The sequence below is a fragment of the Pholis gunnellus genome (genome assembly GCF_910591455.1).
Source record: "Pholis gunnellus genome assembly, chromosome: 16".
Lineage (NCBI taxonomy): Eukaryota > Metazoa > Chordata > Actinopteri > Perciformes > Pholidae > Pholis > Pholis gunnellus.
Genome location: NC_136543.1, coordinates 20527836 through 20655120, shown reverse-complemented (window position 1 = coordinate 20655120; position 127285 = coordinate 20527836). Strand labels below are relative to the sequence as shown.

The following is a 127285-nucleotide window of genomic DNA, read 5'->3' as shown; positions in this document are numbered from 1 at the left end:
CCAAAACGTATCAAATGTTGGGTATTTTATCAACCTTGAACTGGTCTTGTGTTCAACGATTCAAAGATCATTTTTTGTCGTTATGCAACACAGTGATGCACAATGAAATTCAGCTGTAGCCCATTTTCAAAATAAGAAAACATTTGCATTATTCACTGGAGCAGTGATCAACGAAATTCAGCTGTGACCCTTACGGGTCACCTATAAGGGCTGAGGTGTCTCTGGTTGCGGTTCGGTTAGGCTGAGGTCCTGTCGAGGTTTTTAACATCTCAGTTTGGGATTCTTCTGGGCTCAGGTTAGTTTAAGAGGAAACACTTTAATACAACGCTGGATTCAAAGAGGAACCGCCTGATGAACCGACCCTAGCAGAAGCTGATATAAAGATATAAATCAATAATAGTGAAATATATCTGAGCTCCTCCTGCTCCATGTATGTTTTCACCTCCTCAGCAGTCATAACCGTCACCTTTTTGATTTTTTGAATTGTTTTTCTCCCTCCATCCGCTCGCCTTTAGTTGTCAAATGGTTTCGACCATCACGCCGCCCTCTGTCTGCACGGGGCGGCGCTGCAGGCCCAGGACACCCACCTCCACCCTCCATACTTCACCTACTCCTCCTCCTCCTCCACCACCACCTCACCCATCTCCTCGCCCTCCTATTCGTCTGTCTCTCCCACGTGGCCGTGGTCCCGTTCGGGCTCCGGCCAATCGGCAGAGTTCCTGCCTCTCAGCCCCTCCGGGCTCGGAATGACCCCGACGTCCAGAGTCCCGTCCTGGAAGGTTTGATCCTCATTCTCCCTCATGTCCTCTTCCTTCACCTCCTTTTTTTACCCTCCTTCTATCTTCCACTCTCTTCTTTTTTCCCCCCCGATTGCTCTTCGTTAGTGTCCTTTCATCTTTTCAACTGTATTTCATTCCTTTGCTCACTTTGCAATCAAACACTTCAAGGAGACATTTCACCAAAATGCTGTTTTGTTTCACGCGAGCAGAACTTTGAACCGACACTAACGTCGCGTTACAGAACGCTTTGCTCTCTGCTGTGAGGACAACGGACTTCATTCTCCTAAAGTCACAATGTTTGCTTCTCTGAACCGGGTTTGGACTGTTTGGTTTGTAAAAAGAAGTTGAACTGACAGAGTTTAAATGATCATTTAAATATCAAACACATTTGTGATTATGTTTTTAATTAATTAGTCAAAAACAATCGTTTTTCTCCAAAATGTTTTCCACAACAACCTTAATTTTACTGTGTTGTTTGTTAATACAAATTTAAAAACTAATTACAAATTCGCAACAAAAGTTACAAAACGCAAACAGTCAAACAAACACAAAGTGTAATTCTTTATTGTCTCAAATAACGTCTTCCTGTGCAGGACTGGGCCAAACCGGGACCGTACGACCAGTCGATGGTCAACACCCTGAAGAGGAGCAGGGACAGGAGAGAGACTACAGATCCCAGCAGCCACCACGGCGGCGCTGACCTCACCACGACAGGGGAGGAGCCACAGGGGGTGAAAGGAAACCACGCTGTGACATCACACAAGGTCAGACGGCGGTCGTATTTGGTCACATGACTTACTCGCAGCTTTTTGATTGGAAAGAAACCTGGTCAATTCTGACAGTGAAGGAATTTAACTTAAAACGTAAATTAAAAAAATTAGATTGTTCGTGTAACAAACAAACCGTTTGTGATTCTGATTAAAAATAAATCCAAACGAGGAGTCGAGTGACATATCAGGTGTTTTTGGGCTGTTGAATTAGTGAATCAAAGAATACACAACAAACCAACAAAGTCAAACTGTGTGCGTGTGCTGGTTGACCTCCTGCAGGAGGACAGGGAGACCCACGAGGAGCTGGCCCGGGCGCTGGCCCGAGGCCTCCGCTTGGACATCCACGGCTCCAGCAGAGACTCGCTGCAGGGATCAAGTGGCTACAGCAGCCAGACCAACACACCCTGCTGCTCAGAGGACACCATCCCCTCACAAGGTGCGCACGCACACACGCACGCACACAATTTAATTTTGTAAAATGACATTTTTATTGCACAGAATTTTTCTAATATGTCATAAAAAAGGCAAAGTATAGTGTTACAAAAATGTCATAACTTTTCATCACATATGACATAAAATGTCATCGTACAGTTTGCCAAAACATGTCTAAATATAGTATGTGATAAAAAAAGGTCACAAAAGCAGCAGCAGTCAGTTAGCTTGACTTCCACATATTAACTACACACGTTCCACAAGGCGCAAGAATTAATTGATGCAAACTTTAGCTGAAAACTATGGAAGCCCATTTCCGCCAGCAAAATAAAATAAAAAAATCCACCCGAAAAAAATAAAAAAATAAAATCCACCCAAAAAAAATTATATATATATCCACCCAGAAAAAAAATAAAAAAAGATAATGAATTTTTTTTTCTTTTTCTTTTTTTGCCGGAAAAAAATACGACATGCAATTCTACACAATGTAACTATTACTGTTGACTTTTGTAAATGTTAGATGTTATATATATCATTATAAGTATTAATATGTAGAATTGGTTGGATGAAGGGACCTGTGAGGAGATCGTCACTGAAGCGCATGCGCACTTCTAATCTCTTTTGCTAGCAAAAAAAAACAAACATAATCTTTTTTTTTTTTTTTTTACTTTTTTCCGGCTACAAAAAAAAAACATAATCTTTTTTTTTTTTACTTTACTTTTTTCCGGCTACAAAAAAAAAAACAATCTTTTTTTTTTTTTTTAACTTTTTTCCGGCTACAAAAAAAAAAACATAATCTTTTTTTTTTTTACTTTACTTTTTTCCGGCTACAAAAAAAAAAACATAATCTTTTTTTTTTCTTTTTACTTTTTTCCGGCTACAAAAAAAAAAACATAATCTTTTTTTTTTTTTTTCTGGGTGGATATATATATTATTTATTTATTGGGTGGATTTTTTATTTTTTTTTGCTGGTGAGAATGGGCTTCCATAGAAACCTCTTTGAACAAATATACACATTAAAAACGAGCTACAAAATGTAATACCTCGGAAAATAGCGTGTACGAATACTTTTAAAGACCCTGCAGAGAGAGCAGAAGGAGAGCGGTTAGATTGAACTCAACTCTTTAGAGATAATATAGAAGTGCGTGTTGAGTTGAGGTGACCTGCGAGTCATTCTGTACCACTAGTCGTGTGATGAGACTGTTCTCTGTTCCCTTCAGTATCAGACTGCGACTACTACTCGGTGGGAGCGGACCACGAAGGCGAGCATCAGCAGACGTCAGACTTTGATAAATCCTCCACCATCCCCAGAAACAGCGACATCAGTCAGTCGTACCGCCGCATGTTCCAGTCCAAGCGCCCGGCCTCCACTGCCGGGCTGCCCTCCAACCCCTCTGCCATCAACACCCCGGGAGTCGCCACCATCCGACGGACGCCGTCCTCCAAACCCAACCTGCGACGGCCCTCTGGGGGCCTTAGCCTGGGCCCCATACCGATCAAGCCCCCCATGATCCCAGTCAAGACCCCCACTGTGCCTGAACATCCGGGTTTCCCCAGCAGGGCGGCGTCGGAGGACGGCAACGCATCGCGAACCCCGCTCAGCCCGCTCAGCCCCACCACCACCCCTCTGTCGCCGAGATCCGTGCCGTGGGAGACCCAGCACCCGGGCCAGGGGTCGGATCCTCCCACCCCGCCGCCGCAGCCCGGCAGTCGGGTGTCAGAGTGGGAGCGCCGGCCTCTCCCGGAGCTCCTGGAGGAATCGGAATTATGCGAGGTGGAGGATTTTCTGGTGGCTATCCGACGAGGCGTCAGGCTCAAGAAGACGTCGACCAATGACCGATCGGCGCCGTGTATTTACTGAAGACGAGAAGGGTCGGCTTGACTTGAGCCATTTTGCGTCCCTGTCTGCATATCAGCACATATGCTCTTGAAGGGACACAAAATGGTTATTTAACAAGTTAACGAATGGACGCCGAGGTTCGGAGGAAGTTGCCCAGAGACTCTGATCGAGGATCAGTCTAGAAAGAAAACTTTGCAGCGAGTCAATTACAGAATTTCTAGGTGAAAAGAAACTCGGCATTATCACCTTTTCTTCTGGCCAAAGAGAAATTGTTCAAACGAGGGATGACAACCCTTTCGTTTGCGGTCTTGAGAACAGTTTGAGAGAGTCCAGCGTGTACATACATAGTTTAAAAATCTCTTTTCTGAACTGAGAAAAACGATCAAACTAATGTTGGTAAAGCAGAAGTTTCTCCATCGACTTGTTTAGGCCAAGAATTAAAAGCACTTCTCCCTTTAAAAAAGAAACCGTCAGTATTGCTCTTTGACTAACTCGAGGTTTCTTCTGGGAACGCTGGAGCTGATCCGACATCAGTGACGCTGGGCAACTTCAGCGCACGAGAGAACATCGCTGTCGAAACAAGTTGCAGCAGCGACTTCTTAAGATGTTAATGCGTCGTATTGGAAAGAAATGACAAATGGATACGATTCTGGAAGGATTGATGGAGTATTTTCAAAAGATCAAAATCACGATTTGTTTGTACATATTTATATTTTGACGTGTTTGTACGTTTTGTTCGTCATGCGCTCCTTTTTACATCCCTTAGTCTCCCATTTCCACTCAAGGTGCCAAAAGCCTGAGGGCTGAATCCAACTCAAAGATTCTCTCATTGAATTGAAATTATGCTGGAATTTCTTTCTTTCTGTAAAAACATAGATAATGTGTTATCGATAGAGAATAAAAGAAAGACAAATGTAGCTTCTACGCAAACTGAAAAGAGTATTTGTATATGTTAGCATATTGAAGAGTGGTGTTAGTTATTAATACCACACACAGTAGATTAACCTGCATGTTCTTTTTGCCCCAATATAAACAAACATTTTTGTCTTTTAAATTAGATTTACAAGACATTTAAACGCGCGACATCCCAGCGGTGGAGATCAACAGTCGAGGTTTAGGGACTGTGGAGGCCAACAAGGTGCTGGATTCAGTCTGTTAGCTGAATGATCTTTTTACAGTAAAGCACTTTAAATGTTTAAACAAAAATCCCAAACAGGAGAAACTAAAATAGTTTCTTAAATCTACACGATCTGAACTTTGTGGGCCTCCAGGTTCACGAACCCTTCTGTCCCCGTTCAGTGTTCCAACATGTTGCTAATCTACCAGCTACGTAGCAGCTGTGTGTTAGCATACACCTCCAGGTCCATGGCAGTAATAGAGGTTGTTACTACTTAGCTATATAGTACTTGGAGTTCTGTGGATCAGTGTATTGGTCTGTTGTAGTGAAGCCAGTGTGCCGACGGTGAGCTGTGTTCAGTTGGCACAGACGTAAACGGTTGAGGACGAGTCAAAGCTTCAGTATAAACTATCTACCTAAACTATCTGCGCTTACTAGCCATCAAACACCAACTATCCGCAGTATAGAGCGATGTTTTTCAGGTGGTTTTAACACTCTGGCAGCCATGTTGGAGGTCTACAGCTCACAGCTGATCCCTTAAATGTGCAGTTTGGTTGTTTTAACAGACTTTATCAGATGTTTCACAGCCTAAAATGCTGGATGAACACGCGTACTGCACATGTGCAAACTAGTACAACACACCTGTTGTTAAACATGCTAATTTTTCCTGATAAAGCTACATTGTGAGCAACAAATCTCTGCTGACGTCAGCAGGAGGAGCGCTAGTTAACGTTAGCGGTTAGCAGCTGGTGGGCAGCACAGTGCTGCTAGGCTAAATAACAGAGCTAACCGCTAACGTACGGAGGTTGCATTACATCAAGCTCTATTCAGTAAAATAAGGAAAAAATTGGAAAAATGTTTTAAAATATTATCTTGTAAAATAGAGTTCCTGGTGAGAAACTTAAATAGTTTGAAGTGTTTTTGTGGCAACATAAAATCAATATTAAAGAGTATCGGAATCTGTATTTGGAAAGGAAAACGTGGTACCAGAACAGCTAACATTTTTCCTTTGCTGCCTAATTATCAGCTAAATATAAATATAAATATATACCGATAGATTAAATGAATGATTTGGAGAATAGCTAATGTACAGCTCTTAGTAGAAGCCACATTAGTAGCCAGTGGTCGAACTAACTATTTTCTGTTTCGTATTGTTTGATTTAGTAGCTTAACATAAATATATTTTGTTTAAAATGATCTATTTTGGACACTAGCTGTGTGCAGAAGCAGAAGCTAGCACTGTAGCGTGATGATATGCTACCAGACGTTCCCACAGACGCATCACTACGTAGACCTCCATTATGGCTCCAGATCTATTTAGTGTGAAACCGACTGAAAATCCTCTTTTAGCCTCAACGGTCACAACGGAACACAAGCTTAACCTGCCGTGCACTGATATTCATGTTCAACCGCGACAAACATATATAAGCCTGTACTAGCTTGTAATTACTAAATGTCAAATAGCCCGATGAGCTGGTGTTTGCAGGTAATTAGCGTTAACGAGCTGAAGTAGACGAAACTTCCCTGTTGCTACTAAATAACTACTGTTAATAGAGTGTCATCACGAGTCAAATTATTCATTCATTTAAATGTTTTCAGCCATTTTATTTTGTGGCTTTACACGTTTCTAAACTCCCAACTGTCCTGTTGAGCATATAAAACACATTCACAAATATATTTAATATGCATGTTGTCTTTTTTTATTTTCAGTTGAACTAAAGATTGAATAGTCGGCTTTTTTTCTACTGGTTTGTTTTCTGCTTCTACAGGACCAGAATGCATTTCAGATGATCTCACGTGTTTTCCCTGCAGAGATCGTCGATGTTTCATATGTTGTGAGACACAGTTTGACAGCCTGTATGATGACTGAAGTCTGCTTCATTTTATCTTATTGTTTTATTTTCAGGTTACCGAGTACAATCGTGCAGCTGATGCGAAAACAAGCACATGAAGCTGAATGTTGGAGCCTGTGTGACGCCAACACACACACACCGAGGATTAGAAACGTGAATATTAATGAATCACATTAAATATACACGTTAGATACATGCAATAGTCACTGGTCCGGTCCTCAGTGTGTGTGTGTGTGTGTGTGTGTGTGGAGGATATCTATCGTTTGTCTCTGAGCCGTCAGTGTGTTTCTGCCCTTTAACATTTAGACTTTACTTTGAAGACAAGTTGCCAAATCTCCTTCAGTACGTGCTAAACGACGCCCTGGATTGATTTATCTGATTCTCACTGAAGCTGCTGAATCTGGGGGAGATTGTCCTTTGATGCAGCTACTTTCTCTCCACAAAAATCCCCCAAAAAATGTACTAAAATGACACTTTTTAAAGTGAGCAATATCTAAATTATGATTGCACTGAGGTAGCTGAAGTCATACTACCTACAATGACATGATACTGGAGGGCATTTAATGGAAATAGGACATTTCAGTTACTCAGCAAATACAGAATTAATGCTCCAAAGAACCAAACATGTTCTCATTTAAATATGTGCACACGATGCTCTTTAGTGTTTGGTTAATTCTTCTAAAAAGTCCCTTTTTTAATTTATTTCCTCTAAAGCGTGTGGCCAAACATGTTGGAACATTAAAATACAGGAAACTATCCACGTTTCCTTTATTTAAATATTTTTCCTGCTTTTGGAAGGACCTGCCCTCATCCTGATTTTGATATTATATAAAATATATAATCGTTTATCAATGAAATTGAGATAAAACGTTGCTGCTTATGTCAAAAAAAAATAGTCAAATATTCTTTGCTGGGGAAGAAAATAATGAATAAAGTCTGTTAATCTGAGCATAATTCCTGTTTTTTGGTAAAAATTTGGCCGATGGAAACATTTTAAATATGTAATAATCACAACTACATTAACGACTGACGATAAACACGTCTTACGTGATCGAGTGTTTGTTTTTGAGCTTATATACACTAATAAAGTTTCCTTTGTTTTACTTCATTCGATCAAAACGGCACATGAATGTAAAATAACCGTCCACTCAGTGAAATTCCCCACAGGCCTTGAACGCATCGTAACAGTTACAGAAATGTTTCCGTCTAATTTGCTGAAAAACTTTTCCAGATAGAAAGTGTCCCTGAATCCATCCCACAGGTTCTACTACACATTCAAACAGGTGGATACTTTACAGACTTCATTACCCAGAAGGCATCGCTCTGTGGTACTAGAAGTAAAGGCAACATGTTTGTTTTGTTCTTGTTCCTTCTGTCAAACGTCCTGAACACCGTCTCATGTTTTCTATGTATAGCAGCTGTTTGGAGCTCAATAATAAAATCGTAGCAGACGATGTGCATCTGAACAAAGACGCCTGTTTGTCTTCTTACTGATTCCTCCATTGTTCTCCAGCTGTGAGAAATAGAGTTTCACTGGGGAAAGAAACTTAAACGTTTGTAGACGATTTTAGTTTTTTCAGGATTATTTTGGTTGTGCTCTATTTTATTACTCTGAATATTTAGAGGTTGTGAAAAACATGCACCATTTATTTTGGATAGTTTTTGTTTTGCCCAATGTTCAAAACATCCCGGGAGAAAATCCTTTAAAACACATATTTATGCTTAATGTGCCTTTAATGTCAGAGTTTAAGTCTCATCTTGTCCTTCAGTCGGATGTTTGAGCTTCAGTGAGCAGAATCATGTTGAAGCTGTCAAACGATTGATAAGTAACCAAAAAAACAAAGCAACACCGTCACCAGATTCTTCTAAGAGCTTCTTCTAAGAGCCGTGAAGAAGCATTTAGCACCGAATGTGACTTAAGATCTGACCTGAGAGCAGCTGAGAACAACCTGCAGAGCTCCTCAGAGGACACAAAGAGCTTCATCTTCACCTGCAGAGCCGGAGGGAAACACTCCCACATTTATTACGTTAGTTTACATCGTACATAATCAATCCTTCCACGTGCACACACATACACACGTGTGTCGTGTTCCAGACTGTCCACAGGATGGCAGCACAGCATTCCTTTAGATATATATATATATATTATTGTTCAGAGGCTTCAAACACTCTTTTCTATTTTTACTTCAGAGAATGAAATTATGCAAAATATCAAGAGGTCAAATAAAAACATAAAATCTGATCACATGCTTGAAAACAGAAATACAAACATGATGTTACAAAAACAGCATCCTTAAACGACATCATTTATTATTACTTATTAATGAGTTGCTTCTTATTTAGCACATCATTCATTTATCTTCTAATGAGACAAAACTTCCAGTTTACGGTTGAACTTAAATATCTTCTGCAGTCGAGTCCAAACCTTAAAATATTGATGAAACGTTTCAGCCGATCGACTCTCGTCCCTCTAGAGACGAACGCTTCACGTCCTCGTAACAACCATCACAATCTGTTCAATAACAGATACGTCATTATTACAATCGTTATTACAATATTCTGAAGTTTTGGCAATTTTTAAACTTGTCAAGGAAAAAAAAAAAAACTGTTTTCCTTCCGTGCGTTTTAGGAGGTTTGTAGGAAATGAGAGTGGATCCAGTGGCTGCTTCTGAAAGTCCTTTCCTCAGTCCCTCGTCCACTACTTCCTTCATAACAGACACTTGATAGTTTAGAGCACAGCACTCTGAATGATCCTGAACTTTAGTTTGTTCTTTACATTTGTGGGCTAATTACCGGCAGATAAAAATCCCTCATTCTGTGTTAAAGAGGCGACGCGTGAAACGTGTTCTCACATAGTAACCAATAATACATCAAACGTGTGCTACGGCTTTAATTTATGCAGCTAGCAAACGTGACGCAGTGCTTTGCTAGCAGCAAAACACTTCTTTGTGTGTTGCATTGTGGGTATTTTTAAATGTTACATAAAGAACTCGGTGCTGAGACGTTTGAATAAACATCCAGATTCTAAAACGTGAAGATCTTTGTGTTTGAGGCTCTTTGTGAAAAAAGAAACGAGTACGTAGTGAGAGCTCATCTGGGCTCGCTGACATTTATGACATCTTAAAGAATATTAGATTGATCCATTAATCATAAAAAATAATCGTTTGTTGCAGCGTTTAAATTCGGACACTCGTATACAGCGAACGGGAGGAAAAGGATCAACTGGTTCCACCAAAATGACAAAAAGCACTTTGAATTCGAGCTGAAAGTCGGAGTGTGAGAGACGAAGAAGGAGCTCGAGTCACTGAAGCGAGAATCCAAACATCTGGAGCTTCAAGTGTGAAGAAGAAAAAACGTAAAAGACTAATTCCTCAGACGGCTGGACCCAAGAGATCGAGAGAGATCGAGAACAAGATGGTGAAGACAGACGCAGAGAAGAAATAAAACTCAGTGTTAACGTAGTGAATCGACCCGTACAGAACATTCTCCAGCATATTATAAAAAAACAACAAAAAGTCTGCTTATAGCGCCGCATCACGTTCCCTCAGAGGTAGCAGTGGACAGTTTAAAGTTTAACAGAAACTAACCGAGGACTGGAACGTCTGCTCAGCTCCAGTTATGAGAAACTAAATAGTGTTTTTAGTCTTCAAACGTATAAAGTGTCTGCTGAAGAAACAGAAACGTGTTTCATGTGCTGTCATTTAAATAACTTACAGGACGAGACGGCTAGTTTTATACTTTGTGCTGTGTGTGTGTGTGTGTGTGTGTGTGTGTGTGTGTGTGTGTGTGTGTGTGTGTGTGTGTGTGTGTGTGTGTGTGTGTGTGATGAATCGTCTGGCGGTGATGAGACAGGAGAGCTCTTCTCATCCTGAGCTTCTCAGGCAGCGTTCACAAAAGCACATTTGTTCTACGTCAGAAGAGACGAAAGCGTCTCGTTCTCTTTGAGGAATATGAAGACATGTTCTAAACATGTTCTAAACATGTTCTAAACATGTGGTCACGTTACTGAGTTCAGGGTTCTGCAGGGAAGAGGAGAAGAGTTTGGTTGTGACGTTACCACAGAGAACTGTTCGCTAATGTATTCAAAGTGTATTCATATTGAATACCTCGTGTCTAAACTGCACCAAATTCGTCAAAGCAGCCGAGCAAAAACACCCGGCGAGTGTGAAGAAGACGGGATGAGTGAAGGACAAACAGACACAGATTTATAGTTAAAGGTACGGAGATTAAATAAATACGTTTCTCCTGGAAGACGTTGTTAGTGTCGCACTCGGCTGCTCGGGAGGAAAAGAGACAGAATGAAAAAGGTGACCGAACCGCAGCGTGAACGTCGGAACCGTCGGGTTTCTGGGAGAGAAACGGGATTAATATGAAGGAATGGACGATCCTCAGACGAGCCGCCTTTAAAACGGACATATTGAACAAACAGATGGCTCGTTCTCGATGGAGCAGACGGTGTGAGAGAAACCAGAGAGCTGGAGCTCGTGAACATCACCGGTTTATAACAAACGGCTTCAGAGGACTCGGAGGCTGAAGACGCGTGAACGCTGCCTGAGACGCATCAGACCGCAGGAATACTTCTTCACGTTGACGTCAGTGTTCGTGCGGCTCGTTAGGAAGACTGTGACGGAGCGTCGCTGCAGAGTTGTGCTTCTTTCTCCTTCTTCTTCTTCTCTTTCTTCTCCTTCTCCTTCTCGTCGTCCAGGAAAAACAGCGGGAACATCCCCAGAATGCAGCCGATGGTGACGCCGATGGCTTTGCCCTGCAGGAGGAGAAGAAGAAGAAACGCATCGTCATCGTCACGAGTTAAAAGCCTTCACCTGGTCTCCTACTCGCAATACATAGAATTAAACTAATCTCTCAGCTGACTCTCTTCCCTCTTCTGTGGTGACGTGTTTCCTCTACCGGCTGCAGACTTTCCGGTCTTTACTTTAGCTAACGTCCTAGTTTCATGTCTGGCTTCACGGTTGAGGACGAGCTGTTAATGACAAACTAAACTAAACTTAATATAAACGCACAGAAATGCCTCAAAAAAAGAACACAATGATAATCCACAGCTCACCATGTGAGAGCTGACTCTGGTCTGCCACATGTCCGCCTGTTTGGCCGTCAGGTCTGGACCCTGCATCCCCAGTTTAGACGCCAGAGCCTCCACATAACCTGCAAGACTACAAACACACACAAACACAAACACACAGGTGTGCAGTTATATCTGAGCGGACGTCAACAATCATGTCATATAAAAATGCATTAAACAGCGACCGGACCTGGAACCATTTTCAACAGATCGAACTTAAAATAAATCAGCTTCTTACCCGAGACCGGCCAAGTCTGACACCAGGTTCCCAAACGCCGCCGCTACAAAACACAAAGAGGACTTTGATGAAACAGACAGAACTACATTTGAAATGTTTAAAGGTTTTAACGTCTTTAGATGAGAAACCTCAGGGGAACCCGGGAAAGGATTTAACTAATAGACAAACATGCAACTTCTTCAGTTCACGACTGACAGTAAGACGAGTCCTTTGTGTTACAAGTTTGGTTAAATGTGCTTCAATATGCAAATGAGGCGTTATGTAATGCTAACGTTTGGAACATAAAGGAGAAATCGGAGAGGCGGATCAAACATCTGATCAGGACGTCTCTCTTTAGGGGTTTTACGAGAAACGTCACATGAGAGGAGACCTCGAGGTAGAACCAGAAACCCCATCAGGCCTCGAGGAGCCTCAGGATCCCAAAGGATGCTGAGGAGATGTCGTCATAAGACGGCTGATTGAAGTTAAAATCTATAAATAAGTGTCTGTAATCCACCTGAATCTGAACCCCTGACAGACCATCGTCTTTCAATCCGTTTCATTTTCCTCTACGAGTGTCGACTTCTTCTTCATCTCACAGAACACCTTTCCTACGTTGTAAGTAGAAGACGGTGTGCACCGTTATCCCCGTTTGAACAAATCGAGCCTCTATTTAAAGGCTTTTCACCGAGGCCGGCGGTGTTACACATCCCATCATGCCTCAGGAAGAGCTGCAGGAAACGCAAAAGCATCTCGACCCCAGATCAGTGTCCCCAAACAGTTCAGATCTACAAATGAGTGTTTGCCAATCCACCTCCAGAGCCTGAGTCGCCCCCCTTTGAGGAAGACTTAAACTCACCCACACACCGGAGGAACAAGTGAATATATAAAACTCTGCAGTGCCAACTGTCCCACATACAGCTCTGTAAAAGCAGAGGAGTCTGAACAATAGATCAAAGCAGTGAAACACGCTGAGCGTCGGCAGGAGAGAGAAGGTGTGAGGGATCCTCAGATCAAAGACACTTCAGAGTTCTTTCTCCTTCTGCCTTCACGGTTTCCACCGTCAGCAACAATCGGCTCCAGAACTTCTCCAGTTAATGAACGTTGGATGTTCACAGAGGGGAACCCGCTGGAAGTGTTGAAGAGAAATACTTTGTTCACGGCCATTAAAACTGTAAAAAGGTGCTGAAAGTGTGTTTGTTTTATCTTCAGCGATCTCTGGAGGCGTTTAAAACCAAATCACGCTTGAAGCCGAATGTACACAGAGGAACGAAAACTCGTCTTCAAATCGGAGTTTTCTTTGCACGTCGATGGAGTGAGAACACGAACTGACACCTCCGACTCTGATCGTGTCTGACAGCCATCAAACAGGAGCACGCTGGAACAGAAGTAAATCAGGAGCGAGCTCAGCATCCCTGCAGGCTGGGCGACGACGACGCAAAACAGGAAGCAGAGACTGGACGGATGACGACGTCACAGCGGAGGAGAACTGGAGCAAAGTATCCATGGAAACTGAATCATCTAGCGGTGAGGAGAAGGAGAAGGAGACTCTTCGGGTCCTTCACGGGTTATCACGGCGGAGCAACGTGAAGAAGCCGAGACGCCGGCGGCAGCAGCAGCGGTGACGGCGAGGCCGTGATGCAAGAACCTCCGACTGATATTCAGGAACACCGGAGATGTGCGAGGAATACAACACGTCTTACAGGCGACGGCTGATGGAAGATGCGTCATTCATTGGTTTACAAGAACACAAAGAACGTTCTTTATAATCCAGCTCTACGAGACAAACACCGGCCTGGTGACGAGATGTTTTTATAAAGGAAGTATAGACGTCACTCTTTTTCAGGAGAATTGTGTATTTCTGTCCATGTTTTTAGATTTGATCTTAATAAATCATGTTTGTTTTTTACCTTTGTGACAACAAATGATGAGGTAATGATGTATTTTTGGTGACCAACCAGGAAGTTAGCGTCGCACTGGTTTCCTTTAACGAAAAGCTATTAAGATGTTTTAATTGGATTTTGAATTATTGCAGAAGATGAGCTCTGTGACAAACGAACGTTCACGATCCTTTACTTCAGAGCACTGACCTGTTTCATAAGACACATAAGAGCTTCAGAATTCATGAGAGAGATTGAAAACCGACATTTTATGTGAAAACCTCTTTAGTCGCTCACTAAAACCTGCAGGTATTTTAAATTATATCTTCTGAAATCTGTTATGTTCTTAGAAACGATTACCGTCCCAAATTCACAGACTAAAAACACACCATTCACTAAGTACTCAGTCAATTCTTGTACATTTTTGGGAAATGAAGCAGAGCTGGTCCTCGACCAAAGAAGTTCTTAGTCGACTAATCAATAAGTCGGTTTTTATACTTTCTTCATGCCGAACGACTAGAAGCTTGTGAGCACATCTCTGCTAAACACACGATATAAAATGCTGCTTTGTTTGATTCTTTGTGTAGATAAATAAACTCATCGATTAAAGAACTCTCTGGAAGCGTGTGTGAAGTGAGACGATTAGCATGTCGCTGCTGCTCAGAGGACTCAAGTGGAAACCACCGAATAGCTGTTACATCCACTAGCCTGGGACACGTCGGACGGCATTAACACACATTATATGTACATATATGATCATATATTATCATATGTTATTAGCATTAACACACATTATATGTACATATATGATCATATATTATCATATGTTATCGGCATTAACACACATTATATGTACATATATGATCATATGTTATCATATGTTCATATTCAATCCACCAGAGGACGTTCTTACCGGCCATGGTGGAGATCCCCAGAGTGACGCCGATAGAGAGTTCAATCTGAGTTCCCTGGAGAACAGAAGAGAACGAGGAGAGAACATTATCACGAGAACACAGACGAGAAACTTCCTGAAGTGTGTGCGATTTATCTTTGATTGCAGTAAAATGCAGCTTCGTCTCCGTGAGATTAAAGTCACTCACTGCTGCGATCATGATGGCGTTATCCAGGAAACCGAAGCCGACGAAGGGGACGGCGTTATGGAACAAGACTGAAGACAAACAGGGAGATAAAAAGAACATCAGAGGACGGATCAACACACTCTCACTGATTCACATCCGATTCCTGCACGTTAACGTCTACGAACCGCAGCGAGCGGGTTCATAAACCCAGCACGGAAATAAACCTGTTGTCACATAAATACTGTGAAAGTATCAAAACTAGAGCTGAGCGAACAGAATATAGATCATTTTATAACACACACACACACACACACACACACACACACACACACACACACACACACACACACACACACACACACACACACACACACACACACACACACACACACACACACACACACACACACACACACACACACCATCTTAACACTAAAAGTTAGTCTTTAGTAGCTTTTATCTGTTCTTATCTTTGTATTCTTCTAGTGTTTGTACAAAGTTGTGGCTCTCTTGTTTTAAATACAACATATAGTATAATATACAGTATATAGTATAATTTCTATATTTCATAGAAACTATCCAACGTGTCTGATGTTCAGACTGTTGGAAAATAAACGAGTTAAGTTCAGTGTTGTCAGTAAACACACCAGCAGCAGAACTGCCGCTGACGGAGGAGTTTCCGGCTGTAATCTCTGTAATAACATATAAAGGTTTGTGTCTGTGAGTCAGATTTAATCTCTCACCGTATCGGATCTGGTCTGAAGTCAGCGGCGACGGCTCCAGACTCTCTGAGGAGAAGAAGAAACATCAGAAACACATCAGAGGTTTGCTCATTAACGGCTGAGCGTTGACTAAAGGAGAACTCATGTTCAACAAACCACCACCTTCATCTTTTTAAACTTTCCTCAAAATCAGACCAGATGTGTTGTTTCTGTGCTGACCTTTAATTATGGCGTCCTCATTATGCCGATCCATGCTTTTAAATGTGAGAAGAATTCATCACAGTTACACCACTGAAGACATCGTATGTGTCGCACAAACAGGATTCAGTTTGTTACATGAGACAAGAAGACATTTATTAAAAATGACTTTCTACGGCTGGACTTCACGACTCATAACCGGCCTTCGGGAGGGAGGGAGGGAGGGAGGGAGGTAGGTAGGTAGGTAGGTAGGTAGGTAGGTAGGTAGGTAGGTAGGTAGGTAGATAGATAGATAGATAGATAGATAGAGATATATATATATATATATATACACACACACACTCACAGGACAACCTTGTGACTTTAGTCTGAGCCTCTGCAGCAGCGTCGCCGCTGTTTAAGAAGAAAGATGAAAGGATTAAAAAGTGCTGATCTGTGTGAAATGAAGGACGGGAGGAGATTCATGCGTCTGCGTTACATTAAAGATATTCAGTGATTTCACATCCTGGGACTTTAATCCGTACGAGAGGAGGAGGAGGAGGAGCGTCGAGCACCCTGAAGAGAAGTGGGTCACTGGAGCAGAGTGCATTGTGGGACACGGAGAGAGAGCAACTACCGGAATAGGTCGAGTCCATCGCTCTCTGACCTTCATGTGTGTCTGTGCAGGTTTCACCAACTGCTCTGCCAACAGAAAGATGTCAAGAGCCCAGGAATAACATCTGTGTGTGTGTGTGTGTGTGTGTGTGTGTGTGTGTGTGTGTGTGTGTGTGTCATCTTTCAAAACATACATGGTCGTTGTCTGAAAGGTCAGGCTCTATTTCAGGATGCAGGAGTCTAAGATGAGAATATCTCCTGTTTTTATTGATCCCTGAGCACCTGTTCTCTTTTTACTACTTCACGTAACAGAAATAATGTTTATAAAGTAGAAGATCCTCCAAACAGCGACTCAGACGTTGGTCTTTGTTATTTCATACCTGCTAATAAATACATATAGAATAGAGTAATAATGGACTTTGTGCGAGTAGGTTTCTGACCCTAAGAGGTAGAAATAAAACACCAAACCCCACGCATATATTAAGATTCAGACGAGGAACCGATTTCCTGATAAAATGCTCCATGAACTGAAGTTACCCGGCAACAAATTACGTTCCATTCATCCAGGAAGTGACACCGGCGGCTGTGAGGAGATTTATTTTAAGTGATACAAATGCTGCACAATCATGCATCAACGCTGAGCAATTCTTCACAGGACGGACGTGGAAAACGCAAAGTCACCTCAGTGAACACTGAACGTTTGAGAGGGATTTAAATCAGAACCTTCACGTTTGATTGGACCGTTAAAAAGTGGGCTTTGGACAATAGTTTGTACAGCTGGAGTAGAGATGCTCAAAAGAAAAGCCCACATTCATGGTCAGAAGGAGAAACTGGACGCTGAGTTCACTCGGTCCAACAAAACCATCACCAGCGGAAAACGTGAAAAAACAAGACATATTTTCACACAAAGAAGCAAAATGGTGTCATGGTGTCGTACGTTAATACGAATATGAACCGCTGCATGTCAACAGGAATATTAGCCATGTGTCTTTTTCACAATAAGAAATAAGAAATATTTGGTGTAAACGTAGTTCAATGAAGTCAAATGAAATCCTGTGAAATGTCACATTTTGAAAGCGTCACAGCCTCAGAGTGGCTGTTGACTTCCTCCTCTTGTAGGAAGAAGAATATTCATTTCAGAATGCGCTGCTGAGAATATATGAATATATAAATCGGGGCACACGCGGTGGGAGTGACCCATTTCCACCCGCTCTGATATTTGGGCTTCCTGATGACTGCAGTGTGAGCGTGAACACTGAGACTCCCGGGAAAAGGTGTCCAGGAATACGCCTGAGTGACGCGCAGACTATCAGAGCACAACCTGCCAGAGGACGCAGATCTGGAGTCAGATGAGTAAACGCAGATGAGTCAGAGAATATCTCATCAAGTCCAACACAGCTCGTGTGTCAGTGTGTGATTAAACACTACGTGTGTGTGTGTTTGTATAAATATAATTAGACATCAGCAGATGCTGTGTGAGCCATCTGCTGTGGAACCGCTTCCTGCAACACTAAACTACACACCTACACACCCGAGGACGCACGCCAACAACACGTCAGAGTTAGAGGCTTTACATGAGATTATAAAGACAATATTCCAAATAAATCAGCACTAAAGCGGATATCTCACCGTGAAACCAGTCTGCATTCAGCCATCACACTATGTGAGCATCTGTCCTGATTTATTACTGAAGGATTTGAGCACTAAATACATTCAAACGTGGGAATCGTGACATTTACTTTTTGAACATCTTTTGTGTTCTTGCATTGTGTTGGCCGTAGGTGGAGTCCATTGGTTCCTACTGAAGGTGTTAATATTTAAAGACAGGAGACAAATATGTGAAGGAAAGTAAGACTGAATGCAACAAGAACATAGAATTATCAGCAGACTCTTCCTTTAGGAACGTAGACGACACGTTTCTGTGGTAGAGCCAGAAAAATATGGTGAAATAACTCAGAAATCTGACACATTACAGTCGTTAGCTGCTCCTTTAAAACCACTTCTGAGTGGACACAAACAGCATCAGTCACTAGTGATTAGCTTCAGGCCAACGACGAAATACCAACAAATGTCAGACTGAATAATGAAAAACGATTCTTAATCATTTTTGTTGAAATGGAACAAACTTTTTTTTTTAAAGAGGCGGCGCTCGATTGAGCTGCTCAGTGCAGGTTCTCTGAACCCTTAAATACACTTGAATCTTCTAAAATGATGGAAAATGAAGAACAGATCCACTGAACCTCCTCTCAGCCGTCCTGGTGCTTCTCTGTAAATCCTTTGGCTTCACGCCTTCTTCATATTTAAAACTGTGGAACCCAAACCGACACCCGTCACTGTCTCCTAATTAGTGTTCCTCACACTCCAGACCTCCAGACCTCCAGACCTCCGGTCCTTCAGAGTGATGAATGTTGACACTGGATTAAATCTCACTGTGATGAGAGCGCTGCTCTGAAAACAACGTAGAATTGTGACGGATGACGCATTTGTGAATATGAAGTTTGACATCATGAAACAAACTCTATCCTGTCCATACGTTGGATTATTTCCAACAAACTGTCACATGCAAACAAATTAAAATACATAATACGGCCAAAAATATGAGGACAATGACTATGAATATATTACTACATAGTATTATGATATTGTTTGTATTGTAGTTGCTGTAGGTTAGAATTCCTGCTGCCAGAACAGCTTCTAGCTCATATTTCAATGTATTACACAACAAATATGATCAATTATTAATCATATCTCCAGTAGAGATACAAGTCTCTCTCTCTCTCTCTCTCTCTCTCAGTTTAAAGCTACTAAAGCTCTGTGCCACAAAATGCCGCTTCCTCCTTCGCTTCATTGACATCTTTTAAGGTTATACTGCAGCGTTAATGACAAATCTCTTCAGTTAACCGGCTGATCTTTGTGACTGTGAGGACTTTACAGAGAGGTCATAGATCCCTAACTTTACAAACACATATTACTAAACCTCTCTCTCGCTCTCTTTTCTCTCATTCTGCAGATCCATTTAAAACATTTATGAAGAGCATAAATCAATGAGAAACATGTGTTACATTAAAGACCTTTCCAGACCCTCACATGTACTTCCTGAAGGAACTCAAACTGCTAAATGTGACAGTAAAAAGATTAACAGCTCGTTTGAAGAGCTGCTGACGCAAACTGCAGTTTGTCTCAAACGAGTAGAACACATCATTTGTGCCTCTGCAGGTTATTTTTTACTACGTCGACCCTTTTCTTATTGTAAAGACCTTAAACTCTACTTCAGACCTGTGCAGAACGCTGACACTTCCATTCCTTTGGAGGCTCCACTCGGGGAGGAAACGGCACAAAAGACATCCCAGCTGTAGGACAGCAGGAGTCAACAGAAGGAGACGCTGCCAGGAGTTTAACAGCTGGTGACTATAATGTGACAGACATTCAGATTTGGGTTCTTTGCTTCAAACACAAAGACAGAAACCTCAGGATTCACAGGCTAACAGGCTAACGTGAGAGGACAGCACATCTCTGCAGACATCAAGGCTTTGTCAATATGTCGATCGGTGGTTCCTATAAAGACCGATCGTGCTCGTCTCCCTCTTCACCTGCTCATATATAGAACGGTCAGCTCTGAGATGCATGACTCAGCACTTTTATGAGAGCGACGATGCGCCGCCGTTCGACCTGCCGAGCTCTGATTTAACAGCTCGAGCTCTGAAGCGAAGGCCTCGTTTATGTGTCAATCAAACGCCTCAAACCACTTCTTCAACAGATTGAAACCACTCGATGAGATGGACGAGTTCCTGATGTGTGATGACTGAAAGCACTCGTGTTTCTGTGTGTGGCAGCAGTATTTACTACGTCGTATAAATGGAGAACACGTAGCGAAGGGCTCTATACGTCGGGGTTTGACATTTTGATTCCAGATTCCATTTCAAAGAATCTGAATTCATCAACATCCTTCATCAGGTTCGTCTCTCTCTCTTTCTAGCCTCATGTGTTCATCCATCGGACGCCTGCAGCTCTTTGTTGATAACACTGAGCTGCAGGTCGATCCCTGTTTACTTCATACGGCTCTGAACTTCTATCGCTACTGATTTAGAAGCAAACTATTCCCACTAACGAATCCCCCGTAGATTTGTTCTATTTATCTGAATTAATTTCGGGCGTCTGTTCGTGTCGCTGGTGCAGAATGTTCTCTGCAAAGAGAACACCTCAGAATGATTGTTCTACCTGCACAGGAGCCAGGAGGGAAACAGCTAAACAGTGATTTAGTTTTGTTGTGATATGTAATGAAAGCTCACGCATCAGTTTAGTCTTGGTCTCAACTACAGCACTGCACGCTCACTTTACGGGTTTGGGACTAGTGACGGGAGAGTAAACCATTACCCTTCTGTTGTAGAGAATACCCTGCACTATATTCACTTATATTAACACACTGCACATCTTTAACATTCAAAAGGCACATTTATAATACAGTGCAGAAGGTATGCTGTATTTCTGTAGGACAACAGGAAGCACAAAACGTCAAAGGGATTCTTAAATTAGACTATTGCCGATAATAATCTTGTGAATGATGCTTACACGTTATGATTTTTTAAAGCGTGAATACAATCAGCAGATGTAAGAAGCTAACGCTCAAAACGGAACCGGAAGTGTAAAATTGCCGACTCATTTCCTGGTTTTAGGACTCACTGAGAAAGACGAGTAAATAAGAGAAACGTATGCAGATTCTGGACCCAGAAGTACTTTACGTAACAGTTTCGTTGCCGACAAAAAAACACTTTGTCTCACAGATAAAAAGGTTGAAGTGCACACGGTCTGAGAGCTAACGTTTAACCTGCAGTGTGGACTGCATGCGGCTTCACTGGGTGTGTCTCAGGTGGTTCATTGTGAGCTGTAGTGAAGTGTACAGGTGAGTTCTATCCCTCAGGTGGACGGTGATCCGCACCATTACAAACAGCAGCAATAAAGAATGTCACCTCACAACGTCCCGTCCTTGTTTAATTAAATGTTGAGCCACAGCATCTTCAATTGAAATAAGATCCTTTTAATTTGGATGAGTTTCCTTAGTTTGTAAGAGTCTTCCCAATGTTTAGTCACACTGAACCTTTAATGAGCAACTGGTCCTTTAAACTTCCGGGTCATTCATTCATTATATTTAAAAAAACAAATCTAGCAGAGCTGGGTTTCAATGTCCTTTCTTTGTTATTAGCAAAGAGCAATTTAGAAATCATTTAGGGATGCAGAAATCTCATTTCCAGTCGGCATTGACTCTCGTTTTTGTCAATAGAAATATTGCAAACATTTCCTGCAGCAGCTCATTTCAGCTGTAACTGAAAGATTTGATCTGCAAGGAGCAAGGAGCAGGTTTCATGCATATTAAATATGTTTTTAGCTCAACTAGATAATGCTGAATCAGAAGAGAGTATGTAAACCAACATGTTCCATCTTCTGCTGCTCGGCTCACTTTTGGTCATCAACATTTTATTCGGCTGCAACTCAAAAACCTTCTCAGCCAATAAGTGGTAATCTTTGACTTTATGGTTCGCTGTTAAAAGCAAACCCTTCTGGATTCGATGAAACACTATAAATCCCAGACTCAATACAATATCTATATACCCACTAAACTTTGGCTAAAAATCGATATTTAGAGTCACAGAGCCTGTTCAGCTGCTGCAGAAACGTCTGCTGATGTGGGGAAGCGCTATTTGAGTTAAATAAATATATGTCTTCAATTTCAGAAGCCAACGCTGACGTTTCAGTCTGGTGATGACACTAATCATGACAAACTGATTTAAATCATTGATCTACAAGAGCGAGGCATCATTTTCACCCAGCATGCTTTGCTTTGCAGAGACTGTGTGCAACAGTGTAGAGGGGGATCTATTGGCAGAAATGGAATATTAAGTTTGTTTTCTTTAATGTACGATTACCTGAAAATAGGAATTTGTCGTTGGTTCTTCGTTACCTTAGAATGAGCCATTTTTAATCTAGGTACAGCGCCGCCCTCCTTGTTTCTACGGTTGCCCAGAACAGACATTTACGTTTTCACGTCGGCCATCGACATACTTGTTACACGGGAGAAGTTTCAGTTGGTTGCAATACACACACACACGCACGCACATGCACACGCTTCCAACAATCGGCCCTGAAAGTCCTGATCGGAGCACTCGGAGCTGTAATTTATTTTATTTGATTGTTGCACATTTTATAGTCGTTTTTGTTTCAATAAAAAAGGAAAATCCTCCTCATCTCTCGTTAGACAGTAAAGTTACAATAGAAGTAAATAACGGCCACAAGTTTGAGGAAAGATTGACAGCTTGTGTTTGAATATTCTTCAGTATTCAGACTCAAAAAAGGTATTCAGGACAGCCTTACAGATGATGACTATCACAGAAACAAGTATATATGGAGTTTATACTGAATATAAACTTTTACATTTATATGTATTCCCTTTATAGGGGGAGGGGTGTTGGTGCAATTAGTTGCACAGAACAACTGATTCAGGTTCTTTATGCACGGAGAGGTTTGTGTTGCCAACTGGCCTCATGAAACTCGATAAAAAAAAGAAATAAATTCCTTTAAATCACAGCTTCAAAGAACTGTTGTTCCAGCCAAAAGTTCCTCAATACTGAACATCAGCGTTTCCTCTTCTTAGAAGCCACTTCTGAGCTGATTACACTGATACCGGAGGGAAAACAAAGTGACTAAATGTTCTCGTTCTCAAATGTTTATGGCGGTAAAAATAAAACATGTACGACCCTAAAGTCACATCAAGATACATCGCTATACATCGGCTAAAATACGTTGTAGGGTTTTAACAGGCTCATCTTTGTGTGGATGAACTCTGAGTCTACTCTTCTCTTCACGGCATCGATCGTCTACTCAATCATACGAAACACCAGCCGATCTCTGGAGCACCGTGAGTGAGATCAACGTATTAGCATTAACATTTCACACAAATTACTAAACAAACAAGAGTTCATTAACAGTTAATGACACAAACTCAATGTTAAACCAGCCTCTTCTCAGTTATATTCAGTTTTAAATGAAGTCTTGTCAAATCTGTGTGTTAAAATTCAGTTAGTTTGGTCAACAAATACACTTAGTAGGCAGAGGTAGAAAATAAAACGATATCAATCCTTTAAAATATGCCCCGGAATCTGCTCCAACACAAATACTTTGGATCAGCTCTGGACATGTTTATTACAACTAAATCAATACCCGATTATTGGAGGTGACACCAGCATAGATATTTGTGAGTAGGCTCCTCTTAGTCCACCAATCGTTGTTTTGCTTTTAGTCAACTAAAATTCTATTAGTTGATGAGTTGTGTTTTTTATGCTGTTTCGCATGATTCTCTGCAGAGAAACTCAGTTTTATTAAATCAACCATTGAAACACTGACTGAAACACATTATGTTAAGTTACACCTGTCAACCACATCTGCTGCACAAAGGCCTTTAGTCTCAGCTACATGTAATGTTCTCTATTTTTACCTTCACTGGGAGCCTCTTAGGAGCGTCTCTAAATGTTTGAAATGGAGATGTCGTGTTTTAATGAGCCTGCAGCTCGACTCGCTGTCACACAAACTCACTGGAAACGCTTCAGACGCTCTCATTGTTCTTTTAGCTCATTAGTGGTAAAAGTGAAGATGGGGGGGGGGGGGGTACAGTAGCTTATTAGAGAAGACTCAGCGTCATTCCTGCACTGACTGGGTCGTCTAGTTAATATGGCCGACTCTGCACTGTCCCACTTAAAAATACACCAAATAGTCTGAGCTCAGGCATAAACAGGACTTACTCACTTTCACACAGAAGAAACAGAGCAAGAAGTTAGCACCAAGAAGCTCACAGTAATTTAAGTCGGGACTACTTTCCAAGCAACTACAAAGGTTCCTTTAGCCCGCGACATCGAGACTGGAGCTTAGTTTATAACTGCTTTATAACTACAGCTCTCTTGCTAGAAACGGTGATTACAGCTCGATGAAATCCACGGAGCTCCTCCGGATGATGTTATGAACCAGACAAGAAGGCGTTTAGTTTCCCGGGATATCTGGGACTTCCACAAGTACAAAGCAGAAATAGGTTATTTCTTCCATGGTTGATGGACGGAAATAAATGGCTTAAGTTCATAACGGCTTATAGGGCGATAGGCCACGCCCCCTCTCAGTCACGTCTAAAGCAAATGACCACAAATGGTCCGCCGCGAGTAACGCGATTAATGTTTGGTGTGAACCAAATCAAATATATGTAGTTACTAAATCACTAAATCGTGCAAACTAGTTTCCACAACCAACGACTTCTCAAATGTCATGAAATTTCATTCCAAGTCTTAAAAATGATGTGTGTTAATTGATATTTCAGCAATATTTTTTTGGAACAAAATTAGACTTTTAGTGTTGAAATTGCACATTAAGAATAGTTTCAGGCTGTAAAAGTAGCAAAAAAAAACCTAAATCTCCATGATATAATAATACGTTTGCCTCTTTCACTTTAAAAAAGTAAAGTAGTACTCTTACAGAAAAGAAAATGTTTTGCTCCCCGAGTCAAAGCTTCCAATCCCAGGATAAAAATAATGAGCATAATAAATTAATCTGAGACGCATCGCTGGAATACAGACGAGGAATTAGTTGTTTGGGTCGAACTGTCTGGAGGGGAACTCAAAGCTCTTTGCTGCACTGTTTCTACGGGAAAAAATATAAACAACATCAACACATTCGTGTGACCAATACAACTTATAGGGCTCAAAGAATGGACACTCACTGGGATCATCATTACCCACAGCAGCTTACCATTGAGCCTCACAACCCAGAGCCATAACATGACACACTTCCGTCCTTTCATCCTCACATTAGAACTGGGGAATGTTTCTGTTTTGAGAGGATACTTGTCCTTTAAGAAGAATAACAGATGTTCACTCTTCAAAATCTTCCATACGTGTACAGAAACCTGAGGAAGCCACATTCCTACTTACACAAGTAAGTCGCTCTAAAGAAATGTTTGGGTGTGGATCCACAGCCGGGTGTCAGGCTCTCTTTCTTCATTTTGCTTGAAACTACAGGTTATGCAATGCTGTAAATACATTTCAGAATTCCTTTTAGTGTATTGAAAGATGAACAAAAATACTGTTGCATGGTAGGCGGATAGATTAGCAGCCAGAAAAGAAAGAAAAAGAAAAAAAAAAAAAAAAAAAAAAAAAAAAAAAAAATCAGCAGTTTGGGTGCAGAGTGCTAATAAGAACAGAAAACTATAAATCTATTATGAAGGTTTTCCTGAATTTTGGAGGCCTTTTGCACAAATATATGCCATAAATGCGCTCCACACCGCATTAACCGCATAATACTTCGAGTGGCCAGTTACGGCTGCATGCTCAAGGACCTCTTGTGGTTGCCGTCAACTTTTATTGCGCGTTTTTTTATACTTTTATACTGACTGCCTGCTGGTCCACCAGCTGATAGCAAGTCATAACACAGCTGAGTGCATCACCGAACCCCAGGCACTGCTCTGAGACCCCCCCCCCGCCCCCCCCACTCACACACACACACACACACACGACTGTCTATGGGGAAATCAGTTTACTCACTTTTAGTGTTTTGGATGGTGTGATTGGCTAACAGCTGACGGAACTAGCAGTACAAACACTGCCGAGTACACCGCCGCCACTGCCGAGTACACTGCCGCCACTGCAACATTGTGTCTAACTTCTCTATAAATGGGTAGACGAGGCACTTTGGCAAGGCACTTTTGTGGTTTTGTTAACCTCCTTGCCACGTAATTTAGTGATAAAAACACTATTTATATGTCTGGGGCTCATACAAAGGAGGTCAATTCACTTTTAAATGGTTTAAAAACAGGTCGTAAAAATCTAAATTTCAGTAAATATTTTGCAGCCAAATCAAATAGTTTACAGGATGTTCAGCCTTTGTTTCTTTACAATACATTTAATACTTAACTTAGTTCTTTACAGGTCTTGTACAAAGGACAATATAATGTTGGAGACACACCTGGTGGAGATCTGGACTCTACTGAGAGCACCTTTCATAGTTGAATCTATATTTTGTCTCCATGAGACTAAAGACAAAGAGACGTTACTCCCTACTCATATATGTGCACTCCTGATTCAGCAGCTGATTTGACTATTTTCGTCCTAAGATGAGTCACTCTGCTTGAAAAGGGGAACAAATGCTTCAACATGAACCAAAACCAAACAGAAAATACCCTCTGATGACACTGACACACACACACACACACACACACACACACACACACACACACACACACACACACACACACACACACACACACACACACACACACACACACACACACACACACACACACACACACACACACACGGTAAAGTCTTATTGCCGGAGGCGGTAAAATACCTTTTTATTTGGATCCAACCAAGTGAAACCACTCGAAATACAATCTGGCAGCGACCTGTCAATCACAGTAAGCCCCGCCCTAAAGCATACCCTGCTTTATGGTCTATTTGACTCTAAATGGACCATTATGTACTAAATGAACATCATGCTGTATTGAAGAAGACTTGAAACTAGAGATTGAGACCATAAACTCATGTTTACTGAGGTAATAAATCAAGAGAAGTGGTCATTTTCCCATAGACTTCTATACAATCAGACTGCAGTAACCCCCTGATGGACACTAGAGAGAATGCTGGTTTTAGGAGTTTATGAGTCAAATCCCAAAATAATTTTCTAGCTGTAGAAGGCGGCACCCTCTTCAGTGTTGTTGCGGTCTCTCCAGCTGCCATCGTTACCAAAGAGCCACATGTTTCACAGATTACTACACCTGTACTTGTCACAGGTGTGGCTCACGTGCCTTTGACGGACAACGATCATTCATTCAAAGACTCCACCCATTGACTCACACTCATTCAAGTGGAGATAAAGGACCCATCAGTTAAAACACACGCCGCTACGGTGACAGATGTATAGCCATAGTTTGCACATAAATATCGGTCAATATGGGAAAAATATCGGTGCATGTCTCGCGCCTGGAGATTTCTCATTCAAATGTCGGGAGCTTGTTTAATAATTCTCACCTTGAACAATGGCTATGGACTCGAAACTCTGCAGCTCGTGCAGTAGACACGTCCTCTCCGTCGGCTGGAGGCGGTAAATAAAGTCTTTGGCTCTCATCGGAGAGTTCAGCGGCTCTCTCGGCTCGTTCCTCGCGCCGTGTGTTCCCATCTGTCGCCCATTTCCCGGCAGCCCCGGGAATATCACCGCAACCGTTGATGGTGGCGGTTGCCTCAATCCAGACGGTAACTTCTGTCCAACCGGTCGGAGGACTCTCTGTAGGCAAAGCTTGATCATTATGGCGAAATAAATAAAGTACTACTAAAACCAGTTTATTGTGAACGCTTCTTTGAGCGCAGAGCTCCGCCGTCGTCTCAACCGTCGGCTCCCAGCAACAAACGGCTGGCACGCGAGCTTAGAAATACTTTCTAGCTAGATTCGAGCTCGCGACGACTTTTAATGGCCGTTTCTCTGGAACTAACTTTCATGTACATGTCTTCTCCTTCGTCTCATGATCCGTTGAGACCCGGCGGACAGGAGTAGTTTCTGCAAATGAAGTTCAAGCTAAAGCCGAACAAGAACTAAACGGCATCAAGCCGGAATTAAAAACACTGATTTCCGGCGGAAGCTTTTCAGAATAAGACGTGGTGCTTCCGGTCACACCTTTCATGTTAAATCCACTGGCAAAAAATATATACATCATAAATAAAGCCTTTACTACTAAATACTAAAATACTTAGTTTTACTATATATATACATATATATATATACAATAATTGTAAAATTAATAAACTATCATTTAAACCGATGTATAATAAAAGGGCATAATGAGAAGTTGCATACATAAATATATACTGTATATATTATACTGCGTAAATATATATATATATATTTACATATATACACTATACATATATATATATATTTACATATATACACTATAGATATATATGTATTTACATATATATATATATATATATGTTACATATATGTATATATGTAAATAAATATATATATATATGTATTTACATATATATACACCACTTCTCATTATGTAAATTTACATTTCTGTTTACATTACAGTTTATTCATTTTGCAATTATTGTTCACCTTTCTATCACATATATATATATATATATATATATATATATATATATATATATATATATATATAATATTTTATATATGTTACATTTTATCCCTCTATATTAACTTCACCTTTTTCCTGGCTTGGTTTTCTCTTTATACATATTTAATGAGTATCATTGTCAGAAGCCTATATCAACAATTGTCATGGCCAGTAACTGTCTCTCTCGTTAATCGTAAATCATTTATGTATCTTTTAATATAAAGTATCTGCAAACCAAATCTAATGTTTGTTTATTTGTTTTACTTCATATTACAGCAACTTCACTCTCGTCTGAAAACATTATACCTGCGTTTCTGATTTACTTTGATGGCATCCAGTAATATTGTGTATATTGTGCAATAGTATTATGTATAATAACTGTGTAGAGGAGGCTTCTTAAAGGCCTCTCTTTATCTCCAGAATGAATTAAATACTGACGTCCAGGACCAGTAGCACGTTAGTATTCTGCTTCACCTCGAAATGTCACCTAAATGTCCCTTAAATGTCCCTTTCAGCGAGACTCGTCTCCTCTTGCAGGTGAGACTTGTTTGATTTATACCGGTCCACCTTTCTCAGTCTTCATGGCCCTTCACACTGTGCCGTGGAAGGGATCCGGGCAGGTTAATGGTGTGTCACACTGTGAGAAATGAGTCAAATAAAATTGGTCTCAGGGTTGTAAAATATCAATTATGAGGCACGTCAGATTGTGCGATGAATGTCTGGTGAGTCACAGCGCTGAGGATCGAAAGAAAACAAACAAATGAATAAACAAAACATCAAGCATGGCCAGGTCACATGATCCATCGCTACCATAAAAACAGCATCAAACATTCGCTCTGCTGCTGGAACCTTTCCAAATAAACGTGAGTAGTAGCAGCAATCAGATAGATAGGTTTGTCTGAAACAGGCTGTCTTTGGTGTCCAAATATAAATATATATAATATATAATAAATATAAAAATTAATAGAATATAAATATATTTATAAATAATTATAAATAAATAAATACATATAAATAATATATAATAGATATAAATTAATATAAATATATATATAAATATAAATACATACATATAAATAATATATAACAAATATAAATAATACAAATTAATATAATATAAATATATATATAAATACATATAAATAATATATAATACATATAAAAATAAATATATTAATATATATATATATACATTAATATAATATAATTATATATAAATAATATATAATAAATATAAATACAAATTAATATGATATAATTATATATAGTATTTTACTGTTAAGTGTACTCTATCAGGTAAACTACTCAATGAATCACCTGCAAACTGTGACTTTAAATGCATAAATGGTGAAATAGCGCCACCTACAGGGCAGATGAGTCAACTGCATGATATTCACTGCCGTTCAGCAGCCTCATTGTATTTTATGTGTGCCAAATATGTACTTGACAAAGTAAATTAAAGGGACAGTTCACCCCAAAATAAAAAAAATGTTTTTTTCCTATTATGTGTTTTGGACAGTTTCATTAAAACCACAATAAACTGTTCACAAGGTGTGTGGATTATTTTGAGTCCCTATAAAGTTGATGTTAGTGATATATCGGAGACGCAGGTCCAAACGCAATATCAAAGATGATTTTATTTACATAAATCTCTTTTTAAAACAAAAGGCAAAAATGAACAGCTTTTACCTTTTTCAAAAAGCTTCCAGAACAATCAATCAAACCAATAATCAAGAGTCCTTCACAGCTGAGAAACATGTCAAAAAGCACAGCTTTCTAATCACACATCAGACCTCCCGCCTCTCTCTCCGTCTCTCTCCATCTCTCTCTCTCGTTGTCAACAAGAACTTCACGGATTCCTTGCAGCTTATTTTTCTGCGACCAGCGATTACAACAGTAATGAACAGGAGTTTGTAGTCAAACCCTTTAAGACGTTCAGGCTGTGGAAGTCTAAACAGTGTAATACTCGGGAGGAGTTGTGCTTCAAAGCGGTTTAATACAAAGTCACAATGAAGACCTCTGTGATCTGTATCGTCTCGATAAAATAAAATAGGAACTATGTGAAAACATGGCTCCTGGATGATTTCTGGGGCTTTTCTTTTGTTCCAGTAGTTTAAGGATCAGTGTTTCGCTCCACACAGAACAATAAATATCACACATTGTGAGCAATGACAGCGTTTTCTGTGACTTCCAGGCTGCTTTCTGCCGCTCCTTAAGATTTCAGAACCTTTTATTGCCCAAGTACGTTACACATACAAGGAACCGGACTTGGTGACACTTGTTTTCGGCCTTTGCAGACAGGAACCCTGAGACTAGAAGCACAGCGTGAGCCTGCTGGACTCCTGTGTGGACCAGTGATTAGAAAACATTAAAAGGTGCATTTACTGAGTGATATGAGCCAAAATCAGCTCTTACAACGCGACTAATAACACACACAAAAATAATTATGGTACGTTTTCTTTCCTTCCTTTTGAAAGAAATGCAAAGTATTTCATCGATAAAACAAGTGGCACCTTCTCATACTGGATTATTGTGACATTTAGAGAAATAATCATCTCACCCCAACACCAGCGCTGCTATTCACCAAACTAAATACTGATTGCCGTGAAGAGGAAATACAGAAATTTGCATTATTGAAAGAACATCTCATCCTCATGGTGTTTGTTTTATTAGATGTACAATAACGTACACAAATGTAAGCGAGGTCACACAAGAGACCAGTAGTAAGTCGTGACGAGAGGTATTTCAGTGATTACACTTTGTAAAAGTCAGACACACCTCTCAGGTTCTCTGGTCGGTGCAGAGCGGATAGAAAACGGCTTCACTCTCCGTCCGGACACGTTCACCAAATCTCTGCTTTAACAAGTCCGTCGCGGTTATGTTGGTTAGCGACAAAAAAAACGTTGCGCATGCGTGCAGGAAACCCGAGCGGAGATCAAATCAAGTCAGGATTTGAGAGAACACATATCAAGAGAAAGTGAGCGGAGCCGATGCTTTGAGCCACACACACTGCCAACCAATCATTTTTGGCAAAACATAACAGCCGGAGGAAGTAATAACAGCAGTTTTCACGCTCTAAACTTTCTTAAAACTCCCCCAAAAAAAAAAAAACCCTGACTTTGCACGTTGATTGAAGCTCGAGTCCATTTAATCGCTCCGGTTCTTCGACGTTAATGAACTGACACACTGCTGGAGAGCTTCAACTGCATCTCCAGACATCGTGTGAGCACATTACATGTCAGCACACACACACTTACACACACCGAGGCTGCTTACATGACAAAATCTAAACAAGTCATGTGACCCAAGTGTTGCTTCTTTTCTTTTCTCTGGAACAAAAACTACATTTCCAGTGTGCTTCAACTTATGTTGGGCAGAATATATATATATATATATATATATGTTGCAGAGAATCTGTGCATTAACTCACTGATGTGTGATCAGCTCATAAACCGTGCAGACGGCTGTGTTCACATTGCAAGATTTGAATCAGGATCTGATATTTAGGTTATTAAAATGGTTATAAAATAATAAGTATGAGTTTTTGGTCTACATCAAGCAGCCTCAGCGTGCACACACACACGCGCGCGCGCACACACACACACACACACACACACACACACACACACTGAGAGCAGCAGTTAATCTTTCCTCGAGCCCTTTTAGAGTAAAAATCTAAATCAAACAAAAAGAAAATAAAGAATAAAGAGCATGACATCCCTGACATTTTTCAAGAACAAATTAAGATGCTGTTGTGTTTTTTTTATAATTAGAATTTTTAACTTAAATATAATAAAGATATATACGTATATTTCTCTTCTATAGATCTCTTGCTGTCAGTCCTCGGTGGAGTCTGTGTCGTCGTTGATATAGTCTTCTTCTACTGGCGAGCTGCCATGTTGAGTCCCCCACTCGTCCTCGTCGTACTCTATGCTGTCGTTGTCCTCCAGCAGCTCGTTGTCGAGCCCCCCCGGTCCTCCCGCGGCCTGGACGCCGCCGGCCGCCGCCGCCGCCCCCCCATCGTTGCCCGGCAGCTCGCCGTCCGGAGCCGCCGGGTCTGCCGCGGCGGCGGCGGCGGCGACGTCCTGCGGCGCCGCGTAGCCCCCGTTGTTATTAGAAAAGGCGGCTCGGTCCCGGCTCTCGTCCTCCACGTACACTCTCTGGTGGCACATGGGACACGTGTCCTGGATGTAGAGCCACTTCCTCAGGCACAGCGCGTGGAAGTAGTGGTGGCAGGGTGTGATGCGCGCCGACGTGGAGAACTCCTGGTAACAGATGGCGCACACGTCCTCGATGTTCGTCAGCTGGTCGCCGCGCATCTCCGGCAGCGAGTTGATCTTCTTGACGGCGGTGCGGCGGTTGATGAAGGTCTTCCAGCCGTTCTTGGCCTGCAGGTAGATGTTGAAGTAGGCGTGCAGGCACATCATGCACGCGCGGATCTTGCTGCCCGACTCGAACATCATGGTGTAGGCGCCGTTTCCGAACATGATGACGCCGAACAGGAACTCGATGATGTTGCCCGTGGAGCGCACGTAGTAGACGTAGTCGTCCAGCTTCTCCCACAGGACGTTGGAGAAGCCGTCCACCATGAAGAGGCCGTAGACCGTCAGTGAGACCACCACCTGGAGGGAGACAAGGAAGGGGAACATCAAAGACCTTGTTCTCTACCTAAGTCCGTCTCCACTTATGTGATCCACAGATGATCCATTACCACCTCCACGCTCTTTATACCTTCAACAGACATTCTGGAAACAGTTTTCAGCTTTAAAAGCAGGAAATAACATGTCAGAGGGAAGCAGGAGAAGGTGCATCTTCTATCACGAGAGCCTCACGGACCGGTGAGACCCCGACGGGTTCTCCGTCCTCACCTTGAGGCAGAGCTCCACGCAGAAGGCGGTGACGGCGAACAGCCAGGTGTTGAGGGCGTAGTGGTGCCAGAGGGCGTAGCTGAGCGCCACGGGGAGCACGAAGAGTGCCAGCGACACCAGCAGGACGGGGAAGTGGCGGCGGACGGAGGAGACGTGGGAGGCGCTCAGCGACATGAGGACGGGGTCCGTCATGCCGTGGACGAAGTGCAGGATGGCCGTCAGCAGGAGGCACATGTTCCGGCTCAGGCGGACCTTCAAAATAAAAGCGAGAGAGGCTCTCAGTCACTGATGTATGAAGTTAAAAACACAACCTCTGCTAGCGTTTAACAGCAAGCAATACTGCACATTATCTTCATAATAAGTCAGTAAATCAACGAGGTGTTCGGTTCAAGGTGCCTCCAAGTTTCATCAACTTAGACTTAAGAGAGTTTAAGACTCATTTAATGCCAATTACAAGTTAAAATAAGACCTTAAGTCTCCATGGATTAGGGGCGATTAGAGTCTAAGAGAATAAAGGCTTGAATAGTTTGTGTAGTAATGAGTCATACAGCTGTGCTGTCATGGCTTCCTAGTTGTGCTGAGGAACTCAGGATTCAATATCTTTACAGTACGTGTTGAGAGTCAACGGTTCACCTGGGGCGGCATTTTAAAAATCACAATTATAAGCTTTGTTTTGTTTGCTATTTCTGACTGAAGCGTTTGTTGCACATGATGTGTTCAAGAACTGTCGGAAAGATGAAAATCTGATGATAGTGACGTTTTTTTACAGCTTCTAGCGACGATAAACGGGGAAGTTTTGGCGATTGTTTAAAGAAAACATGCTTTTCAATCCAGCCAGCACAGGGGTTCACAGGGTTAACACATACATATATACATACATACATATATATATATATATACACACGTACCAGGCGTTCCTCAGGGTCCAGGCTGCTGAGGCCGGTCTGCAGAGCCAGGATGAAGAACAGAACCGGAGCCACGAAGCCTAAACGCTTATCCTCCTCCTCCGTCGAACCTGCAGAGGGTCAAAACAAGACGCTGAACTCCAGAATCCTTATAAATGAAATAGATTAAAGGAAAGTTTGTACCACACACACACACACACACACCTATGAAGGCCAGGATGCTGAGGCCCAGGTAGTGAGCAACGGAGGAGATGACGGCGCTCATCCCCAGCACGGTGAGCGTGGAGTCACAGCCGGAGATGATGAGGTTACTGGTGAGATCCCAGAACACGTCCCAGCTCAGCAGGAAGCCCTGAAACACAGATCACCATTACTTAAAGCTCCCTTTACATTTATACACAACGATTACACACATTTTAACACCGTTTTTATATCAGACAGAATGCAATTTAATGTTTAACAATCAAACAGGTCAAAGAATAATGGAAAACCAGTGGCGATGATAAGGCTGATTAGTATTCATCAAGTACATGAATTTAGGGACTTCATTTTACATTTTTGTCAGTACTTTCCAGCTGCATATAAGAAGGACTTCTATTGGATTAATCCTGCAGTCACACTTTCAGTTTATAGATGTGTAATATCTCCCACAGCAGCTCACAACCACACACCAATAAATATATTCAGAAGGTTACCATCTACAGAAGGTGAAAACTAATTAAGACCTTTGTCAGAGAATCACCCTCCGAGGCCTTTTAGAGGAACTGATTCAGTGTCAGACACTCTGATTAAAAGCAGACTCAGCGGTTCTGATCTCACCTGTGAGTCGGTGCCTCCGTCTCCACTCTCCCTCCTCACCGCACGCACCACGTAGACCAGGATCAGCGCCTGCGCGGTGACCCGGGTCAGCCAGAAGACCCGCAGCACGTCGGGGAACCGGATCCTCTTCCACGTGTCCTCGAGCAGCAGCTGGAGCCCGTAGATCCGGTACATGTGCCGCACGAGCAGGTAGACGTACCGGCACGAGTAGTAGAACCACTTGAGCCTCGCGGCCAGGCACACGGCCGTGTTCAGGGCCAGCGCCAGGCCGGAGAACACGGCCACCATCTGCCGGACGTCGGCGGGCAGCTCGATCATCAGCCCCCACAGAGGGATCATGATGTCCAGGACCACCAGCGCGGCGAACACCGACTGGAGGTCGAGCAGGAACACGTAGCCCACGCCGAACACCAGCTGCACCGCCGCCACGCCCAGCCACAGCGTCGGCCCGTTTCTGGGCAGCAGCCGGAAGCCCAGCGCCGCTTTGTAGTAGGCGCTGTAGAAGTCTATGTGGGAGGTGGCGTAGTAGTTGATGAGCACCGCCGCCATGCCGAGGATGACGGCGGAGAAGAGGGTGTAGAACTTAAACAAGGCCTTCTGGGAGAGCAGCAGCACCAAGCTGGAGACGAGCACACCTGAGACACAACGGGGAGGACGTTAGAGGGACGGAACCGTCTCCTATCACGATGTCTGTCTGTCTGTCTCTGTCTGTCTCTGTCTGTCTCTGTCTGTCTCTCTCAGATGGAGCATCAGGTGATGGAGGTAAACAGCTTCATATCATATTCATACACTCATTTGTTATTGTTATCATTATTAATATCCTAACAATAAATGTGATGTTGTAGAAAGTGAACACAGGACTGTCGCTGACTTCTTCTTAAGTTTGTCTGATGAAACAATATCAACACAAACGAGATTCAGAGGTAAACAGTCAGCTGAAAATCCTGACGAAGCAACAAAGCAAACAGAGAATATATATAAATATTATCACAGTTTGTTTTAACATGATATCAACATTTCATTTTTACATATCACGGTTATCGTCATCTCTCCTGCACCATGTTTATTAGTGTATTATTTGGACTCTTTGTCTCCTGAACAACGTTAACCTCTAACAGAGAGCAGCTCTAGTCAGTGACGACGTTAACCTCGGACCAGCTTTGTAAAGAGTGACTAAATGGACTTAAAGGGTTTGTGGAAGTCTTTGAGCACTTTTCCGATGTCTTGCTTTAGTTTTGACTTCAGGTAAACATTACTAGCTTTGCTTGCTGGAACTAAACATTATTTAAAAAGTGGGCTGAAGAGTCATGAGACTGTTTGCTGACTCCTCTCCAAAACACAGAGCTCTTGGCCAACACCGAGAGGACTTTCATGGAGCCGTTCAAAGGTAACCTGAACAAACGGAGAGTTATGTAACCGGGTCGTTGTTTGTCTACAATGTTCTCTTCCACGGAGAGAATCCGCACCACATTGTTCTGTGTGGGGAGAACAACAGCAGCTGTGGTTAACGTAGACTAGGATCAAGACACTGAATAGCTTTGTCTGTCAAATGCCACAGAAACACGGACGCGTTAGTCAAGAATCATGTGACGCAACGATTACAATGCTAGTTCAAAGGATGTGTTTTTATGAAAACTGAAACCGCATATCGGACTGTAAAAATGCAAACGAGGCCTTTGAGATTATGAACACTCCACTAATATAAGAAGGATATAAGATGATGATGATGATGGGGTTATTAGGTCACATGATTGTTGATTATTCGAGTAGCTCATCGAAATAAAGTTAATCTGCAACAATTTGAATAATCTGGTCATTTTTATATTGATTTTCAAGTCATTTTAAAAACAAAAAGTTGAAACTTTTAATGGTTCTAGTTTTTAAAATAGATTTTCATTCTCGTCTATGTTAATACATTGATATTATATTTAAGTTCTGCACTATTAGTGAGACTAAACAAAGCATTAAAGTAAGTCAACTTGGTCAATCGTGCATTTTTCACTATTTTCGAGAATGATGAATATAGTTTAGCTCTTGTAAATATTAACTGTGTTCTTACACAGAGTTCAGACCATGATTGACATAAGATATCAGCTTTTATAGGCTACAGATATATCTTGACAGGCAGAATGTCAGGCTGCCTAAAAGGCCTAAAACTTACTTAGGATTCTAGGGATACAGAACGTATCACAACACCTGAGCTGAAAAACAATACCTGACTTTAGCGGTTATTAAGCTAGAGAGAGATGGCGAGTTATTAGCATCAAAATGTAAATGTCAGACTGAATTATGTTAGAGGCAGAAGAGCCAGCACTGTGTCAGATAACCTCGGCTTGTATTGATGTTATTAGCGGCGGTTAAATCGGCTTTATTCAGGTGTGACAGGTGACATAGCGTCACTCTGCTGACTGCTAACGTCACGGCTAAGCTAACGCTAGCTGTCAGTTTGACGAGTTGTTCAGGCTCCTGTACTGGACTTTAAAAACCCAAAACTTACCCATGACTCTGACCAACACCTTCACCATCGTGCCGGTCCATCCCGAACCCGGGTCGTAGTAAGAGTTAAAAATGGCGTCGATAATAAAGATACACGGAACTCTCAGGACCACATCGAGCACCGCTAAGGCCTGCGGGCCGAGCCGGACTGGAGTGGACGCCATGCAGGCTTACAGTCCTGAGGAAAAGCCCCGGCTATTCGGGCAACATTAGAATAAACAACAACAACAAAAAGCCGGCTCTCCTCCTCGGTTTCCGCTTTGCTTGGCGTCTTTATTTGATAGCTGGAGACCTGTCCGCCATGTCTGAGCCTCCTGTTGCTTCTTCTTCTCTTTTAACGTTTTAACGTCACGTTGCTCTCCTCCGAATTGTTGTCGCCATTAGACGTTAATCCGTCAGAGTCTGATATCCTGAAAAAAATACTTGGATATCTAATTAAATGGCCGTTTCTGTTGCTTTGGGAACAACACAGCAGAAGTTGCTGTTCGGCTGTTAGTTCCGACGTAAGGTGACGTGACGTCCAGCGTCAGAGGGCGTGGCAGGTGACGCGACAGTTTCTTCTTCTTCTTCTTCTTTTTTGAGGTTTATTGGCGGTTGGCAAACAATGAATTGGTGCATTACCGCCATCAACTGGTATGGAGTGTGGATCCGGATGTCTAGTACTTTAAAATAACATAAAATAAAGAAACAAAACATAAAACAAAACTGGCTCATATTTTCTTAATATTAGTTAGTCTATGATATTGAAATAATACTTGATTTAGTTAAACTCTAAAATAATATAAAAACACAAATAAATGTTATAAAAGCAGTTTTTTTAACAGTTTAAATCAAACCTGCTTTATTTAGTTATGTTTAATGTATTTTCTTTTCATTTTATATACTTTCAATTTCTGTTGTTTAACTATTCTTATGAAAAATGGTAATTTTGATCGGATACGCATGTTAATGCAGTTTGTTAATGTTCAGGTTTTTGTTAGGTTATTCATGATAACTGGTACATTCATGCAGACTTTTAAATGTTTTTTTGCATTCTTTAAAAATGTGCATAGATAGCCTTACGATTGAAAAAAGTTTGAGTGTAAATAATGTAAGAGCGTATATGTTCGTTTAAATAACATAGAAGTGAGGCAGACCTTATGTTCAAGGCTTACATTTAGTGGCAATTTATTTTTTTACAACAGAAACTTAAATTACACGAAACACAGAAAATAACTAATTGTTTAAGCGTTAAAGAAAAAACCCATACAACATAATTTATTTTATTTCAGAAGAAGAGAGATCAGAGGTTTTTTGACTTTTCAAAATTGGCAACGAGAGAATTTTATCTATCATTCACACACACACACACACACACACACACACACACACTGATGAAGATCGTATCAGTCGGTCTCCTGAAGGTGTAACGTGCTTCGTCGTCAGCTGGAGCTGAAGAAGACTTTGATGGTGTTGTTGTAGATTGCGTTGGCGAGCTCCAGCGGCTCCTCCTCCCTCGCTGCAGCCATCACCTCTAACACTTGTCTGGAGGAGAGAAACGGTGAAATCTAAGCATCAGCTTTTGGACTGAAGAACGTCGATGTTTGCTCGCCTGTAAACTGGTGAATTTATCCAGTGAGTTCTGCAGAGAATCCACCTCAACGTTACTCACATGATGTGACAGGGCTCGTTCCTGTCCTTCAGACAATGCCCCGCCTCCCACTTCTTCTTTGTGGGAAATGTAGTTTTTACGTATTTGGAGCCTGCATGCGTGTTCTTCACGCCACACCACGGAGCATCTGGGAAGGACCAGGACGGTGTTAACGCATTAATAACTGTCAAACTGTCAAATCCAGATCTGCTGTTTTGTGTAATGATGAGCATTCGTGTATGCTCCCCAACGTCAATATCTTCTTTAATATTTGTATCAAATACCTTTTTCATTAAAACAAACTGAAGGCATCTCACCCGTTTCTATCATGAGCCGCTCAGTGGGGATGGACTTCATGGCTTCAATATTGGCCTCTGTTTTCAAGGAACTGAACAATAGAAATAACGATAAACACTGTTTGAGTTTCAGTATTAACATAAATAAATAATAACAAAATGATGATGTTGTGAAGCACAGAGCTGAACTGATTTGTATATGTTAAATAATAATATAATATAATATATCAGGGCTGTATTGTTCACATAATTGCGAAAAAAACCCTAAAATGACAGATTTGATGAGTCATGTTGCTTTAAATACAGAATACTTTTAAACACTTCTTCCCTTCATTGAATTAGTATTTTTCTCCTTCATATTATGTGTTTAGACTGTGAGCAAATCAAGTTCTATTCAGCACGATACACTGAATCCAACATTGTAGACCAGATGTGGAGCCGAGTCCACATGTGGTTCATGTCGGGTCAAGTCTCCGGGTTCAGTTCATCCTCTCACCAGCCGTTTATTCCAATGAAGAGGTCCAGGTCAACGAGGGCAGCCGCGTCCTCTGCCGTCCCGTCAAACGAGTGGACCTGAAATAAGAAAACTCTCAGGTAATCAGCTGGATCATAGTTTCGTCTCCAACTTTCGTGAATTCATTTCTTCTTTCTTTACCATAATAATTACATTTGGAGGCAAACTACCATTCCAGTGAATTACGTTTCTATTGTTTTCAAATGTGAAAGCAACGTTTTACAAATCTTTCCTACAGACAGCGAAGATGTTTGACGTCCTTCTGCAGTACGTTTTATTGGAACGTGTGTCTATTAAATGCATCACTTCCCAGGATCCCACAATGCAATGCAACACGGACACGGAGGACTTAAACAGCTCATTTAAAGAAGAAATGTCAGACAGCTTCAACAACATCTTGGAAAATCAGTAAAAATGCAAAGTAGTAGAAGTTAGATTCCCTTTTAGTGAAAAACATTAAAGTCTCTTACTGTCTTGTATACTTTCTACCAGACAGTAAACTTTGAAGAATATCATAAAGTGTAAAACAAATCACTCACCACTCCTCCAACACATCTGTCTCGGTTTCTCTTCATGATGTCTGTCAAAGAGAGACGAAGAAACAGTCAAATGCTTTGTATGCAAATAAGAACCAGACCAGGTCCTGAGTGAAGAAACCTACCGATGAAGTCCTGGTGGGAGTTCCTGCAGTGGAGGAACATCGGCAGCTTGGTCTCCTCTGCCAGATCAAACTGCTTCTCAAAGTACCTGTTCCACACCAGAATGGGCAGAGAGAGGAAACAGTGCGTATTTAACGGCTTCTTCAAACTTTTGTGACAAACAATTTAACGTTTTCTCAAGCAAGTTATCAATAGATTAGTTTGTGATGAAAACGATTGTTACATGTTGTTACAACCTCCAGGTCTGAAAGGTGAAGCCAATGCTGTATGTCTTAAACCTGCATTCTCTCTAATGTCCACCAGGGGGCGACTCCTGTTTTAAAAGAAGCTTTTAATGAACAACAGAGACAAATAAACTTACTTGAGTTGAGTCTCTTTTGGGCAAAATTGCAACCTGTCGAAATCTGTAACGGGGAGAAAAGATACATTACAGTCTCTTTATATTTTATATCATATTTATATAATATATAAGAATATACACTGATGTAGTTGTATAAAAAAAGCTAAGAGCCACAAGTGTCACATTTGTGGTGGATAAAATGTGAAGAATTTCCGTTTTCTTCTCTGTGTTTTAATTCTTTTTTTTAAATGATTACTGCACAAATGCAACACCGTCACCAGCACTCACCTAGTCCACACTCTCCGACGGCCACCACCTTTCCTCTGTGCGCCGTCACCAGCTCCCTCAGCCCTGAGAGGTACTGGGATTCACCGCTCTGCTCAAACTCACTGCAGCGGGTGGGATGGCAGCCCACCGTGCAGTAGAACTCATCTGTAACAACGACACACGGGGAGCGGGTGTGAAGGTGCAGCACAGAGGACAGAATCAGGCAGATTTTAGTTAATTCCGCTCCTGGAGAAATGGACTCATGAATTCACACTGAGGTCGTGCACCAGGCTCTGCGATACCATCGTAAAAAGCCCACAACACGTCTTTTGTCGTGGTTTTCATTACCTCTGGTCTCGGCTAGTTTAAGAGCCTCCTTGCTGTCTTCGAGGTTTCCTCCTGTGATCATAAACTGGAACAAAGCGACAGGTTGTACATTACTTGTGAGACAAAAAATCTAAATGGCTTTTCGGTGTTCAAAAACAAGACCTAAGAGTCTCGGATCACCACAGTTATTACTAGTTAATGCTGAAGGGAACACGAGCGCCTTTCAGTGCAGTCCGTCCGATGGTTGTTGAAACATTTCACTCAAAATCACAAACGTCGACCTCATGATGGTGCAAGAGGAACAAGTCAGAGGATCACTGAAGTCAGTGGGATTCATCCTCTGAGGACCATGAACGTCTGCACTGAGTGTCATGAGAATCCATCCGACAGCTGTAGAGATATTTCAGTCAAACCAAAAGTAATAATGGAGACATGGCTTACCTTTTCAACTCCGGTTCTGAGAGCTCTGTCAACGATCTCATTGAAGTCATCTGTCACAAAATCACAACTGATCTCAGGTTAACTAGTCTCAGGTTAACTAGTCTCAGGTTAACTAGTCTCAGGTTAACTAGTCTCAGGTTAACTGGTTTCAGGTTAACTAGTCTCAGGTTAACTAGTCTCAGGTTAACAGGTCTCAGGTTAACTCGTCTCAGGTTAATTTATCTCAGGTTAACTAGTCTCAGGTTAACTGGTCTCGACAGCCCAATAGCCAAAAGTAGATGCGTAGCTCACCGTCGTGCTTCTGCTTCCCTCTGTAGAGTCCTCTGAACATCGGGTCGGTCAGGTTCACACCGATATCTGGAGAGGACTGAAGTTATCGATACTGACATATTTCACCAAACATGCTGTTGTGATTGACTTTTGTTCGTGCATTTTGACTGATGTTGTCTTATGATATAGTTATGATATGATACAGTGATCCTGCTGGGATATCGTCTCTTGAAATAATAATATAATAATAATTGATCAACTTCTCATCTCAGTACAACACATTTTAACTTGTGTTGTTTTGCATTATGTCATCTCAGCTGCTTGTAAATATATAAAACTACGAGCATTTTTTGAAGTGCATGATCCAAAATCATGACCCAGTCCTATAAACCTGCACAGACATGGTTAAGGCTTCACATTCTCAGTGAGTTGAGGGTTTGATTCCCACTCTAATGTTTTACAACCACCACCTTTCTTGACTCTATCTGCATTCACTTCAATGCCAAACACAATACCTGTTGCTGATGTATAAGCTGTCATCAGGAGTTGTGAAATGCTTTAAACCAAAATCAAACCATCTGACATGTCTCTGCACACATCTGTACAGCTCTGTAACTGCTGTGTTGTCATTTTTCAGCAGGGCTAACTCAAACTAGCTCCCATGCTAACTCAAAACACACATGCTTGTCTGTTGACCACCATTACCAGCATGCACTGACTCTCATCTAACCTTCTCTTTATGTCTTGTAATGTAAACATCAAACACAAGTGTCTCACCGATGAATTTGTGCTGAGCCATGTTTGTAAGAGCAATACTTCTAAAAAGAACCACACATGCAGCCCTCACCAATCCCATAATGCGTTAATACCGTAAGTACTATAAAGGAGAGCAGTCACATTATTGGTATAGTTAGTTTTTTGGCTATTTCCCCCCTCTTCTCCAAAGGTTCAAGACGAAAGATAATATGGAGCGAGTTTGGTTGTAATTAGCCGTTATCACTAACATCTGTGATTAAATCGTGGGGAAAAAGGGACAAAAATAAACATCCAAGATAATACGTTTGCGCGTTCTACGTGCACTTACGGTAATAACGTCCACACGCCACATAGTCCCAGAATCCACCGCGCCGTACACCGAGAAGGTGACAGGGGACGGTGAAAATGGCCACTGCCTATCTCACCCACCACCAGAAGGTGTTGCGGCTTTACAAGAAGTCCCTTCGACACCTGGAGTCATGGTGCATTTTCAGGTAAGAGGAGCTCGTCTTCGTTTAAGAACCGCGAAAATAAAAACATAAAACGTCGCTGCTGTACCGTAGACAGTCTGTGTTTGCTGTGCTGCTAAGCTAACCAGCTAAGCTTAGCTAACGGCTAGCCAGGTCACCCATTCCAGTCGAGTTGTAGCCTTTTAGCTAACAACTAAACTTACAAATCGAGTCTAATAGATCTGAATAGATAAATACAGAAATCATACATTAAGCTAGTTTAAATGTTAGGAATTCACTTGGTGGGAAATCTCACTTCTCATTCGCTCACCACTCCAAACGCTGTTCTGTGAAATCTATTATTGTTATTACTTTATTTATTAATCAAGCTATCAACTCTTCCATATGATGAACTGATTAATTATTGTTTTTGTCAAATGCTGTTCAAGTTAAGTTATTTATATAGGCATCTATTCCTTATACAGGTAGCAGTTAAACATGAATGAAGTAATTCACTCTCTAGATGTGGTCAATATACAATTTATAATATCTGAGAATAAGTTACACATTGTAATAAAAACAACAATAACAAAGAAAAAAAACTAATATTGACCCAGAACCATACTGGGCATGTGAGACCAGTATTTAGGGTTTTGAGTTAAACGTTATATGGAGTTTTATACCCAGACCTTGCATTGCAGATAAGAGTTATGAAGAAGAAACAAGAACAACTTTGACATTGTCAAGCTCCTCGATGTTACAGTGACAGCGTGGAACGTACTGTCGTGTTTCTCTCAAGAGGAAGAAATGCTTCTTGTTGTTCATGATGACTTCGTTTGCGTCACGTTCACACTGTACCTGCACTACATGTCTTGCGGTAACAGGACACATCTGATTCTCTCTTGTTGTAACTGTTTTTTTAAATTTGTTTTATAATTTATTGTTACAGAGACAAATACCGGTTCTACGCCTGCATAATGCGAGCTCGCTTCGATGAGAGCAAGGACGAGAAGGACATGGTGAAGGCCACCATGATGCTGAAGTCGGGGGAGGAGGAGTTCTGGACCAACCAACACCCTCAGCCCTACATCTTCCCCGACTCCCCCGGCGGGACGTCCTACGAGAGATACGAGTGCTACAAGGTGAGACGGGGCGTCACGGGCTGCGTCTGGATGTTATTACCCTGTGGATACACATTTCTTCTTCTTCTTCTTCAGTATTTTATCTCTTACTTTATAAAGCTCACAACTTGTGACACAAAAACAACACAATTATTTGAACTTATAAGTTTGCAAGTTGTTTCATATTTTTCCCTTTTTTTCTGTAATAAAGCCAAGGGATGTTTCAAATAATAATAAGAATATCGACATGCAGCACTGTGTGGTCTGTCGAGTCGTTACTGCCCTCTGGTGGAGATGTAAGGGGAGTGCAGCTACTACCATCTACGTCACATAATCTGACACATTCTGTCCTCAAACCTTGAGCGAGTTTTCAGCAAAGAACAGGAACACTTGAATGTTCTTATTTAAGATCGACGGGAAGATGCAGTCGATCGTACTGTAACGTCCTGAGCTCCGCTCTGTTTCCTGCAGGTCCCAGAGTGGGCGCTGGACCACTGGCACCCCTCAGAGAAGGCCGTGTACCCCGACTACTTCTCCAAGAGGGAGCAGTGGAAGAAACTGAGACTGCAGAGCTGGGACAAAGAGGTGAGCGCGTTTCAGCATCCGGTCCGTCGACACATCGCATGTTTTACATTCCACCGTGTTGTAAACCTTTGTGTCTTGGTTCCAGGTCGCCCAGCTGCAGGCTGAGACTTCACCCGGAGGCCCCAAGACCGAAGCTCTCCCTCCCGCCCGCACGGAGGGAGAGCTCCCCCCTCTGTGGTGGCAGTACGTCACCCGCCCCAGAGAGCGCCCCACATAAACACCCTCCACAATCTTCAACACGCAGCAGCAGCACGAAGTCTGGCTGAATTTACATATTTCTGTGAAGAATGTTTGACGAGTCATTCATCTGTGCGGGTTGCACGGCTGAGAAAACAACCTGCCTGAATTCACACTGATGTGACTTTGGGAAGTCCTGTAGATGTATCAATGAATACCTGTAACTATTAATTAATAAATAAATATATGTAAATGTGTGTGTTGTGTTCAACTGCAAAAGAAAAAAAATCTTCTAAATCTAAACATCTAACATGAGTAAAAAGTGAAGTAAAGCATACGAACTTTAATTTGTTCAAAACATCTTTCATACCTCCAAATATCCCCATATACATATATATATACATATACATACACACATTGGATATTCTCCCAAAAAGCACAGGGGGTGCTTTAAAGGTTCTGTATTAATTTGCACATATGCTCGCTTATAAGACCTCCTAGGCTTCCTAAACCTTTCCACAAGGACGGTTTATGCTCCCTGATACAGGGATGGGTCAAATGCAGAGAAACATTTCCCCCTTAAAGGGATATATATAGTGTATAAATAAAATAAAATATCTTGTGATCAGGAAAGTATCTGTCCTTAAATTCAATGACCCAGAACCAACAATGTGTTGGCCCGTCGCTCAGTCATTTATGTAAATCTGTAGTTTATTTTTTTTGTAAAAAGGCTCAGTGACAGCTCGACACTAGTTTACTCAAACAGCATAAAAAGTGCATTTGTTGCGGACTATTTTCAGCAGCGTATTAATACGTAATTTAGTACGTGGGATTTCTGGCAACCCCTAGAGGCAGCTAGCAGTCCTGAGACGGCTGCAAGCAGGGCTTCAGCTATGGCGACAAGCGCGGCCTGAAGTTGCGCGGTCGCATCATCATGGTCACCGCCTTCAGAGAGTAGAAGTCTGACTCCTTCCAGGAGAACCAGACGACGCCGTCCGGCCCGAGCAGGTTCTGAGCTTTCAGAGAGTAGCGCCCCCCCTGGTGGAAACAAGGGTGTTTCATCATTAACATATTTATAAACCTGTGTACCGGTCCCACGACATCTCATGGCGCGTTTGTCTCTGACCTCGTAGTAGACGCCGTTGAGGTTGGCGTAGAAACACTGGTGGAACCACCAGCCGGCGTGGCTGATCTCGGCGCAGATGTTGCCGGTGTCTGGCGTGCTGAAGTCGTGCTGATCGTGGTACCAACCGAACGAATCCTCCACCGTTCCACTGAAACCAGACACATGGAGGCGGTACCGGTTCTCCTCGTTCTCTATCCTGCATGAGGAGGAGAGGAAACCATAAGAGTAGAGAGATCCACTTGTCCTGCAGCCCTCTGACTGTCCTCTACATGTTACAATAGAAGTGTCACCCATTGGTCTGTCGCCATCTTGTTTTTTTTTGCAACCAGAAGGGACACAAGGGGGTGGAGCTAAGTACAACTGACATTTTTCTGTGACCAAAATGTTACAATTATCTTTTAAAGTTTAAAGTGACGCTCTGGTAGCGACCTGTCAATCACAGTAAGCAACTAGAGATTGAGACCATCAACTCATGTTTACAATGTTTACTGAGGTAATAAATCAAGAGAGAAGTAGAGTCATTTTCTCATAGACTTCTATACAACCAGAGGAGTCGCCCCCTGGTGGACATTAGAGAGAATGCAGCTTTAACACATGAAGCATTGGCTTCACTTTTCAGACCCGGAGGTTAACGTCTGGTCTGTTACAGTTGTCTCTGTGCTGTTTACGACTCATCTACATCGTCCGGTCTGTTTTACCTGAAGCTGTGGTACAGGGCGTGTTTGTGGGCGTGGCTCCAGTCGAGCAGGTCGATACGGAGGCTGTGGTGGCCCTGGTTGGACAGCAGGTAGAGCTGTTGGTTGCCCAGCCAGTGTTCCTCTCGCGGCTTGCCGAAGCCGTCGCGGTACTCCGACCAGCCGCGGTTAAAACTCACCAAGCCACCGCGCCGCCGCTGAAACACCGTCCAGCCTCCGCCTAGAGCACACCAAGAAGAAGAAATATGTCTTTGTGTCTATACCTTGTACTAGATAACGCGAGCGTGTCTGTCTCACCCTCAGTCTCCATGTCGCAGTAGACGGGCAGGGCGATGCCTGGCGACTGGATGATGGTGTAAACACCGGAATGATGAACACCGTTGTAATACAGAGACGCACAGTCGGACGGACAGAAAGACAAACGCGGTCCATCTGAGGGACGGAGACAAAAAAACGGTCAACTCATGATGTTGTTAAAATCTTGTCGTTAGCAGTTTTAATGATGCGTTATTAGCTGCTGAGAGCGAGTGTGAACAGGTTAGAATTCCATTTATGTTGCTGTGAAAACATCTCCTTCAAACAACTGGATTTATTCAAGTTTCTCACCAACACTACATTTAATTAGTAAGGAAAAAAACATTACATTTACATGTCAACATTATAATTTTCCTTTGCACAATACTGATTTTCACTGAACAGCCTGAACGCATCATAATGTAACTTAAAGGAACCGCCGTTGGTTAGCCGTTAGCGGTGCTGCTAACGTTACTAGCTCTCCTTCTCCTCCTGTCAATTTAAAGACAGATTGGTTGTTTACAATGTAACATTATCAGAGAACGGCGACTAGAAAAGCACAAATGCCGATGTCCTGATCGCACATTGTGACGGTTAATATAATAATGAATTCCATCGCTCTTCTTGGCAAGACGGCGCCCCGCGAAGCTGGTTTAGGCGTGGGACAATTGGTTAAGTTTAGGTATTGACCTCGAGTAGTTAGGGTCAGGATAGCCCATTGGTCGTGGGCATAGGACCCGAACAAATCAGGGTATCGGGACCTCGGCGAGCGTGGACTCCCGGCCAATCCTAGCACTTGAATGCTGCACAGGGCGGCGTCTTGCCAAGAAGAGCAGAGGGATTCATTATACCGCCTCCGGTAGCTGCCGCACACTCTCCTCCGGACTAGTGGGCTGCAGGATGAAATTAAAAATGAAAACGTTACAAGTTGTTTCCTCATTTCTATTTTTTCTCGTCTCCTTTCTTCGGATTATTTGGTTAATTTCTTACACATTGCACCTTTAACTGTTAACAAAACATAGGCTGCAAAATCAGATTTTTGTACGGTAAAGCAAAATAAATGTTGAATGCCCTGCAGCAACACACTGCTGCCGTGTGTAGTTTTGATTGGGTTAAAAAGTTCCAGTTAGGTTGCATGAACCTCATCATGCAACATGCAATTCATGCAACTCACCACTGCGTCGGTTGCACGTGTACCTGGTGGCAGAGTGTCTCGCATGCCGAGCAGCGGCGTCGTTCTGACGACGTTGATGGCGCAGCCCGTGTTGCGGCTCATGCGCCGCGCGGCGGCGGCGGCGGCCGAGAGGTTGCGGAGCTGCGCCTGCAGCTCGTACAGCAGCGCCGCGTGCACCAGGAGCAGCGTGTCGGCCTCGGTGTGACGCAACTCCAGAGAACGCAACCGCTGGTCGAAGGGCGACTCTACGCTAACTCTTTCTTCACCCTGAGAGTTAAAAACAGAGAAGAGTTGGTGAGGTTTGACATTGTTCTCCTGTTGTAAACAAATGGGAACCTAAAAAAGGAAGTAAGTACGTTTTAATGTTTAGGTGTAATTCATTATCACACTGCAGCGCTCATCTCAGCTCCTCCAACTCAACACACACATTGACACTATTCAACAAGCATGACCATGTAAACAAAAGTGAAACCTAAATCAATCAACTCTGTCAGCAGTCTCTCTCCCGATCAGACAAGCTTAAACTAAAGCTATCTGTATGTAATCTGTTTATCATAGTCTGTTCTCGTAAACTTCTAAAAAAAAAATGGAGGTACAAAGAGCGTTTACGGCACACGGATGAATGCGTATTCGCGGATACGGAAAGTATTTTGTTTGTCTTCATTTTGGGAGGATTTTGCTACTGCCTCATTTGTGTGGTACAATAAATTAAATTACCAAAGACGTCGGATCGCCAAAATGAATACTTTTCAATTACAGGACACACAAGTAGCTAAATTTAGCCGCTTATATGCTCAAATCTGAAGGGAAAGCATTGCTCTACAAGGACTTTCGTCAGCAAACAATGGCAACATTTACAAAAACAAGCAAATATCTTTTGAGGGTTGGCCCCCCGAGACACTCCAGCACAGAAACATACTCTCTGGGTCAGGCAGACCAAAAGGCCTGCAGCTAATCCTGTTAGCATTCAGGGTTAAGGAGGACTTAGTGGGTGTCAATACAGGGAGATAAAGACAGACAGAGATAAATAGAGACAGAGACAGAGAGAGAGGAGGGTGTCCGAATAACCTTTGCCCCTATAAAATATAAACTACATGTATGTGTACATTATCACAGTTATTGTTAGTGTTTGTAGCATTGCCTGTATTGTTTTATGTTCACAAGCTGAAAGCATTTAGCTTGTGAGGCAGTACGTTAGCGACTGGCCATGTGGCCTGTTGTCGGTGCCAGATAAAAACTCAAGGGATCACCAAAAGAATTGGTGTCTTTTGGGGAACACGGATATCTGTGCAAACGTTTATGTAGCTTTTCAGATACATCACTCCGGACCAAAGTGCTGCACAGACATCAAGCCTACAGAGGGAGGCGTAGTAAAATAAAATTGTAAAAAGAAAGGGGTTGAAATAGATGAATAATACTAAAGAAATGTTTAATCTGACGTAAAACATGTTGAATTATAAATATAAATAAATATCCTTATCAATCATTGACTCGACTCTAGAGGTTTTTATGTTGTGGAACAAATCTCCTAATCGGGTGTTAACCACATACCTCATTTCAGGCCACTAACCAAAATCCCATTAAAAAACCCTGTGACTTTGAGACGAGACAACCTGACGTCAAAGGATTCTACCTCATTTACAGGTGTTAGGACTCACTCCTGCAGGACTCTATTCATAACACGTCCAACTATTTATTCATGAAAGTTAAGCTGCCGTTTCATTCTAACAGAGACGAACTGTGAACTAGCATACGGCCGTGTACCTGCACCTCCAGGGACTTCGCTCGATGGCGGTGGTTCCTCAGCTCCTCCTGCAGCTCCGACGTCGTCTCCCTCAGCTCCTCCAGCTGCTCCTTTCTGTTCTGGTTCTCGTGGAGCCAATACGAGATGTCGTCCGTGCAGCGGAACATGTCCGGGCAGCGTTGCTGCGACGTTCCCACCGGCACCGGAGGCAGCGTGGCCACCAGCCGGCACTGGCCGCCAGACGTCAGGTGGCTGCTGTACTCGCCGCACTGTGCCGACGAACTGCCGATAGTCCGGTTGAAGGTTTGGCTGGTTCTGTCGTTAACGCCGGTGTCGCCGCTGCGTACGAATGGTGCGGAGTTCGCCGACAGGTCGGAGTGTGTTTCCAGGAGCGAGGGAAGAGGATGCCAGTCAGCGTCCTCATAGTTGTCTTTGTTTGTGTCCCAGTTTGTGTCAAAGTCTGTGTCTGGTACATCCATGCTTGTTTGGATGTTCATGTCCAGTACATCCCCGTTATTTCCTGTGAGGGTATTGGGGTGTACGTCCTCATCGTGTCCAACATCTGGGCGTTCATCGGAGGCCGCATGGTGACACCGGCGGGTCAGTAAGACAAAGGTTAGTAGAATGGATCGCCACTTCATCCTGAACATCCAGGAACTCGCCCTCACTGGTTGTTGCTGATTTTTATTTGTATCCATAAGCAACTTCAAGTGAAGTCATCGGTTTCAATCAGCTGATCAATATCAAGGTCAGACGTCATCGCTACAAGTCGAGGTCCAGACGGGAAAAAACTGAACAAAACAAAGATGAAGTCCATAGATTCTATTAACCATGAATAGTGACTTAAACACACTGTTACAGAGCCCTCTTCAAACTCTGTAACATCCCAGCCAGGCTTCTATAAAGGTGCTCGACCTGGTTCAGTGGCCCATAGACTAGTGCTTTAACATTCACTGGAGTGGTGGAGGAAGAGATCTCTGAAAGTTAACTTTTAGCCCAGGAAACACGGTTACAATCAATGAGAGGAGCAGTTTTCCATAAATCTTTAAGATTTTATCAGCAAGCCTCGAAGTTCTTGAAGAGAGAAACCTCTTTGACATGAAACGAGTTAGACAGGAATGATGGTCCTTCTAAACCAGATCTAAACCAAGACCCAGATCCTGCTATGGTCCCAGCCAGGTCAAAGGAAAAGTTCAGACCTGCTGGTTCGATCGTCCCCTCCGGTTGAAACAAACTGTTGAAGAGCAGAAACAAAGTCTGGATCATGTTTGAGAATGTGCGCCACAAACACAAACGTGCTGGACAACTTCAAGCTTTCAAATGTTTTCATTTGTGGGACAAATCTGCTTTACATCTTGGGTAAATTAAGACCCGATTCAAAGCAAAACGGGAGTGTATCTATGTTCCCAGGGACCTATGTTCGCAGGCGCATATGCTTTACAGGGTCCCAAGTTCAGGGTCCTTTGTTTCAATGGTCATACGTTCCCGGGGCCTATGTCTCTAGGGTCCTATGATCCCAGGGTCCTGTTTCCAGGATCCTAAGTTCCAATGAAAAAACAGATGCAAGAAACTGAAAGTTCATGGAAACCCAGGACTATTAAAACAATCCCTGTTGGTGCATTCAAGGATGCTCCAACATCTGAGATTCAAGAGTCAGCTGATGCACAGAAACCTTAAAGAAATAACCAAATTTAGATACTATGAATCCCTACTCCTGCCATTGGACGTAAAAAACATTGTCATTGGATGTAAACTTGCATTTTTTTGTATAATCATTCGATATTAGTGTTGTACTTCTCACAGTGTCTACGTCCTATGGTCCTTAAATGCATCTTCAAGAAAGTTTTCAGACCCGTCCCTGCTTTCAACTGTATCACCACACGATGGCATTGAAAACTTTGACAACAAAACTAAAGGTGAATACATGTTAACTGTGAGTGTCTAAAGCAACTGGCAACAGAGCCAGTGAGCTAAAAGTTTGCATGAATTTTATATTTAATGTAAATCACTCTCCTACCTGTTGCCCTGTACGTCCCAGCATTGCAACGCATCTCAATGGAAAAGCATCAACACAGCCAGGAGACTATTTGTGTGTGTGTGTGTGTGTGTGTGGGTGTGTGGGTGTGTGTGCACCGGGTATGACATCTTATCCTGATAATCCTCTAATGGGATTGGCAGCAATTGGCCTTGAAGGTAATAGATTACATTTAACGGGTTCAAAGTAATGTGACGACAAGTTACAGTAACTGAAAACTGATAACAGACCTGATCTGTTCATTTCATGACCATAGAGTCAATCACAGGTGCAATAATATAAGTTCTCATTGTTGACTAAAACAGCATACAAATAAACAAAGTAAACATTCCCTCATATACACATTTTAGTAGATACTGTATTGTATAAGATTTCTTTAATGTTTATATAATGCTTAGAAACGTTTAACAGTAACTTGCTGTAGACTTAGAATCAGCCCTAATCCCCGACAATGTTAATTACATCCCATAATACTCAACGTTAAACGCAACAAACCACATACTGATGTTTCCAATATAATCACAAAATATATACATGGACACAAAACCCCAAAAGTACTTTGAAGTTACAGAAGTAGAACTTCGTAAACTGAAACAAACATGTGATTCTGTGAATATTTATTGCGGGTAGTTGAACTTAACTTGTAATATTCTTTTATTTCTATTCGGTGGAGACAAAAGGACAGAAAGACGGACTGAATTTAATTGCAGGAGTCGGCGAGTAAAGTGCCTCCACTCCTGATACCGTGTCGATAATGTCGTCGGTCGGCTCTTCTGCCCGTGTCATCGTGCCATTACCTCTTCATGTTGTTCCTGAGCATCCTAGAGTGTGTGTGTGTGTGTGTGTGTGCGTGTGTAATGGGCTGAATGGAGGTTCAAGGCTGTGGGAGTCCTCTAATGGGTTTATATTTACCTGCCTGCCTCCACAAGATGCTCATGTTTGTTCCATTAGTAAAGCAGAAAAAAACAGATGCAGTCGAGTCTTTGTCTGAATCAGACTTGTGAACAAAACAACATAACTTGAGTTCTCAATAGAGAAACAGTTTGAACGAAAATGTAGGTTTTAGCAACAAACATTTTTTTTAATTTTGAGAACACAACAAGGGAAATAAGATTGCTTAGCAGTAACTGGTCTTTGTATTTGTTACAGAATAATGTGTATAGCTTTGATATAGATATTAACAAAAGGCCTCCAGATCAGTCAAATCAGTGTTGGTTCTTGTGTGAACTGTGCAAAGACAGATGGAGGGTTTATCGGTTTTCTACAAAACTTTATAATGTTTTATAGATCACTAAGATATGATTGATTTCAGTATTTTTTCTTCCTCCACTTGCTTCTATTTAGTTGATTTCTGTTCACTTTTTCTTTGTGGGTTTGGTTCCACTTCCCCGACCAAATCACCAGCGCATCGTTGCCACGATTGTCGGAAAGTTGCAAAAGTGTTCGGAAACAGATCTTCTTGGAAAGGTTCATTTTTCAGACCGTCTGCACTTCTGTTGACGGTGGTGGACGTAGAACCGAGAGAGGCTCCTGGTGCATGAAGGGTCTTAAAACTAGGCTACCGACGGATGATTCATCTTAAAGCGAGGAGTGGCTTTGGAGAAAGCTTTGTTTATGCTCTCGCGTGGAACCGTGGCGTGAGCTACGATCACGCACAAAGGCGTTTGTGCTCAACGCGCCGTTCGTTGCATTATTCTCTGAAATGCCAGAGGGTGTACAAACAAAATGAGCTGTGAAGAAGCAATAAAACAACGAGTGTAACCGGCAAAAAGCCAAAAACCAACCTCCTCAATGACAAGGAGGGATTGCAATTAACTGTAAACTCATATCTCACATTCATGGATACTTTATTACCTTTTATACAAACGCTGTAAAGAACGAAGTCAATTCAATTCATTATTAGGAAAAAACGGTTGTTTATCCTTAAAGAGAGGCTCCTGGTGGATGTTGAATGTTAAAGTGAGGGTCCTAGTGGTCCTAAAGCCTTAAAGAGAGGCTCCTGGTGGATGTTGAACGTTAAGGTGAGGGTCCTAGTGGTCCTAAAGCCTTAAAGAGAGGCTCCTGGTGGACACAGAGCTTTATAAAAAATGAAGTTGAATGAAGCTGATCCTCATCAACCTTTTCCCCAGCGGTCCGTTAAACAAGTCAATCCCCTTTCAGATTAATCGTTAGTCACAGAGAGTGGCTCAGAGAATGGAAAGCTGCTGCAGCAGGTGTGTGTGTGTGTGTGTGTGTGTGCATGTAACTGTAGACCCTGACCCCGCAGGTTTGAATCCCCTCTTCCACCTCCTGTGACACCATGTCGGCTTGGTGTTAATCCGCCCGATGCGTCGGCTGACATTTAACACGTCGGGAGGCGGAGGGAGACTTGCGTGGTGCGTCGCTGTCTTTTGTTGTGCCTCTACGCTTTTTTCCTCCTGAAGTCTTCAGCTTCGGACTTTGAAGGTTGACGTGTTTCCTCCGTGAAACCACCAAATGAACAACAACGTCATTCTTAAAAACATAAAATTAGATACAGCTAATATCTACCTGCTGTGGTCACAAGGTGAAAACAGACTATTATGCATGTTAAAAGTTATTTTAGAAAGACAAGGGTGGTAACCCATAATACCATATTATTGAGAATGCCAAAAGAACATTTAGTATGTCCCGATACAAGGAGTGTTTAATGCAGTATTCCAAGAATGGAGTGCAGCAGGGATGGCAGATTTCTGTTCACTGGTTCCCTCGACAAAACGCCGAAGGGATTCTTCCATCGGACTTTGGATAATCTTTACACATCAACACTTTCTTGATTTTTGAAGCGTAAATGGAGTCGGCAGAAGCAAAAAGCTAACGTTAGGCTATAAACTTAACACCACGGTCGTGAGTGAACACAAGAAGGGCGTGAAGGCGGACTAGTCGTCTCATTTAGCAACGGCTTTTTTCAAGACAAGCTTCAACATTTACGAGAGGGCCCATCGTAGAACAAAACGTTAAAATCCCTTCTGCTTGTGTTAGCCACAGACCTTATTTCATGCATCGAACCAAACACTTATCCAAAAAACCCATTGAGTGCAAAAAAGCTGACTCATTTCTAGGTTTTAGGACTCGTTCCTGCAGCGCTGTATATCCGGTATTTCCTGCTGCATGCTGTTCTGAACTACGATCCTAAAATACTGCACATCTACAGAGAGCAGAGGCAGACGACAGCTCATTCACAAAGGTAGCCCAGTGGTTAACGTTGTGAATCCAAACAAAAAACGCTAAAGGATAAAGGGTTCAGAGCTCAGGTACAAGTGCAGTTTCAGGCTTTTTGTCTCTGGCTTCCACTGGAAACCCAGTGTTTTACATCACATTGCTATGATTTGTGGTTAATTCACACAGAAAGGGTTCATAATGGGCTCAAAATGTCTCTGAGAGAGCCCTCAAACACTCGATGATGGTATGAATACTGCAGGACTGATGAGGGAAATGGAGAACAGGTGAGCAGGTCAGGTGATGGAGGGGAAAGCAGGAGGGAGGGGCCAGATGTGAGAGTCAGGTGACTGGGACAGGTGGATAAGTGTGAGGGCATCTCATGGACATAGAGGCAGAATGGGTTAATATAAACACAACTGAGGAAGATATTGAGACGCTATCTTAGCATGTTAGCATGCTAACACTGACTAATTACCACAGTACAGTTGTACAGCTGAGGCTTCTGGGAATGCAGTTAGTTTTGCAGATATTTGGTCAAAAACGTTTAAATGTATAGACCAGATGATAGCGCTAAACGATGCTAATTACAATTCCTCCTGAAGGGAAGATGACTGTGTACCCAATGTTGGTAATCTGTCCAATGGTTGAGACACAACAAAGCTCACGGTGGCGCTGAAAGAATAATCAGAGGATCAACCAAAGTCAGTGGGGTTCATCCTCTGGGGAGCATGAATGTCTGTACAAACTCTCCCAGCAGTCTGTTTAATAAATGTTGAGATATTTCAATCACGAGAGCCACATTTTATTCAATATAAGATTAAATCAGGTTTATAATCAGAACTTTCTTTACAATGAGCATCGCGGCCTCAGAGCTGTGTGTTTTCCTTGAAAGTTCAGCTTTTTGAGTTCGGAAGTTTTCATTGGAGCGGGATGATGGTGACGATGATGATGATGGTTTGTGTGTGTGTGTGTGTGTGTGTGTGTGTGTGACGTGTGTGTGGGTGGAAGAGGGGGATGATATTTCATTAATTGTCAATTTTCATGCAGCAGTGTGCGTGTTTGCAACCATGAATGAGAAAAATGATTGGGGGATTTCAGGTAATGACGCCATCATCGTGTGTGTGTGTGTGTGTGTGTGTGTGTGTGTGTGTGTGTGTGTGTGTGTGTGTGTGTGTGTGTGTGTGTGTGTGTGTGTGTGTGTGTGTGTGTGTGTCCTTGGCTGACAGGATATAAAGTCGCCTGGTCAGTTGGAGGGACTAAAGTGGAGGAACAACAGAAATCTCTGTCCAACGACTGAACGAACTGAAAACAGCAGAGAGAGAGAGAGACAGCGAGGTGAGTGTCTTCTTTATCTGTCTGAATATTATATTATTATATATTATGTTTCTTTATCAAATTATATTAAAAAGCTGTTTTCTACATTCTACTCGTGAAAAAACTTTTAAACTGAAAGGAGGAAAGACGTAAAATAAAGCAAAAGCAAAACAAAAACATAATAATATTAATAATAATAATGATAATAAGCAATATCACACCAAAACAGTGATTACAAAGTGCTTTATGAAAGGCAAACGCAGTATAATAAATAAAGAGTTTTAAAGATATGATGAAAAGAAGAACTGTGTGAATACATTAATATAAAATACGATCAGAGGAAACTTTACAAACATGTTTCTGTGGTGATAATGTGGAATTATGAAATATAATAATACTATCTGGATGCTTTTTGTGCTCATAAGAAACAGTTTTGTGCATCATTGTATTATCTAAACATACACAACATAACATGCATTATGCAATTTAAATGAACAAGTTTATTAAAGTAATAGCCTTAAAATAAAAAGTGTTTTTCTGCTGTTATCTTGTGATCATAAAAGAACAATTCCAGTGATTAAAAAGAAAATGTTTAGTAGCACGTTCATGTGTTTTTAATCTCTTCATCTGAAACCAGAGGGGAAAATTAAAACACTTTTCTTGGGTATGAAACTGTATTCTTGTTGAGCCAACGTAGAGAAATGTTTGAGCGTATTTTTGTGTTAGCAGTAAAAATACGTTCATGATTACAAGAAAACAGCAACAACTCAAATCCATGATGTCCTCTCCAGGCTGCTCGCAACCAGGGCTCTAGTTCATTTACTGTCATTTGTTCCCATTGTTGTATATTTTTTAATATACTAGTTTATTATTACTTTTTTTTAAAGTGATTTTCTTTCTATTTTCTTTTTCAGTCAACTGTGTTTTTCTTCTTTTTTTAGGATTTTATTCTTTGATATTTACTCCACACTGTTTCTTATTTTGAAACATATATTTACATATATATATATATATATATATATATATACAATTAAGATTCTGATTGTTAAATTGTTTTGTTCTCATGGATATTAGTAGTAATTGTAGATCAGTAAACATTTTTTGTGTTCAATTTTAGATGATTAATTTATTTGCATTTATAATATTTACTTTTAAAACAATTATCAGTGCTTTATAAATACAGATTAAAGCCAAACTAATTAAGTTGAATGGATGTGTCACAAATGAGAAGCTTTTATTCTGAAATTACTGCGGCTGATCACAGACAGAGAAAAAGACAACAATGTATCGATGTACGCGTTGCAGAGAAATGTGTCTTGCGTGGCTATTGGTGGCTGTGGTGGTGGTGGGCGTGGCCAGAGGAGACGCCAGTCAGTGCTGGGAACATCCGAGCTGCCAGGATGTCAACTCTGAGACGAGCATGATGGTAACACACACACACACACACACACACACACACACACACACACACACACACACCTGACTAGGTTTAAAATGAGTAAATCCTTTCACACATCTGCACACATCCTCTCCGTCCTCTGTTGGTTACAAACATCTGCACACATCCTCTCTGTCCTCTGTTGGTTACAAACATCTGCACACATCCTCTCTGTCCTCTTGGTTATAAACATCTGCACACATCCTCTCCGTCCTCTCCTCCTGCAGGAGTGCATCCAGCACTGTCGCTCCGACCTCACCGCCGAGGTGCCCGTCATCCCGGGTGCAGCCCACCTCCAACCCCCTCCTCCTCCTGCTCCTCCATCAGACCCAGAGTCTCTGCCTCCCCTCTCTTTTTTATCTCCCTCCTCCTCCTTCTCCTTCCCCTCCTCTCCTCAGGCCAAGCGCTCCTACTCCATGGAGCACTTCCGCTGGGGGAAGCCCGTCGGGCGCAAGCGCCGCCCGGTCAAAGTCTACGCCTCCAACGGCGTGGAGGAAGAGTCGGCCGAGCTGTTCCCCGGAGAGATGAGGAGGCGGGAGCTCGCCAGCAAGATGATGGTGATGGAGGACGAGGAGAAAGCGCAGGAGGTGGCGGCGGAGGAGGAGGAGCAGCGGGACCAGGAGCAGATCCCCGGTGACCTCCACGAGAAGAAAGATGGCACCTACAAGATGAAGCACTTCCGCTGGAGCGGCCCGCCGGCCAGCAAACGCTACGGAGGCTTCATGAAGAGCTGGGACGAGCGCAGCCAGAGGCCGCTGCTCACGCTCTTCAAAAACGTCATCAACAAAGATGGACAGCAGGAGGGAGAGCAGTGAGGGAGGGAGGAGGAGGAGAGGGAGATGAGGGAGGAGAGGGAGGGAGGAAAGAGAGGGAGGAGGAGATAGATAGAAGAGGAGCAGACAGATTGGCCAACAAGTCCTTGTGATCCGAGCTGGGCGATATGGAGAAATAAAATCTAAACATCACGATATTTTTCCTACGATATACATCGATATCGAGACGAGATTGGTGTTGATAAATAAGTGGGAAAAGGCCTATATTGTTATCTGCAGGCAACCCTGTCTCCTAGAGAATGACCTTTTCTGTTTTTATAATCGATTAATATGTAGATTATTGCTTTAAATAATTGTTTAGTTTATAAAGTATCAGACGACAGTAAAATGTCCAATTTGATGTTGTCAAATGTCTTTTTTGATGTCTTTACAAACAATGCAATGATATGCAGAGAAAACACATAAATATTCACAACTGAGACTTTCTTTTTGGAGAATCAAGGATTCACGTGTCAGAAGAGATCGTAGATCGTAGTTTGAGTTAAGTGTTAATAAAGTAAACTGTTGACTTCTTCTCCGTGAAACCAAGACCGAGATGTTTCCCTTAAAGGCCTGAACACTAGTTTTCTCAACCAGCTCATGAGTGAAGGTTCCTTTCATGAAAACACACTTTCCTGCCATCACATGACCGATGCTTTCCTTTGCTCGATGCTCTTCTCACAGGTTTCACGTGGATCGGGGCTCACTTTGAACAACAGAAATCTGATTGTTGAGTTTTTGAGTGTTAAACTCTGAATAAATAAAACCTAAAGATGATTTAAAAAGTTGGATCAGGCTTTAGTAAGTACGGGTTTTATTTGTAAAGCAAGGACGGAATTTTAAATTGACACTAAAGCATCTTTGTGCCGTTAGCTCTGTTTTAAAGCGTCTTACTGTTCACGTGTAAATAATAATGTGCTGTGTCAACGTCATTTCTAAGAGACAGGGTTACAGCGTACAGCTGCTCCTCTGTGGTCGAGGTTTGGTGAAGTTCAGGAAACTAAATCTACCTGGTGAATACGACTCATGAATGACATGAAGTCAGCAACTTCACCCACAGAGATATCCTGAAACGAGAGAGAGAGAGAGAGAGAGCGAGAGAGGAGAGGAAAAATGTTTTATATATTGATTCATGTAAATAAATGTAAATGACATGAAAACATAAAGTTATTTGCAAGCAAAAGATACGAGGAATGTTTTTTTTATTATCTATCTTATCTGTCTGTCTGTCTGTGTGTCTATCTATCTAGTGTAGTAACATAACATTTCCACAGGAGAGCAGCACTGTACAGACACTACAGACCTCGACTCTCCAGATTCCACTGAAGACACAGCAGCAGTTATCTGTGTAATATACGGACGCAGCTGATTTCATGTATTATTATAATCTTTATTGGTTTTGGGGCAGCACCGTCAGGGTGGGACGGACATCACCTAGGAGACACCAATCAGCTTAGAGGACAGGGACCACACAGCTGTCAATCAAACACCAGACACTTGGACACCTTTACTGTGAGAGAGGTGATTTTCTCCTTTAAGGAGTTTCTGTCAGATGTTCTTTCTGCTCCACCAGTCACTCACTCACACATTGTTTCACTTCCCTTTAAGAAGCCTCTCATGCATATCAGCACAGAGAGAATCATCATACAGAATGAGCTGAAATACATCAAACTACACTGGAGATAAAACATCAACATGTGGACAAATATTAAATCTTTATCATCAAAAACGTTAACTAAACATTACTTTAAAATATTTAGTGGAAACATTTACAAGTACAGAACATGAAGTGACTACAATCAAACGTTCTTCATGTGGATGTCAGTCATCATTAAAAACTGTTCAAAGATTTAAACATTTTGAAACAATATTTGACACAATGAAGAGGTTTTACACATTTTGAAATATCTATCTTCTCTTATAAATGAGCGCTGACACATTCCTGATCAATACTCTGATGAAGTGATTGATCCATTGATAAACAGCATCATCACAGTAATCCAAGTCCCTGTTGGAGTCAGTCACAGCATTTCCATAGAGAGCCACTTTGCATCAGCAGCACCATGCTCCAGTGCTCTGGGAGAGTTTATAGTCCTGAGAGTTGAACACTGGATGACTGACAGCTGTCCTTCATCACAACAGAAGACACAGAAATCCTCCTCATCAAAAACATGACTTTGATCTGCGTCCTCATCTGGACTCTCCTCTGCTGCTGCTTCACAGGTAAAGTCCAGAGAATCAAACTCCTCTCCTCTGTGAACATCCGTCCCTCTGAAATGAAGCCGACTAAACCGTGACGCTGCTTTATGTTTTTGTCTCTGTGTCCTCAGAGTCCAGAGGCCAGGTCACAGTGACTCAGTCTGGAGCAGTGAGCTCTGCTCTGGGAGGCTCCGTCTCCATCACATGTAGGACCAGTCAGAAGGTTTATGTTTATAGCTCATATCACCGTTTAGCCTGGTACCAACAGAGAGATGGAGAAACTCCTAAACTGCTCATATATGCTGCTAGCACTCGAGAATCAGGGATTCCAGGTCGTTTTACAGGCAGTGGATCAAACTCTGACTTCACTCTGAGCATCAGTGGAGTCCAGACTGAAGATGCAGCAGTTTACTACTGTCAGAGTTATCATTACATCAACAGTCAAGATGTGTTCACACAGTGAAAAAGCGTCGTACAAAAACCTCCCTCAGTCAAACTGAACAGAAACTGAACTGACTGCTGCAGCTGGAAGCTACTGCAGAGACTGATACACTTCACTGAAGACACACACACACACACACACACAGACACACACACACGCACACACACACATACACACACATCTCATTAGCATCAAAGAACAGACTTCACAGTTCACCTCCTGTATCTGTTATAAGTTTACATATTAATTGGTACAAGTGTTTGTATAATGAACCAATAGATGTAAATCTTATATCTCCATGACTTATTACATTTTAAATTGAACTTCTGGTTTCTTCCATCAAGAAATGCAACAACATCTCAGACTTCTCATCTCAGTCACACGTCATAAAATCAGCTTCTTTGCAGATGACCTCCTTTTATACATCTCAGTATCATCAGACTTCCTTCTTTTAGTCCCTTAATCTGATCAGTAATCATAACAGGTATTGTTGCTTCACTCACTCTTCTTTTATTTTATTACAAAGTTTAATCCAAAAATTGGAGTTTACATGTCTACATATGAAAATGTTTAACTCAAGCAAATCCTCTTACAGAGAGAAATAAAAGACTCAAGCACAAGCAGTTCATCCAAATCACAAGTGTTATATTCCAAGCCATGCAGATAGTTATGATTCATATACTGACACTTATAAGTCAGTGAACGTGAATGGATTATGGTAAAAGTACAACTTGAAAGAAACTTCCCATCCCAGAGATAATTTCCTGTTACTTTGGAAAATCCACAGACTTCACCATCAACAGTTTTTTTCATAGTTTCTATGGAAAGAAATAGTCCCTATCAAACCCAATGTGATGTGAGAGTTATGCACACAGCCACAATACAAACAAATTATTAGATTTTATATATAGTAATACAGCTGCACGTCGGACTGTCCTAGTGTCCACGTCATTATCCCGCTTATACCAGGGTCACTTGCAAAAGAATAAAAATGACGACCATACATTTATATTGTTACGTGTTTTGGAAACCAAAAACTTTATTTTTTTACACAACATAACTCTTTTCCCTGCTTTCAACTGAGGGATTTCTTAAACCTGGAACAATCATTACCATCACATAGGGATTTTATTCAGTGAATGGGAAGGCATGGAAAACATTATTCACTGCCCAGGAAAACAGGACTGATCTTAGTTCAATGAGGAGAGACTTCATCAGAATTTAACAATCATTTATTATACATGCATAACATTTGAATAGTGCAAAGTCTTTGGTGATTGGACGCCTTCGTGAAGATAACGAGCGGTTGGGATGCAGAGGTCAGATAAGGCCTAATCCCCCAAAAATAGATTTATTTTGTATAAATACATAAATTAAATACCTTACTTACTGCCGCAGGGAATTCCTAATCAAAATAGAAACTTAGTCATGACAGAAAGTTGAAGGGTAGAATTTGTTCGGGTGATATTTTCTGAGTTGACATTAAATCAGAGTTAAGAGAGGTCAAGTTAACCAAAGCGAATGATAGAGTAGGGCCTCTATAGACCGCAGAACAGGATAGTCTGAAAGGAGGGTGATAACGAGGGCCAGGTGAAATCAATCAGGGCCAAGCAGACAATCACACAGGTGGGAACCACAAAAGGACAGGAAGTGAAGTCTCTGAAATGAGAGACAAAGGTGAGTTTAGCAAAATAAAACAGGGAATAATAACTGAAAACTGGAAACAAATAACGTTAGAGGAGAGCGGGACATGACATGTGAACCCTGAAGAAAGTTTGTTTATAATAAAACCAAGTGAACAGATCCTTGTTTAAAACATCTCTTGTTTTCATTTTTATCTCACCTTAACTGCTAATGTAAACCAATGAACGTTCTTTGTTTCTTAACACATTCTATCATGGATCATTGAAACAGTCAAAGCTGTCAGCAGAGAGGAGGAAACATGATGAAGTGTTGAGGACAGCTACAGTTCACTGACTCTGTGTGTTTGCATATGTGTCCTGCCTCTAAACATCTGTGAGCATTATTAACTTCTGTTTCAGTGAAACCAATCGATGGTTGATCAAGATATTCCTCAAGAAAAACTCTACAACAAATCCTGCCAAATGTAAATAATAATCATAAACTAATGTTTATTTTATTCTATGATGATTAAAAACAATATTTATTTTGTTTAATTCATTCCACAGTGATGTTGATGTGTGTTGTAGTGAATTAGGGAGATTAACAAAACATTCCTGAAGAAAATGTTTCCATCAAACTCAAACCAAAGACTCTTATAAATGAGCGCTGACACATTCCTGATCAATACTCTGATGAAGTGATTGATCCATTGATAAACAGCATCATCACAGTAATCCAAGTCCCTGTTGGAGTCAGTCACAGCATTTCCATAGAGAGCCACTTTGCATCAGCAGCACCATGCTCCAGTGCTCTGGGAGAGTTTATAGTCCTGAGAGTTGAACACTGGATGACTGACAGCTGTCCTTCATCACAACAGAAGACACAGAAATCCTCCTCATCAAAAACATGACTTTGATCTGCGTCCTCATCTGGACTCTCCTCTGCTGCTGCTTCACAGGTAAAGTCCAGAGAATCAAACTCCTCTCCTCTGTGAACATCCGTCCCTCTGAAATGAAGCCGACTAAACCGTGACGCTGCTTTATGTTTTTGTCTCTGTGTCCTCAGAGTCCAGAGGCCAGGTCACAGTGACTCAGCCTGGAGCAGTGAGCTCTGCTCTGGGAGGCTCCGTGTCCATCACATGTAGGACCAGTCAGAAGGTTTTTTCCAATAGCAAAGGGCACTATTTACACTGGTACCAACAGATCGATGGAGAAACTCCTAAACCGCTCATTTATATTGCTAGCACTCGAGCATCAGGGATTCCAGGTCGTTTTACAGGCAGTGGATCAAACTCTGACTTCACTCTGAGCATCAGTGGAGTCCAGACTGAAGATGCAGCAGTTTACTACTGTCAGAGTGAACATCTTATCAACAGTCAAGCTGTGTTCACACAGTGAAAAAGCGTCGTACAAAAACCTCCCTTAGTCAAACTGAAGAGAAACTGAACTGACTGCTGCAGCTGGAAGCTACTGCAGAGACTGATCCACTTCACTGAAGACACACACACACACACACACACACACACACACACACACACACACACACACACACACACACACACACACACACACACACAAAACTGGAAAATGGTCCCCACCAGTGCAACGACACACACCGCAAAACCACCTCTCACCACTAGGTCACACACAAAGTCGGAAAAAAATCAACTCTGCGGGGTCCATTTTTTTCTCCTTCAAATAAACTGCACCAGGCATATCAGCAGGCTGTTTTCTATTGATTGCAATGCTTGTGCCTGTGGGGAACAGAGGTCGGTCCCCACGGCAAAAATTGGTCCCTACGGGGAGAGTGTTATGTCAGGTGTCGGACCCCACCAGGATAGAAAAACGTGCACACACACACACAAACATTCATGATTTCATGACTTTTCGGAACAAGGCATGACTTTCATTCATTTTCTGTGAATTACCTTAACCATTACTACAACCAGCCCAATCTTAACCTTTATTCTAACCTCAATCCAAGTCCTCAGCCTAAAATATAATGTTTTACGTGATGCAGAAGGGCCTTTTGTCCTCATAAGGAATGCAAGTACCCACAATGTGACTGTGTAATCAGATTTATGTCCCCATAAGATCTGCAAAAGCACAGAGATACACACACTCCAGTAGTTGGTTATCTGGTCTATACAGACCACTCATAGTTACTGTGGATCAATGTTGATACATACAGTATATAATACAAATATAGTTATGAAGATGAACTAGTTATGAACTTGTCTCTCCACCACTCTCAGTATTTAACATTAAAACACGTGTTTCTTCCTCAGAGAAGTCCTTTAACATCTCAGGTATCTGTTCATTCACAGCATCAGAAAATCAGCCTGTATGCTGATGACATCATTACCTGCCACTAACTCTTCATTTTACTTTCTATCCTTTTTCTTCATCTGATCACAAGATACAGCAGGTTTTTTGGCTACTCTCCGCTTTTTAAATGTGCAGGAAATATTTTGCATTGTTTGGAAATCACATTTCATCAAACTGAGATAAAGCAGTTAAAAGACAAGCTTTGTGACTCACAATTGGAATTTTCTTACCATGTGTATTGTTACCGACGTTAATGAATATAGTTTAAACTGTAACGACAATAGAAGAATATCCAGTCATACAACTATTTGAAAGTAATCTAAATATAATTGCACTTGTTACTTTTTTGAATTTTGTGCATTAATCTGACCAATGTTCCTCGTTTATAATAAATGTATAAGAAAGAAAGTCAAAAGACACGTCACCTTTATAATAAGCATGATGAAATCTTTATTATTTTAAAATGTGGAAACCATCAATACAAGCAAGAAGAAGTTAATGTTTAAACATGTGATGAGAGAAAGAGAACCAGAGAGAGTTACAGAGTACAGACTGAGAGCATCAGAGTGAAACCAGCAGCAGAGTCCCAGTGAGTCAGATCAGGACTGGGAACACTGGTCTCTCCTCAGTGTCTCTGAGAGCAGAGGCTGGGAGCCCTGGGTGGCCTCACAGGTCACAGAGACCACCTTCCTCCACTGGTCTGCAGGGAGCCTCAGGGTGCTGCTCCAGCTGTAGTGGCCGTCCTTCTCCAGCACCCCGGGGCTCCTGCTCTCCTCCCCGCTGCTGCTGCTGCTGCCGTTCACCTTCCAGGCCAGACTCCAGTCTGAGGGGAAGCCCTTGTTGGCCAGGCACATGAGCGTGGCCTTCCCCTGCTGCAGCTCCTCACTGGAGGGGGGCAGCACCGTCAGGGTGGGACGGACATCACCTAGGAGACACCAATCAGCTTAGAGGACAGGGACCACACAGCTGTCAATCAAACACCAGACACTTGGACACCTTTACTGTGAGAGAGGTGATTTTCTCCTTTAAGGAGTTTCTGTCAGATGTTCTTTCTGCTCCACCAGTCACTCACTCACACATTGTTTCACTTCCCTTTAAGAAGCCTCTCATGCATATCAGCACAGAGAGAATCATCATACAGAATGAGCTGAAATACATCAAACTACACTGGAGATAAAACATCAACATGTGGACAAATATTAAATCTTTATCATCAAAAACGTTAACTAAACATTACTTTAAAATATTTAGTGGAAACATTTACAAGTTCAGAACATGAAGTGACTACAATCAAACGTTCTTCATGTGGATGTCAGTCATCATTAAAAACTGTTCAAAGATTTAAAATGTTGAAACAATATTTGACACAATGAAGAGGTTTTGCACATTTTCAAATACCTATCTTTATCTTCAATTAGTTCAATTCTATTTGAATCATTTGTTTCTGAATTTGTTTTAAAACAGTTTTAATTGAGGTCGAAATTTAAAAATGCTTTTAACATTTCTTGAAGTTTAATCTTTTCTACATTTCCAGCTGTTTGAGTTTCAGTAGGAGAGGAATGAGTAAACACATGTTGAGTAAAGCTGCTCTGAGTTAGTCTCCATGATGAAGGAGGAGAAATAAACACATGAATCCTAAAAGTGTACGATTCAAACAAGATATATTCATCTGCCTCAAACATCCAGAAACTACATTTAAAACATGACTTTAGAATAATTAATTTAGTATTATTGTGCAGAAACTTACTTCCAACGTTCAGTCTGGTTCCTCCACCAAAAGTCAACCACAGTGATACAAAGTCATTGAGCCGCCGTACAAAAACCTCTCACTGTAGAGAGACACGCTCTCTGACTTTGACAGACTGAACTAAACCTACAAACACTCAAGATGCAACTTTACCATTGAAGTTGTAAGTTATGATTTATTCCCCAGTTTAAAATTTTACTTTCCTAAAAATTAGTTTTTTAATTTCTGTTGCTGAACTGAACTTTGTCTCTTCGTGCAACATAACTGTCGAGAAAGTCGTCCATCAAAACTAAAAGACAACTATTTGTTTCTACATTGTTGAATATAAAAGAATACAAAGACCAATGACTTCTGAAATGAATAAATATTCAAACATTTGACTTACTTCCAACGTTCAGTCTGGTTCCTCCACCGAACGTGTACCACAGTGATACAAAGTCATTGAGCCGCCGTACAAAAACCTCTCACTGTAGAGAGACACGCTCTCTGACTTTGACACAAACAAACTCAACAAACACATTCACAGTTTAACCAGTTTATGTATTAACTGGTTAAAATGATTAAAACGGATTCAGAAATCATACATATGTATTTAACAATTTATTTGTGAAATGTTAGACATCTATGAGCAATATTAACTTGACTTTCAGTAAAACCAATTGATGATTGATGAAGATATTCCCAAAGAAAATCCTGCCAAATGTAAAAAAATATTATAAACTCATGTTTCTTTAATACTCTGATGAATTAAAAACAATATTTGTGTTTAAATTCGTCCCACAGTGATGTTGATGTGTGTTGTAGTGAATTTGGGAGATTAACAAAACATTCCAGAAGAAAATGTTTCCATCAAACTCAAACCAAAGACTCTTATAAATGAGCGCTGACACATTCCTGATCAATACTCTGATGAAGTGATTGATCCATTGATAAACAGCATCATCACAGTAATCCAAGTCCCTGTTGGAGTCAGTCACAGCATTTCCATAGAGAGCCACTTTGCATCAGCAGCACCATGCTCCAGTGCTCTGGGAGAGTTTATAGTCCTGAGAGTTGAACACTGGATGACTGACAGCTGTCCTTCATCACAACAGAAGACACAGAAATCCTCCTCATCAAAAACATGACTTTGATCTGCGTCCTCATCTGGACTCTCCTCTGCTGCTGCTTCACAGGTAAAGTCCAGAGAATCAAACTCCTCTCCTCTGTGAACATCCGTCCCTCTGAAATGAAGCCGACTAAACCGTGACGCTGCTTTATGTTTTTGTCTCTGTGTCCTCAGAGTCCAGAGGCCAGGTCACAGTGACTCAGCCTGGAGCAGTGAGCTCTGCTCTGGGAGGCTCCGTCTCCATCACATGTAGGACCAGTCAGAATGTTTATGGCTCTAGCTATTTAGCCTGGTACCAACAGAGAGATGGAGAAACTCCTAAACTGCTCATTCACTATGCTAGCACTCGAGAATCAGGGATTCCAGGTCGTTTTACAGGCAGTGGATCCAACTCTGACTTCACTCTGAGCATCAGTGGAGTCCAGACTGAAGATGCAGCAGTTTACTACTGTCAGAGTTTTCACGTTATCAACAGTCAGTATGTGTTCACACAGTGAAAAAGCGTCGTACAAAAACCTCTGAACAGAAACTGAACAGAAACTGAACTGACTGCTGCAGCTGGAAGCTACTGCAGAGACTGATACACTTCACTGAAGACACACACACACACACACACACACACACACACACACACACACACACACAAACATTCATGATTTCATGACTTTTCAGAACAATACATTGACTTTCATTCATTTTCTGTGAATTACCTTATCCATAATCACAACCAGCCCAATCTGAACCCTTATTCTAACCTCATTCCAAGTCTTCAGTATAAAATGTAATGTTTTACGTGATGCAGAAGGGCCTTTTGTCCTCATAAGGACGGCAAGTACCCACAATGTGACTGTGTAATCAGGTTAATGTCCCCACAAGACCTGCAAAAGCACAGAGACACAAACATAATCTATATAGTTGGTTATCTGGTCTATACAGATTACTCAATGTCGATACATATATAATATAAATAGAGTTAATAAGATGAATTAGTTATGGACGACTTGTCTCTCCACCACTCTCAGTATTTAGCATTAAAACACGTGTTTCTTCCTCAGAGAAGTCCTTTAACATCTCAGGTATCTGTTCATTCACAGCATCAGAAAATCAGCCTGTATGCTGATGACATCATTACCTGCCACTAACTCTTCATTTTACTTTCTATTGTTTTTTCATCTGATCACAAGATACAGCAGGTTTTTTAGTGACTCTCCGCTTATTAAATGTGCAGGAAATACTTTGCATTGTTTAGAAACCACATTTCATCAAACTGAGATAAAACAGTTAAAAGTCAAGCATTGCTTTTATGTCAAATAAATTACAGCTCTACCAGACCATTCAATGTCCTCCACATGTAAATATGTAAATGTGTAGATCAAAGCTCTCAGCAGAGAGGAGGAAACATGATGATGTGTTGAGGACAGCTACAGTTCACTGACTCTGTGTGTTTGCATATGAGTCCTGCCTCTCTGCTCCCAGCCGTTAAGAGGCCAGTGTTGATCAGTGGCTGTCCAGGCCTTTCAGAGACACTGACACGCCGGCAGCACAATGATGATGTCACTGACTCTACTGCTGACCACCCTGGGGCTCCTTGTTCAGGGTGAGACTCTCTTCTGGAAACTTTGGTTCACCACAATGATGTTCTGCTGTGATGGAGAAACAGTGAAACAAGCAGCATTGACCTTCTTCCATCTGTTCTCCATGTTAAAGAAATGAGACTCTTCTGTTTGGATGTTGATCATCTTTCTCCAAACTGGATTTGTCTCAATAACCCTTCTGCTCTTTTTCATGTTTTCCAGATTCATCAGGAGAAATCATCCTGACTCAGTCTCCTGGATCTCAGTCTGTTGTTCCAGGACAGACTGTCTCCATCAGATGTAAAGCCAGTTCAAGTGTTGGTAACTGCCTTAACTGGTACCTTCAGAAATCAGGAGAATCTCCCAAACTTTTGATTTATCACGCTACAAATCTCCAGTCCGGGATTTCAAATCGGTTCATCGGAAGTGGATCTGGATCTGACTACACTTTGACCATCAGTGGAGTTCAGACTGAAGATGCAGGAGATTATTATTGTCAGCAGTGTGCTAGCTATCCGTTCACACAGTGATACACCGTCGTACAAAAACCTCCTCAGCTGGAGAGGAACTGATCTGACTCAACAGCTGCACAAAAATGTAAACACTAGACGTTTGATGAACATACATTTTAATGTGAGACCAAAAAAACATTTTCAGCATTAATACATTTAAATACATTTTCTATTTGTAAGTATATATAAGTTTGACAAAAGTAAGAACAAAAAACAGTATGACTTCACCTCCTACAATATTATAACCCAAGTGACATTATAACAAATAATCAATACATTTTATTACAAATATTGTATTAATGATTTGTTTTACTTTTTATGTTTGCTTTGGAAAATGTCTTTTTCTTTAACTTCAAACTCAAAATGGAAAAAAATGATGAATTACAGTTTTTAATAAAACAATTCATTTTGGCACTGTAATAGATTTTATAGAACTATTTATACATTTTACAATACTCAAAAATGGTAGTGTCTTGTAGTTTTTTTATGATATCGAGATACAATATAATAAAACACTGTACAGTACAGATTAGCTCACTGAGAATTATTTCTTTATAAATTCATCAACTTGAATCTTGATATCCTAGAAATCTGAAGCTAAAACAAACTCAGTCTCTTTGGATTAAATAGATTCACTGTTGTAATGCTGGACAACCACATATTATAGCAGTAATGCTTTTATAATAAACATGTATACAGCTGATTTAATCAAAAGGCCTTTTGTATTTTATTATAAAATTTCAGTTTTACTACAGGAAGTGAATAATTACCATATGTTAATTCAACAGACAGATATTATTATAAACTCTTTTGTGTCAAGTCTTTTGGTGGAGTTTTAATGTCTCATTTAAATTATATTATGTGTAAAATCAAAAATTATATTCATGATATATAACGTTATGCAGATGATACCCTGCTTTTTATATCAAATTCAGAAAATGATTTGTACAATTTGACAACACTTGAACATATCTGATCTATCTTCTTCAAGGGTAAACATGATTGATAACAGAGAGCTTTGTGATTCACCATAGAAATGTTCTGACCATGTATTGTTAAGAAAGTTAAGTAACATAGAAAAAACTGGAACATTGAAGGAATATCTACAAACTGAAAACCATTAAGAATAACCTGGAATGAATTAACTTATTACTTTTTGTGACTTTTGTCCATTAAATCTGACTAATGCTGTAATGTGTAATAAATGTCAAAAAAAGGAAGTCAAAAGACACTTTTATAATACACATGATGAAATCTTTATTGTTTTAAAATGTGGAAACCATCAACACAAGCAAGAAGAAGTTAATGTTGAAACATGTGATGAGAGAAAGAGAACCAGAGAGAGTTACAGAATACAGACTGAGAGCATCAGAGTGAAACCAGCAGCAGAGTCCCAGTGAGTCAGGTCAGGACTGGGAACACTGGTCTCTGATCAGTGTCTCTGAGAGCAGAGGCTGGGAGCCCTGGGTGGCCTCACAGGTCACAGAGACCACCTTCCTCCACTGGTCTGCAGGGAGCCTCAGGGTGCTGCTCCAGCTGTAGTGGCCGTCCTTCTCCAGCACCCCGGGGCTCCTGCTCTCCTCCCCGCTGCTGCTGCTGCTGCCGTCCACCTTCCAGGCCAGACTCCAGTCTGAGGGGAAGCCCTTGTTGGCCAGGCACATGAGCGTGGCCTTCCCCTGCTGCAGCTCCTCACTGGAGGGGGGCAGCACCGTCAGGGTGGGACGGACATCACCTAGGAGACACCAATCAGCTTAGAGGACAGGGACCACACAGCTGTCAATCAAACACCAGACACTTGGACACCTTTACTGTGAGAGAGGTGATTTTCTCCTTTAAGGAGTTTCTGTCAGATGTTCTTTCTGCTCCACCAGTCACTCACTCACACATTGTTTCACTTCCCTTTAAGAAGCCTCTCATGCATATCAGCACAGAGAGAATCATCATACAGAATGAGCTGAAATACATCAAACTACACTGGAGATAAAACATCAACATGTGGACAAATATTAAATCTTTATCATCAAAATCTTTAACTAAACATTACTTTAAAATATTTAGTGGAAACATTTACAAGTTCAGAACATGAAGTAACTTCAATCAAACGTTCTTCATGTGGATGTCAGTCATCATTAAAAACTGTTCAAAGATTTTAAAAATTTCGAAACAATATTTGACACAATGAAGAGGTTTTGCACATTTTCAAATACGTATCTTTATCTTCACTTTGTTCAATTTTATTTGAATCATTCTGATTCTGAATTTGTTTTAAAACAGTTTTAATTGAGGTCGAAATTTAAAAACTTTTTAAAACATTTATAGAAGTTTTATCTTTTCTACATTTCCAGCTGTTTGAGTTTCAGTAGGAGAGGAATGAGTAAACACATGTTTAGTAAAGCTGCTCTGAGTTAGTCTCCATGATGAAGGAGGAGAAATAAACACATGAATCCTAAAAGTGTACGATTCAAACAAGATATATTCATCTGCCTCAAACATCCAGAAACTACATTTAAAACATTACTTTAGAATAATTAATTTAGTATTATTGTGCAGAAACTTACTTCCAACATGCAGTCTGGTTCCTCCACCAAAAGTCAACCACAGTGATACAAAGTCATTGAGCCGCCGTACAAAAACCTCTCACTGTAGAGAGACACGCTCTCTGACTTTGACAGACTGAACTAAACCTACAAACACTCAAGATGCAACTTTATCATTGAAGTTATGATTTATGATTCATTCCCCAGTTTAAAGTTTTACTTTCCTAAAAATTAGTTTTTTTACTTTCTGTTGCTGAACTGAACTTTGTCTCTTCGTGCAACATAACTGTCGAGAAAATCGTCCATCAAAATCAAAAGACAACTATTGTTTCTACATTGTTGAATATAAAAGAATACAAAGACCAATGACTTCTGAAATAAATAAATATTCAAACATTTGACTTACTTCCAACGTTCAGTCTGGTTCCTCCACCGAACGTGTACCACAGTGATACAAAGTCATTGAGCCGCCGTACAAAAACCTCTCACTGTAGAGAGACACGCTCTCTGACTTTGACACAAACAAACTCAACAAACACATTCACAGTTTAACCAGTTTATGTATTAACTGGTTAAAATGTTTTAAACTGTTTCAAAAAAGATACATATGTATTTAATAATGTATCTGTTTAATTATAAACATCTATGAGCAATTTTTATCTTTAAGTAAAACAAGTTGATGATTGATCAAGATGTTCCTAAAGAAAGACAATTATTCCTTTGAAATGTAAATAATTGTCATAAACTAATGTTTAATTTATTCTATGATGAATTAAAAACAACTTATACATTTTTAATGCGTCCCACAGTGATGTTGATTTGTGTTGTAGTGAATTTGGGAGATTAACAAAACATTCCAGAAGAAAATGTTTCCATCAAACTCAAACCAAAGACTCTTATAAATGAGCGCTGACACATTCCTGATCAATACTCTGATGAAGTGATTGATCCATTGATAAACAGCATCATCACAGTAATCCAAGTCCCTGTTGGAGTCAGTCACAGCATTTCCATAGAGAGCCACTTTGCATCAGCAGCACCATGCTCCAGTGCTCTGGGAGAGTTTATAGTCCTGAGAGTTGAACACTGGATGACTGACAGCTGTCCTTCATCACAACAGAAGACACAGAAATCCTCCTCATCAAAAACATGACTTTGATCTGCGTCCTCATCTGGACTCTCCTCTGCTGCTGCTTCACAGGTAAAGTCCAGAGAATCAAACTCCTCTCCTCTGTGAACATCCGTCCCTCTGAAATGAAGCCGACTAAACCGTGACGCTGCTTTATGTTTTTGTCTCTGTGTCCTCAGAGTCCAGAGGCCAGGTCACAGTGACTCAGTCTGGAGCAGTGAGCTCTGCTCTGGGAGGCTCCGTCTCCATCACATGTAGGACCAGTCAGAAGGTTTATGTTTATAGCTCATATCACCGTTTAGCCTGGTACCAACAGAGAGATGGAGAAACTCCTAAACTGCTCATTTACTATGCTAGCACTCGACAATCAGGGATTCCAGGTCGTTTTACAGGCAGTGGATCAAACTCTGACTTCACTCTGAGCATCAGTGGAGTCCAGGCTGAAGATGCAGCAGTTTACTACTGTCAGAGTTTTCACGTTATCAACAGTCAGTATGTGTTCACACAGTGAAAAAGCGTCGTACAAAAACCTCTGAACAGAAACTGAACTGACTGCTGCAGCTGGAAGCTACTGCAGAGACTGATACACTTCACTGAAGACACACACACACACACACACACACACACGCACGCACGCACGCACGCACACACACACACACACACACACATCTCATTGGAATCAAAGAAAAGACTTCACAGTTCACCTCCTGTATCTGTTATAAGTTTACATATTTATTGGTACGTGTTTGTATAATGAACCAATAGATGTAAATATTATATCTCCATGACTTATTACATTTTAAATTGAACTTCTGGTTTCTTCCATCAAGAAATGCAACAACATCTCAGACTTCTCATCTCAGCCACACATCATAAAATCAGTTTCTTTGCAGATGACCTCCTTTTATACATCTCAGTATCATCAGACTTCCTTCTTTTAGTCCCTTAATCTGATCAGTAATAATAACAGGTATTGTTGCTTCACTCACTCTTCTTTTATTTTAACATCAAAGTTTAATCCAAAAATTGGAGTTTATCTCTCTACATATGAAAATGTTTAACTCAAGCAAATCCTCTTACAGAGAGAAACAAAAGACACAAGCACAAGCAGTTCATCCAAATTACAAGTGTTATATTCAAAGCCATGCAGATAGTTATGTTTTCATTTACTGACACTTATAAGTCAGTGAACGTGAATGGATTATGGTAAAAGTACAACTTGAAAGCAACTTCCCATCCCAGAGATAATGTCCTGTTACTTTGGAAAATCCACAGACTTCACCATCAACAGTTTGTTTTCATAGTTTCTATGGAAAGAAATAGTCCCTATCAAACCCAATGTGAAGTGAGAGTTATGCACACAGCCACAATACAAACATATTATTAGATTTTATATATAGTAATACAGCTGCGTGTCGGACTGTCCTAGTGTCCACGTCATTATCCCGCTTATACCAGGGTCACTTGCAAAAGAATAAACATGACGACCATGAATTTATATTGTTACGTGTTTTGGAAACCAAAAACTTTGTTTTTCACACAACATAACTCTTTTCCCTGCTTTCAACTGAGGGATTGCTTAAACCTGGAACAATCATTACCATCACATAAGGATTTTATTCAGTGAATGGGAAGGCATGGAAAACATTCACTGCCCAGGAAAACAGGACTGATCTTAGTTCAATGAGGAGAGACTTCATCAGAATTTAACAATAATTCATAATACATGCATAACATTTGAATAGTGCAAAGTCTTTGGTGATTGGACGCCTTCGTGAAGATAACGAGCGGTTGGGATGCAGAGGTCAGATAAGGCCTAATCCCCCAAAAAGAGATTTATTTTGTATAAATACATAAATTAAATACCTTACTTACTGCCGCAGGGAATTCCTAATCAAAATAGAAACTTAGTCATGAGAGAAAGTTGAAGGGTAGAATTTGTTCGGGTGATATTTTCTGAGTTGACATTAAATCAGAGTTAAGAGAGGTCAAATTAACCAAAGCGAATGATAGAGTAGGGCCTCGATAGACCGCAGAACAGGATAGTCTGAAAGGAGGGTGATAACGAGGGCCAGGTGAAATCAATCAGGGCCAAGCAGACAATCACACAGGTGGGAACCACAAAAGGACAGGAAGTGAAGTCTCTGAAATGAGAGACAAAGGTGAGTTTAGCAAAATAAAACAGGGAATAATAACTGAAAACAGGAAACAAATAACGTTAGAGGAGAGCGGGACATGACATGTGAACCCTGAAGAAAGTTTGTTTATAATAAAACCAAGTGAACACATCCTTGTTTAAAACATCTCTTGTTTTCATTTTTATTTCAACTTAACTGCTAATGTAAACCAATGAACGTTCTTTGTTTCTTAACACATTCTATCATGGATCATTGAAACAGTCAAAGCTGTCAGCAGAGAGGAGGAAACATGATGAAGTGTTGAGGACAGCTACAGTTCACTGACTCTGTGTGTTTGCATATGTGTCCTGCCTCTAAACATCTGTGAGCATTATTAACTTCTGTTTCAGTGAAACCAATCGATGGTTGATCAAGATATTCCTCAAGAAAAACTCTGCAACAAATCCTGCCAAATGTAAATAATTATCATAAACTAATGTTTATTTTATTCTATGATGAATTAAAACAACATATACATTTTTAATTTATCTCACAGTGATGTTGATGTGTGTTGTAGTGAATTAGGGAGATTAACAAAACATTCCAGAAGAAAATGTTTCCATCAAACTCAAACCAAAGACTCTTATAAATGAGCGCTGACACATTCCTGATCAATACTCTGATGAAGTGATTGATCCATTGATAAACAGCATCATCACAGTAATCCAAGTCCCTGTTGGAGTCAGTCACAGCATTTCCATAGAGAGCCACTTTGCATCAGCAGCACCATGCTCCAGTGCTTTGGGAGAGTTTATAGTCCTGAGAGTTGAACACTGGATGACTGACAGCTGTCCTTCATCACAACAGAAGACACAGAAATCCTCCTCATCAAAAACATGACTTTGATCTGCGTCCTCATCTGGACTCTCCTCTGCTGCTGCTTCACAGGTAAAGTCCAGAGAATCAAACTCCTCTCCTCTGTGAACATCCGTCCCTCTGAAATGAAGCCGACTAAACCGTGACGCTGCTTTATGTTTTTGTCTCTGTGTCCTCAGAGTCCAGAGGCCAGGTCACAGTGACTCAGTCTGGAGCAGTGAGCTCTGCTCTGGGAGGCTCCGTCTCCATCACATGTAGGACCAGTCAGAAGGTTTATTACGATAGCGATGGGCACTCTTTAGCCTGGTACCAACAGAGAGATGGAGAAACTCCTAAACTGCTTATATATGCTGCTAGCACTCGACAATCAGGGATTCCAGGTCGTTTTACAGGCAGTGGATCAAACTCTGACTTCACTCTGAGCATCAGTGGAGTCCAGACTGAAGATGCAGCAGTTTACTACTGTCAGAGTGCTCACGTTATTAACAGTCAAGCTGTGTTCACACAGTGAAAAAGCGTCGTACAAAAACCTCCCTCAGTCAGACTGAACAGAAACTGAACTGACTGCTGCAGCTGGAAGCTACTGCAGAGACTGATACACTTCACTGAACACACACACACACACACACACATACACACACACACACACACACACACACACACACACACACACACACACACACACACATACACACACACACACACACACACACACACACACACACACACACACACACACACACACACACACAATCACACGCACACACACATACACGCTGTACAACTTCATCAAGAGTCTAGAGTATTTCACTGATATTGCTGTAACCATTAATGAACATTTATCACAAGAAGTTCAATGACAAAAACTTATCTTGATGTTCATCAAATTACTCTTTCCACTCCAGCTGTTCATCATCCATTCATATCCTGTTATAGTCACATGTTCTAATCTGATTTACCAAAGAATCAAGACAAGCCATCTTGAAAACATAAATATTATCTTCCTAGATCTGAATGTATATAAAACATATGCAAAAACACATTTTCTCTAACATGCAACTCAAAAATCCAACAAATACATTGAGTTTAATATTCATTCTTCACCTTGAAAACATCAAATAAATCTCTTCTCAACGTCCACTAACTGTTGTTGAGCCTTCAGTCACATCCTCAGCAGAAGGAGTCGCCCAGTTGTCATTGAAATGTAGATTTTCAAATTCCCAACAGGAAAACTACTGAATGGACCTTGTGGTGAAATAGTTTTAATTGTAAAGCTTCAACTTTCAACCTCAACGTTTCAGTCAACGTGGACGAGAAGTTCTGAAAGTGCAGCATGAAGATCTTCAGAGAACTCACATCTACATGAACTTGAGTGAAACAAATCCGTCAAACTGGAATAGACGGTGAGCTGAACGTGTTTTAGTGTTGGAGATCGATCTCCATCTATAGAGTAAACTATATTCATGTTTGATATTCAATTATTACATGAAGTCCAATAAGATGTGTTCAAGGATCTGGTTTGATCATAAAATGTAACAAGTTTATATTTTAAGTTTGATCAGGAAGATCACAGGACAGCTCTAGCTGATGAACCAAACAGATTGTTGATCTTAAAATCAATACAAATATCAACCAATCACGTACGGCTTTAATATGACGTCTATCGTTGAGGTTGAATCATTTAAAAACTTAGTAGCAGAGAGGAGCCTTCGGTCCACCGTCTAGAACTGAAGATGACTTCCATGTTTTCTGGTTCTGTCCACACGTCTACAACTTCTGGTTGAGTTTCTCAAACAAACTATCTGAGATCCTCAACCTCAGCCTTCCTTAAAGCCTCATCACAGCTTTACTTGGACAAATCTCCACATTACAAACACATAAACATGTTAAACCCACATTAATATTGATATCAGTCATCACTGTCCAAAAAGATCATATTATCAAACTGGAAAGATGGAACAAAACTGTCCTCAAGTCACTGGATCAGTTTACTACCAGAACATTCAATGTCCTCCACATGTAAATATGTAAATGTGTAGATCAAAGCTCTCAGCAGAGAGGAGGAAACATGATGAAGTGTTGAGGACAGCTACAGCTCACTGACTCTGTGTGTTTGCATATGTGTCCTGCCTCTCTGCTCCCAGCCGTTAAGAGACCAGTGTTGATCAGTGGCTGTCCAGGCCTTTCAGAGACACTGACACGCCGGCAGCACAATGATGATGTCACTGACTCTACTGCTGACCACCCTGGGGCTCCTTGTTCAGGGTGAGACTCTCTTCTGAAAGCTTTGGTTCACCACAATGATGTTCTGCTGTGATGGAGAAACAGTGAAACAAGCAGCATTGACCTTCTTCCATCTGTTCTCCATGTTAAAGAAATGAGACTCTTCTGTTTGGATGTTGATCATCTTTCTCCAAACTGGATTTGTCTCAATAACCCTTCTGCTCTTCTTCATGTTTTCCAGATTCATCAGGAGAAATCATCCTGACTCAGTCTCCTGGATCTCAGTCTGTTGTTCCAGGACAGACTGTCTCCATCAGGTGTAAAGCCAGTTCAAGTGCTCGTGGCTACCTTCACTGGTACCTTCAGAAATCTGGAGAATCTCCCAAACTTTTGATTTATGACGCTACAAATCGTCAGACTGGAGTTTCAGGTCGTTTCAGTGGAAGTGGATCTGGAACTGACTTCACTTTGACCATCAGTGGAATTCAGACTGAAGATGCAGGAGATTATTATTGTCAGCAGCGTTACAGCTATCCGTTCACACAGTGATACACCGTCGTACAAAAACCTCCTCAGCTGAAGAGGAACTGATCTGACTCAACAGCTGCACATAAATACAGACACTTTAAGTTTGACTGACAATGAAGACGATTCAACAGAATACTATTTATACTCGAGTCAGTTTTAAAGGTAATCTTGTTGAAATAGGTTTTTAATCATTACAATGAAAGTCTCATCAAACCTGAGTGGAACAGTAGATAAGTTAATAAAGGGAACATGAACTCTAGATCTTTGGCTCTGAAATACAATATTTACTTTCAAGTGTTCTAAAGATTATTTTTCAAGTAATTCAAATATATTTTAAAACTTATTTGAAGTCAAAAATGTAACTTTTCCAACCAACATAAACACATTGAGTTTGTTTTAATGATGTTGTGTTCATAGTGAAACACATCTTATGTTATATTTTGATCACACTGCTGATTCTGATGCGATGATGATTTAATATGCTGATGATGTCATACTTCATGATTCACATTCAGTGACAACTTCTAAGACTTTGTAGTTTATTCATATTCATTATACTTTCTGGAAACTTCTGTTTCCATGAGAGAGTTTCTACCAATGACGAACTTAATGTTTGGTATTCATAAAGTATATCTAATTTTCCTCAAACTATTTAAGATTCAGCTTTGATACAAAGAAATATAATTCCAATCAGAGTAATGAAGCAGATTAAAGTCATAAAATATTTAAGGAATCTTGAATAAAGGATAGATTTAATTATATTATGTCAGCGTCACTGTAGCCTCAAAGTACTGATCATCAAATTGTTTTGTTTTTAAAAATGAAAACAATATTAAACACAACATTATACTATTATTACATTATTTCTGAAGAAATGTCGAAGCCATTTTAAACATTAGACTGTGTTGAATGTTTCCAGAATAAATGGAACTATGAAAACAGCAAAATCGGTTTATTTTCCAAACACATGCATGAAAATAACTAATTTGATGAAAAGTTCTTTATTGTAGTAAAATAATCAAAACTAGCAGCAACATTTGTTTTGTGTTCAAAATATAAAAGAACATTGAACATTGCATTAAATTAACTTTAATGTGTTTTCTGAAGAATTAGATCATTTTAGACTCTTAAGACTCAATCTTTCTAGAATTTATTGAACTATTGAAACAGCAACATCTGTTTCTTGCATAAAAAAATACATGAAACAATTCTCTTCATGAAAAGTTCTTTATTGTTTAAAATCAACCTGAATTACAACACTTGATCAATGAAACATGAACTGAGACAGTGAGTGAGTGAAAGAAAGAGATAAAGAGACATCAAGAGTTACAGAGTACAGACTGAAAGCATCAGAGTGAAACCAGCAGCAGAGTCCCAGTGAGTCAGGTCAGGACTGGGAACACTGGTCTCTCCTCAGTGTCTCTGAGAGCAGAGGCTGGGAGCCCTGGGAGGCCTCACAGGTCACAGAGACCACCTTCCTCCACTGGTCTGCAGGGAGCCTCAGGGTGCTGCTCCAGCTGTAGTGGCCGTCCTTCTCCAGCACCCCGGGGCTCCTGCTCTCCTCCCCGCTGCTGCTGCTGCTGCCGTCCACCTTCCAGGCCAGACTCCAGTCTGAGGGGAAGCCCTTGTTGGCCAGGCACATGAGCGTGGCCTTCCCCTGCTGCAGCTCCTCACTGGAGGGGGGCAGCACCGTCAGGGTGGGACGGACATCACCTAGGAGACACCAATCAGCTTAGAGGACAGGGACCACACAGCTGTCAATCAAACACCAGACACTTGGACACCTTTACTGTGAGAGAGGTGATTTTCTCCTTTAAGGAGTTTCTGTCAGATGTTCTTTCTGCTCCACCAGTCACTCACTCACACATTGTTTCACTTCCCTTTAAGAAGCCTCTCATGCATATCAGCACAGAGAGAATCATCATACAGAATGAGCTGAAATACATCAAACTACACTGGAGATAAAACATCAACATGTGGACAAATATTAAATCTTTATCATCAAAAACGTAAATTAAACATTACTTTAAAATATTTAGTGGAAACATAAACAAGTTCAGAACATGAAGTGACTACAATCAAACGTTCTTCATGTGGATGTCAGTCATCATTAAAAACTGTTCAAAGATTTAAAAATTTTTAAACAATATTTGACACAATGAAGAGGTTTTGCACATTTTCAAATACGTATCTTTATCTTCACTCTGTTCAATTTTATTTGAATCATTCTGATTCTGAATTTGTTTTAAAACAGTTTTAATTGAGGTAGAAATGAACCCAAACTTTTAAAATATTTGTAGAAGTTTTATCTTTTTTACATTTCCAGCTGTTTGAGTTTCAGTAGGAGAGGAATGAGTAAACACATGTTTAGTAAAGCTGCTCTGAGTTAGTCTCCATGATGAAGGAGGAGAAATAAACACATGAATCCTAAAAGTGTACGATTCAAACAAGATATATTTATCTGCCTCAAACATCCAGAAACTACATTTAAAACATGACTTTAGAATAATTAATTTAGTATTATTGTGCAGAAACTTACTTCCAACGTTCAGTCTGGTTCCTCCACCAAAAGTCCACCACAGTGATACAAAGTCATTGAGCCGCCGTACAAAAACCTCTCACTGTAGAGAGACACGCTCTCTGACTTTGACAGACTGAACTAAACCTACAAACACTCAAGATGCAACTTTACCATTGAAGTTGTTAGTTATGATTTAATCTCCAGTTTAAAATTTTACTTTCCTAACAATTATTTTTTTTAATTTCTGTTGCTGAACTGAACTTTGTCTCTTCGTGCAACATAACAGTCGAGAAAGTCGTCCATCAAAATTAAAAGACAACTATTTGTTTCTACATTGTTGAATATAAAAGAATACAAAGACCAATGACTTCTGAAATAAATAAATATTCAAACATTTGACTTACTTCCAACATCCAGTCTGGTTCCTCCACCAAAAGTCAACCACAGTGATACAAAGTCATTGAGCCGCCGTACAAAAACCTCTCACTGTAGAGAGACACGCTCTCTGACTTTGACACAAACAAACTCAACAAACACACTCACAGTTTAACCAGTTTATGTATTAACTGGTTAAAATGATTAAAACTGATTCAGAGATGATACATATGTATTTAACAATTTATTTGTTTAATTTTAAACATCTATGAGCAACATTAATCGGTCTTTAACTAAAACAAATTGATGATTGATCAAGATATTCCTAAAGAAAGACAATTATTCCTTTGAAATTAAATAATTGTAATGAATGTATGTTTATTTTATTCTATGATAAATGAAAAACAACATATATTATTTTACATTCGTCCCACAGTGATGTTGATGTGTGTTGTAGTGAATTAGGGAGATTAACAAAACATTCCTGAAGAAAATGTTTCCATCAAACTCAAACCAAAGACTCTTATAAATGAGCGCTGACACATTCCTGATCAATACTCTGATGAAGTGATTGATCCATTGATAAACAGCATCATCACAGTAATCCAAGTCCCTGTTGGAGTCAGTCACAGCATTTCCATAGAGAGCCACTTTGCATCAGCAGCACCATGCTCCAGTGCTCTGGGAGAGTTTATAGTCCTGAGAGTTGAACACTGGATGACTGACAGCTGTCCTTCATCACAACAGAAGACACAGAAATCCTCCTCATCAAAAACATGACTTTGATCTGCGTCCTCATCTGGACTCTCCTCTGCTGCTGCTTCACAGGTAAAGTCCAGAGAATCAAACTCCTCTCCTCTGTGAACATCCGTCCCTCTGAAATGAAGCCGACTAAACCGTGACGCTGCTTTATGTTTTTGTCTCTGTGTCCTCAGAGTCCAGAGGCCAGGTCACTGTGACTCAGCCTGGAGCAGTGAGCTCTGCTCTGGGAGGCTCCGTCTCCATCACATGTAGGACCAGTCAGGATGTTCTTGGCTCTAACTATTTAGCCTGGTACCAACAGAGAGATGGAGAAACTCCTAAACTGCTCATATATGCTGCTAGCACTCGACAATCAGGGATTCCAGGTCGTTTTACAGGCAGTGGATCAAACTCTGACTTCACTCTGACCATCAGTGGAGTCCAGGCTGAAGATGCAGCAGTTTACTACTGTCAGAGTAATCATTACATCAACAGTCAGTATGTGTTCACACAGTGAAAAAGCGTCGTACAAAAACCTCCCTCAGTCAGAATGAACAGAAACTGAACTGACTGCTGCAGCTGGAAGCTACTGCAGAGACTGATACACTTCACTGAAGACACACACACACACACACACACACACACACACACACACACACACACACACACACACACACACACACACACACACACATTTAGTTGATAGATGACTCTTCTTCACCTCCTCTATCTTTAACAGCATATTTACAGACCTAACAAAATGATTTTTAAACATGACTTTGCATTTCATAATGAACACTTTGCATCTTTTTTGTCAGAAAGTAATCAAGAACAGCTTCATATATAGCACTGATTTAGACCAGACTACATTTTAACTTGTTATTAAAAGATGATGTTAGGATTTGGGGAGCAGGTAGCAGGATAAGGACCCAACACAGATACAGATGAGGAGGAAGATGGAACAATTCAATAAATAGCAACGGAGGAGGGATTCTCTTTTGGACAGGAATCCTTATTTAAAAACTAAATATGAATCCACTGGAGCATAGTGAAGGTGCAGTTGGATTTTCTTTGCACCGTAGCTGTTTTTTAAACTTTTCCAATAACTTTGTGACATTTTCCATCACAGGGAAAGTGGTTTAGAATAAACGTAGGACGTCATTTCTTTTTCCTATTCAGCTGCTGCCATGGAGTCCAAAAGCAAGGAAAGAAACAGCAGGTGGGAAACAGGCAGCAACACTCCAAACGAATGATACAACAAAGACAAGGAACAAAGAAACTGGGCTGGTATGAACAGTGAATGAGTAAAGGAGAAGTGGGAACAGGTGAGCAGGAGGTCTGGTGGGTGCAGGGCTAACGAGTGGTGAAACTAATCAGGGCGGGGCCGATCATCAAAACTGGCGGGAAAAAATACAAAGGCAGGAAGTGAAGTGATGTGAAACGATAGGAGAGGTGGAATACTACACATAGATGATATGAATGAAACAAAGGAAGAACACGGAGCATGGCAGGTTATGACATGTAAAAGCAAAACACATAAAATACAGTCACAATGTAAGAATGCACCAAAAGAAGGAAAGTCCCTCTTAACATGTGCCTTTAGCTGCTTTCTACCACAACTTCCTCAAATCTTTAGTGTAACACTTCAAACGTTTTGAAGCCAGAGCCACAAAGGCACCTTTAAGCCTTTAGAGATGTACAAGCAACAAGCTCTGATCATAGCAGGACAGATGTAGAGGAGAACATGGAGGACAAACTGACAGCTTCTTTTCCAATGGCTTCCTTTCATCCTTTAAAACCAGCTAAACACTGTTCGGCTGCACTGAGAGACTTATCAGATGTGACGTGAACATAATCCCTTTAGTTCTTCTAAAAATCATCACCTAAAGTTTTGAAATGTTGGTTATCTGACCCAGTGATCAACCCAGTCTCCTGTGATTTCATGGATCATTTCCACACAGACTGTGTTGTCATCTCTTTCATTAAAACATTTTGTTGAATCAATTCTTTCATTTGATGCTGATGATATCCCGCTTTTTATTTCTAATCCCTTTTCTGAAATGCATTCAGATATTTAAAAGAATAAAAGCAATTAAGTTAAATTCTTACAACACATGAGTCATAATCAGAGCAGACTTCAGTGGTGTGAGAAAACGTAGTTGTTTTCATCACAATGCTTTTAATGATGTGTCGTTACCAAAGTTAATTCATAACAGATCAAACCTGAAACAACCATGGAGAACATTTTCCCCTCAAAGTATGAAGAAGTGAATAGAAAATAAGGATATTGTTGTAATTATGAAGGCTTCATCCTTTATTGTAATTAGTATTCCTGAGAAGAAAGTATACGTCACAGAAATAAGTCATGTCTGCGCTATTAATAAAAAGCACAAAGAAATGACTATTTGATGAAATTTTTATTGTTTTGAACAATTAAAACAAACAATAATACAAAAAGCAAGAAACCATTATATGTTGAAACATTTAATGAGGAACACAGAGAGAGAGAGTGAATACTGAGAGCAGCAGCAGAGTCCCAGTGAGTCAGGTCAGGACTGGGAACACTGGTCTCTGCTCAGTGTCTCTGAGAGCAGAGGCTGGGAGCCCTGGGTGGCCTCACAGGTCACAGAGACCACCTTCCTCCACTGGTCTGCAGGGAGCCTCAGGGTGCTGCTCCAGCTGTAGTGGCCGTCCTTCTCCAGCACCCCGGGGCTCCTGCTCTCCTCCCCGCTGCTGCTGCTGCTGCCGTTCACCTTCCAGGCCAGACTCCAGTCTGAGGGGAAGCCCTTGTTGGCCAGGCACATGAGCGTGGCCTTCCCCTGCTGCAGCTCCTTACTGGAGGGGGGCAGCACCGTCAGGGTGGGGACGACTCGACCCACTGCAGAGACAGATTCATGAAGTTCATATGAGGCTGTAGTTCTGTTGGTCTTCCTCAGATTGGATCAAACTGATCTCAAACGTTTCACTTCCCTCTCTGAGCTCATTAACTATGACAACAGACAGGCATCACTGCTGAACCATGACAACAGACAGGTTTCAGTACTGAAGATAAAACATCTAAACTGACCTTCTTGAACTAAACTTTCTGAGTTTCACAGTTCAAAATATCACGATAAAGATGAAGATTGTGAGTCTTTCATTGTTTTAAGTATCTTAAGTATTTCTTTTTTTAATCCTAAACCTCAACATGATGACATGTGTTTGTTCTCTTCATGTGAGCAGCAATCATCACTGAACAGTCAGGCTTCATTACTGACACATAATTCATATTGTTAACGACTGAAATATCTTTTCAAACTCATACGACATGTTTAATAGCTTTACAATCATCAGTCTGGGAGAAAAATGGAATCATAACCACATTAAACACTGAACAAAAAATAAATGAATAAAAGTCATTCTTTAGCCGTAATATCAAAAACTTTAACTTTTAAAAATATTTTCTTCATGAAAATTAATGTAGAGTAGTTACAGTGAAATTATGATAATGAATAAACTTAAAGTTAAAAGTTTTGTTTAACAAGATTATTCATTGGAGTGGATTTTCATCGAGCTATCGACGCTGAAGACTTCAAGAATTGTTACAAATATATAAGATTTTAAATATCAGAGAAAATGTTATAGTAAGCTTTACAGCTATGACATTAAATAGAATACATGTATAATTAAGTTATTAAAGGAGTCAATTGTACTTACAGTTAACGTTCAGTCTGGTTCCTCCACCGAACGTGTACCACAGTGATACAAAGTCATTGAGCCGCCGTACAAAAACCTCTCACTGTAGAGAGACACGCTCTCTGACTTTGACACAAACACACTCAACAAACACATTCACAGTTCATACAGTTTATGTTATAACTGGTTAAAATGATTAAAACTGATTCAGAAATGATACATATGTATTTAACAATTTATTTGTGAAATGTTAGACATCTATGAGAAATATTAACTTGACTTTCAGTAAAACCAATTGATGATTGATGAAGATATTCCGAAAGAAAATCCTGCCAAATGTAAAAAAATATAATAAACTAATGTTTCTTTAATACTCTGATTAATTAAAACCAATATTTTAGTTTACATTCGTCCCACAGTGATGTTGATGTGTGTTGTAGTGAATTAGGGAGATTAACAAAACATTCCAGAAGAAAATGTTTCCATCAAACTCAAACCAAAGACTCTTATAAATGAGCGCTGACACATTCCTGATCAATACTCTGATGAAGTGATTGATCCATTGATAAACAGCATCATCACAGTAATCCAAGTCCCTGTTGGAGTCAGTCACAGCATTTCCATAGAGAGCCACTTTGCATCAGCAGCACCATGCTCCAGTGCTCTGGGAGAGTTTATAGTCCTGAGAGTTGAACACTGGATGACTGACAGCTGTCCTTCATCACAACAGAAGACACAGAAATCCTCCTCATCAAAAACATGACTTTGATCTGCGTCCTCATCTGGACTCTCCTCTGCTGCTGCTTCACAGGTAAAGTCCAGAGAATCAAACTCCTCTCCTCTGTGAACATCCGTCCCTCTGAAATGAAGCCGACTAAACCGTGACGCTGCTTTATGTTTTTGTCTCTGTGTCCTCAGAGTCCAGAGGCCAGGTCACAGTGACTCAGCCTGGAGCAGTGAGCTCTGCTCTGGGAGGCTCCGTCTCCATCACATGTAGGACCAGTCAGGATGTTCTTGGCTCTAACTATTTAGCCTGGTACCAACAGAGAGATGGAGAAACTCCTCAACTGCTCATATATGCTGCTAGCACTAGAGAATCAGGGATTCCAGGTCGTTTTACAGGCAGTGGATCAAACTCTGACTTCACTCTGACCATCAGTGGAGTCCAGGCTGAAGATGCAGCAGTTTACTACTGTCAGAGTTTACACTCTATCAACAGTCAGTATGTGTTCACACAGTGAAAAAGCGTCGTACAAAAACCTCCCTCAGTCAGACTGAACAGAAACTGAACTGACTGCTGCAGCTGGAAGCTACTGCAGAGACTGATACACTTCACTGAAGACACACACACACACACACACAGACACACACACACGCACACACACACATACACACACATCTCATTAGCATCAAAGAACAGACTTCACAGTTCACCTCCTGTATCTGTTATAAGTTTACATATTAATTGGTACAAGTGTTTGTATAATGAACCAATAGATGTAAATCTTATATCTCCATGACTTATTACATTTTAAATTGAACTTCTGGTTTCTTCCATCAAGAAATGCAACAACATCTCAGACTTCTCATCTCAGTCACACGTCATAAAATCAGCTTCTTTGCAGATGACCTCCTTTTATACATCTCAGTATCATCATCTTTCCTTCTTTTAGTCCCTTAATCTGATCAGTAATCATAACAGGTATTGTTGCTTCACTCACTCTTCTTTTATTTTATTACAAAGTTTAATCCAAAAATTGGAGTTTACATGTCTACATATGAAAATGTTTAACTTAACCTCTTACAGAGAGAAATAAAAGACTCAAGCACAAGCAGTTCATCCAAATCACAAGTGTTATATTCCAAGCCATGCAGATAGTTATGATTCATATACTGACACTTATAAGTCAGTGAACGTGAATGGATTATGGTAAAAGTACAACTTGAAAGAAACTTCCCATCCCAGAGATAATTTCCTGTTACTTTGGAAAATCCACAGACTTCACCATCAACAGTTTTTTTCATAGTTTCTATGGAAAGAAATAGTCCCTATCAAACCCAATGTGATGTGAGAGTTATGCACACAGCCACAATACAAACAAATTATTAGATTTTATATATAGTAATACAGCTGCACGTCGGACTGTCCTAGTGTCCACGTCATTATCCCGCTTATACCAGGGTCACTTGCAAAAGAATAAAAATGACGACCATACATTTATATTGTTACGTGTTTTGGAAACCAAAAACTTTGTTTTTCACACAACATAACTCTTTTCCCTGCTTTCAACTGAGGGATTTCTTAAACCTGGAACAATCATTACCATCACATGAGGATTTTATTCAGTGAATGGGAAGGCATGGAAAACATTATTCACTGCCCAGGAAAACAGGACTGATCTTAGTTCAATGAGGAGAGACTTCATCAGAATTTAACAATCATTTATTATACATGCATAACATTTGAATAGTGCAAAGTCTTTGGTGATTGGACGCCTTCGTGAAGATAACGAGCGGTTGGGATGCAGAGGTCAGATAAGGCCTAATCCCCCAAAAATAGATTTATTTTGTATAAATACATAAATTAAATACCTTACTTACTGCCGCAGGGAATTCCTAATCAAAATAGAAACTTAGTCATGAGAGAAAGTTGAAGGGTAGAATTTGTTCGGGTGATATTTTCTGAGTTGATATTAAATCAGAGTTAACAGAGGTCAAGTTAACCAAAGCAAATGATAGAGTAGGGCCTCGATAGACCGCAGAACAGGATAGTCTGAAAGGAGGGTGATAACGAGGGCCAGGTGAAATCAATCAGGGCCAAGCAGACAATCACACAGGTGGGAACCACAAAAGGACAGGAAGTGAAGTCTCTGAAATGAGAGACAAAGGTGAGTATAGCAAAATAAAACAGGGAATAATAACTGAAAACTGGAAACAAATAACGTTAGAGGAGAGCGGGACATGACATGTGAACCCTGAAGAAAGTTTGTTTATAATAAAACCAAGTGAACAGATCCTTGTTTAAAACATCTCTTGTTTTCATTTTTATCTCACCTTAACTGCTAATGTAAACCAATGAACGTTCTTTGTTTCTTAACACATTCTATCATGGATCATTGAAACAGTCAAAGCTGTCAGCAGAGAGGAGGAAACATGATGAAGTGTTGAGGACAGCTACAGTTCACTGACTCTGTGTGTTTGCATATGTGTCCTGCCTCTAAACATCTGTGAGCATTATTAACTTCTGTTTCAGTGAAACCAATCGATGGTTGATCAAGATATTCCTCAAGAAAAACTCTACAACAAATCCTGCCAAATGTAAATAATAATCATAAACTAATGTTTATTTTATTCTATGATGATTAAAAACAATATTTATTTTGTTTAATTCATTCCACAGTGATGTTGATGTGTGTTGTAGTGAATTAGGGAGATTAACAAAACATTCCTGAAGAAAATGTTTCCATCAAACTCAAACCAAAGACTCTTATAAATGAGCGCTGACACATTCCTGATCAATACTCTGATGAAGTGATTGATCCATTGATAAACAGCATCATCACAGTAATCCAAGTCCCTGTTGGAGTCAGTCACAGCATTTCCATAGAGAGCCACTTTGCATCAGCAGCACCATGCTCCAGTGCTCTGGGAGAGTTTAAAGTCCTGAGAGTTGAACACTGGATGACTGACAGCTGTCCTTCATCACAACAGAAGACACAGAAATCCTCCTCATCAAAAACATGACTTTGATCTGCGTCCTCATCTGGACTCTCCTCTGCTGCTGCTTCACAGGTAAAGTCCAGAGAATCAAACTCCTCTCCTCTGTGAACATCCGTCCCTCTGAAATGAAGCCGACTAAACCGTGACGCTGCTTTATGTTTTTGTCTCTGTGTCCTCAGAGTCCAGAGGCCAGGTCACAGTGACTCAGCCTGGAGCAGTGAGCTCTGCTCTGGGAGGCTCCGTCTCCATCACATGTAGGACCAGTCCGAAGGTTTATTACGATAGCGATGGGCACTATTTAGCCTGGTACCAACAGAGAGATGGAGAAACTCCTAAACTGCTCATATATGCTGCTAGCACTCGACAATCAGGGATTCCAGGTCGTTTTACAGGCAGTGGATCAAACTCTGACTTCACTCTGAGCATCAGTGGAGTCCAGACTGAAGATGCAGCAGTTTACTACTGTCAGAGTTTTCACGTTATCAACAGTCAGAGTGTGTTCACACAGTGAAAAAGCGTCGTACAAAAACCTCCCTCAGTCAGACTGAACAGAAACTGAACTGACTGCTGCAGCTGGAAGCTACTGCAGAGACTGATACACTTCACTGAACACACACGCACACACACACACATACACACACACACACACACACACACACACACACACACACACACACACACACACACACACACACACACACACACACACACACACACACACACACACACACACACAATCACACGCACACACACATACACGCTGTACAACTTCATCAAGAGTCTAGAGTATTTCACTGATATTGCTGTAACCATTAATGAACATTTATCACAAGAAGTTCAATGACAAAAACTTATCTTGATGTTCATCAAATTACTCTTTCTACTCCAGCTGTTCATCATCCATTCATATCCTGTTATAGTCACATGTTCTAATCTGATTTACCAAAGAATTAAGACAAGCCATCTTGAAAACATAAATATTATCTTCCTAGATCTGAATGTATATAAAACATATGCAAAAACACATTTTCTCTAACATGCAACTCAAAAATCCAACAAATACATTGAGTTTAATATTCATTCTTCACCTTGAAAACATCAAATAAATCTCTTCTCAACGTCCACTAACTGCTGTTGAGCCTTCAGTCACATCCTCAGCAGAAGGAGTCGCCCAGTTGTCATTGAAATGTAGATTTTCAAATTCCCAACAGGAAAACTACTGAATGGACCTTGTGGTGAAATAGTTTTAATTGCAAAGCTTCAACTTTCAACCTCAACGTTTCAGTCAACGTGGACGAGAAGTTGTTAAAGTGCAGCATGAAGATCTTCAGAGAACTCACATCTACATGAACTTGAGTGAAATAAATCCGTCCAACTGGAATAGACGGTGAGCTGAACGTGTTTTAGTGTTGGAGATCGATCTCCATCGATAGAGTAAACTATATTCATGTTTGATACTAAATTATTACATGAAGTCCAATAAGATGTGTTCAAGGATCTGGTTTGATCATAAAATGTAACAAGTTTATATTTGAAGTTTGATCAGGAAGATCACAGGACAGCTCTAGCTGATGAACCAAACAGATTGTGGATCTTAAAATCAATACAAATACCAACTAATCACGTACGGCTTTAATATGACGTCTATTGTTGAGGTTGAATCATTTAAAAACTTAAAGCATTTAAGAGCCTTCGGTCCACCGTCTAGAACTGAAGATGACTTCCATGTTTTCTGGTTCTGTCCACACGTCTAAAACTTCTGGTTGAGTTTCTCTAACAAACTATCTGAGATCCTCAACCTCAGCCTTCCTTCAAGCCTCATCACAGCTTTACTTGGTGAAATCTCCACATTACAAACACATAAACATGTCAAACCCACATTAATATTGATATCAGTCATCACTGTCCAAAGAGATCATATTACCGAACTGGAAAGATGGAACAAAACTGTCCACAAGTTACTGGATCCGTTTACTACCAGAACATTCAATGTCCTCCACATGTAAATATGTAAATGTGTAGATCAAAGCTCTCAGCAGAGAGGAGGAAACATGATGATGTGTTGAGGACAGCTACAGTTCACTGACTCTGTGTGTTTGCATATGAGTCCTGCCTCTCTGCTCCCAGCCGTTAAGAGGCCAGTGTTGATCAGTGGATGTCCAGGCCTTTCAGAGACACTGACACGCCGGCAGCACAATGATGATGTCACTGACTCTACTGCTGACCACCCTGGGGCTCCTTGTTCAGGGTGAGACTCTCTTCTGAAAGCTTTGGTTCACCACAATGATGTTCTGCTGTGATGGAGAAACAGTGAAACAAGCAGCATTGACCTTCTTCCATCTGTTCTCCATGTTAAAGAAATGAGACTCTTCTGTTTGGATGTTGATCATCTTTCTCCAAACTGGATTTGTCTCAATAACCCTTCTGCTCTTCTTCATGTTTTCCAGATTCATCAGGAGAAATCATCCTGACTCAGTCTCCTGGATCTCAGTCTGTTGTTCCAGGACAGACTGTCTCCATCAGGTGTAAAGCCAGTTCACTTATAGGTGATGACATTAACTGGTACCTTCAGAAAAACGGAGAATCTCCTAAACTTCTGATTGCAGATACCACAATTCGTCAGTCTGGAGTTCCTGATCGTTTTAGTGCAGCATACCATCAGACTGACTTCACTTTGACCATCAGTGGAGTTCAGACTGAAGATGCAGGAGATTATTACTGTCAGTATAACAGCTCCCCGTTCACACAGTGATACACCGTCGTACAAAAACCTCCTCAGCTGAAGAGGAACTGATCTGACTCAACAGCTGCACAGAAACTGAAAGACAACATATGACTATAATATATTGTATAGTTACATGTAAGTCCAACAGTTCACACATAAAGTTGTATACTTATTCAAACATATTTTTAATTCATAAACCATTTTCTTTCTGCAAAGTTTAAATCTATAACACACTCTGACTTTGAGAAAACCACAGTTATAGTTTGATGTAATCTCTTTCAACAGGCAGGTTATTAAAGACGATACATTTTGTATTAATTTGTCAGGGTTTCCTGAGATTATTCTTCTGATATATTTAACTAACAAACCTTATTGAAGTGGATCAATAAATGTATACTCAATAGTGAATTATTGATAGTTAATACATCAAATCTGCTGAGTGTCTTTTTTATTTAAGTAAATTAAAACAAATTTCAAGTCTCTGATGAGGACATGTAAGATTCATTTTAACCAATCAGGTGTCTCCTTTTGTCATCATTTCCTTAGTCTTTGGTGTGTTTGGTTTTCCACAAAACAGTTGCGAATGTAAATATTGTTTTAAGTAAAATCCTCAATTTATGCTGATGATACGCTATTTCTTTTTTCTAATACTTGAAATTTGCATTCCAAATATTGTACATTTATTTAAAGGCCATGTTAATATGGCCCTCATTCGTTCTTTTTGCCCACATTATTCGAACCGTAGTTAATAAAATGAGAATGCTTCAGTTTAAATGCCTCTAACAAATAGAAAATCACATAAATACTTGTAAATGTTAAATCGACAAAGACCTCTGTTTAAATGATAATGTTGCCTGAAACAGTTTGAAGAAAAACATCTTTATTATCTTAAAAGGTTGTCAGCATCATAATGAACAAGAACATATCACATTTTAAATCTTGTATGATAAGAGAGGAAGAGCATCAGAGTGAAACCAGCAGCAGAGTCCCAGTGAGTCAGATCAGGACTGGGAACACTGGTCTCTCCTCAGTGTCTCTGAGAGCAGAGGCTGGGAGCCCTGGGTGGCCTCACAGGTCACAGAGACCACCTTCCTCCACTGGTCTGCAGGGAGCCTCAGGGTGCTGCTCCAGCTGTAGTGGCCGTCCTTCTCCAGCACCCCGGGGCTCCTGCTCTCCTCCCCGCTGCTGCTGCTGCTGCCGTCCACCTTCCAGGCCAGACTCCAGTCTGAGGGGAAGCCCTTGTTGGCCAGGCACATGAGCGTGGCCTTCCCCTGCTGCAGCTCCTCACTGGAGGGGGGCAGCACCGTCAGGGTGGGACGGACATCACCTAGGAGACACCAATCAGCTTAGAGGACAGGGACCACACAGCTGTCAATCAAACACCAGACACTTGGACACCTTTACTGTGAGAGAGGTGATTTTCTCCTTTAAGGAGTTTCTGTCAGATGTTCTTTCTGCTCCACCAGTCACTCACTCACACATTGTTTCACTTCCCTTTAAGAAGCCTCTCATGCATATCAGCACAGAGAGAATCATCATACAGAATGAGCTGAAATACATCAAACTACACTGGAGATAAAACATCAACATGTGGACAAATATTAAATCTTTATCATCAAAAACGTAAATTAAACATTACTTTAAAATATTTAGTGGAAACATAAACAAGTTCAGAACATGAAGTGACTACAATCAAACGTTCTTCATGTGGATGTCAGTCATCATTAAAAACTGTTCAAAGATTTAAAAATTTCGAAACAATATTTGACACAATGAAGAGGTTTTGCACATTTTCAAATACGTATATTTATCTTCACTCTGTTCAATTTTATTTGAATCATTCTGATTCTAAACTTGTTTTAAAACAGTTTTAATTGAGGTAGAAATGAACCCAAACTTTTAAAACATTTGTAGAAGTTTTATCTTTTTTACATTTCCAGCTGTTTGAGTTTCAGTAGGAGAGGAATGAGTAAACACATGTTGAGTAAAGCTGCTCTGAGTTAGTCTCCATGATGAAGGAGGAGAAATAAACACATGAATCCTAAAAGTGTATGATTAAAACAAGATATATTCATCTGCCTCAAACATCCAGAAACTACATTTAAAACATTACTTTAGAATAATTCATTTAGTATTATTGTGCAGAAACTTACTTCCAACGTTCAGTCTGGTTCCTCCACCAAAAGTCAACCACAGTGATACAAAGTCATTGAGCCGCCGTACAAAAACCTCTCACTGTAGAGAGACACGCTCTCTGACTTTGACAGACTGAACTAAAACTACACTCAAGATGCAACTTTACCATTGAAGATGTTAATTATTATTTATTCCCCAGTTTAAAGTTTTACTTTCCTAAAAATTACTTTTTTTAATTTCTGTTGCTGAACTGAACTTTGTCTCTTCGTGCAACATAACTGTCGAGAAAGTCGTCCATCAAAACTAAAAGACAACTATTTGTTTCTACATTGTTGAATATAAAAGAATACAAAGACCAATGACTTCTGAAATAAATAAATATTCAAACATTTGACTTACTTCCAAATTCCAGTCTGGTTCCTCCACCGAACGTGTACCACAGTGATACAAAGTCATTGAGCCGCCGTACAAAAACCTCTCACTGTAGAGAGACACGCTCTCTGACTTCGACACAAACAAACTCAACAAACACATTCACAGTTTAACCAGTTTATGTATTAACTGGTTAAAATGACATAAAACTGATGAAGAAATTATACATATCTATATAAAAATGTATTTGAGAATTGTTAAAGATCAATGAGCAATAAAAACTTGTCTTTCAGTAAAACATATGATTTAGTTTAAAGTCGTCCCTTCAGTGATGCTCATCTGTGTTGCAGTGAATTTGGGGGATTTTACAAAACATTGCAGAACAAAATGTTTCCGTCAAACTCAAACCAAAGGCTGAAATAATGAGCACTGACACATTCCTGATCAATACTCTGATGAACTCATATTTCACTGTGCAACCGTGTGTTGTGAAATCATAAATAAGTTAACCTTTTAAGAACAAGAATTGAAAATACGAACATCTACAATTCCATAAGAACGACATCTTCTGAGAAAGATTGTGTCCCATTAAAAATGAATTTACAAGACTGACTTTAGACTTTACAGCAAGTTCAATTCAATTACATTTAATTTGTTTAGCCCAAAATCACAAATTTGCCTCAGAGGGCTTTACAACCTGCTAACCAGTGACTGGTGATGGTGAGATGAAGCTTTATGAAACATTCAAGCTTTCCAGCAAATTGGTTAATTTCTCACGGATTCATGTGCTCACAAAACCTCCTGCTGGCCAAAAAATGTAAAAGACAAATCTAGTACAGAAGATCTCCACCATGTAATTTGTGATATCAGGACAATGTTCGTGTTCTTAAAGTGGCAGTTATTTCTTTTTACTCAGAAACGATATTTTCCTCAATGTGTTACGGCTTTACTTGTCATTAACCATTGGTCTAAAACGATACCAGCCTTGATATGAGCTTCACAAAAAACTTCCTGGATTACTCCACACACGCTCCCGAGCCTCGACACAGCACGTAACATCACTGCCGGTAACAAACATGTCATGTTGTTAAAAAATGTTAGTGATGTTCCAGACCGTTTTCAAAAAGGCCTTTTTTGCTCGTTGTGGATTTTTCGCAGGGTTCATTTTTAAATCCTGGGCTACAGAGTCCATCGCTAACAGCACCACCAGGAGGGAGGAGCGTCCTCCTGACTTTATGTGTCTCCTCCAATCAAGTTGCAGGAGAGAACCACAAAGAACTAACGTTACGTTGCTCAGCAAGAAAAATGATCATTTGTTTATGTGAAGCTCTATAGGACCTGAGTGCAAAGACGTTTTTACTGCATAAACGGAGGTCTATTTATTTTATAAAACCGTAGAAAACAAATGTCATGTGATGGGAAACTTCTGGCTTTTCTTTGTTTCCATATAAATCCCCTTCATTTGTACACACTGCGTGATTACTGATCAACTTCACTGATTTTGTAAAACAACAACTGCCTCCAACAACGAGGTCTTGTTTTGCTATATCATGTTCTTATGTGGTGGTTTGGATACCGAAACAAGTTTTAACACACATTCAAATTCAATTTGATCAACGTTGAGCTAAACAATAACATGCAGTTAGTGAAACTAACTCTGACTCATGTTTCAGTGAGTATTTTAATGCCATTTTTTAAACTTATTTTGTTTTCAAATCCCAGTTTTGGTGGACTTTGCAGTTTTACTGGAGGTGTGCCGTGAGTTGTCTCTATGGTTTCAGTAGATTTGAGGTGTGAGTGAGAAACTGTAATCTGCTCCTTCATACCCAGGTGGCAGTGTGTGTGCATGTGCAGTATGTCTAATAATGGTTGAGAGAGAGTACCATGCATCGTCGTATGTAAGTGTCTTTTATGGGATTAAGAACATTGGTGTGTTTGCAGTAAATGGCTGTGATGATTATTTTTGCTCTTACTAGACAGTTCAAATAAATAAATGCTCTTGAATTTGATCAGGAAGAAAGTCACATCATCTGTCTCTGTCTCATATTTCAGCTTTTCAGAGCAGGAACCAGGAAGTTGGATATTAACTGAAATTTTAACAACAATCTGCATTTCAAACACGTTCTCATCCCAACTCGTCACACACCGACGTTTGGTCAAAACCCTTGGTGATACTGACTGTGATGCTCCGCTACGGTCGCAGTAAACACTCGGTTAACACTGTTCATTTTACACAAACCGATCGCAAAAACACAGTGAAATTTAGGGAAAGCAGTGTTTTGTTGGTGGAGAAAAAGTCACAGACATTTAAGTAACTTGTAATCCAACAACCTTCTTTAATGAACAACGTCATCAATTTCAGATGAACCGAAGAACATCTTCTTAATCAAGACAATATTACAGTGGTGTTAGAGATAATTAATGAAGATAACTGTACTTGGGCTACCTGGTAGTTATCTACCTGGTGATTATGTCTAAAATAGAGCTATGGTCAAAGAATGGTAAACATTTTAATTACAGCTCTGACATGCCATGACAAAGCTGATCTCTGTTCCCCTGAACATCCTGTTCAAAGAGTGTAATAGGAATAATTACATAACTAAGTTCAGATTTTACCAACATGTGTCGATCAGTATTCTTCGGATCTGGTTCAAAGAGTGTTAAACCACATTTTAATTCACGTTCACATGTAGGCAACGCGTGCTGACCACTGTTTGACAAAGAAATCACTATGTTTTCAAGGAAAACACAAACAACGCAACATAAAGGCGGAAATCTTGAAACATTGATCTGCTTGTTGAAAGTCCCGGGTGTGTTTGACCATTTGGTCTTTTTACTACGTCGGCACTCCCGGAGCATTTTCTCAGTGAGTCTGAAGACAGATTAATGACGCCGATGGGTTCGTATCGTAAATGCTTGTGCGTCGGTTTCGGGCGTGACAAAGCGTTTGTTTTTGACGCCCTGGGAATGAGAACGGGCCGGCGTCTTACACGAGTTTTAGCTTCTCTGGAGGCAAAAACAACGTCATTAAGTTGAGTTGAGCCAGGTTCCTGTTTTTAAAGAAGACGGTCAGCAAACTTGAAATACTTTACTTTCTTAAAATTCTTTACATTACTCCCACTTCTGATCCGGGACGGTTGAAGACGGCGTATAAACAGAGTATTGAAGACACGACAACAGCGTTTTATTGCAGCTTTTGGCACTCCGTGTTGACACCTTTGCACAAATGAACTGTTTGATTACCAACAACTTGAAAAGCCTTTATTTTCATATTACAGTTTCATTATAATCGTATTTACAAATTAATATCATATGTGTTTGAGAAATGTACAACAACACAAGTCAATCAAAGTGAAACGCTGCGAGCTTCATAACATTCTGTACGGCACACAGCAGAACAGAAATACAATAAAACCTAAAGAGCAGACTTTAAGATAAACAGTCTTCGTGACGTGTTAGTAATCTACCGAGCAGGTACAGCTGTGTTTTATGAGCCGGTTGCTAAGGACTGCTGTCACTGTGCTGGTCGAACAGCTACTCGGCTTAATTTTATTGTCATTCATATCCACGTGTGTTCCATAAAAGCCATAAATGCTCTGCCCACTTCTGCACTGAGCTTACAGTTACACACTTTACACCCCTTTGAGAGTCTCTGATGGCAGAAAATCAAAAAATATGCATGTAAAACCGAAAAGACATTATTTTAAAAAGGGATATTTTCAATTCACCTGCCCTTCAGTGTGACCCCTGAGCCAAGTTATTACTGGCTTTCCTTTTAATAGTCTCACTTCCCCCTCTGCCTTCTTTCCTATTCCACCAGACTCACCACACTTCCACTTTCCATCTGTGACCTCAATCACATGCAACAGAACACAACGTTACAGGAAAATGTGAATCTGACATCAGTATATCAACATCCAGCCAATCGGTCTCTTCACCGTAAAGTCAGGACATTTTTACAAAAGTGCAATTTTTCAAATGCACCCACAATAATTTACTGCAGTTTGAAGAGTAAATAATACTTAAAGTTATCTTAACTACAACAGAAAAGAGTCTCAGTACTTAAAGGTAATTAAATACATGCATGTTTTTTCCTAGTATATAAAGATGTCTGAGAAAGAAAGGCACATTTTATTACTTACAGTAATGCAGCCGTGAGCAGAACCTTCTTCTCTTAAACCAACTCAAACTAAAGTAAACATTGACTTATTTTGTTACGTTTGTTTTTGTCACGTGACTCGCTGTCTTTCCAAAATAAATTTCCAAGTTAGGTTTACTTAATTTTTAGGTTTAATTACTTAACGTAACTTCTTGGTTAAGCTTAGGAAAATATCGTAATTTGGGAAAAAATACTTTGTACGTTTGTAACATGAAATGACTTCTTTTGTTGCGCAAATGATGATGTTAGTAAAGCCGGGAAGTTACGTAGCAGAATTGAGGCACATAAGTCAATGTTGACTTGGTCTCACAAGGGACATGGACAGCGGTCTCCTGGGTGAAAGTCCAGTTTTGGTTTTACAGGAACTATATTTGTCATTCTGTTGTGATGGATTATGCATCTAAAGCAAGTTTTCAGATCGCTACAACTGAATGAACATGCAATGTATCAATAGATTACACTTGTTTCTTTGTGGTTATTTTCAAGACAAATGCCCTGTCTTGTACTGTAGCCTTACACTTGCAATATCTCTAGTAACCATCAGGGGGCGACTCCTCTGATTGTATAGAAGTCTATAAGAAAAGCACTGATTTTATCAAAATCGCACGCTGCTAAAATCAATGTAACTGCATGAAAAAACATCATTATGGACCTTTAATGCTCTAAAATGTGTTCTGGAAGAGAGACTCAAACTTCAATCTAATGTTGTCTGACTCCTTCCTGCCACAACAAAAGAAGTTTGTTTCGACACGCCGCTGTCGTCCAGAGAGCGCTCATTGGACTGGGTCGTCTGCCCGTCCACGTCGTCCGTCAGAGCCCTCCTGTACACCCCCGCCAGACTCTGCCTGAACCGCCCCCTCACGTCCAGCCCCATGCAGAAGTACAACAACGGGTTCACGCAGCTGTTAAAGTAGGCGACGCCCTTCGCCACAGGGTGCCAGATCTTCACCACCGTGTTCTTGCTGTCCACCATCTTTACCAGCAGGAGGCAGTGGTACGGCGCCCAGCACAGGAAGAAGGCGACGACCAATGATGCTAGTATGCGCAGGGGGCGGGACTTCCCTGCCAGGCGGGTGCGTCGGATCCCAATTGCGGCCAAGATGTAACAGATGAGGATGACCATGAAAGGCAACATGAAGCCACACACGAAGCGGATGGAGTAGAGGACCAGTTTGGCGCCGTTGTTGGACTCCTTCACCTCCAGGGAGCACTTGGTCAGGTTGTTCTTCTGGTAGACCTGGCGGTAGACTAAGTACGGCGCGCTGAAGACGGTTGCGGCGCTCCAGACGCAGACGGCCACCAACCTGGCGGCCCACAGGGTGCGTCGCCGCTTGGTGAAGACGGGCTGCCAGATGCAGAGCGCCCGGTCCAGACTGATCACAGCCAACAGGAAGACGGAGCAGAACATGTTGGCGTACTTGAAGAAGCCGTTGAACTTGCAGATGAAGATGCCGAAGGGCCAGCTGTCGAAGAGGAGCTTCTTAGTGAGGGAGAAGACTCGCGTGAAGCAGAAGATGAGGTCCGCTATCGCCAGATTCACCAACCACACGTTGGTGACCTTTGGCTGAGGAGGAAGAAGAGAAGAAGAAAACAAAGGATAAGGGAACAAAGAGGGAAAGAGGAGAATTGTTTAGTATTTTGTTCTCGTACAATTATGCTTTGAGGGTAATTTGTCTAGATTACGTTTGCTTTCGACGTTTTACGAATGCATTTTAAATAAGTCGACAGAAGTTTGCACAAAAAAAACAACGTGATCTCACAGAAATGAGCACGAGGTCTTAACAGCACATTATGAGGTGGTGGCATGTTATATGTTGAAATTACGCGTCGGCACCATGGAAACAATTGATTTAAAAAACATCATGGTTGGGTTTACAGTAAATACGTAAACTTAGATTTAGGCAACAAATCCACATAGATTTAGAAAAAATGTCACAAATGTAACTTGACAATAACTGAAGAACATTTTGGCGCTGCTGATACCGGTCTTTGTTTGACCCATTCACCTCCCATCATGACCACGGTGATGAAATCTGTCAGCTAGAAATGAAATTCTGCTTTAGTGCGAAATCAAAAAATGTATTGCTTCAGAAGCTATTCTTTGAGTATAATAAGTATGGAGTTGGTTTACAGAATGCAGAAAAGATTTCAGCATATTTTTCACATATTTATATATATTCACAATATCACACTCTTAACTTTAAATATCACAGTTTTTAGTTCTTCTTCTTTTAAAGAACTGAAATATATTCTAACTTCCTTCTTCTTGTATCACACATCAGTGCAGTATGCTTATAGCTGTAAACACAAATAAATGAGTTTGTCACACCACTTAAAAATGTGTCATTAACCACCCAGCCAAATTTTAACGCTTAAACAAATTTGCAAGTAAATAAAATTAGGTTTCAAAATCTTGAAATAAAAAAGCTGGGGGCGTTTTTTACAGTCACAGTATGTGCGGCATAATGGCTTTCTCCCTGCATGCTCATTTTATACTCTATGCTAACTTGAATGTTGATAAAAGTATTTATTCTCTTGTTGACTTTCCTAATGCTATCGGGCCAAACTGATGCAAATTCTGATGGTAAAATGAATCATTTCCAAGCTCAATCTGAGATTTTACAAAGCGCTTCAGGGCAAAATGTTTGTTTTTTTTCCTATTTCTAACTCATCACACACTGTGAACCCACCTTGAGCTTGAATCCGGCCACCCAGATCACCATGGAGTTCCCCGTGATGCCGAGCACGACGGTCAGACTGTAGAGGACGATGGAGACGTTGTCCAAGACGGCGTCGACGTCCACCGTTGTCGCCTGGTCATTCTTGTAAGGCTTGAGGACGGGAAGGGAGGCGTTGAGAGACATTGCTTGGCTGGAAAACAGGAAATCAAAATGTTACTGATCATATAACTCCTGTTTCTAACAGACAACGAGGAAGAAAATGCAAGAAGACGACCTGAGACATGAGGGTCCGAGTGGATAAGTTAAAGGCTTTATCTCGGGGGTCAAACTTTTGACTAATTATCTGCACAGTTCTGTCATTTGGTGAAAACACATTTTTCCAGCCAAATACCTAAATAAATCTACTTACTGTATCTCAGTCAAAATAAATATATGTTCACCAACACATTTAGATTTTCCAACATCCTACAAATGCTTTTTTTTATGTAAGCTAATGCTTCTAATTTGAAGCAATAGATTAAGCGTTTTAAGCCCACAAGTTGTTGATTTGATTATTAACTTGTGCATCGTTTATGTTGCTGTGATAGGAGAGATTTAATAGATTAGATTTTATGAACTAAATATGCAAGTTAAAAAACAGTTTTCAAGTACACGTGACCGCAGTGATGACTGGGAGGAAAATATATTAAGATAGGTCAACAACTGAGCATGGGGCGGTAGGAAGTGGGGAAGGAGCCATTGGCCGTCACCATCTTGGTTTTTTGTAACCAGAAGTGACATCAAGAGGGCGGAGCTAAGTACAACCGAACACTGAAGAAGAGATCTTTACCAAAATGTTACAATTAACTTTCATCAACTGAAAACACTGTGAAAGGTTTAAAGTTGTAAGATGAAAACACGACAACTCCCAGATTGCACAACGCGGTGGTGAAGACCCGTCGATCACAAGGTAGTCAGGCTTAATATAAAAAGATTATGAAAGAATTCTCACTGTGGAGCATGTCAGCCGGAGTTCCTATTGATCATTTAATAGTTTTATGGGAATCAAAGTGATTCAAGCAACGATAAACTTGAAATCGATGTCAATTGAATCAGCTGAAACCACAAAATTACAGCTTCCCATGTCATAACCACAAAGTGTGTTTTTCCAAGTTTGTCCATTAACTTTCATTTGATAAAAACTCTTTATTTTTACCTTAAAATAGCTAGCAGGAGAAAGCTGGTCATCTTGTGTTGCTTCATCAGACAGATCATAAGGAATTCATATTTTGTGTTGTGTACTATTCAACTTCTTCATTAGCTTCCTTCCTGTTTTCTCATGTCACGCAGCACAGCGAGGACGTTGGTGGACCAAAGACGATCTAAAGAGCTCTTGAACGTAGCATGGGTTCGGGTTACTTCCTGTTTTACTTTCATGATGAAAACACTCAAGAAGTTTCACTGTATCACGACGTGCAAGAAACACGTCTTTTTAAGGAGACAACTTTTCCATTCACAAATGATGCTCTGCAAATAGACGTTAATAGACAGCACAGTGTGAATGAACAGGAGTTTGTGAATAAACCGTGTGCGTGCGTGACAAGTCAGATATAACCAGCTGAGTCATTGTTTTTCCATGTCTGAGAACGTAGTGTTTATGTGCATGTGTCAGTGTGTGTGTGTGTGTGTGTGTATATGTGTGTGTGTGTGATGGCTTAAAATGCATTCATGTGTGCTAGACACTGTCCACACTGTTTTGCCTTCACCTATAATTTAATGTTCCATTTTGCTTTTACTGCAACTCAGACAACAGATCAACCTTTTGCATAATTGTTGATCAGCATCTTAACAAGGTTGACTATTTAAAAAGCAAACAACAGCTTAATAACGTGTCTCTGTAACATCTCAGGTCTAATATTTGCAAATTTGCAAATTTCTTACTAAAAAGTATCAGTAAAATATCAGTTCCGTCTGTGTGCGTGCAATAAACGCACCTTTATCTTTAACAGCAGCGACAGTGATGCTGCTGTGAGACTTTAAAATATATATACAGTATTTATATATATATATATATATATATATATATATATATATATATATATAAATACATGTGGAGCATGTAAATGGGAATTCATATTGATAATTTTAATGAAATAGATTTATAGTCTTTCTGAGTTTGAAAAAATATGTGACACAGTCAAAACATGAAGAGAAACTGTCACAGTGGACGTCATAATGAACACTTACAGTCTGAGTGATCATTTGTATTTTTATGTAAGCAGCAGCTGCAGCTCAGAATAATGAAACATCGCTGTTAAGGTGATGACTGTCTGGTTTTGGTTTGTTATATTCCTCAGACATGACAGGACGTTTGCACAAACATAAACGATGCTCGCACAATATTTGGCACCAAATGTGACGAATGTTTTCTGCTCAAGTTTCAAGTCTTTAACGCACAACGGTTACATTGTTACTTCTCAGACTTCCTCCAACAATGCTCATACAAATAAGTATTCATACAAGTAAAAACATTATAATTTAAGACATTAAATATTGCAGAAGTAAAAGGGATAAAATGGACTAATATGTATTTGTTGTATCATATTTTAGTTGTTTTCTAATGTTAGCAGACCGGTTGAATCCCAGGTGTGAGTGATTAAGTGTCCCAGTGAGGCGTGGCAGTGAGCTTCTGGCTCACATGGAAAGCAGACATCGTTAATGTTATTTATTCCACCTGTGCTTCTCCTGCTCTCAACAAGTCTGAGTATCTGATGTGAAAAGTCTGTTCAGACTTGTAACATGCTGAACATGTTACTTACGTTCAGCTTCGAAAGGTTGCAGTCGTGATGTTTAAGTTTTTAATTAAGATTAATTAAAGATTGTTTTTGTTCTTACTTTGCGACACTTAAATAAAACAGAGACACCGTTAATGTTACGAGTGCAGGCTGGTCTCGTCCAGCATTTGTAGCTAAAACTACGAGAAAATATATATATCCCAGGAAATAATGTTGTTTTAAATCCATGTAATCATGAAGAACAAAGTATAACAGAAACAAGAGGGCGGGTAGAGATCTATGAGCCAGGAGAGGGCTGTTCGTTCCCCGTGTGAAAACGAGAAGTCACCGTTGTATTTGTCACGTAACTTGCGTAAAGTAGTTACGATCTTTTCCGAAACATCACTAAGTAGTTTTGTTGCCTTAACCTAAGTATTTCAACACCTTTTCCTAACTAAGTATTCATTTACGTAAAGCTTAGTTGTTCCCTGTGAAGACGGACGCTTATATTAAAAAGTACGTTTGCATTTAACGAGCAGAAATTTAAACGTGTTTCTGGCTTTTGTGGGAAAACGCCTGAAAAATGCTTTTCATCAAATATCATACGAACCATTATGTGAGGAAACATTAACATCCGTGTGATTTTGCTACAATGACAACTCCAAGATGTCTGCAGAGCGAAAGGCTGTGAAAAAGTAACTTAATAAAAAAGTGATAAAACTGTGATGAACAGTTGGAACTTTGGTAAATAATATAATAAAGATGTCCAGATCTCCACAGCTCTGTGGTTACGCATCACTTCCTGTCACCCAGAGGACGATTCCCATGAAGAAATGAGACACACGAGATTTCATCCCAGCAGATGTGCGTGTTTGAATGAAACGGATACAAAAAATAGATTGAGTCACAGCCCGCAAAGACGTTAACGTGAAGCAGATGTTTAAAAAAAAATGACAGAAAGAGTCGGAACCCACAGAGACAAACAGAGTTTCTCTGAACATCACTGAACTAAATACCACAGAAGAAGAACATGTATGAGCCCACTGCCTCTCACCAAACTGCAGTTCACCTCAAACACCGTTTCAATTCCAACTTTCTCTCCGTTTCAAACGACCACAAAGCTCCAACCGCTGTGTGAACTGATCTCATTAAACATTAATAGAACTCTGTTAGTCTGCAAGACGATTATGTAAACGTTCGCCAATGGGCAGTAAAATGTATTGCAAGTAAACAAAATTTTGCTAATTCAAAATTGAAATAGAAAGAAATATGATCGCGACTCAGACTCACACATCAGAGCAGAAAACCGATTCAGTCTTTGTTGCGGTGGAAAGAAGAAACGAGCTGAACACAACGATTTCCTGCTCTCAACCTTTTTAAGCTTTTTTTCACAGCGACAACAAGCCACAGATTTGTGCTCTGAGCTGCTCAGCTTCAGCAAAAAGATAAGAAAAAGAAAACCCAACTGTTACAATGTTTGAACAATGACAACACACACACACACACACAGGACTGCTTTATGAACAATATCAGTGATCAGGCGTGTAAGTTAAAACTGGTTGAATAGATGTTTTAAAGAGGTCAAGGTTAAATATAACAGTTTTTTCTCATTTCAATGACTTTTCTTTTTTGTAAATCAACTTCATGTTGAAAATATAGTCGTCTCAATGCTGTTGAAAAAGTTCCATGTGATGAACGACTTGATGTCTTTTGACCTACTGACCTGACCAACCTGAGGGTCGGGACCCCGTAAAGGGCCCACAAGATAAATGTGGTGATAAATAATAAAAGACAGAAGAAGAAGAAAAATATCAGGTAAAAGTTTTCTGGTAAAAAATGTGTTTGCTTCACTTTTCAGATCCAGATTTTTGCCGCCTGATCATGAAAATGACCTTTTTAGCTCAATTCTAAACATTTAAAAGAATAATGAATTCATTATTTTACACGTTGTGAATTCATTGTCCCTTTTAAGTGTTAAAGGGATGGACTCTTGCTGCACACTTCCATCACAAACACACAGTCCGCTGCAGATAGTCAAAATATAACTGCACCGCTCTTCTGCATACTCCTGTGTGTTCACTATCTCTGGGCTACATCAGCATTATCAGTCAAAAGTCAACAATGTTAGATCTCCGACATAGAGGATCTGAAAAGTAGATTGACCTCCGATTGTGCAAACCATGAACCCCGTCTCCCTCAGATTACGTTTGAATATCTTTCATCAGTAAAGTATAGAAAACTCTGTGAAATCAGAAAAGTAGTTTGAGAAAACCTCCTGATTTCTTACCTGCAGACGTTGAACTGATGTCACAGCGACGAGGTCGGCTGCTTCGGTCTCAGTGGTCAGAGACAGAAGCCGAGACGCATCTTCATGAGCTGCGTGTGTGTGTGTGTGTGTGTGTGTGTGTGTGTGTGTGTGTGTGTGTGTGTGTGTGTGTTTGCGTGTGTTCATGCACAGTGAAGTTCCTCTGTGTCACTGTTACTTCAAGTGGTTTTATTGCCAAAATCTGGACATGGTTGTGTGTGTTAACCCTCTCTCTCTCTCTTACTCACACACACACACGCATACATGCACACACACACGCACACACACACACACGTAGCCTTCCTCTTTCTCTCTCTCTCGTTTTATGTCATGTGTGTCTGGCTGCATCTTCCTGTCTAAATGCTTCTCGTTTTCTTCACAGACACACACACACACAGACACACACACTCTCACACACACACATAAACAGACAGAGTGGATGACCGTCTTGTGTCAATCCGACAGAGTCTGAGAGCCAATCAGGTTCCTCTAAGCCGGGCCGAATTCTCACTGTTTTAAAGGGATTTACCAATTTATTTACCAAAAACAACTTTTGTTTTAGACGTGATTTCAACTTGATTGCAACCTAATGTTCAGTTCCCACACATCATAAACTGCTCATTGCTGTTGACAGTAAACAGTCACTTTGGCTTCCGGTCATAGAAAGTAAAGAAGAAGAAAGAAACCACAAAAGTGCAGCGCTGCTGAAGCAACTCTGGAGTAATAATGATAAAAAAAGAAACAAAGAAATGGCAAAAGTCAAAGTTTTTATTAGATTTTTGGTTATTTTTTCCATCAAATATACAGCTGTTTGTGACATGAATGCAGATGAATGCAGATGAATTCCTGAATGTTTCTTTACATATTAAATAAATAACAAGACTTATAGCGCCTCAGGAAACAGAGGGAGTTCCTGCCACCTTCAGTGGGTCACAACTGTTTGTATTCAGATTAAATAAACCACTTAGCTTTTGTGTTTTCTTCCCACTTTCCTCTGCTTTCACGAAATGTTTCAATGTCCCGCCTTCTTTCGTTGTCCCCTCGGCCAATCAGGTCACTCTGAACAGAGCTCATGACCTCCTGATGTTGCCAGAAGGTATAAAATGACACAGAGAGGATGTCATTCAACATATTAGATTTCCTTTAAACACATATCTCAGACCAAACTGTTTTACATGTTCATAGGTAATATTTGTCACTCAAATCTCTGGTATTTTAAATTCATGGTTTCTACTCAAAAAGGCTGAAATAAGAAATGTATTCACTCTAAAACTCTGATAAAAGTGAAGATTAAGATTGTAGTAAGAGTTTGTGTGTGTTAGTGCTGAACAAAGGAATGCATTATGTCATTGACAACCCTCATACGTATTTAATGCAGACGTTCGGTCGACTTTGTGCACATAAACATATAGATTCCCAGCATTCAATACAACAGCGTGCAAACATGGAATGCGCGCGCTTATGCTGCCATCTAGTGGCAGAAAGTGGAGTTGTTTCTTTGTGATTCCCTGGATTTTGAAGCCTTGTTATATAGTTTTTAGAACATAGACGTGTTTTTAGAACATAGACGTGTTTTTAGAACATAGACGTGTTTTTAGAACATACACGTGTTTTTAGAACATACACGTGTTTTTAGAACATAGACGTGTTTTTAGAACATACACGTGTTTTTAGAACATAGACGTGTTTTTAGAACATAGACGTGTTTTTAGAACATACACATGTTTTTAGAACATAGACTTGGTTTTTAGAACATAGACGTGTTTTTAGAACATACACGTGTTTTTAGAACATACACGTGTTTTTAGAACATAGACGTGTTTTTAGAACATAGACGTGTTTTTAGAACATAGACTTGGTTTTTAGAACATAGACGTGTTTTTAGAACATAGACTTGGTTTTTAGAACATAGACATGTTTTTAGAACATACACATGTTTTTAGAACATAGACGTGTTTTTAGAACAGAGACATGTTTTTGTGATTTGGGTGAACCAATGCTTTAATAAAACCTACTTCCATTCCTGCATTGTGCTGTTTGATAGACACACATTAACTGAACATGATTTCTCCAACAGCACACACACATTCGTGATTTCACCACAGACACAATAATGTTCCTAACTTCCTTCTTTCTAAATATTCATTCCTCTTTCGCTGCACAAACACAATCGCATTGATTCACATGAACGGCTCATCTTCAATCGACAGGTAAGTAACAATAAAGTGAATGTGTGTGTTGTCTAAAATCACAGAAATGCTTGAGTGTGAGGAGAAGGTGGAAATGAGGTTTTCCTAAATAACTCGAGCTTAATGTCTGTTAAATAATTACAAATATTGTGTTTGAAAAACAATTCAAGTGTTTCTTTTTGTAAATTAGTGGGAATTTACATCTGTATGACTCATTTCTTATTTATTGAAGTTTGCATTTGCTCTATAGTTGATTTTATTCTATTTTAAGTTACACACAATTACAGCATATCTACAAAATGTCACATATTTTATTTGCTTCCCATAATGCATTTATCTTCTGTCAGAGTGAATTATTTGTTGTTGTTGTTTTCTAACATCATAGCAGATTCTTTCTTTAGTTCATGTACATGTTCTTTTGTTTCTCTTCTCTTCTTTTTGTTGTTTAAATGTTGAATGTCTCATCTTGGTTTTAAACCTTTCGTGTCATCCAGCTGAGATGGGTGTCGGTCCGGCAGTTGTTACTTTGCTCATCGCTCTGATGCAAGGTCAGTAGTTCCCTGTTTGCTCATGTGACAGCTATTTCAAAAGGTTGAAGTATAGTTTGTTAATAGTCAAATTAAAAGCCCTACCATCTTAAATCTGCATTTTAAAGTCGTATATTTTGCCCCTTCAAGGTGTCTTTTGTAAAACCTGGGATGTGACGCTGCCCGAAAGAGTCGTGGGCATCAGCGACTCTTGTGTCACAGTTCCGTGTCGTTTCGATGTCCCCAAAGATGTGGAAGCAAACATTGTAAACTGCTCAGACGGTGGCCTTTGGAGGAAAGGAAGACTGGTTGGTCCTTTCCTCCTCACTGCACGCAATCCTTCCACCAACGCTTTACATGTAGGTCTCTCATGAAATCTCTAAAACAACACTGAAGCAACTTGACTAAACCGCATGTGTATAATTCAAAATGATGCACTTTGGTGACGCTTAGTGGAGAAATGATCAAAGTCTTACTTTATAACAGCTAAGTTGTCAACTTGTTTGTTTTCGGGTAAAAGAAACAAGATATCACATTTTAGTTACTGAGCTTTAGAGGCGCTAGCTGTTCCCCCCCTGCTTCCAGTCTTTATGCTAAGCTAAGCTAACCCTGAGCCGTACTTCAGGTACGTCCTATAAAGTGGTATCAATCTTCTCCTCTCTGGGTGACAAAAATGTTGACCTATTCCTTTAAAGTTTGTACAAGTGTATGAAACATCCAGACAGACATTGTGTACGATTGAAGCGTCAAAAGGTGAGAGTTACAAGCTGTTAACTGTTTGACAAAAGACAGGAAATGAGCGTGTGATCCGTCTCATCCTCATCTATTAAATTGAGCCCGACACACTTGGTGTCTTTGGAAACTCCTGATCCTCGCACGAATTTAAGATTAAGTTTCGTGCTTTTTAGGGACAAATAGTCGGCGACTTGACGAAGAAGAACTGCACCACAACGTTCTACAGCTTCCCGAAGAACGAGAGCGACGTGTACTTCTTCAGGCTCGACTGTTTAAACCAAGTCAAGTTCACTTTCCAAAATGGCGTCGTGATTAACATCCAAGCAGGTACGAATGGATGAAGAGATGTTCCTCTGGTCCCTCTGTTTCAAATTACAGTGCACAGATATTTGAACATACGTTATTGACCATAAATGTAAATGAGCTAAAAATAAGAATTAAACTGGTCTTGCTGTCTTCAGCTGGCTAGAAACATGAATCCAAACTGCTGCTAATGCTGCTCCGTGTGCCTAACTGTGTCTTTGTCATCCCTGGTACTTGACTGATCTGATCCCTCGTCGACAGAGCTGCCTCCCCCCCGGCTGACCTCTGTGCGTCAGGTGTCGGCGGGAGAACAGGTGAGGCTGCGGTGCTCAGTCCCGGTGCCCTGCTCCATCCTGCCCCCCTCCATCACCTGGCTCCCCCGGGACAACTCCAGGCAGGAGCAGACAGAAATTCAGCAGGTGATGGATCGCACACTCATTCATTCATTCATTCGTTCACAGTGGTGGACTCAGTGGGCATTACACCATATACTCAAGTAATGACACAACAGGTGAATATGGTCAAATGTAACTAACAGGTGTCACCATGAAACTTCCCTCGTTGATCACTTATATTAAGACACACATTTTCAGAAAATGTTCAAATATTTTAAATGACGCATTATCTTATTAAAAATGTGCTAATTTGCATACATTTCCTGCAACAAAAACATTGTACAAAGCAAGGTTCAATATTCTTGTTCCCCTTTGTTGACGTATTAAAGTCAAAACATGTTAAACATAAATCAGAAAACACATAGCAAAAAATATAAAATCATATCAACCGCATTATCTGAGTACAAGTTTGAGATATTTGTAATTTACTTAAGTATTTCCAATTCATCATATTTTATACTTCTACTTCATCACATTTACTTTACAAAATGTGTTTTACAGCTATAGTTAAAGTTAACATAATCACATGATCTTATTATCAAGTTTTAAATATATTAGATTAAACTAAACTTTATATGAGGGTTGAAATACGCTCCACTACTGTCTCACATGTCTCATAATATTACTCTGGGATTCTGATATTAATAAGGCATGAATAAATACATAACAAATCTAATAATGAGTCATTTTATTTTTAGAAATATATAATCTTTTGCTTATATGTTTGAGATGTCAGACATTTATTTAACACAGTATGTTTACCACTTCTTTTAATTACACACTTTTTTCTCCGCTGTTCACTAATTCATTTAACTTACAGTTTCTACATTTTTTATTATCTTGCCTTTTTTATTGATTCAAATTATTATGATTCAAAAAGGACATACACAGTTTTTCTTAATTTCATTCACATTTCAGTAATCTAGGTGCTTTCTTCTCTGTTTTGCGAAAGCAGAGTTTGGATGGACTGATGACGATGACGTCCGCACTGACCTTCACCGCCTCAGCCGCCCATCACAACCAGAGCGTCTCCTGCTCTGTCTCCTACCCGCTGACTAAAGGGGGCAGCAGCCCGCCGTCTGCATCGACTCAGACACTCAGCGTCCTGTGTGAGACACTCAGTGTTTGTCTGCAGTAGAGTATTTTTACTCAAGAACATTATATTATTCAGAGGAAAACACTTTCTAGTTTCTACATGTATTTGGCACACATAGTAAATTATTACTTTTAAGAATAAGATTTTACAGAAAAGCGAATGAAGAGCTTGTAACACACAACACATAGGCGTGTTTTTTGTAACGCAGTAGAGCATTGACTGGTTGGGACAACTTAAGACTATCAGTGGTCGTCGTTAAAGTAGTTAAAGTCCTGCGTTCAAATTGTAGTATTAGCATAAAATAAATAACCTGAAGTACAAAAAGTACAGTTGTTCTGCACAATGGTCCATTTCAGAATACTATATATCATATTATTGTATCATAATCATCAATGCAAATGTCACTTTAATCTTATTCCACCTGTAGCTTCTTTATATATTTCTGTGTATCTTAATCTATAACACGTATCATATTGTATTTGTTCATTTTAAATTCATATTCTCAATGTGTAAAATACTAAAGTTATTAAGTAAATGTGGGGGAGTAAAAAGGATATTTCACTTTGAACTGCAGTGAAGTAGAAGTACAAAACATCAAATGTAACTACTTAGTACCCTTAAAAGTACTAAGTACTTTAAGTACAGCAGCTGAGTAAATGTATTTAGTTACTTTCCACCACTCGTCTTGTGTTTTTGTGCAAAATAATGAACTTTGTAGTGCATCACTGGAATCTTTATTGAGGAAACTTTCTATCCAAATGACTCGTTCAGCAACAGAAGTAGAATTAGGTAGTTTTCTCTTGAATAATACCCAGATAGTGCTGATTGATACGTTAATACACTGACAAGCTCGCCTTCCTTTCCTTTTTCTTCCTTCCTTCTTCATTCTGCAGAATGCACTGACGCTGACTTATTGCCCATTAAGTTGATGAATGCGTTGGACACAATACAACGTAGTGTGAGAATACAGTCGGCTTGTTTCAACATGACTTCGACTCACTTGACCTGAAGGGGAATTTTCTTTGCACAGACGGAAGTTTTTCTTCAAACAGTCAGTGTTTGAAGAGCTGAACTTGTCTTAACTTGGTGTTCACGGAGGAAATGAACCCACTGAAGAATATGACTGCAAGCACGACACAAAGTGCCTTTGTTACTGTACTGCAGGCCGTGGTACTGTGTGTGTGTGTGTGTGTGTGTGTGTGTGTGTGTGTGTGTGTGTGTGTGGGTGTGTGTGTGTGGGTGTGTGATAGTGGTGGTAGAAGTACTTATATGTAGTAGAAATACTCTGTTACAATTAAGAGGCATTAAGTACAAAAGTATTAACATCAACATGAACACAAAGTGAAAGGACTCATTCTGCACAATGGTTCTTTAGAGAACAATGCATATTATTTATTAATATGAAAAAATGTAATAGAGTAGATGTTGTACAGATTGCAAATCCCTTTGGGCTATACAAATCAAATTGAATTGAATTGAACTAAAAAGTATAATAATTCATTCAGAAAATGGAAATGATCAATTAAAGCACAATACTTCTAAATTGAATATAAGTACATTACTTGAGTAAATGTACTTTTCACGACTGGATTCATTGGGAAGAGCTTATTATTTTCACAATAATTATTGTAACACCAAATATCTGCTTCCCAAGATGCTCCGAGAGTAACGGTGGCCACGCTCAGCACGTCCGTTCCTGTCTCTGAGGGCCGCATTGTGACGTTTACATGTTGGAGTGATGCCAACCCACCTGTGACGCTCTACACCTGGTACAGAGTCGACAGTGGCAAGGTAACAGACACGCTAGTGTATTTTGCTTTATTAGGTTTTTTTTGCATATTTCTTTTATCCGTATGATCATTCAGGGACACATTTATTTTGCCTTCTCTATGTGGCCAAGACATTGGAAATTGGCTATACATACTGTAAGAGTATCTTTATACGAGGATACAAGGTCTATGCACATCGTATAAAGTATATGCAGTATGAAAACCAAATATTCAAAAATACCTTTCAGTAACTGCACTTCAATTCCCATCAATCGTGTGTGTGTTTTGTGTTCGTTCCCTAAAAAAAGTTGTCCTCACTTTAGTTTTTAATTCTAACGTGTATCACCTCTCCTCATGACAGTTGACGAAGACGGATGAAGGGGAAAAGATGGTCCTGCAGGTCAGTCGGATGGACAGCGGGGTTTATCTGTGTGAAGCTCGAACCCTGAAGGTCTCCCAGAGGTCCAGACCTGTGACTCTGGAGGTCAACATCACTACAGGTAAACAACATATGGCTTCATCATGACTGTGCTGCAAGTCGCGACTTTCGATTCAGAAACTGTCGGTTAATCTTAAGAATCCAATACACGGGATAATGATTCACCAGCTGCTGACGATGGAATCTGAGACAAACAGTATGTCCACTGGAGAAAATCTACAGTTAAATACACAGAAACAGGCGACAGTGTCTGTGTTTCTGAGAGTGTTTCTTCTTTTTTTGGTGGATTATTTGTAACATGTGATGTGACAAATAGCTATGAAGTAAAGTTACTTTGTGAAGTCAACTGAAGTGAAGGGAAGTAACGAAAGATAAAGTAAAGCCACAAAGTACAGCAAGATGAGGTGAAGCAAAGCTGCAAAGTAAAGTGAGGTGAAGTGAAGTAAAGCTACAAAGTAAAGTGAGGTGAAGTGAAGCAAAGCTACAAAGTGAGGTGAAGTGAAGCAAAGCTACAAAGTAAAGTGAGGTGAAGTGAAGCAAAGCTACAAAGTAAAGTGAGGTGAAGTGAAGTAAAGCTACAAAGTAAAGTGAGGTGAAGTGAAGTAAAGCTACAAAGTAAAGTGAGGTGAAGTGAAGTAAAGCTACAAAGTAAAGTGAGGTGAAGTGAAGTAAAGCTACAAAGTAAAGTGAGGTGAAGTGAAGCAAAGCTACAAAGTAAAGTGAGGTGAAGTGAAGTAAAGCTACAAAGTAAAGTGAGGTGAAGTGAAGTAAAGCTACAAAGTAAAGTGAGGTGAAGTGAAGTAAAGCTACATAGTAAAGTGAGGTGAAGTGAAGCAAAGCTACAAAGTAAAGTGAGGTGAAGTGAAGTAAAGCTACAAAGTAAAGTGAGGTGAAGTGAAGTAAAGCTACAAAGTAAAGTGAGGTGAAGTGAAGTAAAGCTACATAGTAAAGTGAGGTGAAGTGAAGTAAAGCTACAAAGTAAAGTGAGGTGAAGTGAAGTAAAGCTACATAGTAAAGTGAGGTGAAGTGAAGCAAAGCTACAAAGTAAAGTGAGGTGAAGTGAAGTAAAGCTACAAAGCAAAGTGAGGTGAAGTGAAGCAAAGCTACAAAGTAAAGTGAGGTGAAGTGAAGTAAAGCTACATAGTAAAGTGAGGTGAAGTGCGGTGAAGCCTCGAAGAAAAGTAAAGCGAGGCGACTCAAAACACAAGCTACAAAGTAAAGATAAGTGAGGTGAAGTACTCTGCAAAGTAAATTGAAGTGAGGGGAAGTGGAGTAAAGCCTCAAAGTAAAGTGAGATCAGGTAAAGTGAGGTTGCAAAGTTGAATGAGGTGAAGTGATGTAAAGCTACAGAGTAAAGTGAATCCAAAGTGTTTTTTTTGTTTTGACTTAGTAAACATGGGGGAAGGACAGAAAGGAACCAATTGCATTTATTTTTCTCTGGAAAGAGACAAGACTTCTTAGAAATGAAGGCGATCGCTGACTTAAGCAAACAATACAAGTTGAAGGGAAGTGAACGCGCCAAAAAAAAGGGGCTTGATTGCCAACTAAGTCAAAGATATCTGTCATCTGACATCACAAGGTGGAAAAAAAGCAACAGAAAATAACGGTTACTTGTTAGTTTCCTCTTAATCTGCTGTCTGTCGTCCTGCCGTGTTTTAATTCTGTTTTTAGGCAGCAGCACGTGTGCTGTGGCGCTTCCCTACATTGTATGTGGAGTGTTGTTGGTCCTCTACATCCTGACTGTTGTTGTGGATGTGTACAAGTATCAGAGGTGAGGATCTCTTTTCCCTCCTACACTTCTCCCATTGTTTTGGAGGTATAACTTTTTATTCCTGGCAAGCCCGAGTTTGTTACTGTAATATTATATCATGATGTTGTTGTTAAATGTTGAGACACTCCCAGCTGTTGGAAACCTCACATGCTGGTGTTAAACAACAACTTATCTGCAGCTCGGTCCTCTGCCATGAAAAACAAATATATTTCCTTGTAATTTTGGCTGACATTCTTTCTCTGTTTGTTTTTCATATCGCTCCAAGTATTTCCAAGAGGCTGAAGGTAAGTGGAAATTTCTCACCGCAAACAGAAAGTGAATGACAGCCAGACAGTTAAAAACGATGCCCCGCATAGCACTTACACAGAAGATCTGATAAGGAGTTTTGACATCCTCTGCTAGTCACCGTCTCGTCTCGCTGACATCCTTCGTCTGTTTGACTGCAGTGCTCACAGTGACTAATCTTTAAACATGTCATCCATAATTTTTCTATTTAAAGAGTGAGTCATTCAGGTATAATAAACAATCTTGGTCTAAGTGATTTTCAAAATACAAGAAGGTGAGAGTATGGCAAAAATAAATACTGTGAATGTGCTTTATGCACGACATGTTAGATGAGCGGTTCTCCTAATAAGAAAGGATCACGTGGAGACAACTTTATTCAGGAAAAGAGTCACAATGTTTACATTTTCTTTACAAAACAATGAATAAAATGCAACAATTACTGAAGATGTTTTGGAGGCATAATCTTTTTTTGACACGCATGCAAAAAACGAATGTTAATTTGAGCGTGGGCATTCATTCATGACATTTGGGAACAGTTTACTGAACCTAAAGGTCAATTTTACTATTCGTACCTCTACCACTGTGCGTCATGATTGTGGTACGACGTAGTCACCGTTTTCTTTTCTTTTTCTTTTGAAAGCGACTCTTTCACCATTACTGCAAATCATCCGCGGTGTCTGATATTACTCCCACATCCTAAAATACTGACAGTATAAACAATCCAGCCTGCGGTTAGAGTTGTTTAAAGCACCTTTCTAAAACTTTCCTAAAGTCATAGTCGACATTTATGTTTAATTTTAAATGTGTTTTATTTGTGTCTGCATCTGGGTTGTTGATATCAAATCAGTTTTAAGATGTTTATCCTCACGAATATGAAGGAAGATTTCGTGTCATCAACTGGATCAATAAGATCTCTTTCCTTTTTCATGTCCTCAGCAGATTGAGCTGAAGGCGGAACACACCTACACTGATCTGAGAACCTGCAGCGTCACGTCTGACTATGACCGACTCCAGGTATGTGCAAACCTCACGTACATATTTATTAAAATGAGAAATCATTTTATTCCCCACCGCTGTTAAAATCAGACAACACGAGGTGTTCAAGACGAGATATCTGACTAACTGTTATCCACTTTGCACATATAAGGTCATGTGTAAAAGAAGCAGGAAGAAAGGAGTGATGAAGCGGATGTGTACCAGCATCATTCATGTTCAGACATGTTGGAACGTGTTGGAACACGCCAACAATGCCTCCCTCAAAATGACGTCCCCCCTACATTCTCAATTACCTTTTCAGTTCAACATATTTCTTTGTGATTGTTGTAAACAGTTGTAAACAGTTGTAAACCGTTTTAAACATGTGGCTAATGTCGTAAATTTAAACAAATACAAAATCACAACAAAACTACTCGGTTAGGTTTACTAAAAAACGTAGTTTGGCTTTAAAATGACAAATACGGGATGCAAAAGGCTCAATTGGTTCAATTGGTTGAAAGTCCCGTTTAGCTTTAGTTTTTGACAATGAATGGAAGTATATATGTTCCCGTTTGCATGCAGCCGCGCTCACTCCGATCAACGTAACAGCTGGCGGTCTTGTTCGACCTTCCAAACACAACCTCCCTCTTTCATTCCTTCAACCACCTTCCTGAAAAGGTCGGCGTTGTGATATGTGGTCATATCCAAAAACCTGATGACATGAAAAGCTATTTTTAAAATAATGTTTTTTGATAGTAGTTTTGTTCCTCCTTCTGACCAGAAATGTGGGCTCTTCTTTTGGGCATGCATCTCTGCAAACTGCTGGTAGATGGTTTGTGTATAACTACCGTACAATGCAAACAGGCTGTGTGTCTCAAACTGCGGTAACCCCCCCCCCCCCCCGAATGCGCTGTATACATGTCCATACATTATGTCTGTATATCCCACATGCCTTAATCTACTTCGGAACATTCAAAAGGAAAATGATGTTTACATGACCCGTATATCAAATTCTTAATATTGTCTTGTTCTTGTAAAAATAGTCAATGTGACAAAATGTTTGTCTGTTGTCCAACTTTCCAATTTAAGACTTTGAAATATCCTGACGAAGGCAATAAATGCTGTGATTGGTCGGTGGTGTGAATAGTTAATGAGGTTTTCATGGTTAAAAAGGAAGGCAGCTGTGTGAGATCAGACCTCTTTTCAATGAGAGTGAAGCGTTGATTTCAATTATTTGAAGTTTAATATACCTTTCTGTGTGTTCCTGTACTCTCTGTGTGTATGTGTTGTGTTGTGTTTTTTATCCCAAAAAGCCTCGAGAGCCTAATGCGATGCCCTCCGATGACGTTCACAACTACGAGAACCCCATCGCCCTGCAGGCCAGATTCAAAAGCCAACCGCCGGCAAAGAGGACCTGAAGGAAGGGGGAGAAGTGTTCATTGAAAGGGTCTATATATGATTGTTAACGCTTCAAACGAGACTTTGTGTCGTGAAATGTCACATGTATCTATTCTATATTCTTTATCCACCTTGTTTCAAGCATTCTTTGAAGCCATATGCTTATTCTTTTAGTTTTTGGTGACTTTACCATCACATGTAACAAATAATTCTACTGTGGATGTCTCACACGTACCTCTGCACACACGTCCTGTTATTCATTATGATACGTTTGGAAAATATTTTATGTGGAAACTGGAATTTAATAAAGTTTTGTGTGAGTAATTAAAGACTTTTTTAATACCTTCCCTAACCTTTCTCTACTGCTAACAAATCATCCTTTATTTTGAGACTTTCAAATAACAAACTCAAGAGATGCAGCATTGTAGACACCGGTCACACCGACAGTTAAGAGGTTAAAACCATAGAAGGACAGCGAGATGTGCTGATGTTAACATCACAGCCTCATTTACCAAACAGGACTTGGGTCAGACTGCTTCAAAGGATCTTCTGTTCGGCCTCATTAACTCCCACTTACGTCTCTTTGATCTGCGAAGTGACACATCATCTTTGGTAATTTACTGGAGCACATGAACAGCTTATGATGTGAAAAAACATCGTCAACCAATCAGCAGAGTTTATATTGATGGGTCACTGAGGTGCCAAATACACGGTGCATGATTAGTTTACACACTTAAATCATTATTAATAACAAAAGTTGTGAATTTGCTTCATGTTCATTTAGTAAATGATGGTCCATTTAGAGTCAAATAGACCATAAAGCAGGGTCCGTGTTTTGTCTTACAACTTTAACCCTTTCACTGTGTGTTTTCACTTCATAAAAGTTAATTGTATAATTTTAGACACCTAAATAAGTCTTATTCAGTGCTCCACCCTCTCATGTTACTTCTGGTTCGAAAGAAAACCAAGATGGCGACGGCCAAAATGACAAACTCAAGGCTTCGAAACAGCAGCGACTACGCCCACTTCTTCTACGCCGTCTCCGGTCTCATACAGGCGCTGATGGGCACCGACCAAATGCCTGTATTCAATGAGACATAACGTCAAAACCTCCTCACATTCTGTTGGTGATTGATCATTCGAAAGGATCATTCTCTTTAATGTTTTAAACTGAAATTCTGGCAAGATTTTACACATTGCATGTTTGAACCAAGATTAGTTTGTTTTCTGCGGCCACAGGCGTAACAAACGACTGAGGTGCTCTGCAGCGTCCATCGCCTGCGACATGTTGCTCCCGGCGTCTGGGACGGAGACATTTTGGTTATTTTTGAGATCCATCACCAGCCGAGTGTTGGAGACCATGAAAAACCCTACGGGAGCAGGGGAAAGAGATAACCCATGAGCCAAATCTGAGACTCTTTGAGCGAGCGCGGTAACAAGGGGGAGTGAAAACATTAACTCCTGTCTTGGTTGGAAAAAAGTAACAGCTGCATAACATAACAGACTACATACATGATGATCTAAACCTCCTGGAACTTAACCCAGGATGAGATCAGAGTCATGTCGGGGGTCTCAGACAAACACACAGGATGCACTGACACGCTTCAGTTGTTCCATGGTGGAGGTCCGTTGTCTGGCTGCAATGCTGAATTCCTGCCTAATGTGATTAACTTGGCGGTTTAGTCTGTGTCTGTGTTTGATGCCTAAAAATAAGCGTCCGTTGTGTCTTTTCATGCCTTTGCTGAAAGGTGCCGACTTGCATCGTTTCAGGTTCGGACGGCCTTTTTCTTTCTCTGTTGTTGCCAGTAATAAATGTACGAAGAAACACTTTCTGTCAGAGCAAAAAAAAGAAAGAAAACCTGCGTCTGTCAGTCATTTGCATGCTGCTCCCCCCCCGCTCGCCCATTCACTGCTGCATTCCTCACATTCCTCCGTTCAACAGAGGTCAGAGAGAGAGAGAGAGAGAGAGAGAGAGACAGAGAGAGAGAAAAGAAGATAAAAAAGTAGAAGATATCCGGAACGTGGGTGTTTGGGGAAATGATTAGTGGGCTTGTGAAAACCACTATTGAGGACAAGCCTCCCCTTAAACCCTCCTAACACACACACACACACACACACACACACAGCCTCTCCATTCCCCATACGGCATTGTCTTTGATGACAAAAGGAGGGCGGCCGTTATGACGTTTGTTTCCGTGCATCACTTTCACTGGCACAAAGTTCAGCAGTTCAGCGTTGGATGCCAAACACCATCTGTGATCTGATGACTGTAACTTACATTTTTTGGGGGGGGAGGGGTAGCACATTACAGGACGCAGCCCTCAGGTAGGTCAAGTATTCTGTGTCATGGTGGGTGGAGATTTAACTATCACACACATTTCATAAGAAGCAGGAAATTATAAGCTTCTTGGAAACTTTTGTTTTTCAACGTCATTCCTCCAGATGCAATCTGAGCCTGCTGACGATGTAGCGTTGACACAAACCACCGATCAGTTAATGAAGTGAGTAACGTAATGATGCTGCAACTTAGCTTTTCAGCTGACACTTTCATCCCCAATGACTCCAACTGAGTGAGTAGGTTGTGACTTATTCGTTGAACCTGCTCATAAAAATTTCCATTCATGCAACTAGTCCACAGTGGTGAAAGTGATAGTAGGAAAAGTACCACCAGGATCATGGTTTTAATCAGCATAACAAGGACCCAGTTCAACTATAAAATATTAACTGTCTACACATTTCTAAGTGTCAAAATAAGTTAAGGCAATAAAACCACTTAGTTAGATTCAGGAAAAACATCATGGTTGGGCTTCAAATAACTATGTAAACTAAGTAAAAACGTAAAAATGTAACATGTCACGTCACAAACATGACAACAAAATTGCGGATCCTAAAGAGTTTAAGCGTAGATGCTGCAATAGCATAAATTACTTCAGAACTGGAGAGGATTTCTTCAAAGAAGAGCAAGAACATGACACTGAAGGCTTTTCTGGATGGAAAAGATGTTTTTGCTCATCACCTGCCACATTTGTTGTTTTTAAAAAGTGCCTGTCCTTTTTCAAAAAGTTTTCAACGGCAGCTTATGAGATGCTTCTGTCACAAAACATCCAAGTCAGCGAACAGGCTAGGCGACATGTAGCTTATTGGAAAAAAGCTCACCCTGGCTCTCGGGAACATCTTTCTTTTCAGGCTTCAAGCAACGAGTTTGGGCTCAGTTAAGGCAAAGCACGGACCAATCAGCGTCCTGTTAGCAGCTACTGGCAGCTATGGGCGTGGCTTAGACGTGTGTGTGTGTGTGTGTGTGTGTGTGTGTGGCAACCAGGCGGCAACCTCTGGTTCAGAAAAGTGAAGCCAATACTGTAGCGCCTTAAAGCTGCATTCTCTCTAGTGTCCACCAGGGGGCGACTCCTTTGGTTCTATAGAAGTCTATGAGAAAATGACTCTACTTCTCTCTTGATTTATTACCTCAGTAAACATTGTAAACATGAGTTTATGGTCTCAATCTCTAGTTTCAAGTCTTCTTCAATACAGCATGATGTTCATTTAGTAAATGATGGTCCATTTAGAGTCAAACAGACCATAAAGCAGGGGATGCTTTAGGGCGGGGCTACACAGTGATTGACAGGTCGCACTTCTGGTCACTGGTTGCAAAAAAAGAAAAATTGCGACAGACAAAATGTTGAACTCGAGGCTTTAAAAGGTCAGTCCACAAACGTTAACGTCATAACGAATACGTCCAAAGTCTCCACATCTTCTGAGATAGTTTTGTGTAAAAAAACATCCGTGCGTCAGCAAACAGGATGAGGGGCGGTTTTAATGGTTTATGTAAAATTTTAGTTAGTTAGTCAACCCTCATTAATAGGAATGTAGTGGACAAACGTGCAATTATAACGCAACACAACAGCAGTTGTACAAATTGGCAGCTGAGAGCAGCTGAACTGTTACAGTTTAAACAAAGTTAATCTTCCACCTCTGGAAATAACCTTTATAGCCTTTAAGACTTTTAAACGTAAATCCTACCATTTAAAAGTAAAACAACTCTAAAATCTTTCTTTTGAGAATCGGACAGCGATCAGCTGCTGGAGGTAAAACACATGTTTACCCAGGTCATCCCATTTCATCTCAACAGTTGTTGTGTCAATGAGTCTGCAAAGCATTTGTGTAAAAGCACATTTTTTAGGGACTTTTGAGATTTCAATATTCACCACAGAGGGAGATAATATTTCAAACGATCATTGGAAAATGACTAAATGTGCTACTTCTTGTTAAACTTCTGCGCAAAGGAAAGATGATCGTGTGGATATAAGAGTAACATATCGGTCATTTACTTCTTATTGGCTGAAACTCCATTTAAAGCTCCATAAAGCCTCCAAAATTGAGCTGCAGATCCAGGTGATAATTGTTCACATTGTCATTGATGCATTTTTAGTCAAAAAATATTGATTACAGCCACTTTAATCAGGTTTCATTTAAAACAGGTATATGATTGAAAGAGAGTGAATGATTCAGAGATGACTTTCACTGAGGGGAACTGACGCAATAACCCTCTGACGAGTGAAATCTGTGCAGAATTTCACAGGTAACCTAAATTTCCAGAAAACAAGGATTAATAATTAATGCCATTCTCTTGTTTTTCTCTCTTTGGCAAGAATATTGTCGAGCCAGGAATTTATAAAATGTAGAAACCGAAGCAAGTAATGCTATTAAATCATAAAATTCTCTGTCTTTTAGTTCCTGTTATCCAGGTTTGGTTAATTAATTGCATTGCTGGCACTGGTTGCTGCCCAGTACGACCAACAGACGTGTCGCCGGTGCAGCAGCTGGTTCAACGGCACATTCATTGTGGTTGAGAGTATTCCTCCTCACAGTGACAGGAGGAAGGAGGTTTATCATCTTTCCTGCATTTATTATTAATGGACTGTGCTGCCGGGATGTCGTCACTTCATCTACACGCTTGACTTTCCCCTTTTTTCCCCCTTTCAGTTGCATGATTTTCTGTTTGAATCAGCAGAAGAATGTATACATGAGAAGACAACGCGGACCTGTGATGAGAGGTTTCAGTGTACACAACTCTATTTATCATATTAATAAATTATTTTTCTTCTTTTCACTTTCTGCCTCGTCAAGTTGTCATTTTATTTCGTTTTCTGACATTCTGCCGACGTTTGTATGTGTGAACAAGAGACAAAAGAAGAGAGTGAGGTGATGACATCAGGGAACAGAGGGGGGAGGGGGAGGAAGGAGAGACAATTTGCTCTATTTAATATTTACACATTCTGCTTTTCTATTTCATTTATGATTGACTTCATTCAGAATCAGCTCAACAAACAAAGTTTTTTGGGTTTTATTTCAGATGAGGGGGGTTAGAGGAGGGGGGCTGTGGGGGGGGGGGGGGGGTAGCTGTCCAGCGTGGGCGTTGATGGCGACGTTGGCTGATGACTCAGGTGATGTGTCATGCTGCTGTGCTATAAAAGGGAACTTTTACATTTCATCCACACACACAATAACACACACACACACACGTACAGTACACACACTGGACTGGAGAAGGAGGTTTGTTTACTACAGCGGCAGCAGAAAAGATGAAATGTAAGTTTGTTTATGATACTTTTAGAGACTGAACTGAGATGTGTGTGTGTGTGTGTGTGTGTGTGTGTGTGTGTGTGGAGGTGGTCTTACTTTTAGAGTCAGTTTGATGAGAGAGAGAGAGAGTTTGTGAATGAATGAATGAATGAGTGTGTGACCTTTGTGGCTGAAACAGAAGGTTTAGTTTATAAATGTGATTGAATTTCATTTAAATTACACAAAGTGTTGGGTGTCAGGTTTTGGCAGTGACTGTGTGAATGTGTGTGTTTGTGTGTTGGGGGGTTTCCCTGAGTGGTTTGAACTTGCATCAGCAGCAGCATCAGACTTAATGTACCAAGACAGTGAAACGTCTTTGCTTGAACTTTGTGTTGTTATTGTGAAAGTTGAGGTGATAATCTCAACAGTTTGTTGATACTTTCTATGGTCGATGCTCACTAATGAAAGTATTTATATAATTGCAGTATTGTGAACTGGGCTTCTGTGGCGAAAATAATGACACTGTATTACAGCTCAACAAAAATATACTTTCATCATTTTCTTTCAAATAGAAAGTCTAAATCAACCAGGACTGAAATCCAAAGGATTGACTCTAAATTATACACAACATGTGTGTATTTGTGAGAGTCAGTGTGTCAGATTAGGAGCTCATAGAGTGACAGCACCAGTGAGGGATGACTGTGTGTGTAAACGCGTTTTTTATGAATGAAAAGTTGTAATCACTGACCAGTGGAGGTCTTCTCTCACAGTCACAGGTGTTCTGACTCTGAGATTACATAACACTCGTGTGAAGTCAAAGGCAATGTCGATTACCACCTAATTACTAAAACCTGCTGTCTCGTAAAACAACAACAAGAGTCATTAAACACTGAGTGTGTGTGTGTGTGTGTGTGTCTGAGAGAGGTGACACACGTGAGTCAGGTAGGCAGACGATGATGTCATCATGCGCATCACTTACTGTAGTGTAATCTGCACGCTCACTGTATGAGGACGGATCATGGACGCATCAGGAGAAAGGGGTCAGTGGTGATGACAGTTTGCCCCGGTGGCCAACTGTGGTCCTGCAGCTGCACAACTTCCTGGTTGATGTCACACTGTCTGTGTCAAACTTGATGATGTTTGAGGAAACAGGGCACTGTTAACACTGTGTGTAAACTGCACACAGCAACACACACACACACACACACACACACACACACACACACACACAGTCAGAGCTCACAGTGTGTGTTTCTTATGTTATTACTGATCACTATTTTGTGAAA

The 127285-nt window shown here is 40.5% G+C and overlaps 9 protein-coding genes and 6 gene segments (V, D, J or C); 5 read left to right on the top strand and 10 right to left on the bottom strand.

Moving 5' to 3' along the window:
- LOC306707821 (protein MTSS 1-like) overlaps positions 1–3970 on the top strand; it is a gene marked incomplete at its 5' end in the record, with an annotated part of 41925 nt that extends 37955 nt beyond the window's left edge. The window contains 4 exons of the mRNA XM_079175454.1: positions 516–779; positions 1373–1543; positions 1829–1985; positions 3202–3970. Coding sequence (XP_079031580.1) covers positions 516–779; positions 1373–1543; positions 1829–1985; positions 3202–3842 — 1233 coding nt within the window. The 3' untranslated portion in view covers positions 3843–3970. The remainder of the gene's footprint in view (positions 1–515; positions 780–1372; positions 1544–1828; positions 1986–3201) is intronic.
- Positions 3971–9084: 5114 nt separating this feature from the next.
- tmem65 (transmembrane protein 65) lies at positions 9085–28165 on the bottom strand. The gene is made up of 7 exons (XM_079175662.1): positions 27616–28165; positions 15788–15832; positions 15066–15133; positions 14879–14933; positions 12107–12149; positions 11854–11959; positions 9085–11553 (listed from the first exon to the last, which is right to left on the bottom strand). The coding sequence occupies exons 1-7, from the start codon at positions 27887–27889 to the stop codon at positions 11404–11406; spliced, it is 741 nt and encodes a 246-aa protein (XP_079031788.1). The 5' UTR covers positions 27890–28165; the 3' UTR covers positions 9085–11403.
- A 2192-nt stretch (positions 28166–30357) lies between these two features.
- Positions 30358–38294, bottom strand: rnf139 (ring finger protein 139). Its single transcript, XM_079176388.1, has 6 exons — positions 37811–38294; positions 35314–35948; positions 34699–34846; positions 34498–34604; positions 33590–33841; positions 30358–33343 (listed from the first exon to the last, which is right to left on the bottom strand). Exons 1-6 carry the CDS (start codon positions 37971–37973, stop codon positions 32558–32560), a joined length of 2091 nt encoding a protein of 696 aa, XP_079032514.1. The 5' UTR covers positions 37974–38294; the 3' UTR covers positions 30358–32557.
- Positions 38295–39057: 763 nt separating this feature from the next.
- On the bottom strand, positions 39058–43411 carry tatdn1 (TatD DNase domain containing 1). The gene is made up of 12 exons (XM_079176460.1): positions 43331–43411; positions 42575–42640; positions 42284–42333; positions 41864–41927; positions 41537–41680; positions 41270–41312; positions 40911–40996; positions 40789–40829; positions 40232–40308; positions 39757–39827; positions 39461–39587; positions 39058–39333 (listed from the first exon to the last, which is right to left on the bottom strand). Exons 1-12 carry the CDS (start codon positions 43407–43409, stop codon positions 39231–39233), a joined length of 951 nt encoding a protein of 316 aa, XP_079032586.1. The 5' UTR covers positions 43410–43411; the 3' UTR covers positions 39058–39230.
- Positions 43412–43679: 268 nt separating this feature from the next.
- Positions 43680–45888, top strand: ndufb9 (NADH:ubiquinone oxidoreductase subunit B9). The gene is made up of 4 exons (XM_079176413.1): positions 43680–43803; positions 44708–44900; positions 45351–45464; positions 45550–45888. The coding sequence occupies exons 1-4, from the start codon at positions 43715–43717 to the stop codon at positions 45679–45681; spliced, it is 528 nt and encodes a 175-aa protein (XP_079032539.1). The 5' UTR covers positions 43680–43714; the 3' UTR covers positions 45682–45888.
- Positions 45889–46532: 644 nt separating this feature from the next.
- LOC306708485 (angiopoietin-2-like) lies at positions 46533–51153 on the bottom strand (the record flags this gene model as incomplete). Its single annotated transcript, XM_079176327.1, has 6 exons — positions 46533–46679; positions 46768–46963; positions 47466–47682; positions 47760–47894; positions 48954–49197; positions 50695–51153. The coding sequence occupies 6 exons, from the start codon at positions 51151–51153 to the stop codon at positions 46533–46535; spliced, it is 1398 nt and encodes a 465-aa protein (XP_079032453.1).
- A 7359-nt stretch (positions 51154–58512) lies between these two features.
- Positions 58513–59456, top strand: pomca (proopiomelanocortin a; the record flags this gene model as incomplete). Its single annotated transcript, XM_079176108.1, has 2 exons — positions 58513–58629; positions 58869–59456. The coding sequence occupies 2 exons, from the start codon at positions 58513–58515 to the stop codon at positions 59454–59456; spliced, it is 705 nt and encodes a 234-aa protein (XP_079032234.1).
- Positions 59457–66476: 7020 nt separating this feature from the next.
- LOC306707966 (Ig kappa-b4 chain C region-like) lies at positions 66477–68217 on the bottom strand. The segment is given in 2 exons: positions 68177–68217; positions 66477–66969 (listed from the first exon to the last, which is right to left on the bottom strand).
- Positions 68218–72228: 4011 nt separating this feature from the next.
- LOC306708308 (Ig kappa-b4 chain C region-like) lies at positions 72229–73969 on the bottom strand. The segment is given in 2 exons: positions 73929–73969; positions 72229–72717 (listed from the first exon to the last, which is right to left on the bottom strand).
- Positions 73970–81609: 7640 nt separating this feature from the next.
- LOC306707909 (Ig kappa-b4 chain C region-like) lies at positions 81610–83381 on the bottom strand. The segment is given in 2 exons: positions 83321–83381; positions 81610–82108 (listed from the first exon to the last, which is right to left on the bottom strand).
- A 686-nt stretch (positions 83382–84067) lies between these two features.
- Positions 84068–84549, top strand: LOC306708484 (Ig kappa chain V region 3547-like). The segment is given in 2 exons: positions 84068–84119; positions 84227–84549.
- Positions 84550–86432: 1883 nt separating this feature from the next.
- Positions 86433–87760, bottom strand: LOC306708016 (Ig kappa-b4 chain C region-like). The segment is given in 2 exons: positions 87729–87760; positions 86433–86910 (listed from the first exon to the last, which is right to left on the bottom strand).
- A 7261-nt stretch (positions 87761–95021) lies between these two features.
- Positions 95022–127285, bottom strand: part of LOC306708309 (Ig kappa-b4 chain C region-like) — a 142683-nt gene continuing 110419 nt past the window's right edge. The window contains exons 2-3 of the C gene segment in view: positions 96306–96343; positions 95022–95479 (exon numbers count right to left, since the gene is read on the bottom strand).
- LOC306707852 (formyl peptide receptor 2-like) lies at positions 101367–103683 on the bottom strand (the record flags this gene model as incomplete). The annotated part of the gene is made up of 2 exons (XM_079175492.1): positions 101367–102383; positions 103510–103683. The coding sequence occupies 2 exons, from the start codon at positions 103681–103683 to the stop codon at positions 101514–101516; spliced, it is 1044 nt and encodes a 347-aa protein (XP_079031618.1). The 3' UTR covers positions 101367–101513.
- On the top strand, positions 111247–120688 carry LOC306708363 (myelin-associated glycoprotein; the record flags this gene model as incomplete). Its single annotated transcript, XM_079176195.1, has 11 exons — positions 111247–111295; positions 111425–111633; positions 112183–112336; positions 112574–112731; positions 113663–113816; positions 115458–115594; positions 115934–116072; positions 117683–117782; positions 118048–118066; positions 119004–119081; positions 120356–120688. 11 exons carry the CDS (start codon positions 111247–111249, stop codon positions 120458–120460), a joined length of 1302 nt encoding a protein of 433 aa, XP_079032321.1. The 3' UTR covers positions 120461–120688.

Bases quoted from the DNA above. Each gene is read 5' to 3' on its own strand.
- rnf139 (XM_079176388.1), bottom strand. From the start codon at position 37,973: ATGGCGTCCACTCCAGTCCGGCTCGGCCCGCAGGCCTTAGCGGTGCTC. The intron at 35,949-37,810 runs GTAAGTTTTGGG...GTTGTGTCTCAG, and splicing joins GGTGTTGGTCAGAGTCATGG to GTGTGCTCGTCTCCAGCTTG. The intron at 34,605-34,698 runs GTGTGTGTGTGT...GACCCTCTGCAG, and splicing joins CAGCATCCTGGCCTTCATAG to GTTCGACGGAGGAGGAGGAT.
- tatdn1 (XM_079176460.1), bottom strand. From the start codon at position 43,409: ATGGGATTGGTGAGGGCTGCATGTGTGGTTCTTTTTAGAAGTATTGCT. The intron at 42,334-42,574 runs GTGAGCTACGCA...ATTTTGTGACAG, and splicing joins AGGGAAGCAGAAGCACGACG to ATGACTTCAATGAGATCGTT. The intron at 39,588-39,756 runs GTGAGATGCCTT...GGTCCTTCCCAG, and splicing joins GCGGCTCATGATAGAAACGG to ATGCTCCGTGGTGTGGCGTG.
- tmem65 (XM_079175662.1), bottom strand. From the start codon at position 27,889: ATGATCAAGCTTTGCCTACAGAGAGTCCTCCGACCGGTTGGACAGAAG. The intron at 15,134-15,787 runs GTGAGAGATTAA...GTTTGTCTTCAG, and splicing joins TTCAGACCAGATCCGATACG to TCTTGTTCCATAACGCCGTC. The intron at 11,554-11,853 runs GTGAGCTGTGGA...CTCCTCCTGCAG, and splicing joins CCAGAGTCAGCTCTCACATG to GGCAAAGCCATCGGCGTCAC.
- ndufb9 (XM_079176413.1), top strand. From the start codon at position 43,715: ATGGCCACTGCCTATCTCACCCACCACCAGAAGGTGTTGCGGCTTTAC. The intron at 44,901-45,350 runs GTGAGACGGGGC...TGTTTCCTGCAG, and splicing joins AGAGATACGAGTGCTACAAG to GTCCCAGAGTGGGCGCTGGA. The intron at 45,465-45,549 runs GTGAGCGCGTTT...TCTTGGTTCCAG, and splicing joins TGCAGAGCTGGGACAAAGAG to GTCGCCCAGCTGCAGGCTGA.